This window comes from Fundulus heteroclitus, chromosome 3 (assembly GCF_011125445.2).
Source record: "Fundulus heteroclitus isolate FHET01 chromosome 3, MU-UCD_Fhet_4.1, whole genome shotgun sequence".
Classification (NCBI taxonomy): domain Eukaryota; kingdom Metazoa; phylum Chordata; class Actinopteri; order Cyprinodontiformes; family Fundulidae; genus Fundulus; species Fundulus heteroclitus.
This window is the reverse complement of record NC_046363.1, coordinates 22,501,962-22,646,140: the sequence shown is the minus strand read 5'-3', so window position 1 is coordinate 22,646,140 and position 144,179 is coordinate 22,501,962. Positions and strand designations below refer to the sequence as shown.

Sequence of the window (144,179 nt, the reverse complement as noted above, 5' to 3'; positions counted from 1 at the left end):
TGCCTTAATGGATGTCAGGAAAACGTAGCTGCCCGTTTCCCCGTCTGCCGTGTGACAAGTAAATCAGCAGCAATGATGGATGATGATGATGATGACATTTGCGTCTGTGTCTGTCAATGTGAGTGAGAAAGAAGGGAGCTCTGCAGGACACTTAAAAAAATGCAGAGAAAACAAAAAAAATGTATTCAGTTACTTCAACTCTAGATGATGGCTAATTTAGAGAAGAAGCTATTTTCTTGGTAACACATCCTGATTTATGAAGATTGTCACACATTAGCCTTATTTGAATGGTATGTACTCTTGTCTTTCCCATTTTGAAGAGTGGGCTTTAAGAAACGGGTTTCTATGTTATGTCATTTTTATACTCCAGGGAATCGCATAACAGAAATAATAAAAATGCTTCAGTTAAATTTATTCAATAGGAGTTGTTAAGAGTTAGAAATTAGTGTAGTGTTGTGCCAGTTCAGACGTGACAGAAAGCGGTAACGGACTACGTTACCCACGATGCAATGTGGTCAAAATGGCCACCAACTCATGTGGTCAAAATGGCCACCAACTCCCATCACGCAACACGGCAAAATGGCCGCCGATCAAGATAAGGTTGCTATGGTGATGGCTATAAAAGCCGATCACACACGATGAGCTTCCTTCTTCCCTGGCTTTAGCCAACCCGAGAAGACACAGCTGTTTCCGTTGGGGTGATCCCACAACACGTGCTCGAATTCCTCGCTGGACCGAGAGTTTTTTTTCGAAGCCAAACTATTCCCTGTGCAGACAGGAGGTCGACTAAAATAAGTACTTTTAAATTCCCTCTGATCAAAAGACTGAGAGACGCCATATCTCCCAGTGATCGAAGAGGACCCCGCTTTGTCTGGCCAACAAAGCGACTGTGGACCCGGAGGAAGAAACGAAGCAGCTTCTTCCCATCCCGGTCCCGCTGCAGCCTGCGGATAACTGCGCTCGTCAAGACGCATCCAGAAAGCCGCAACACTCGGGAGCGCTCCGGACCAGCCCCGAGGCATCTCAAAGTAACGGACTCTCCCCTTTTATTTCTGTCTCACCAACAGGGTGTTTAGAAGTGCCTGGGCAGGCGTAGAACTTTGTAGGTGTTGGTTAATGCTTTTATTCCACGACGAAGTTGGAATTATTTTGCTGAACATTTTCTTTGTATGTGCATGTATTTTACAATTGATTTTGCTGTGTTGATTTGTGATTCATCAATAACCCCGCCGTGGGTTACCGCCTTATTTTTTTTCATCTTTTTCCCTGCTTCCCCCCCCTCTCTCTTTTCGCTTCTCCTTATCAGTTTAATCTCTTTGTCCGAGCTCAAGTCGCGGGCTTTGCTTTAAACTCCCAGTTAGCTGCCCCCTTTCGAAGCGAGGCATTACCCCATCAGCGTAAGCGTGGTTACGTCATTAGGACCTCCCCTCATACGTCATCGTAGCAGCCATCTTGGGAGGGTCACGTGTATCTGAACTGTAGGTAGCTTAGCTGAACTAGCTTTGTGTAAGACATCAAAGCGTCCAGTGAGATTCCCGAAGCTGTTCTGTCTATCAAGGCTGATACGTGAAATGCCGATGTCTCGAGGGCGGTGTTAAACAACTTTGAGTTAAGTTAAGATCTGCTAACCGCTCATTTTAATCCATTGTTTATTTTGTTTTGTTCTTTATTTCCACATATATATTTTGCATGTTTTAGTTTAGTAATGAGTAAGAATTCCAAAGTTGTTTGAATCAGAGAATTACTGTAACAGGGAATTGCTTTTGGTTCAATAAAACCAACGACTGCGGAATAGAAATTGTTTTGTGTTCAATCCAATTCACAGTTGCATGGGTATTCAGAAATCAGAGCTAACCTCCTTTGGAGTTAACATCTGATATTAATACAGAGACAATATCATTGGATGGTGATAAGGAATAAGGATTTAAACTCTAATTGCAGTTACATTGGGGTTCTCACAGCCTGCTGGATAAACCTGGTCGGTGAACAGTCCGACCTGATCATTTATTCCAGCATAAATGAGTTCATAACAGCAAGTTAACTAATGCATTAGTGGTATAAATACTTATAAGCTTATAGCTAACATCACCACCATTTGAACTATATTTGTTATAGCGAAATTTTGAGTTGAATGATTTATTATTTAAATTATAATACCAAATTATAATTAATAATAATAATAAGCATATTCAACCAGCTTATGGCATAGCATAAATTGGCGTCCCTGGGTGGGCTAGTCTACTTATTGGCGTTCCTTTAGACTAAATCGAATAACCAGCAACTTATGAATTGAATGAACACAATCCATATTCCAGCATTTTGACTGCTCACCTTGCCAAATGACTATTCAGTCATAATTGATTAAGGAGGTATCATTACTAAATATATACGTGTTTGTGGTGGTTTGAGGTTGTTAACCCGAGGTTTGAATATTGATTTCTGGACTGGAAGTCAGCTAGATTGAAATACACAGCAGCCAGCGTCTGCTACTTGTCAATCAGAGTCTGTGTCGTGTTCTGCTTTGAAAAAAGAGACCCTGCCTCCATCTGGTGGCCAGGATAGGTAGTTGCAGTCACGGTCTTAAAGACAGCTTAGATCGCTCAGTGTCCCGGAGGGACCGTTTTGAAAGTCAGTTTCTTTAAACTTGCCTGATGGTTACGCCCTTTTTGTCTTTTTTTTAATTTTATTTTATTCATATTTTTTTTTTTTTCTTATTATCATATCTTCATTTTTTTTTTTCCTTTTTGAATTTTTATTTTATTTTACTTTTACTATTATTTTATTTTGAACATTTTTCTTTTCTTTCCTCCCTTATCCCCTTCTGCTCATCATAAGTGGTCAAAATTGAGCTGTGATTTTGAAACTAGGGTTGCAATTTAGCGGTTTTTAACTGTCATTCTTTGCCACCTCTGAAGCTCCAAAACACTTTGCTATTTTCCACACATGTGTAGAGCACCTGTTCTGAAATAACTTACATCACAAACAAAGCCACAGCTTTATCACTTAATTACTGGCCGAAAGGTTAGTGGTCCATGTCACTCAAAGTTAATATTCTCAAAGTTAAACAAGCATATTAACCGTTCCTAAACATAGGAGCTGTAAGTCGCAGGGTTGATTTTCCCTTGCGCAGCCTAATTAAACGCACGTATTTGAATCCACTTTCTGCGGTAAAGTGAGTCATAGTGCGTGTTTGCTGTTAACAGTTAAAGTGAAGCCACTTAACAGTTGTTGTTAGCAGTTGTTGTTTAGCGCTGAGCTAAATTAAAGTGTATGCGTTGTTGCTTAGTGCTAAACTAGAATACAGCGTTGTTATTTGTTGTCTGTCATTTAGCGCTCTGCTAAATTACAGTGTTGTTACTTGTTGTGTTGTTATCCATAGCTGACACAGAATGGATAGTGAAGATTCCTCAGTGTTTAGGTCTGAAGGAGCTGAAGGTCCAAACCATTCCATTGGAATGGAGGCCCAGGATGTCATTAGCTCACTGCTTAAAATGACACCGGACGAACAAACCCGTCTGAATCAGTTTAACATGGAGGACTGTGAGAGGAGAATTCAGGAATTGGTGGAGGAGGTCCAGAGCAAGCCAAAGGGTAGATTGGTAGCAGATGTTTTGGGTGAATTATCTGCGTTATACCACCGAAGGTTAACGCTAGAGACTGAGAGGCGTGTTTTAGCTGAGGAAAGAATCAGGGAGCTAGAACAGAGAGTTCAGGGCAGCTGTCATCTCACAGAGGAGCGAGAGGAGGATCACATGAGCTTGCAGACTGAAGGATCTGAGTATGAGGACTCCAAAGGAAAACATGGAGATCACACCTGGAGGACATTGGATGAACTGGGCCCTCAGACACCTTCTGAGCGAAGGGTAAGCGAAGGTCAGGACAGATATAGCAGTGTGATACGGAAAGAAATGCCTAAACAACTTAGGGTGGCAATCAGGACTGATCCACATGATGTAAATCATGGGAAAACACCTGCTTCCCACCTGACCCCTGACACGGTCCGCTGTGATCTTTTCCCCCCACCAGGGCGACGAGAGCACCGTTCCTGGGACACAGGTGAACCCCACTCCTCTGAACTGCGTCCACAGACAAGAGTTCATGACAGGGGGGGTCCCCCTGCGTCCCACGAACGGCCGCCGATGCCAGGTAGGTGGTCAGAACTGGAGCCTCCCTCCTATCGTGGTTACCGCAGGCAGGAGTCGTCAGGAGAGGACTCAGATGGACCAGCTCCGATCCCTGAACAGGGACTGCGGATGCGGCAACTTGAGTCCCTGGCCCGAGACATAGAGCGTTTTGATCCTAGCAATACAGAATCCACCATTGATGACTATCTCAGAGAGGTAGAGCGCTGTCTGCTAGACTTATATAGCCCCTCAGCTCGAGAAAAGTTGAAGCTTATCTGGAAAACCACGTCCAGAAGTGTCCATGTTTTCATAGAAAGCCTCCCTCCAGCTACACGTGACCGTTATTCAGCTCTTTGTCAGGCTTTAAGAGAAGAATATTCGGCGTTTACAGACCCAGCTTCGGCCACTCTTGGAGCTTTTGCAATTCAGCAAAAGAGAACTGAAGCACCAAAAGAGTACTACCGTCGCTTGCGGGCTGCTTACTTTCAGGGACGAAATGCTCCCGGCTTGGAGGAAGACCACACTTTCAAATCTTTGTTCCTCCATAATCTTCATGAAAGCGTGCGTTATGAGGTTACCATGCATTGTAGAACCAAGAAACTTACCATGCAGGAAATCAGGAAATACGCGCAGGTGGCATGGGAAACACGTGTCCGGCCCAACAAAGGAGCCGATAGTGATAAAAAGGTTCTGCAGATTCGAGCCAAACCAGAAAAGAGTTTAGGTCTGGAGGGACATGAGATGCCTCCCTTCAAACCTAAAACTAGATTTGGTCCTAAGAAGCAACATGGTTTTGAGCCGCAGCAGAAGAAAGCTTCTCAGGATAGGAGAGGTCAGCATGGCAGCATGGAAGGTGAGAGGTTTCAAAAATGGCACAGGCCGGATCCAGCTCGATACGGTAAGCAAGCTGACAGGCCGGAAAGGTCGAAAAGCACACATGACCACAAAGGCTGGAACCTGTGCATAGAGGAGTCAATGAGAAAGGAGATGGAGGAGACTTTTCGCAGTGTGCTAGCCGAAACAGTGCATCAGATCGCGCCGCAGCCGTCCCAGCCATCACCCAATCCTGCCGACCCTCCAGGTAAGCCAGGCCCAAAACCCCAGCCAGCATGACTAGGCGTGGAGCAGGCTTCCCCTTCTAACAGAGTTTATCTGATTAAGGGGGGGGACCAACCGAAAATTCACCAACAACCTTCTAAGATCCCATCAACAGGTGATCAGAAAGCCACTTTTCTAAGGTTTTTAGGTGAGCTAAACCATCATGAAAATGCACACCGCTTATACTGCTCGACAATTATCGGAGGATGTGTAACTGCAAATGCTCTTTTAGACACGGGTTCCGAGATCAGTCTAATGTGCTCAGATTTGTTTGATGAGGTGACCAGAGCTATGGTGTCTCTTGGGAAACCGTTCCAGGTGGAGACCTGTAACGTGGGCATCACCAGCTACACTCAGGATCAGTCATGCATCACCAAACGGGCGTGGTTAGACATCACTTTCCGTGACATGACCCTGGTGCACCCCATCTACATATGTACTTTGGACACAGAACCTTTTCTTGTGGGTCAGGACCTGTTGAACAGGTTAGCCCCACTCATTGACTGCTATCATGGTCATCTTTGGGCCCAAGTGGGGACTCCCAAGCCCCTCACTTCTGGAAGTGGACTGTCCGTCCCTATCAACCAGGTGACATGCTCCGAGGAGCCCAAAGAACTTTTAGCACCATTTCTGCCTTCCACAGAGCCGATTTCCAAATCCTCTGACACACCCCTGCTTGAGCTGAACAACCGCTCAGCTTACCTGTTAGTGGAGAATCCAACCCACATGCCGATCCAAGTAGTGGCGAAGAAACCTCTTGGGGTGCTCATCGAAAGCTCTTTCCACGACTTTGAGCTGAGCATTCCCGTCATCGGAGACCTGCCCTTATCCTTGACCGGCAGACAGGACTCTCCAGACACCATGTTTACTTTTCCTTCCAGCATGATCCAAATCAGGCGACATGAAGCTCGGCCTGCTGGATCTATTTGTGGTGCAACGCTTGAAGCTGAAGGAAATCTGTTGGTGTATGCGACAGCAACCGACCCAACAGAACCAGCACCAAATCAACCAGGAGACCGGGACTCACCCACTGAGCCCTACCCTGGTTTCGAAACAGAAATTATGCAACAGCTGGAAAAAGCTGATGCACTGACCACTGAAACAGAGGAAACAGCACTTAAGGAGCTGTTTTATGAGTTTCAGCCCATTCAGCCCAAAGATTCAAACGAACTTGGGATCACACTGACACACGTCCATGACTCACCAGTAGGAGAACACAGAAGCTGCAAAGCTAATCTGAAAACTCCCCAACAGGTGATGTCCCGGCCTTCAGCGGCCCAGGACACCCAGGAGTATGTACGAGGCTGCTTAACCTGCAGCCAGTTACAACCCACACGGCCACTAGACCGAGCCCTGCTTCAGCAAAGGGGGGTTATATTTCCGTGGTCACATTTGCAGACTGACTGGATCGGTCCAGTCCCCAAATCGTCAAGAAATAACAAATATCTTTTGACAATAACAGGCAGTTTCACAGAATGGGTCGAATGTTTGCCGGCACCGAATGACACCGCTGTCACCACAGCAGCCCTGCTGCTAAATCACGTTTTCAGCCGGTGGGGCCTTCCCCTGTCCATCGACTCGGACAGAGGAACGTCAAACATTATGACCGTGCTTTTCAACATGTTGGGCGTGGAAGTTAAATTCCACATCACCTACCGCCCACAGTCATCCGGACAGGTGGAGCGAATGAACTGCACCGTGGCCAGCATGTCAAAGGAACACGCCAGCAGCCATGACAGGGACCGGGATACAAAGCTTCCCCTGGTCCTAATGCTAGTCCGCTCTACCTCACCATGCTCCACAGGGGTGACACTTTTCCAGATGATGACAGGAAGGCAAAGGACACTTCCCCTGAATCTCATCTACCAGCCCGAAGACGTCAGTGTGACAACCGTCTACACGGCACACCAGTGCGTCACTGACTTAAAAGACCGTCTCCGAACGACTTTCGCGTGGCCTCGAAAGAACCTAGAAGCCAGCGTGCAAAGTCCAGAGTACAAATGGGTTCATGCGAACCAAATTAAATCGTCCACCAAACTCTCCTCGCAGGGAAGGGAGCCTAACTCCGCCCCCGCCGAAGAGAACAATGCATAGCATTAAATAGGACAAGTGCATGTTCAATCAGGACACTTTAAACATGCACTAATATAGCAAGTGTCCATACATAACTTCACGTCTATAATTTCACACTCAGCCATAACACCATGCATTGTTTTGGAAACGCTCACAGAAGTGGTAAAGAATGACATGATGTATACTCAGGTTGTTAGAGATTTAATGCAGGACCTCACTCGAGAGGTTAGCTCATCCATAAATAGCCTTGCTGAAGGACGGATTCCTCCGTACCTGGTACCAGTAGATTTGGTCGAAAAGGTTCTCAAATCTGCCTCTAGTGAAACACTGCAACCACCACAAATACACCTGGCGCACAGCCTAGGTAGTGCAATTCCGATATTTGTAAATCCTGACAACTTGGAGATAGGATTTATGCTAAACCTTCCCATCATTGAAAGAGCTAATGTGTATAGGCTTAAATCAGTATTGAATGTCGGTTTTTGGCAAGGTGAGACCCACGTACACCTACAAACTCCCTCAATATTAGCCTATCATGATGCTGATCCCAAGCTTTATTTAGTCCCTAATTTGGATTTGTGTACCAAAACCAAAGACATCCACTGGGTATGCCCAAGCAACCCATTTATCAGAGACGTTACCAATTACCTGTGTGGTCTAATGAATCTCCTGAACAAAACTGTCAGGCTAGAATGACCCTTAAAGATGCAGGTGTGGAAACCAAAATTGAGCGGGCAGGTAACCGCTGGCTCGTTAGCACCCCAGAGGCAGAAGCCCTGTTATCCTACGAGCAGCATGACACAGTTACTAGACTAAAACTGCCCAACCAAACCATTTTCTGTTCCCCACCTCAAGGTGCTCCAGTCCACATTGGAAACATGGTTCTGCATCACCTTGACGTTGATAAATATGACTCAGAGATTGAAATAATAGATGTCTTTAAGGGATACAATTTCAGCATTGATGTCGGCATTGAAAGACAGCTTTTACTTGCAGGCACCCAGCTGATTAAATTCAGTCTCACTCCATCAGAGTTGAGCTCGGTCCCTCTGCTTCGCTTCCCCAGAGCTACAGAGTCGACCGACACTCACATTATGACCATTATTGTGGTTCTCCTTGTATTTGGATGGGCCATCACTACCGCGATGGCGTATGCAGCATACAAGCAGATCAAACAGTTGCAAACCAGGATTGACGCCCTCACCTTTGTCGCTCCCAGGTTCGTAGCACCAGCTCCTTGAAGGCCATAAGCTGATTAGACTACGAACCGCTGTCTCTTTCCTTTCCCTCTTTCCTTCTCTCCTTTCTTTGGTTCAAAGTTCAAACCTGATGACCAATGAATGTATTGACAATGGTGATTGTGAAGTTTGCATTTCTCTTTTTTTTTTATTATTACTTTATTGTTGCCTTATTAGCCAATAGAAATGACTAGCTATAGCTTAGTCCTGCCCAGGCTAGGTCACTGACCCAGGCACAATGAATGCTTTGTTTTTCCTCCTCTTGGATGATGAACTGAACTGCATGAATCCCAATGGACTACTAGAAAGACTATTAGGTTGTTCCACTCATGCACAACGGATTTTCGTCACGCCAGAATGGACTTGGTTGTAGCTTTAAAGACTGTGACCAGCATCCCACTCTTCAAAGCTAAAGGGGGGTATGTTGTGCCAGTTCAGACGTGACAGAAAGCGGTAACGGACTACGTTACCCACGATGCAATGTGGTCAAAATGGCCACCAACTCATGTGGTCAAAATGGCCACCAACTCCCATCACGCAACACGGCAAAATGGCCGCCGATCAAGATAAGGTTGCTATGGTGATGGCTATAAAAGCCGATCACACACGATGAGCTTCCTTCTTCCCTGGCTTTAGCCAACCCGAGAAGACACAGCTGTTTCCGTTGGGGTGATCCCACAACACGTGCTCGTATTCCTCGCTGGACCGAGAGTTTTTTTTCGAAGCCAAACTATTCCCTGTGCAGACAGGAGGTCGACTAAAATAAGTACTTTTAAATTCCCTCTGATCAAAAGACTGAGAGACGCCATATCTCCCAGTGATCGAAGAGGACCCCGCTTTGTCTGGCCAACAAAGCGACTGTGGACCCGGAGGAAGAAACGAAGCAGCTTCTTCCCATCCCGGTCCCGCTGCAGCCTGCGGATAACTGCGCTCGTCAAGACGCATCCAGAAAGCCGCAACACTCGGGAGCGCTCCGGACCAGCCCCGAGGCATCTCAAAGTAACGGACTCTCCCCTTTTATTTCTGTCTCACCAACAGGGTGTTTAGAAGTGCCTGGGCAGGCGTAGAACTTTGTAGGTGTTGGTTAATGCTTTTATTCCACGACGAAGTTGGAATTATTTTGCTGAACATTTTCTTTGTATGTGCATGTATTTTACAATTGATTTTGCTGTGTTGATTTGTGATTCATCAATAACCCCGCCGTGGGTTACCGCCTTATTTTTTTTCATCTTTTTCCCTGCTTCCCCCCCCTCTCTCTTTTCGCTTCTCCTTATCAGTTTAATCTCTTTGTCCGAGCTCAAGTCGCGGGCTTTGCTTTAAACTCCCAGTTAGCTGCCCCCTTTCGAAGCGAGGCATTACCCCATCAGCGTAAGCGTGGTTACGTCATTAGGACCTCCCCTCATACGTCATCGTAGCAGCCATCTTGGGAGGGTCACGTGTATCTGAACTGTAGGTAGCTTAGCTGAACTAGCTTTGTGTAAGACATCAAAGCGTCCAGTGAGATTCCCGAAGCTGTTCTGTCTATCAAGGCTGATACGTGAAATGCCGATGTCTCGAGGGCGGTGTTAAACAACTTTGAGTTAAGTTAAGATCTGCTAACCGCTCATTTTAATCCATTGTTTATTTTGTTTTGTTCTTTATTTCCACATATATATTTTGCATGTTTTAGTTTAGTAATGAGTAAGAATTCCAAAGTTGTTTGAATCAGAGAATTACTGTAACAGGGAATTGCTTTTGGTTCAATAAAACCAACGACTGCGGAATAGAAATTGTTTTGTGTTCAATCCAATTCACAGTTGCATGGGTATTCAGAAATCAGAGCTAACCTCCTTTGGAGTTAACATCTGATATTAATACAGAGACAATATCATTGGATGGTGATAAGGAATAAGGATTTAAACTCTAATTGCAGTTACATTGGGGTTCTCACAGCCTGCTGGATAAACCTGGTCGGTGAACAGTCCGACCTGATCATTTATTCCAGCATAAATGAGTTCATAACAGCAAGTTAACTAATGCATTAGTGGTATAAATACTTATAAGCTTATAGCTAACATCACCACCATTTGAACTATATTTGTTATAGCGAAATTTTGAGTTGAATGATTTATTATTTAAATTATAATACCAAATTATAATTAATAATAATAATAAGCATATTCAACCAGCTTATGGCATAGCAGTAGCAACAGTTAAAACATCCATCCATCCATCCATTTTCCGTCATGCTTAATCCCTTATGGGGTCGAGAGGGGTTGCTGGTGCCTATCTCCAGCTGTCAATGGGCGAGAGGCGGGGTACACCCTGGACAGGTCGGCAGTCTGTCGCAGGGCAACACAGAGACAAACAGGACAAACAACCATTCACACACTCTCACACCTAAGGAGAATTTAGAGAGGCCAATTAACCTAATAGTCATGTTTTTGGACTGTGGGAGGAAGCCGGAGTACCCGGAGAGAACCCACGCATGCACAGGGAGAACATGCAGAAAGACCTAGGGTCGGACTCAAACCCAGGACCTTCTTGCTGCAAGGCAACAGCACTACCTACTGTTAAACCATGTTAAAAGGAAAAATATTACTTAATGTGTTTATTTTAATGAACAAATATGCTCGAATTCAATGTTTGATTTGTCTAAACTTATCAGCGTGAAATTACGTTACTACAATAAAATCGATCTTTTACAAGGGTGCCAATAAACGTGGACGGCGCAGTCATTATCTTTGAGCTCATTTTCCCTTAGCGCTATAAAAATTTACATTTTTGGCATTTATTCATGTTTTGTAATGAATGAAAAGGGGGAAAAGGATTTGAAGAAGTCAAAATTTTCTTTACTAAATTAAGAAAGAACGTTCCTAGAATGTGAAATCCACTTGTGGAAGCACTTCTTTGTTTGTTTTTTTTTGTTTGTTTTGCTTAGCACATGTTTGGAAGAGCTAATGTTCGGTTCCTGCTGTGATTCAAATAGCACGTTTATGAGATATTTTAGATTTTCATAGTGACATTTTAATGTCTTGCCGATGAAGTCAGTACACGCTCCGTTTTGGAAGACGTTTTAAACAACCTTCAAAATTAAAACTTAACACATTCTTATATAAAAGTAAACCTGTATCTACGACAAGAGACAAATAGGCTTTGATGAATCACACCTCTTGGGCTTCTTTTGCTTTGACTGCATTACATTTAACATTCCTTTTATTTAACAAACCAATTTTTATGTTTATGGCTGAATTAACTTTTTGTCCAGCTCTGGTATTTATGAGGATCTAGGCAGTGTGCTGCGGAGAGTCTTCAGTACATCTTAAATTTTCTTAATGGAGTTGAAGCAAGAGATCCTGGGTGGCCAATCAATGAGTGAAAATTATGTTTTATCCTCCCTAAACAACTCTATGGATCTTTGAGCTCAATTAATCTTTGTGATCAATCATGCTCCTTTGTTAAAGAAATCGGCATGGTTTATTTGTCTACTTGACAGAGGAAAACATTTTGAGCTAAACAGAGTAGGATTTGCTTCCCAGAACCAAAGGATGCATCTCGTAACACTTTGTTTTTATAATTCAGGAATATGGTACAGCTCAAATTAGTGAGGGCAGATCTTTTGATAGCTTATATGAACCTGCACCTGCATATTAAGCAGAACCTTTTTGGATTTAGTTTTGGTTTGTTGCTTTTGTTCCTTCTTGGCGAGGCGGTGTGTAACCCTAAAGGGAGCAGAGGTGTTATTTTACTGAGCCAAAGGTCCGGATGTGTTAGCTTCTTGTTTAAACTGTCACCCACTGACAAGTTTGCAGCTGATGAAGTGCTGTGTGACAACAAAAGACAGCATTGGGAGAAAAAAAAAAAATAAACACAATTTTTGGAGATTGAATTTGTCACCACAGTCCAAGACAGAAACATTTTCCTGTAGTTACAAACAGGGAAAGACAAACAGGGTTTTTTCCCCTTTGAAACAACATAAATAAGAATTTGCAAAGTAAGAATCTATGTATTAGCCATAAAAGTCTGACAGTAAAAATTGTAAAGATAAAAAAAGACACCCATAATCTTTATTACTAAGGCAAAATCCTAAGCCAACAATGTGTCATTTTCATTTAAAGAGGGGATTTATTATGCATCTTCTGAATCTGCAGACAGGGAACACGGTGAGATTTTGGTAAATGGTAAATAGCTGTATAGTGTTTTAACTAGTCTGACGGCCCCAAAGCGCTTCACACTACAATCAGTCATTCACCCATTCAAACACACACTCACACCCTGCTGACAGAAGTGGGCCAGCAGGCAATGCGGGTGAAGCGTCTTGCCCAAGGACACAATGACTGAGATGGTCCGAGTGGAGGATCGAACCGGCAACCTGCCAACTCCAGGACGAACTTTCTAACTCCTGCGCCACTGTCGCCCTTTTGGACCACAAGGACACAGTTAACACAGAAGCAAGTAAACAGAGTACCGGAACATTTTGCATGTGGCAATTTCAACCTTATGCCCAGATTTCTATAGCGCTCAATTATTTTGTTTAAAACACAAAAGTGTACTACAATGGTGCTGCTGGTATTTTATCAATTTGAGTATATAATCTGAAAAAAAAAATCCTCTACTGCAAGAGGGACAGGTGGCTGGATGAACAGATGGATGGCTGGGAAGATGGACAGCTGGATGGATGAATGGACAAACAGCTCCACCCAGGCTGATGGGAAGATGGACGGATGAATGGACACACAGACGGCATAACGGACAGAGGGACAGATAGACTGATGAATGGACGGATGCAACTGGGAATGCAAAAGTTTTTTCACGCTTAAAGCAAACTCCAGACTTTTCCGGGTCTGCATAGGAAACCCTTTAATAGAAGCATGTATTTATGTCGAAAAGCAGAACATGAACCAATGGGAAGCCAGGATGCTTCCTCCTAAATCCGTCCCAGTCAAGTCTGGGACTTGACTCCGGAGAGAACGCTAAGCTCATCTGAGATCAAAAAGGTTCAGACCGCTGGTGGCCAAAAGCTAATTCGACTGAACTGTCTACGCGGATAAACATGCCCGTGTTGGTAAATGTTGGTAAATTCTGTGACATTATAAAGCTCTGAGCGCGGCCGAGGCTCAGGCTTCAGGCTTGATGACACCAACAGGAAGATGAAGACAAATGACATGTCAGAAACTATGGACTGAAACGCTGTCATTTCACTGATGCACCTGACAGCACATGTCCCGCTCCCACTCCCACACAAAGATATAGCTGCAGCTGGGCCGTTTGGGTGGAAGAGTTAAGGGGGGGGGGGGCATAAAAAAAAGGGACACTGTGCTCATTTCCTGTCAGTAATAACCATAAACCACCCAACAAGATTGACTAGAAATTAATCATTGGATCACAACAGAAAATTGCTACACTGCCGTTGGTGTGGCAGTAATCACAGAAAATGACTTCAAGCGTTAATGATTGTTCGGAGGTTCGGCACTGAACTGAAGGCAGCGAGCCACTGAAATTGAGGCCATTTAAACTGGAAATTGATGAGTGATTTAGCAGATGAGTGTGCTGTTTCAAAGATATGGCAGCAATCCATCAAAACAGAGGTTCATTGTGATTTTTTCTTCCCTCCATTTCTTCATCTCCTTCTTCTCTCTCTCACACACACACACACACACACCTCAGTCTCTCTCTGTAAATACCACTCTTCAATTATTGACACTAAACTCTGAAGGGCATAAAGACCAGGCATGGCCTTCCCACCTCCAGTGCTATTCAGTAGAAAGAAAAGCACACATACACACACAAAGAAATGCCAGGCCGCCCTCCCGCCGCGAACCACGCACTGCCCCGGCCAAAACAGAGCATGCAAGCACAACACATTGCAAACACATTACCTCATACTCCTCAGACTCGATAAGCAGTTTGGCTGTGGTGATGCGAGACTCGTACGGAGGGATCTCATTCTGGAGGCAGGGGGGAGAGAAAAAGAAAGAGGGAAAATAATAATAAAGGACGGTGTGACCACCTTTTGGAGGAGTGTTTACACGAGCGACATCAAGCAGAGTTCCTCCTTCCTTTGTCTGATAATAACACGATCCAATTTCAGGCTGCAAAATGCTCTGCAGCTACATGGCTGTTAATCTCAGTCAAAGTGTCAGCGGGCTGAGTTCGGATCAACCTGCAGGTGAAGATAAGAGTCATAACCGTGGAGTCAGAGGGGGTTTGTTCTACCAAATCATCACAAAACCCCTTCCTGTCTCACATTTATTCTTTTTTTTTTAAATGAACCCCAGTATAATTCATTTGGCGATATTAAAAAACGGGGCACTGCAGCCATTATCCCCCCCACCCCCATTAGAACGACTCCTGGTGCTGCCTTTCATTGCTGCTTTTTTTTTCCCCCATGCACTATGACTTAACAGCACACGTTTGTGAAGGGCTTGTCTCATCTTTCTTGTGTTTTTAATATTGGCCAGTTCATTATCTCCAACTTTTTTTTTTTTTTTTTTTTTATCTCTGCTGATGTCCTTGACGTCTGCTGCAAAGTACTCTGCGACAACCTCGCCAGCTGAAAAAGGCTCTTTGAAATAAACCTGGATTTAAAAAAATATATATCTGATTTTATCAGAACACCAGCAGTTTTCAAGCTTAATCAGCTAGTTGGAAGCTCAATAAAGATTCACATCACTTCATGCAATTCACAGACATTCATTTATGACTCCAATGGTCTTCTGCATTGGGCTGAAAAATGTGGTCTCAACAGTCCAGGGTAATACAAATGCAGCACTCTTTGGTGTGGATGTTAATAAATGAAGACCCATCATTTACAGGAACATGGATGTGTGACAATTGATTTTAAAGCAAACTGTAGGTTGCCTTTTTTATTTTACATGTCTTCAGTTCCTTCAGGCGGCAAGAGAAGGAGAGGATGACTTTCAGCATTTATTAGGAGGACTAAATAGAGTATAAAAAAGTTCTGGTGGTTTATTATTTTGAGCTTTTAACTTCTGTCTGTCGTGAAACATTTTGGGTTTGAACATTCTGGCAGCTTTAGGAAACCCCAGACGTAGGTTAAGGGTCTATATGCTCCAGGGGATAAACAAGGAGAATAGTGTTTTTCAAAAAAAAGAAAAAAGGTAAAGATGCTAAAGCTACATTAAAAAGGGACGTCTGTAATCATTTTGTCTTTGTTTGCGCTCGCACACACGTGCCCTCTCTCACACTCTTTGTGACTTTTTCTCTGCCTCTAATGTAAATTTCAATGACCGCTCACAGCAGGAGGGCATGAGAATAACATTTTCTGGGTTATTTCTGATATTGTAGTTCTTGATGAGAAATCAGGATTAGCGTAAATCCATGTCGGTGAGTCAAAGATCATAACTTGGCCACAAATTATTGATTGGTGCATCACTTAACCTGAGACTTATGGGAACCTGGTACCTGGTTCCAGCGAGAGAAATGCCAACCAGAAAACAAGCTCACCCCTTCTTCTTCTTCTTCTGTGGTGGAGGAAGCTGCACCTCGTTTGTGAGCAGGTAGCCACGTTCCAACACTTTTCAACAGGTATTCCTTGCCTTCCTAAGACGAAAGTGTAAAAATAGAATCGTCCAAAATCTTTTAATCATGCCTTCTAACACAATAAACAAGTTTGCAATGTCGGGGACAAATTTCCTTGTATTATCCACTGGTTAATCCATCTTCCATAGACATTAATGACCAATCATTACAAATTAATTTAATTATTGTTCATTGTTATCAATGCAGTTCATTTAAAAAAAAAAAAAAAAGTTAGAAAAAAAATCAAAACTAATATAAAAGACTGGGACAAGCCTGACCCCTACAGCCCGTATCTAGTATTGCAGCTTCACTCCAGGTTAAAGATGTGAATGAGTGAACTCCTGACTACTTGCCAGTAAATTTAAGGTGAATCAATTCCCATTTGAGATCCTACTGAAAGGTCGCCCTAAAAGCTGTTGAATCTAAATCATATTTGAAGCTCAAGGTTACAATTGGTCGAAATAAAGCTGTGGGTTGTATGTTTTCCGGCTTGCAACAATTACAGGTGAAGAGACAACAATGTGGAATATTAAAAAAAAAAAACGTTGAGACGTTACTTTCATGCTCCGATAAAACTCCATCAACTCTTAAGAATCCACTTTGACACAGATGTAAGATATAATGTAAATGTTTCTCTTTCATCCTTGTTAATTTAAAACCCATCATAACCCAAAGTGATAATTAAACAACCTCCTTCTGCAGTCAAGAGTGTGTGATGTCATATAATTTACAAAATAGAAATGTGCCTTGCCGCCAGGTGTGACAGGACCATGTGTTGCTTTGTTTGTTTTTTTTAAGATTGTTTTCTGTTACTAATGGTACGTTTGCATTTTTTTTATCATATTCAGGAGGGAAAAAAGTTGTGTCTTTTATGGCATACTGATTTTTGGCTGTAAAAGAGTCAGGAAAGATCCCAGACAATATACCAAAAAAATAAAAATAATGTTTTAATGACTTCTAGTTTAATTTCAGAATAATACAATCAATGCAGATTAAGACATTCCAATATTAAAATGATTTCCAACTCATCTAATTTGTGGAAAATAAATAAATAAATAAATAAATAAATAAATATATATATATATATATATATATATAATTTTCAAATAATTTACAAAGCTGGGTTTTGCATATATCATGAGTACATTTAATAAGCGATGAAATAATTTGTATAATTTTTAATAACTAGCTGGGTTTTGCATATGAGTACATTTAATAAGCGATGAAATAATTTATATAATTTTTAATAACTAGCTGGGTTTTGCATATATCATGAGTACATTTAATAAGCGATGAAATAATTTGTATATTTTTTAACTGTAATTATGAGTGTTTGTTTTGTGCAACAGCCCCAATAAACTGTTTGTAAGGAGAAACCGGTCTGCGCTCTTATGGCCTAAAACCGTGCAGTTGATGTAGCAATTTTCCCCCAAACAGAGTCCAACGTGCTTCCTCGTCTCTTTCAATTTATCAGATGACTGTATGACCTCAAAGATCTGCCCAGTAATTAACATTCCTATTGGCAGTTCCCGTCTGTGTGTGCGTGTTCATCTGAGTGTTCATCTGCTGATTAATGGCATACAATTCAATCTGCTCAGAATAATTAACTCGGCAGATTCCAGCTTTAATGTGCCGATAACTCATCTGGAGTCTCTGTGTGTATGTATGTATGTATGTATGTATGTATGTGTGTGTGTGTGTGTGTGTGTGTGTGTGTGTGTGTGTGTGTGTGTGTGTGTGTGTGTGTGTGTGTGTGTGTGTGTGTGTGTGTGTCTGACCTGGTTTCTTTCCGTACTAAACAGGTAACTGGCCATAAGCTGGAGAGCCTCTGGGTTGTTATGGTGATAGTGTAAAGCTTTTTCGATGAACTGTCTGCACTTGTCTGCAGCTCCCTCCTCCATGCTATGATCACGGATGCAGGAAGAGACAAATATGGAGTCGTTAGAAATGGCTAAAAAGCGAGACGGGTTTTCTCGGTGTAAGCAGTGCAGTACGATCTGCTGCAGTACCAGAGGTCTGTTAAGTAGATCTCTGCCAGGGAACAGTAGGCCACGCTGACGTCCTTCGCTGTAGGGACCTCGTCGCTCTCATCCGTTGTTCCGACGGCCCCGGCCTGAGCCTGCAGAGGAACAGCACAGGGCAGATTTCCTCTCTTAGTTATTATATAAAAGTATCTGAATTGCGCACATGATGAACAGGCAAGTATTTTTTTTTTATAATAATTACATAACCTGAGGAAAAATGTGTCTATACTCCCAGAGGAACTTCAGTTGAAAGGGTCATTTAGACTAAAAATATAATTGTGTCAAGCTGGAAAAATCAGAGCTATAAATGAGTAATTAACACGAAAATTCCCAAAGTCCCTTTTCTACTTCCGTGCAACATGTGCAATTTCTTCAGGCTGACTTTCCGTCACACAATTATAAGGCTGGAAGAGACTTTTCCTGTCAGTTTTACTACAGAAACCTGGAATTTTTTAATTCTTTGGAGAAAAATGATAAACACCTAATAAATATTTGAGAACCGATCCACTCAACCGAATATTTTGAACAATTTAGTCGTGTTAAACAATTTACTTCAATAATTTTACGTGCTTTTGAAATTGAAAAACAAATGATGCTTTTCTGTTATTTTCAACTTTCCCTCAGTTAATTTTTCATTCAGCTGAAAGATTCCCGGTGGACCAAAGTTTAAAATGGAAGCCTTCACACATGAAGCACATCAACACACATGGTTTAGGATTTTGAAAGTAGTATCAGGAGATGAAACTAGTTTTGAATATTTTTTTTTATTTTTGGTAGTTATACCATGTTGTTTTTTGTGTCTTCGATGCAAACAAATCTAGTTCATCTTATAACAAATATAACATATTTTTTAATTTTTTTCCAGCTTTTAACATCATGTTTTCTTTGTTTCTTTCCTCTTCATAATAGCTACGTCTGGCCTAGCGTTCTGTTCAGTTGGGGGACCGTCTTAGAGGGGAGCATCGCCTGAGTTTTCCTCTCCAATGTTGCTTCATGCATGCTCCGTATGAGGGATTCTGCAAAGTCAACAACACAATGCAAGCAGATGTCCACTGTGTGCATTATTTGATATAAGTGACTTTGTAAAGTTCCTTGAGATGACATGTTGTGAATCGCCCTTATAGAAATAAACAGAATTTAATTTTAAACTAAAAAAGACAAGAATTCTGGATGAGAGTCACACAACGCTTGTGTTTCCTAAAGCTGATGACCATATGAAGGCCCTTTGTCATTTAGTAAGTTGTTTAGTTGAAGAACCGGTCCTTGACATGAGGGTACTCTGGGACACAGCACCCTCTTGTGAACAAAACATTAAGTACCTTAAATATTAATTAGAATGCCTTTTTCAGCATTATGTTAATCTTAAAAAAAAAAAAAAATATATATATATATATATATATATATATATATATATATATATATATATATATATATATATATATATATATATATATATATATATATATATATATATACACACACACACACAAAATTCATTACAGGGCCTATTTAAAATCATTGCACTTTATCAGTTTTATTATTTTAGAACCTATTTTGTTTTATAGACCAACCCAAATAATTGACAAGAAGTACGACATGGATTTGTATCCAGCCCCGTTTTACTCTGATACCCAGAATCCAGTCCAAGTGACTGACCTCAGAAATAATTAGTCAACACATAAAAGGTTTGTGGGGAAGCCTTAGTAAACGAACGCCATCATGAAGTCCGCAGCGGGTTGTCAGGGATGCAGAGGTTTAAAGCAGGGTTTGGTAATAAAACAAACGTCAGAGATCAGGAGGAACAACTTCTTATTGCAGCATCTATTAGTCATTCAAAAATGGACCGTGGCAAGGAGAAAGCCTGAATAAATGAAAGAAAAAGCTCCTAGTGGTCCTGTTTAAAGTTTCCAACAAGCCATGCAGGGCTTGAAGCACGTAAGAATGATCAACACCTAGCCATGCACTGGGACCTCCTAAGACCTCCACAAAGTGTCCGGAGAGGAGCTTCCTCCATTCTACCATAGCAATGGGGAGAACATCAGTCTCCATACAGAAAGAACCCAGGCCGGGGCTTGAAAACAGCACCTTCTTGCTAAAAGGAAACAGTGCTAACCACAGCGCTCCACCATGCAGCCCAATATTCCAAATGATCTCTTTAATAATATTTTAAGTTAGGGAACAGTGTTATTCCTTGCTTAACACAAGTCTGCACCCTAAATCTGCTAGAGCTGGAAAGAAATGTGCTCAGGACAGATGAGACGAAATATGAAAGTTTTGCCTACATGCACAACACAACGCGTGGCAAGAAACTAACACCTAATACCCTCAGCAACACAACATCCCTGTCTGGTGAAATGTGGTGGTAGGAACGTTCTGTGTAGATTCTTTAGGTCAGCGTGCAAAGATGGATGGACCTAAACGAAGACCAATCCTGCGAGAAAGCCTCTTAGGTTGCAAAAGAATTGAGAATGCAGTGCAGGTTCACTTTCCGGATAGACGTATAAACCCAGACCTAAAATGGTTTAGAATCAAAGCATATCCATTTGACACCATGGCCGAGTCGAGATTCAGACCCAACTGTAATTAAGAAACAGGCAAAACGTGAGGATGGATGTTTACAGATGCTCTTTGTGATTTTCAGCTGTTTTAATAGGATGAATTGGAAAAAAAAAAAATAAAGTCAAAACTGGAAGAGAAATCCCAAAGAGCTGCAGCTGTTAATGCAGCAAAAGATGGTTCTGTGAAGTACTCACTCAGAAAGGCTAAATTCAAATGCATGTCACTGGTTATGCTTTTTATTTGTAAAATATTTTTAAAGTCACGTACCCATCCCTATTTGTAATTATACAATATATATTAGTTTATGTCGGTCTATCATGTAAAATATCTACACTGACGTCTGTGGTTGTACTGTGAGAACACGAGGACGGGTTGAAAGGGTCCGAACACTTTGGCCAGGCGCCGTCTTCTTGCTTACCATCTTTTCTTGCTTCTCTAGCGCTGACAGAAGGACCTGTATTCCTCTCGTGTAGTAGTCCACAGCTTCCAGGCCAGTGTGAATTTGGCCCAGATACATGTATTTACTATGTCCAACGTCTGGGCTCAGCTCCATCGCACGGAGAAACGCTTAGGACTCGGTAAAGGAAGCCCAAACCATTCCCACTTTAGCACAGAATAAAAATACTACACAGTGCTTTTTTTTCCCCCTCCGATTACTTCTAGATATGCATCAAGAACACAACGTCACAAAGGATATTGATTTAGCTTTCTGCATGTCTCCCAATTCAGAGCAAATGTGTCCCAGCATGTCAAGGGCTTGAAGGTTGTCGGAGTCCACATCCAAAGCTCTCTGACAGAAGAGGCCAGCCATCGCAAAGTCAAAACTGTCCATGTATTCCTGAGTCTGAACACAGAAGAGAAATAAATGTACAAATGTAAATGTACAACTCTAGCGAGCGTCCACGGCGACGTGTCTTTACATTAATGTCACCTTTTCTAGGAGTTGCTGCACTGAGTACTTCTCAGCTGTCTTCTTCTTTGCTTTCTCGTGCATTCTTACTTTCATCCTTTCCTGAGGTGACAGGTCAACAAATCCTCCATCTGTCAGGATGAAACATAGGTGCACATGAAAGGTTGCTTGTGTCTCATTTGGTCTCAAATCACAACGAAACTTTTTAACTTGGATAAAAAAAAAACTTGCTGTTATGAATTTATGCTAAATATATTTAAAAGTCCATAAGGCAAAGACATGGCAAAAACATTGAATATCTAACCCCTGTTTTGACGGTTGTCTTTCCTCTTGGGTTTATTTTTCTTCTTGCCCTTAGACTGACCACCCATAGTGATAAATAGCCTGTCTGATTTCTTTGTACAACTAAATGTCCTCTAAAAGAAGGCTTTTCCCAAACTGATTGGGACGCGTGATGAAGAACTCCGAACTGTAGGCGGCATGCAACACGCATGCGGTAAACGATGAAGTGGGGTGCGCCCCATTTATCACGCCACGAGAAAATCGGTGCGACGGGTCCGCGTGGTTTGTACACAATTTCAAACGGTGCCTCCGGCGTGTCATGCAGGATGTCGATTTAATCTCAGTCATCATAAGTGACAAGAGACGGACGCCCCTCACCAATATCTTAGTAAATATCTAAATAACGTAAGAGAATCTGTAGAATAAGATGAGCATCTGGCTGTATATTCGCCGAGAGGTGATCACCGGTAGCTTGTATTTCACCATTGCTTGTTTGTTTTGTTAAAGGCTGTTGATATAACAACCCAGGGTGCCCTTATTGGCAGGTTGACTCTGATCTCCTTGCATTAAAAAAAAAAAGTTACCCTCTATTTAATCTTCCTACTCCTCCCCGACACTACTTTCACCCAAGTTATTCCCCGGGTGACTGTTAAGGAGTACATCCACTGTCACAGCTACGGTAGCCGATATTAAACAAAATACCTATTATACCGAATGCATTTTCAGAATCTAAACAGTAGAAATGTAATATATTTCAGCTCTAGTACTATGAGCGTAATTTTAGAAATAATACTGACGTTCCAGTGTTTAAACAGCGTGTTTTTTCCAATACAATTTACAGAATTCGTAAACTGTATTTAAAATTAATTTACCAGCATCCGCTCCATTTCCGAGGGTGCCCTCGACTCGACATGATTGGCACGTTGATGAGCCAATCAGGCAACGCATCGATGCTACGCGTTGAGACGCATCTGGAACTTTCTCGATTTCAACCAATGGCGTAATACGTCAAAGGCACGCAGTGGGGTTTTTTCTACATTTTACAATATGTTGCAAATAAACGAATGACAGAAATGCGGCTGACAGGGAAATTGTCAAAGGAAACACAACCAACACAGACCCTCAGTACTCGAGTCTATTTTGAGGTAAGAGTAGAATATTGACGTCGAAATAACGACCAACGACTGCTTCTCACGGCCGTTATATACACGCCGCCCCGGAGTGACAAGAAATTGAATGATAAAGCAATGTAGGTGTTAGCTGCAACTGTGGTGATGCTAATGCTTAATGGTGCCAAGCCAACTTAACTGTAACGTTATTGTTTCGTTTGTTTGTTTTACGTTCAATTTACGACGGCGTAACAAACAGTTAGCCGTTCGCTCAGTGGTTTTCATTTCGTTGTTTATTATCCGCTGTAGCCACCTGACGGTAACGCAGCCGTTGCTGGCCTTTTAGCTTGGTCGACTGCAGAGCGAGCAAGTGTTCAAACGACGCCGTTCGCGCCAGCTTCGGTAAATTCTCACGATATGATGCGCACGACCATTCCGTGCATATTAAGGCTTGTAATTTTCAAGTTCGAGTGATTTGTTTTTTTTTTCTTTGCATGTCTTTTTAACCATAAAATTAATCAAATCAAAAGCGCTTCTATTCTTTTTGCGATTGTCCCAGAATTATTAACTACAACGTAGGAAGCAGTAATCCAGGGATGCTGTGGTGAGCTTGTTGTCTTCATGATAGTTAGGTTAGAAAAATGTTAAAAATAAATAATTGAATCGCATAGGCCAATAAAAGCTGTTTTAAATTATTAACGATTGACAGGTTACAAAAAGGAGGCTACAGAGTTGGGAAAGCTGAAAATCACAAATTTTATTGAGTTTAAAAACAATTGTAGGCTTTCAACAAATCAGAACATTGGGATGAGGTTATAGTGGCTAATTTCCATCTCTAGTCTCACTGGCAGGTTAGTTTCAAAGACATAAAAAAACAAACAAGTAAAAGAGCAGGAAAGATCATAATGCCAATTAACTGGTATAGCAATCCTTTTATTCAGGCCATATGTTGCATTTGTTCTTGTAGGATGTAATATTTTCCCAATTCAAAACAGTGGAAAACATTGTCTTTAAAAAACTGCATTTAGTTTCTATAGCTTTTCAAAATAAAATGTTATGTTAAGGGGAATTACTTCTGTTTTTACGGAATCCGGATTTTGAGCAGAGTGAGTAAGCTCTTCTTTCATATCAAATTAGCCACATAATGCGTAAGATGTTTAAAAAAAAAAGATCTGCTGATCTTTAGGTTAATTAAATGAAAGATCCAAAAGCTGTTTTGTCTGCCTGAATTTTCAACACTTGGATTGGTCTATATGTAATTTACAACAATGGACAAAATCAGAATAATGGGGACTTTGTATGTTTACATTATCATCAGGAAGCCTTGCAGCACTGCCTGCTAGCTTTTCACAATACTGAAATTTCAAAGTCGAGACAGATACATAAAAAAATGTGTGTGTGTGTATATATATATATATATATATATATATATATATATATATATATATATATATATATATATATATATATATATATATATATATATATATATATATATATATATATATATATATATAATGTGTGTGTCATTCCTTGTTATGCAAAACAGTAGACAAGATAACAGTATATGTTTTAACATCCACTATAGAGTGATTCACTCATGCAATTATTAAATTTTATTATAATTGCTTATGTGTAATGTGCCACTGTGTGCTTCCATTTGCCTGTCAATTTGCTGTTGATGCAAAGACATTTTTACTACCGACTGAAAAACAAAATCTTCCGTAACTAAAGTAAATTGTGTTTAGATACAAACATGGATCTGGCGCATGCAAAACATATTTTGTGTAAGCAAAGATCTGGTTCAGACAAATATATTCAGCAGCAGCACTAGACAACTTCTGCCTTTCTGGTAAAATCTTTTCTTTAGTGTTCAATTACAGCAGCAGGGTAGGTTTCTATGGGTTCCTACTTATTTCTCCTCCAATTGTAAGCTTCAGTCAGGCTCCACCCTAACCTGTATGATGCTCAGGGGGGCCACTGGTTTGTTGTTTCATCACATATTTATCAGCCGACTGAGTCGTAGCTGATAAACATATTTATGCATTAATTTGTGCCGCAGCAGAGTTTCCTGGTTTCCAACAATGGTCGCACATGTGACGTCAGCGGCGCAGGACTTTTGATGTGCTGGACTCAAAAGGCCTTTTTCTCATGCACACTCGCAGCCTCATAACCCGAGTTTTTTAGAAATCTCCTCATTGGCGGAGTTTTTAGAATTAATCGTTTTTAGTGCTGTACACTGGAGTTTTTGTGTTGATGAAAGGCCAGCGTTTAAAACCGTTTTTTGTTTCCCAGATATTCGGATACATGTGGACTAGGCCTAAAAGTTGCAGGACACCGGGCCCTTGAGAACTGGAGTTTGAGAACCACTGCTTTAGGTTTCTGTCTAGCTGAGTTTGGGTAAAACGAGGGAGTAGTTGATTTAACACCCCTGTGGGAATATTAATTTGTGAATATCTAACTGCAGTGAAGCTAAGTTCTTCTGTTACAAAATAAAAACTATGGATTTGTCTTCTGTTGCTTGGTAGATTGATGTCATACCGACGCTCCACTTTGCTGCCAGTCCCTAAACTGAGACCGAGTTGGACCACAGAGGGAGCTTGTGGCCAATGCTACGGGTTCTGGCTGCCCTAAGAAGTGCACAGTTTCCATTAGGAAGAGACGGCATTAAGAACGGACAACCTCTCGTCCCTGCATGAAGGTTGGGCTGAAGAGGGCGTGACTAAGGATTTGAAACCAATCATGTCAGAGTTTAATAAGGAGGTGGTCGATTTGGTTTGGGGGAAACCATCAGGGGGAGGAGTTTCCACTTCTATCTTCCGAAGATGGTCTCAAGGTAGGACTTTTGTTCTTTTACCCACAGTGAGTTAATCTCAGTGTTTTCAAGTGTTTCCTAGTTTTTCTGGTGTGCTAGATAATCCAGGGTTTATATAACCATTGTGTTCCTCTTTAATTTGCTTTTACATATGTTCCCAGGTCTGTGCATTAATATGGGTACAGGATCAGTAATTATAGGCTTTTTTTTCCTCAGGGTTTGTTTTCAGTGAGCATGAGCAAACGGCTCTGAAGCAGTTTGAAGGAGGACCATGTGCTGTGATTGCACCTGTCCAGGTAAGGCCTAAATATTATTCAATTCAGTGTCAAAACAAAATGAAAACCTCAAATATTTGATCAGTGCCTCACATGATATTTAGCTAGCATATCAGTTGCTGCAAACTGAGTTTGTGTTTCTCTACAGGCTTTCCTCTTAAAGAACATTCTTTTTAACAGAGAAAGTTCCAACTGGAGACAAATGTCAGGTACCTTCCCTTAAAAAAAAAAAATTATAGTTGGTTTTGCTGTTATCTTTGTGTTTTTTCTGACCAAAATAATGGAGGTTTTCATGTCTGTCTTTATTAGAAGAGGAGCAGAAGACGGCCCTGTGTTCAACACTGAGTGAAATCCTTGAGTCTGCCTGTGCCAGCGCCTCCACAGGGTTCTGTCTGGTGACCTGGGCCAAGGGGCAGAGCCCGCACACCAGCACGCTATCTAAGACCCAGACCCAGCCTCAAACACAGGCCGTGCCAAAACCAGAGAGCAGCCAGACGCCACAGGATCCGCAACCAAGTTAGTCTTGTGTCTTTGCCCACTCATTCATCTCACTCATGCATCTTTGTCTGCACAACTAACTGCAGATTAATGAAGTTTAACAGACTAACTGTGACGTTTTGCTGTGATGGTTTTGTGATTGTGTGTTTTCTTGTGTCTAGCTGCTTTGGCTGCTGAGGACCTTGGCTTTGAGCAATTTCACAGTGTTCTACAGTAAGTGAAAAATATTGAATTATTTTGTCAAATAACGTCTTCAATTCAATTTTATTTATATAGTGGTAATTCACAACAAGACACTTTACAAAGTCAAATTCAATCAAAACATCCAGACAAAAAGTTTCCTATCTAAGGAAACCCAGCAGATTGCGTCAAGTCTTGACAAGCAGCATTCACTCCTCATGAAAGAGCGTAGAGCCACAGCGGACAGTCGTCTGCATTGTCGATGGCTTTCAGCAATCCCTCATAGGGAGCATGCATGAAGCGACAGTGGAGAGGAAAACCTCCAGCAGAACCAGGCTCAGTGTGAACGGTCATCTGCCTCGACCGGCTGGGGGTTTGAGAAGACAGAGACACAAAAAGCACAGAAGCACACATTGATCCAGGAATCCTTTCTATGTTACATGGTAATAGCAAATGATCTGCCTCCCCTGAATGATGTCACAGCTAACAGAACACCAGACCAGGTGTACCTACTATAAAGAAAAAAGAGAGAGAACATAAAGTTTAAATGAGTAGGGATGGGTACGTTTCACATTTGAACCGATGCAGTACTGATACCCGGTACCTGGGAATAGATACCGGTACTTAACGGTACCTATTTGTAGTACTTTTATGTGTTTTATGTGGTAATAAATGTTAGTTTATTAATAAAATCTCTAAATGTTTCAATTTAACATATTTATTTCTAAATAAATGAACTTGTTTGGATCTACAACTGAACCTTATTAAATAGTTTATGAATTTTAATACATTTCCTGAATAATGATAATAATAATAATAATTAAGGCAATGTAATAAGTTTCAGGACGAGGCAACCTTCTGTCTGGGAGACATTGTTTGGAGAAGCTTGTAGTGCTTAGAGAATAACTCCAGAACGATTACTTTCACAGGAAGGCACCAATAACAACAAAGTCGCTAGACTTTTTTTGCTGGTCGCTTTTTGAAAAAAAAGTTTTCTGGATTGGTCTGAAAAGTTGCTAAATACAGCACAACATTTGCTAAATTGGCATCAGGGACCAGGTGCTTTCTCAGATTAGAGGTATTCCCGACGCTGGCCATTTTGAAAAGCTGAGACAGCGCTTTCTATTAGCCATGCTTTGTTGACTGGACCAGCGGCTACTGACATCAGCACGCCCTTGTGCGTGCAATGCTGTGTTCGTGTTCGGTATGGAAAATCGCCCCCTGTTCTATTCCCTCACTGTCACAGTGATGCATTTAGGTATCGAAACATGGTACCGTTTGATTTTACGTGAATCATTACCTGGAAGTACCGTCGGGTTTCAGTCGGTACCTATAAAAGTATGGGATTCGGTACCCATCACTAGAAATAAGTACGAACAATGCAAATTGGAGAACAGTAGGACCATAAATAATTTTCCTTATATAATTTACTTTTGTGGTTGATATTCTGGAGGGTGGCTTAAATGCAGTGGCTTAAATGCACTATTTCTATAGCCACATTTTTTTTTTCTTTCTAAAAAGACAGCGTGAGCAGAATAAGGAGGTGTGAATTTCTCTGTCTTGCTTTTTTAGATCGATCTTGCCAATTCACTCTACATTTTGCCAACTCACCACTTGCATTGATTGCCTTGAAAACAAAATGCTTGTCTCACACACAAATTGTGTGTTAAAGATACACAAGCGTATTAAATGTATGCAGGGTTGGGTTTGCTATGAGCAATATTGAAATTTCATCACATAGAGCACTGACAGCTAAAACCACAGTCAGCAAAAAGCAAGTCTTGCTCAAAGTGCATGCTTAATAAGACGAACAGCTTCACTTTTTTTAATGAGGTAAAGGATAAGAAGGATGGTGCTCTAATCCCTTGCAATCTCATTTTCTTTGTCCTGTCTTGCATTGTATTTATTTCTTTTTTTATAAGACTGTATAGTCAAGGACTGTCAAACACAATCCATGATGGGATTTTGCTGCCTGAAACTTAATGGATTTGTCTCGTTGCTGTTTCATTTATTATTCTGTATATATCTCTTGTTTTTTTTTTTTTTTCTTTTCTGTCTTTGTCCTGCAGCAAGCGGACTGTTCTGTCAGTGTCTGATCTCAGAGAGGAGGTGCTGTCTCTCTACCAGTCCTGGAGGGGGTGCTGTGGGGTTTTGCTTTTCCTTTACTCCGTCATTCTCACTAAGGTAAAGGGGGAAAAGACACCACAGAGAGATAGATACATTGGGAGTTCAGATACTGATTTACACTGACACGTTTTCTGCTTGTGTTTTATTTTAATTATTTATAAAGAGATTTATGTGAAGTGTGCAATAGGCATAAAACAAGTTTTATATTTTGAAACTGAGTCAAAAAATATTTAATGTAAAACTTTATCTGGAGGTTGCACAGATTTCTAAATGTTCAACAAATGTTCTCTTTACAGGGCATAGAGAACATTAGAAATGAAATCCAGGACCCAACAGAGCCCCTCATAGACCCTATTCATGGTCACGGAAGGTATCCAAATCCATCTTTATGCTTTTAAAATTACTGATATAACCCGTTTAGAGGGTTGTGCAAGTTCACCCATAGGAAACTTCTAAGATTAAAAAAAGGATAGTTTACATACATATTCTGAACTAAATTGCCAATCCCAACATGAGCTAGTAGTTTTCTCTTCTTTGATGAAATTAATTCTAAAATAATATGTATCAGTCATGAAATGGCACTATAATTAGCATATTTATTATATAATCTTTTTCACAGCATTTTCAAACTGGCCTTCAACACATTGCTTTGCTCTGTAATCACACAACTACTTCATTTTGATCGAACTCTCATAAAAGCAGCTTTGTTATTCCCAGATTAGTCTGAGTTTGAATTGGATTACGTTTTTATTGCAGCCTCTTTTGAAGTCAAAGTTGAATTTTGTGTTTTATTAAAATCTTGTTGCAAATTAAAGGCATCTCTGCTGTTTTTGCAGCTATTCCTTCCTGTAAGATGTTGAGAAAGCAAAGTAAGAAGTGACAGAATGCATTTAGCAGCAGTTTTATCCTCATCCCTGTTTACCTCATTGAGCTCTTTTCCACCAAAGCTGCCTTTTTCTTTTTAAATGCCTTTAATTTCCTGTAAACCACGTTTTGGTTGTGTAAGCCTTGTGTATGAATGGTCCTATAACAATAAAAATTCCTTTTCCTGCCGTACCTCCAAACCTACTGGTCTCGCTTCCTGCATGCAGCGGGCTTCTGCACATTGGCAGCAGAACACGGTGCAGAAACAAGTGGCCATGATCCCTGTGTTAAAATGACTAAAATTGGGCTGAAACCTAACTACTGTCTCTACTGGAACTTTTGTTTCTCTCAGCTGCATAAATCAGTTTAAATAGGATCTCAAATGTTTTATGATTTGTAAAACATCCACTCCAGCACAGTTTATGGATGTCAGCCTCATCATTGACATAATCAGCAGTTAGAAGTTCAAAGTTTTCCCCCAAAAAAGTTAATGTCACTGAAGAACAGGTTTGACTCTTTCATTCACAACGTTGGACAAAGTCTACGTGTTCAAAGCAAATTTTCACTTTTGCCTTTTTTCTCTTTCAGTCAGAGCCTGGTGAACCTTCTTGTAACCGGCCATGCTGTCTCTAATGTGTGGGATGGAGATAGGGAATGCTCTGGCATGAGTAAGATTTGGCACCTAAGTGACTAAAAAACATCATTAACATTCTTAGGTCTAATAAGTAGACACACGCATATCAGAACAGCAGACTTAACCATCATTTTTTGGGGGTTAGCACTGTTTTAATCCCAGAGCTCCACACATTAACAGGAAATGTCTCAGTCTTACATCTGATTTTATCACTCTTTTTGTTTCTGTTTAATTTGTTGTAGAGCTACATGGAATTCATAAACAAGCATCTGTTGGCTTCCTTACGCTTATGGAGTCGCTGCGCTACTGCAAGGTACAAACACACGCAGCACAAGTTCGCAGAATATGAACGAGAAGTGGAACCAAACTGTCAAACCCTTGGTAGTTATGCTGAAAGCTTGTGTTTTATTTCTAAAGAAACCGTTCACTTTGATCGAGATGGACATGTTTGTATAAACTGAGCTGAATACAAAAGCTTACAAGCAAATATTCACTTGCTTCCTGTTACTTTTATCGCTGAGATTTGGACATTTCCCAGCAAGTGAAACAAACTACAGGAAAAGTCCACACTTTGAAAGATTTAGAAATGAATCAAACTGATCAAAATGACACTCCCTGCTGTCTCACTTTTATTTCTGTTTACCTGTGACAAAAATCCTTCAGTGCTTAGTGTTTCCCCTAGCAATAGGACCAAAAAAAATCTGCCGCAATCTGGGATCTACTGGCTGGAGTTTGTGTTCAGCTGGTCGCCCGCATGTGTCTCTGTCGGCGCAGAAGTTTGTTTCAAGTGATACAAAGCACAAAACTGTAAAGGCAGAATTGACAATGCAAAAGGACAATACATAGACCTGTTTTATATAGAAGAGGTAACCTCATCACTTCTGTTGAGATCTGCTATTTACAAAATAATTTTTTTTAATTGTTAACTTGGCGCTCTAGGTGGAGCAGCGGTGGTCCTTGAAGGGTGGGTTGCCCCTCGAGTTTTAACAGGGGAAACCTAGCAACATCCAAAATGCCCTTTGTGATAAAACACTAACCGCACATCATCCTGAATGCACAACCTTCTTCTGAAAACAAGGTGGCAGCATCATTGCATTACCTTTGCAAAGCCTCATGATAAGCTTATGTGTTGAGGTATATATAAATTACACACAATATAAGTAAAATATCTCAAATGATAGTGGATCTCGAGTTTGATTTATTGTTGTAACATAAGCCCTAAAGCAGTTGACGTAGGAGATATGCAACAGACAAAGCAAGCTACCTTAAAAAGTCAACATTCTGCTCAAAAAAATAAAAGCTATAGTTGGTAATCCTGATCAGAAACATTTTTTATTATACTGGACAAAATAGACCTTCCATCCTGACAGTAGTCAATACATTATGTATTCAGAAAAAGGAGGAAATTATATCTTTGTGAAAGCTGCAGGTCCATAAAAACTGACCAATCCCTGCCGTTTGGTCCGAAAGGCAGGGATTGTTCACAGTTATGGTCCTACGCTGCTCTCACCGTATACTTTGAAAATGGCTGGCAGTCGCAAGTAGTAAACCACGTACAAGAGGAAGGCCTCAGTAGAAAGAAATAAGACCAAAGTGGATTTGGGATGATTGTTTTTCATGCAATACCCCTAAAGAGCAGCAGAGTAAGGTTAGCTGGTCTGACACATGTGCAGTTATTCATAAAGGGGCTTGGGGAAACTTCTGGAGAAATCGGCGACTATGTTTTAAAGGAACACTTTAATTATTATTAAATAATTAAACTACTGATCTGGTCAGCTCAGTAGTGGAAGGGGTTGTTAATCAGTGTCGGCTGTTTTGATGTTAATGAAATTAACAACAGGGACATTAAAGGGGCAGTAATGACAACCCCAAAAACAGGTGAGATTGAGCAGGTGAAGGCCGCTTACATTTTCCCCCTCGTTTACTTTTGACTGCTTTTGCAGTTACTCTGGAGAAGCTGGACAGAAGGCCGCCAAAGGTTGTTAACCTATCGGCATAACCGGTATCTACTCCTTTGTGCGAGGAGGAACAGAATGAGTACTGCCAGAGCCCTACAAAGTGACCTCCAGCGAGTCACTGGTGTGAACATTTCTGACCCAAACCATTAGAAACAGGCTTCATGGGAGTTGCCTGAGTGCTCGATGTCCTCTAGTCGGCCCTGTGCTCACTGGCCGGCACCGTTGAGCTCTGGCATTTGCCAGAGAGCACCAGAGTTGACAGGTTTTTGCACTGGCGCCCTGTTCTTTTCACAGATGAGAACAGGTTCATGCTGAGCTCATGCGACAGGCATGAAGCTGTGGTGAACGTAATGCTGCCTGCAACATTGTTCGGCTCTATCGCTTTGTTGGTGGGTGAATGTCGGTCTGGGGGGGGGGGGGGGGCATCTCCATGCAGGGACACACAGACCTGTACAGGATAGATGACGGCACCCTCACTGCCATTAGGTTTCAGGATGAAATCCTTAGACCCTTTGTTGAATCCATAGATGCTGCAGTGGGTCCTGGCTTCCTCCTAGTGTATGATAATGCCTGGCCTCATGTGGCAAGAGTTTGCAGGCAGTCCCTGGAGGAAGAAGGAATTAATGCCATTGACTGGCCTCCACGCTCCCATCACCTAAATTCAATAGAACATCTTTGGAACATCATGTTCCAACACCACCAGAGATGCCCTGCTTTGTATCTGGGATCCATTTTTGATTTGCTCCAGTGACTCTTCAGCAAGTTGGACTAGCCCGCTGAATTAGTGTTTCTGTTTAATTTTCTCCGTGACTTCCATTTTACGTCCTCTGCGGGTTGACGGTTTTAATTTTCATCAAATGATTTGGCATCCTCTTGTTTTTTTTTAATCTTTCCATATCAGGACGGAGATCCAGCAGGGCTTTTTTCCAATGATGTTTTCAAAGTGTTCCTTTTTTCTTTTTTTCTTTTTTTAAGCAGTGTGTCTAGAGAAGTGAGACAGTTTTAAAATTGACCAAATGAACTTCTTTACAGTGTGTATGTATAAATGCTCAGTTTAAAAAAAAAAAAAGGGGAGGGGGGGGGGGGAGAGATCTGTTTGGTGAATTTGTGTTTTAATTTAATCCAGATGCCGTTCAGGGAGTTTATTTTACTGCATGTCATTTCTGTTCAGACAATTAGTTCGTTACATTAATGAAAATGACAAGTGTGATTAGAAGCCAATGCTGAATGATGGTGGTAATTACCAAAAATAGACACTCCTGTGTAATACATTCCTTTCACTCTGTTTATTTCAGGTCGGGGCATTCCTCAAATCTCCAAAGTTCCCTATTTGGATTCTTGGCAGTGAAACGCATCTCTCTGTATTTTTCACAAAGGCAAGTTTTGTACACTCGTCCAGCACACACTTCACACACCGACACACACTTTGTGCAACACAAGCAGGTCTTCTCGACAGGTTAGGAAACACTGCAATAAGGAATGTGCTCAGTAGATTTAATTTTGTACAGATCAGATATCAATGTGGTGAAAAACAGGAGATTCAGAGATGGAGGGGAACGAATATGAGCAAAGGAGATTGTCTTATATGGCAGGTGCTGTTAGTTGGATTGTCGCCATTCAAGCATCTGTCTAAGCTGAATTTAACAAACAGACATGTACACATCTTCACAGATATTATCTTTCCCATAAACTAAGTCATCTGTGTTTGGTTAAACAGTTCATTTGTCATAATGTATGGCGTAAAAGTCTGTTTGACTTCAGTAAAAAGTTTTACCTTTGCTGTCAGGGTAATTACAACAATGTAGATTTATGTTGTAGCACTTTCTTTGGAAACACTTATTCCCAAACACTCTGCGTTCATGTCTGACAAATTATATTACCAGACACAATGGTGACATAATTGGAATCAATTCTTTAAAAGAAAATGACAGGAGATGTAAACAAAAGAAGAATGTAGGTCTTTTCTTTCCTAGAATTCAACATTCATTTCACCTTAACTTGGATTTGCTCAGCTTGAGCATCATCACCCACCCCAACCTGCTAATTTACTCCTGTGTGTATTTCCATCATATGGTCCAAATCATAAACTTACTGTTAATGTAAGGTTCACATTAAAAAGGATATTTAATCAAAAAAATATATTCTGCAGTTTTCGCACCTCCTGTCACACGCAAACAGATAAACAGAAGATAAACTCGGAATTTAGTAAAACAATTTCGAAATACAGATTTCTTAAAGATGCAAAAAGAACGTGTGTGTGCGCGCAGTAGATATCTGTAAATGAATAAAAATGGCGACTTAGAGGCCGACTTTCCGCATGTTCAGTATCGCTTGTTATGCTACAAGCCACAACAAAAGTAACGCAGTTTTTGTCGTTTCTTTCTTTTCTGACGTCTGTTCTACTTTCTCTCGACAATGTTTTGATAAAAAAGAAAGTTGTGAAGCTAAACGGTGGTAAATAAAATACAAACTGTTGTAGGAGAATCTTAGGCCTTGCACAGCTTTGGTTGTGCTCAAAATCTTCTTCTTTAAAATGTTGATGTAGTTGATGTTGGTATCGCCTCCTGGTGGCATATCATTTGCATTACAGAGTTTTTGACTTTTTGACAGATTTTTTTATTTTATTTTATGCATCATCTATATCATGATCTATTTAATTTTTTCGCTTTGTAAATGTAATCAAAAAGATGAAATACAGCCACGATGGCAAGCTAATCTGTTGAATTCCAGTTTTCTAGGGGCAGTGGAGAGAAAGAGAGAGACTACTGTTGCGAAAATGCTGTGGTTTTCAGCAATGAAACTGTAACCAATGATTCTGTTGCAGTAATTGTACTGTATAACTTACGTGAAGTTATTATCGACTTACCGAGTTAAAAGTCTACAGCCTTTAACAAACTTTGCCAAGGCAGCTGAGTCGTTCTGATTTCACAGCTGTTCACCTCAGAGAGATCTATGTCCTCGTTCACAAAACTCCGGCTGAAGTAGAACCTTCTCGGTAACCTGGGTTGGACTCCACAGTGGATCGGCACCAGATGTAGACTGATTCTGGTCTTTTCTGTTCAGTGTCCCAGAAACGCTGTAACATGGCAAAAACGTTCATATGAGCACCGGTTTATGCCAAGAGTTATGGATTTCACATTACAGCTGAGGCAATGTTGCAAGCTTCGAGAGGAACTTGAGGAGTGTGCTGTCAAAGTGTGTTTGCTTATGCAGGTGTGTGCAAACTCATTCATCTTGCACTCAAGTAAGCCCGCTTATCAGTCTCATTATTGAGATTGTAACTATATACAGCTAGTGAATTAAAACGAGGGGTCTAGGAACTCATCTCTATTATTACAGCACACCCTTTAATATAAAATTGATTAAAATATCCTTTACATGAATAAAGCTCCACGCTGCAGTCTCAGTGTATCAAATGTTGGCTCTGTGATGAACCAATCATGTATGCGCTAATGAGTTACTGATTCCCACAACTCCCCGGGGCTGGTGACATGTTCGTATATATATACATCCACATCGCAGAGTAGAGGAAATTTAATCCTGATTAGCATTAGGTGTGTGTGTGTGTGTGTGTGTGTGTGTGTGTGTGTGTGTGTGTGTGTGTGTGTGTGTGGTGGTGCGCTCTGAACAATGTGATTCCAAAGTTTCACTGAGGTTCACGAACATGCACATAGAAACATAATAAAATATGTTGCTCAGGCTACTTACAAGCTAAAGATGTGTTGAAGACAAAAGTAAAGCTGTTAGAGCTACTTTATTAAAGCAGACAAGTTTGACACTTTAGAGGGAAGTTTGTTCCGAACTAATTTGAAGCTTATGTTTTTATGCTTTGTGAAACAAAACTACATAATGCCTGGTTATGATCCTTTTGGCTGTGTGACTATGACTTTTAAACCATCTGCTTAATAGCATTGTTGCTTTTATCTAATCTACTTACACAAAAGGCATTTTGCCATTTGTGTTTCTTGCCTTTAAAACTGTGTTTCCTATATTGAGGTTTGTCCCTCTACCAGAAAGAGCCACAGTCACTATAAGTTGGATAGTAATCATCTTTCTTTTTTCTTTTTTTGGACAAGTTTTCAAGATGCAGGAAGGAGACAAAGATCAAGGAAATGCAGGGAGTCATATTTAAGAGAAATGTACCACTCTACATTTTTAGTTGCTTTCCATTCCAGTTTTCAGTGAAAGGTTCTGCCGAACTGAAGGGTCCTACTGCAAATCTTAGTCTTTACCTGATCGGTCCCTCATGGGATGAAAAGAGGAGGAAAGGAAGTTAAGAGGAAGGATGCACTTAAAAAGAGCACTGCAGTGGTCACTCAGGAAAGGGGCTTTAGGTGAGGGGGGTCCTCCTGTGACATTTCTCATCACTCTTTACTCTACCCTCACTGAGTGATGAGGTTCACAGGCTGTATCTGAACTTCTCCGGGGAGTTGTGTGCGTGCCTATGTGTACAGTAGTTGTGCTCTGGGTCAATGATTTATTTGGAGGGGCAGCCGCCGCCATGGCGCTCTGTCTTCTAAGGCTTCCACCTCTGTCTGCATACACAGGATGTATTTTAAAGGCTCCTGGAAAAATGCAAAACAGTGGCCTGGAACAGTAAATGTAGGTCAGATGAATTCATTGAAACTATGTTGACATAAACACTGAAGTTTTTTTGAAATGCCAAAACTAGAAAGTGTGAAGTTATTTGGAAGTCAGATGTACTTGGCCACCCTTTAATTCAAGATGAAAAGGCATCTCGGTATCAACGCATTTTTAAAGATGACATTTTTAACATGTTACACAAGATTTATTTCTAAATATAGATTTTACTAAAAAAATACAGGAACTGGTATACTGTCGACTGCAAATAGGCTTAAATTGGAGGCAACCGGACTTTCGCTAATTTTTTCTGAAAACATTCCAGCAGTCTTTGTTATACATATAACAACTAACTTGAATCAATTTATGATTTGGAATAAAGCATTTGAAATTTGTAACTAAATGATAGCTTATTTTGCATTGCTGTGCTTTTAATAATGCATCCTTAATACACCTTTTCATGCAGTGGAGGCTTTTAATATGGTTGATATGGCTCACCGACCAGGGTGCTATTTTACCAAGGGGTGACTCCTCAAAGCATTTTAATTATGCTGTTCCATCCCTGCATTGTTGGAACAGCGACACAGAAAGAGCATGATTAACTTTTTGCGAGGTAACCATCATTTTAGATTGGGACAAACCTGGACAGAATGAATTGTTGTTTGGGACACTCAACCTGAAGCTATGTATTATATGTGAGCTCTGAGCCGGTGTCACACCAAAGATTTATTTATGGTTACATGATAACAATAGAGATTCTGATTCTTACAGATTCTTTAAAACACAGTTTTGCTTTCTGAAACTTTTGCTATTTTTAACATTAACAAAAACTGTATTGAGTGAAGGAGAGGCTTGTACAAAGTGCCATTCCCAAAAAAAATGCTGCTGACCTATAAAGTATACAAAAAATTAAAAAAGGTGAACTATTTTAAAAGCACATTTAAGGGCCTACTTTGTCTTTTAACAGGATTGCTCCCTGTGTTTCATTTGATCAGTGGGTGCGGGCCACATGTACACACAAAACAACAAAGCGGTGTACATTAACAGTCATTAATAACCTTTGACAGGTCGGACCAAAGGTCATTGTAGTGGGATAAAGGCCTGTCATCTGAAGTGTGTGTGCGCTGCATTATTCTTCGTTCCCCTTTGGGTGTTTATCGGTGTTACAGGACCCATCAGTGTGTTATACAAGTACTCTCCGGTATCTCATCTCTTTTCACGGAGACGCACTTTGGTCACCGAAGACAGCGTCATAAATCACTGCTTTGTCTTGTCTGTCACACTCGAGGCGCATGCACATACCCACAAACCTGCAGTAGAAACTACACTCTCGCTATGTGGTAGGAGAGGAGCTTTACCATGGTTTCTTGGGATTTCTTGTGATCCCTTGGGATATACGCTTGTTGAGATGAACCAAAAAAAAAAAAACTACTGTATGAAAACACACAATGATGGTAGTCACATAACAAGCTTCCGCACGTTGACCTTCTCCTCAATCTGTCATGTAGTGACACTATCTCTCCCTGCTCTGAACAAGACGGGAGACATTGTCCAAGACCTGGGCTTTGTTTTGAAACTGAGACCTTTAAACATACTCCATGTCCACTCACAGCCTCTCAGCACACACAATAGCTCTTTAGGAGAACAGGGGGGAAAGAAAGTGTAATTCTAGTAAAAGGCCATGCCTACCTGTCTTACCTGAAGTAGCTACCTTGATGTGGAGATAAAGTCTGAAAGGGCGGAAGGAAAAAGGAACAAAAAGTGTAGGGTGAGTGGGGGAGGAAATACTACAAAACTGGAGTGCCTAATTATCCCAGGAAAGGGTCGGTAACAAGGACAAGAGACAAAGTGAAAGAGGAAACTAGACTAGAGTTAGAGATCTTCTCCGCTTGAAGAACACATAAAAAATGCTGGTGACGAGACATGGAGGTTTTACCCTGTCCCAGCAGACATACCACAAAGTGACACAAGTGATGAAAGGGTCAAATGACTATCAGTCGAGTCTTTTTACTTTATCTTGGAGACCCTGATGCAGGAAACCAAACCAGATTATAGCACAGGAAGATAACTTAGAAAGTGAACAGCACTGGACATCTGTTCCACGTAAGTCTACATCTGTTTACTAATGAACAGATTCTATGTAGTCTGAAAATATGTGGTATTGTCTTCATGCTTCCAAACAATCCCATAGTCTAAAAGTTGTGTAGCCGTCCATCCAGCCTTCCTTCTATTGTTTCGTTCATCCAACCACCACCAACAACCAGAAACGGATGCAACAGTGCCATAAGCTGTCTCTCTAAAGCACAAATAACTCACCTCCAGTAAGCCGAGCTTTGAGAAAAAGGAGAGCACAGAGCAGGTGACAACAGAAGGCACGAGAAACGGCAAAAGCACACAAAATGTCAGAGTTTTGTTTTGTCTTTTTCCCTGTGGCTGAATTACTTGGTTGGACATCTGCCAGTTCTGTTCAGACAATAATATTTGCCATCTGGTGATGTACAGTTTTTCGAGTGGTGAACTGTATAATTGATATGGCTAGTAATATTAAATACATCTTGGTCATGCCATTCAACCAGGTTAAGTATCAGTTATTCAGTATACTGTTTCCAGTACTGATAAAGCTGCACTTATTACACCCAGACATTTCACTGCACCTTTTCCACACACCAGTGTTGTAGTACTCGAGTCCGAGACTCGAACTCGAGTCCGAGTCATTAGCTAAATTTAAAGACTCGTGACTTGACTTGGACTTGAGCACTGATGACTCGAACTTGGACTCGGACTCCTACATTCAGATCATTCTGACTCGGAGATTGAGAAAAAGACTCGACTTTTTTTAATATCATTAGGCTATAATTTTAATATGTCATTAGAATATTATTTGGTGTATGATTTTAATATCTAAATGTCGTACCGCGCACGTGACATCACCATCTCATGAGCAACGCCCCTTGCCGCTAAGGTTGGGCAAACAGTGTGAGAGCGCACGTTGCAACCAGCCATTACACATGCAACATATACAACGATATGACCGACTTTACAGCTGTTAAACTATCACAAAAGAATGTCCAGGCGCCCATTTTACTGGTAGAACTGTGGAACAACATACCAACGTTCAGCTCAAACGATGGATTGAGTGTCGAGGGCTTATAAAGACGGGCCGAGTTGATAGGAAGGTAAGTCGATGTTTTTCTCCTGCTCGGCGTTCTTAGCGTCAGCGGCCGTTTTTTTTTTTTTCTGTTTGTAGTCACCGTCCAGGAATCGGTATAAATTTTCCAGCCCGCCGAACAATTTAGTCCGGCCCGGTGGCCATGCATTATCATTATCCAACGGCTGTATCTCCTCGCTGCATCGACCGATCTGCTCCAGATTTGTTGTAAGTAATGGGGGAACGCTGCCGAACGCGTTTGTGGGAATCGCCCGGTGGACGGGCGAGGAAAATGCGTGACAGCATCTGCGGTGGCGGGCGGCCGGCAGTGCGCGAACCCAGCCGGCCGGCCGGCAGTGCGCGAACCCAGCCGGCCGGCCGGAGCCGCGGCGGTGCGCGAACCCCGAACGCCGGCCGGCACCGCGGAGGTGCGCGAACACCGCCCGCCGGCCGGAGCCGCGGCGGTGCGAGAACACCGCCCGCCGGCCGGCACCGCGGCGGAGTGCGCTTGGCTGCGAGGGCCGATCGACGCCGCTTGCGGCTTTAACATCCTTCATATGCGGCCTATCAGCGTACCTCGAGTCGCTGTTGCGCGTTCCATAACAACAATATTTAAAAACCATTATAGGAGACGTCTTAGACTTGGAAAAACCAGTAGTTTTATCGAGTAAAACCAAGGGTAACTACAGCGAAAGAGTTATTAGTGCAATGGGATGTTACTGCTTCATGTCATACATCACACGTCAATAGTGACTCGACTCGGACTCGACTCGGATGAGTAGTGGACTCGACTCGGACTCGACTCGGATTTTTTTTTTAATGACTTGGACTTGACTCGGACTTGAACACTGGAGACTCGAACCTGGACTCGGACTCCTACATTCAGATCATTCTGACTCGGAGATTGAGAAAAAGACTCGACTTTTTTTAATATCATTAGGCTATAATTTTAATATGTCATTAGAATATTATTTGGTGTATGATTTTAATATCTAAATGTCGTACCGCGCACGTGACATCACCATCTCATGAGCAACGCCCCTTGCCGCTAAGGTTGGGCAAACAGTGTGAGAGCGCACGTTGCAACCAGCCATTACACATGCAACATATACAACGATATGACCGACTTTACAGCTGTTAAACTATCACAAAAGAATGTCCAGGCGCCCATTTTACTGGTAGAACTGTGGAACAACATACCAACGTTCAGCTCAAACGATGGATTGAGTGTCGAGGGCTTATAAAGACGGGCCGAGTTGATAGGAAGGTAAGTCGATGTTTTTCTCCTGCTCGGCGTTCTTAGCGTCAGCGGCCGTTTTTTTTTTTTTCTGTTTGTAGTCACCGTCCAGGAATCGGTATAAATTTTCCAGCCCGCCGAACAATTTAGTCCGGCCCGGTGGCCATGCATTATCATTATCCAACGGCTGTATCTCCTCGCTGCATCGACCGATCTGCTCCAGATTTGTTGTAAGTAATGGGGGAACGCTGCCGAACGCGTTTGTGGGAATCGCCCGGTGGACGGGCGAGGAAAATGCGTGACAGCATCTGCGGTGGCGGGCGGCCGGCAGTGCGCGAACCCAGCCGGCCGGCCGGCAGTGCGCGAACCCAGCCGGCCGGCCGGAGCCGCGGCGGTGCGCGAACCCCGAACGCCGGCCGGCACCGCGGAGGTGCGCGAACACCGCCCGCCGGCCGGAGCCGCGGCGGTGCGAGAACACCGCCCGCCGGCCGGCACCGCGGCGGAGTGCGCTTGGCTGCGAGGGCCGATCGACGCCGCTTGCGGCTTTAACATCCTTCATATGCGGCCTATCAGCGTACCTCGAGTCGCTGTTGCGCGTTCCATAACAACAATATTTAAAAACCATTATAGGAGACGTCTTAGACTTGGAAAAACCAGTAGTTTTATCGAGTAAAACCAAGGGTAACTACAGCGAAAGAGTTATTAGTGCAATGGGATGTTACTGCTTCATGTCATACATCACACGTCAATAGTGACTCGACTCGGACTCGACTCGGATGAGTAGTGGACTCGACTCGGACTCGACTCGGATTTTTTTTTTAATGACTTGGACTTGACTCGGACTTGAACACTGGTGACTCGAACCTGGACTCGGACTCGAGGCATAGTGACTTGACTACAACACTGCCACACACCCCGCCCCACCCGCCTTCTCACACGCGCACACACAGAGGGCATTTTCAGTGCTTGCCTATGCCCTCCTTTCCTCCGTTCGCTGGCCCTGCTTGCACCTATTAATTCTTTCATCCGTTTGCCCATTTTGTTTCTTTCCTTTTATAATTTGGTCTTTAACTGCCTAGTTTAGTTTGGAAACTTGTAGGATTTTGACAAAAAAAATACGTTCACTTCTTCTAAAACACTGACATCAGTTTATAAATATGCTGTCTTTTTTTTTTAAATCAGGCTTACTGGTTTGATTAGAGCATTTAATCCCATGTTATAGTTTGTTTTTATTTTTTTAATCAGTCAGGAAGTGTGTATGTGTATGTGGTTCATCCTGTATTCCTTTGGGGCATATTGTTGCGTTGTCCTGCAGGTCAAGGGGTTTGTGCAAAAAAAGGTCAAACTGCAGAGTTTGGAATGTGCTCCTTGATTCTATTGGCCACACTTAGAGTGATGCATGAGCTCACAGCAGAGGAGAATCCAGTTCCCCTGTGTAAGCAAACACTTGGTATGAGGGGATGCGGTGTGTTTGTTGCTCAAATTCTGTCTCTTACAAACATGCTCATGGTGGAGAGAGAAGAAACACCGAAGCAGACAGGCCCGCACTTCCTAACCTCCCTGCAGAGAGCGTTAGCTCCGTGACTTGTTTTCCAACTCAGCAGCATCTTCCTGAGGCCTCTAATAAAACACAGATCAAAGACGAGAGAGCAGACGTGTCATCGCACACAGAGACGCACGGCCATGTAATTTCTGCTGCCGTTATTAGTGGCTGTGGTTATCTGCACATCTCCTGCAACAATGAGTCACTATTGTTACAGTTCCTTTCAACATGCTTATTTGGATGGTTGTTTTTTTTTAAAGACATCATCATAGCAGTCCCATGGTGACCCCATGGTAAAGCTTATCTTCAGATAAAGTCACTGTCATGTTGTAATTTTAAATCAACAAGACTATTTACAAAAACTTTGCCCTTCCTGACTTAGAATATGTGCTACAGTATATTTCATGAAAATCATTGGGACTTTTTTGTTAGGGCATAAAGTTATCTAAGCTCTCGTCACTTTGAGGAGTCTCTTATTTTGTTTGTTAGGATATATGCCATAGAGGCATAGCAGAGGTATTCATACCCCATACTTCTACACATTTTGTCACATACAACCACAAATTACAATGTATTCCAGTAAAGTGTAGTAAAATCAGATGTAGTTTTCTAAATTCTTTACAAATGAAAATCCTCAATTAGAGCAGCAGGGATGTTTGTCTTTCAGCTTTGCTAATCTGGTTTATCTGGCTGTTCTTCCTGATGAGGTGGCTCAAGCAGATTCAACTTGGACAGAGAACATCTGTGACCATCAAGTTTTAAGGTTTGACACAGAATCCTGTTGGATTTAGGTCTAGACTTTGAATAGACCATAACAACACACAGATCCTTCGATCTGAACCATTCCAGGGTAGCTCTGGCGTTGTTTATTTATGTCTGCTAGAAGGTGATTCTCTGTCCCTGTCTCATGTCTTGTGCAGCCTCTAACAAGCCTTCCAGGATTTCCCTGCATCTAGCTCAGGAGGACATTCAGATGTTCTCATAAAGTCTTTATGAAAATAAAACTAAGTTGTTGTTTTTTTTTTTCTCTTTGCCAAAACAACAGATACAGTCAGATGCAGCATTTTCAGTCAAATAATGTTGTTTAGATGGTCGTTATGAAATTTTTCCCATCACCATGCTTCTCTGTGGGGAAGTTTGTTGAGGCCAATGTACAATGATTTTTCTCCACACAGAACATTGAGCTTGTTTGTTCAAATGCTCAATTTCGCTCTTATCGGATCAAATCGCTTTCTTTCACATGATTGCTCTGCTCCCTATAAAACATGGCCAAAAACCTTGCCTTGAAGTGTGGCCCTCTTCCTGCTGCTCTTCTATCACGGCCATATATGTGGGGATCTGAGAATAAATTGGACTCCAATGACTAATTAGGTTAAGGGAACAGCTTGGGGTGGGTTTTCTTTAAGGACGGCAGAGTAAAAGGGTTGAAATACAAATGAAAACCCTTTAATGCATAGGTTAGGGGTTAAGAAAAGAATACTTTGTCTTGGTTTATAGCTCAATTTGCCATAATACATTTAAGTTAGTGGTTGTAAAAAAACTAAATGTTGGTTTAAAGGTATGATTACGTTTGAAGGGTCCTGTAATTAAACTTAATCCCATTAGTTTCTTTTTAGACGCTCTAGAGCTTTGTCATCACATTTGCTGCTCTTGTGAACCATTGTCCACCAACATAAGTGAAACACAGACATATTGTGCTAATGATAAATGTGCTGTCCGCTTTATGGGGCCTGTAATGCTAACATATCAAGCCCCATGTCAGGTATGTAAGCATACATTCGCTGGTGTGGGACTGTTTTTCTTTACATTTTAAGAGCCAGCAGCTGGGAGTCATCCCTTCTTGATGTGTGTCCCCCCCAACACCCCTCAGTCGCTGAGTAAGCCCCGAGTACAGTAATAAGTGGATTGTGAAATGCAAGCAGGCTGTGTGGATCTGAGGCTCAAGCTTTAATAAAGAGGGCAGCTAAAAGTAGATGAGCAGGGTTCAATTGTTCTCCCAAAACATTTTGTGTTTGTCCAGCGATTTGTTGTCATAAATACTCGCCCTCCCACACTCAGGCAGAAACAGTCAGACCCTCTCTGCTTTCATTCACCATTTTTGCACATGTTGGTGTGTGAGAGAGCTGAAGTAAATAAAAATTAAGAAATTACATCTTTATAAAATGGTAGTTTCCTTCTTTTCCCACCTTGTGTTTTTAGTTTTTTCTTCTGGAAACATGTGGACAAAGAAATACATCACTGGTTGTTCTGTTGTCAGCCTTAAAAAAAGTATTGAACAAAATCTGAGTGTGAAGTTTCAAAATAATATATATGTTTAGGTTTAGGATATAGCTTAAGAAGTTTTTCCTATCCGACAAGTTAAGCTCTAAGTTTAAAGTATAAAGTTCTCAGAAAGTGGATTATAGAATCTACAGCCAGATTGGAGGAGAAGTTGTTGAGGCACCTTTATTACTTCTGCTTAGGTATTTATTTATTTATTTATAATATGTTAAAATGTGATGGTGTGACAGGCAGTTTGGTGGAAACATATAAACAGAAGTACAATGACTTAAAATGACTTTCCCCTTTGTTTTTCTTTTTTTTTTTGGGGGGGGGTCACTGACATGTTTTGTTCTAACCACAACCTTCAATGTATTTTGCTGGGTTTTTGTGTGAAGTGGAGGAAGAGAATACATAGTTTTATATATAAATCAAAATGGCATGTATTCTGTCCACTTGTCAAAAGTCGGTACTTTGTAGAACCCTAATTACAGCTGCAAGACGTCTGGGGTATGCCTCCAGCAGCTTTGCGCATCCGGAGTCTGAAATGTTTCACTTCTTTGTAAAATAGCTCAAACTGACAGAGATGGGACAGAAAGCATCTGTGACAGATTCTGCGTTGGATTTGGGTCTAAATTGTCAATCCACCACATGAATATGCTATAATCTAAACCAGGGTGTGCGCAGAGTGCAGTCCAGGGGTCGTTTGTAGCACTTGGAATGATTTTGTGTGGCTCCTGGCTACAATTCAAGAATAGCACAGTTTGGCCCACCAGCACAAACACTTGGTTCAGAAACACAGATAGTTGATGCAGACAGTTTTTGCAGCTTTTTGGGGTGGTGTTGTGACACTAGTACCTTTTATTCATCAGTATACTGTCAGGAAGAAGGGCAGAGAGGAGAAGGGGTAGACGTACGGTCATCGGCCTGGGGTTGAGAATCGAATCCAGGGACAGGTGCATCAAGCATCAAAGCCTTCATTGATATTGTGTGCCTTCTTTCCCTTTGAGCCACGTAGCCTACCCTGGTGTGAAACTTTAACTCTTAATTGCTGTATCCAGTGAGTACTTTCCACTTGACGATTTCGGCCCAAACTTCTAGGCTAAAACTCCGAACACCATTAAGCCAGACCATTCCTGCGTAGCTCTGGCTGAATGTGTAGTTTTATCCCAAAGAAATGTGATCCCCTACTTTTGCTCTCATGTTTTTTGCAGCCGCTTATTTGCTCCAGCTGAATAACAACATTCCCACACCGTGGGGACGGATTGTTCGGTGTGAAACACGGTCAATTTTCCACGACATACAGGGTTTTGCATGTATCAAAAATGTCAATAAGGACAATTTTTAAATTAATGTATCTTTTTCCCCCACTTTGGTTGTGTACCTTTATGTGCTTTTACTATCACCATTGATTAAAATCCCGGTGTGTGTGTGTGTGTGTGTGTGTGTGTGTGTGTGTGTGTGTGTGTGTGTGTGTGTGTGTGTGTGTGTGTGTGTGTGTGTGTGTGTGTGTGTGTGTGTGTGTGTGTGTGTGTGTGTGTGTAACTTGGGGCCGGAATGCTTTCCCGAGGCATGTATGTACTTTGGATTGTAGGCAAGTCAATAAAGGCATCACCATGTGTAGATCAATAAACATGTATTTTTTTTTTTTTTTATTCTCGTCCAGCACAGCTTTCTTTAGAGCAGTTTCTTTACACCGGAGAGCTTATCACAGAACACGGTCTATATGTTGTACGGTTTGATTTCCTGATTGTGTGTTTGGACTAAAAACAAGCCGTCTACGTTTATCAGCAGATCAGTTAATAACCCGGTCGGTATTCTCTGCTGATTGCTTCAGCCTCTCTCGCTGCACAGACTTAAGCCATCACATCAAATACATGTTTAAGATGCATTATCGCTGCACCACACGGTCACTAATGACTTAAGTATGCTGACCTCATGTTATATTTATTTGTACTAAGTTTTTTTTTTTTTTTTTTTTTTTCTAGCCGTAGTATTGCCAGCCAACATCGTTGAATTTGTAATGATGTTTCCTCTCTATGTTCTACTGCTCCTACTGTTTTACTGTCGGTGAAAAACTATTTAAATAAGGCTCCATATTTTAAGTTCCTACCCTCTTTGCGTTTTTTAGTTCAACATTTTGATGTTGAACTAAACTCACATTTGGGTCGGTTTCTTCCAGTTTGTCATGCAGGTTTTTAACATTTTCCCTTTCTCCTCCCCTCTGTTTCTTCCTCTTTTTCCTTCTTTTTCTGCTTTTTGGGCTGTTTCCATATAGGAGATGTTGCTGGTAGCTCCAGAATGTCCATCAGAACAGGCAAGAAGGGTTTTCCAGTCATTTGATCCTGAAGGTAAATAAGCACCAAGTGTCTGCATCATTCTCACAGTACATGTGATCATAATTGTGCACCCTGCTCCCTGTGGGTTTTATCTGTGTATTCATTTGTATTTATTTATTTTGTTGGTAAAATGGAGCAACAAAGTAAAAGCTCTAATATGGAAATGTGTTTTTAGTCCAAACATCTCCACAACTACGCACTTGTTCATCAGTGTCCTGCTCTTTTTTACTTTCTTTTCCCATGTTACAGATTAATTGAATGCTTCCTCTGTCAGTCTCTTCTTTTTCAGTCGCTCTCTACGTTTCTCCTACATGGGGAGCAAGATTGTTCTCTGATCTCTGTGTTATTGTTGAGGTTAGTGAGATCAGCCCCTCTAACAGCTGAGTCAACCGTCCCGCGTCTTTCTTCTTCTCCTCGTTTTCTCTGCTGTCTTGCCTTTTGCAGATGACTGGGGTGAAAGGCAGTGGAAAGGATGAGACTGACTTCTTTGCATCTGTGTTTTAAAGTGGGGAGTGAGGTTTTCATTGGGTATTTTTTTTAGGGTTAATGTGCATGAGTTGTGACTGAAAAGGTTTGCTATTTAGAGGACATTTTATTTACAATCAGCTGTTTCTGCTTACAGAGAAGTGAGCATCCCTTACAAAAAAAGACATGAAAGCACAATCAGCCTTTGGTCCTTTTCTTTGTCCGTTTTTCATTTTAACACAGCACATCTTGTTTTGTTTGTATCTTCCGCCCTGAGGATTTTTTCCACAACTACTCTGTTTATTGCAGCTGTGCAGAAGGTACCACACTGATGTAGCTCACATAGTAATGAACCAAAACAGCCTGGTTTATTTTCAAAGACCGGATAATTGATTTGTGCCAAATACAGTTTCTCTTTACCTACAAACAGAATCAGATGTCATTTTGAAAGTTTTTTATTTTTGTTTTTTACTAAGGCATCAGACAGTAGAGGAAGAACGGTCAGGTGGGGTCATTCTAATGAAAGCCAGTATTTTTACAGTTGAAGCTTTATGTTCCAGCGGCGTTCAGCTGAGTAAATCCCCAGCTGTAACCAGAGGTATAACAATAATAGAAGCTCAAAATGGATCTCCTCTGGGTGAAGTCTGTCTCAGCAAGCTTCCTCCATTTACTGCATCTTTATGTCTGTCGGCTGAAATGACTGTAAGCTGTTATGTGTCCAGGGAGTGAAGGGTTTGTGACACATCACTTTTGTCAGATCATGTGGGTAACTCTTGTCATTAGACTCCGTCTCCTGACCAAAGGAAGACAATAGCCCATAAAAATGTTGTTCCAAACTATCCTTTGCTTGCTGAGGTTTCGCATTTACAATTAATTTACAATGTATTTTGCAGCCCTTGACACCCTGTATGTATGTTTAAGACCAAGAAAGCAATACTTCTGCAGTTGCCCTGTTGCGTTGACAGAGATGACTTGTAAAGACTTCTTGTTGAGCAGACAATACTTGGTTAAGTAAGCATTAAAGGAGCCCACAACACTTTTAAGTCACTTCTGTGGCAGTAAAAATAAATGCTACATACATAAATGTGACATACAAGAAACTGTAAATATTGAAAATACCGTGGTTGGCTAAAAGTGCTGAAGTCAGCATCTGCTTTGTAGCTGCCTGTCGTCCCAGAAGGGAATGACTGTTTAACATTTTTGTTAGAAATATCTATCACATCTGATTATAGTCCAGTAGTCCAGTATCTTAAAAGGTTTGAGCTGCTCAAAGCTAAACTTAATTATTGAAACATTTATTTTTAATAAACTTTAAACCACCCTTTGAAATAAAATTTAACAAATGTGGTTCATAAAAACACAAGAAGGGAGCATTTATATTCATTTATTATTATTATTGGAAAAAAGAGGACTAAGATAAATAGGTATAGCTCAGTAAAACCTGGACTGAACTATCCTAAACTGATTTATCCAATGTATTGTATTATATGTCCAGTGTCATGCATTCAGTTGGATGGACTTTAACTGCCTTTAATACCAACTCTTGATTGATAGTTTTAAGTGTATTTTTCGTGGCTAGGATGCTAAAACTCTCATATGGAAATATTGTGAAGTTGGTCAAAAAAAAGAGAGAGAAATGTAAGTTAATTATAATCTATAGTATATTTTTTTTGAAAAAGTTTTTTGTTTTGTTTCAGGGACCTAGTATCACGTAACGTCTCATTAAAAGAATTAAATATATGCCATAGTCTCCTTTTAAGTTTACATATGTTTGTTTTCCTTGTGAGATGAAGCGTGTTATTGTCAGCTGCCATAAACAACCCTATTGACTTTCTGGCCCTTAGGAGCAGGCACTGATTAGGGGACCTTATTCTGGATCTAATCCTAGGATCTGCTGAGATTAATCCTTCCAGCTAGGAGAAGTGCTGTCTGCTCTGACAAACCTCCACATTAGATCTGCAGACACGACTGTCGTTTGTTCTTCATTTGTTTCTTCCTGTTGCACAGTACACCAGCGCCGTTGTCATCTGCCAGCAAGTTCTGCATACCATATGGTCTTCTCAAACACACGTGTGTGCGCACAAGCACATGTTTTGTCTACCGTCTGCAAACCCCCACGTTTGAATGCACATGTGCACACATGAAAGAAGAGTACTGGACACAACACACATATCCATGCAACATACAGTTAAACGCTGCGGTAAAGGATGTAAAGCGTCTGTCACATGTAGAATCGTCGGCGCTCCTTTTGTTATGGGGAAAAAAACACACGCTGCCACACGCATTCGCGCACAATGCAGTGACTCATAAGCTGGCGTCAGAAACTCCCCGTCTCGCTGGTTGCTGCATATTAGTTTGTCGTGTCCCTGTTTTGTGTTTGCGCGAGCCGGCATCCTCTTACGTCTCCGTCACACTATCAGTTGTCGCTCCGAGAGCAACATCTGGTTTTGGACGGAGAAGAAACGGGCGGCTTGTGAGCAGGCAAGCTCAGCGATTGTCGGTTAATCTTCACAACACAGTTGGGGGAATATGCACGAGTCTGAACGAGATAACCCGCAGGCCCACATGCTAATTCTTCAGTGACATAGGCTTACAAGGATCCAGCCGGAGAAAATGGGCACAAACACATGTTTGCATTTAAAGTGGCTGCTTTCAGGTAACACAATCATGCAGCTCTAATCAGGGGGAGACGACCAGGAGTTTTGTGCGAGAGTTGTCAGATGACTTCACTCCACAGGATCTCTGCGACTTGACGTGCCAATGTTTGTGTGTGTTGCTAAATGGTTTGCCTGGTTTCCACTGATGTACCAGGCTCTCCATATGTCTCTTTTTGTCTGTCTCCTTCTAGATAATGGCTTCATACCAGAGTCTCTGTTGGAGGATGTAATGAAAGCCCTTGACCTTGTCTCAGAGCCTGAATAGTAAGTCCTCGCCTCCTCAAGGTTTTATAAGCTTGTGTGTGTGTGTGTGTGTGTGTGTGGGGGTGGGGGGTTAGCTTGTGTGGTTGAACGTCGCACCTGTGGAGCTTCTAAAGTTCTACCTCCCGAGTCAAGTCCAGGCCAGGTCAGTGACCCTGTGCTCATGTTTCACTACCAGGCTGCCGTAAAGTAGAGCAAGAGAGAGCGCCGCTATAAAAGCTTAGAACAAAAAGGGGAAAAGTCAGAAACTGGCTTAGAGGGAGATCATGAACAGCAGGAACAAAGACTGCGAGATGGAAGAAATGCTTGAAGGTGCCGCTTGAAACAGAAGCATGTTTTCCTCACAGTAAGCCCCAATGCTGCAGTCTGTGGCGGCTTTGCCAAGGACCACAGATCAGGTCTGCAGACCCCCAGATGGCTTATAGATCACAACGAAACGTAACGAACAGGGAGGACACTCCCAGTGCAAGACACATTCATTACCACACAAGAAGAGTTGTTGCAGGAATTCCTGCAGTAAAAAAAAAGAGGGAATGGGATTGAACAAGAAATTCTAGATTATTTTTCTTAACGAAGACAGATGGAGAGGAGTGTTTTTAGAATATTCCTGAAATGAGTTTTTCTTATGTTTCACGGCTCTTGTCAGTCTGAAAAGTATTAAACTATGTAGACAGATTTATTCACTGCATAGCCACAGAACATTGTACTTGTGTAGTATAAGGTGTTTAACAATTTTTAAAATTGAGTTCACTTGCTATTTTTATGTACAGCACCCTCGGCTTATTAACAACCCTGGAAAAGACGCTTTGAGAATGCATCTTTTTAACTTACATTGATGCATTTTTTAAAACCCAGCCTTTTTTAAATTGTGTACATTTAGTTAGTCGGGAAACATCTTAACTTCTTTTTGCAAAAATGTAATGATGATTGACATACCTGCTGTTAGTACTATTCACAGTCCCCCTTAGTTTGGATGGCACCCAAGTCTTTATTTTTTAAATCATTTCACAAGGTAATAGAATACGGAGTGAGATCTTCACCTTTTGTTCTTAGCACAATCTCTCTAGATCATAAACAGTTCTTAGTCTGTTTCTTTATGATTTAGGTGCTTCTGGAAGGAGCTTAACCAATGTCCATATGTGTTGAATGATTATCCTGATGGAAAACCTGATAGATGTCTCATCTTTACTTTTATTTTAGACAAAATAGGTGTGTCATGCACTCTAATAAAATTTTTAGGCCCTCTGAAAGAGAAACAGGCCCACAGCATAACAGATCCTCCACCGTACCTCACCAAGGGCATGAGGCGCTTTTTAAGATCTTCTTTTGTTCCACTTCAGACAAACCTAATGTGTTTACTGCAAAAAAAAAAAAAAGCTCTGTTCGTCTCATGTGACCAAAGCCAAAGGCTCCAGTTGAAAACATGGTAATGGTCCGTGTGCGGCCTAGTGGCCAATCGCTGTAAGAAATGGGACCATGTATTATGTTATGGATTTAATGACTGGAAGTTTTTTGTTACTGTGATCGACCTAAACAAAGTAGAAATGAAATGCATACTTTTGTTAAATTCATTATCTAATATTTTCTATGCTATTTTGTGCTACTACAATAAAAGCTTACGTTGTTTTAAGGCTTTTCTTTTTACATCTTTGCCAGTAGAGCCAATAAATGTGACCTGCAGTCTAATACCAACCTGAAATTGTTAGGATGTAAACAATACATTAGTCCTAAAAAAAATCAGCTGACAGCATATAAGATAAGGTCAAACCACATTGTAATTTTTTTATTCATATTACACTGTTGTTAAAGTGCTGTATGTCATTCAATTATATAACTTAGTATAACAGTTAAAGGGCCCCTGTTTTGCTCTGTAGCTGCTTCAGCAGTAGTTTGAGGAATGATCTTTCTTCCCTGTATGCCTGGGTAAAACACTCTTCCCTCGTTTCTCCCTTAAAAGGACAATCTGTTCATTTTTTTTTATCTCAGCGGAATAATAATAACACTGATCCAACACGTTGGAATGTCTGGAAAGAGGTATATTTAGTTGTACCACAGTATTTGTGAAAAACAGGCACACAGACCAAAATCATGCATCTCAAGTCCACACTGAGTGATTAGGTGATTGTAAGTTTGGCACAGTTGTCATACACACAGAGCCTGTTTTGTACTGCAATGATGCCTTCTTCCTGCCTTCTCCTCTTTTTTTTGCTATCTGCTTGTTGTTTCTGTCTCGTTTTTCTCGTTCTGTTTTGTCTGCCGACTTTTTGTCGATTTCATAACTCTTCTCTATGTCTGTGCTTTCTCAGCGTCAGCCTGGTGAAGAGTAAGCTTGATCCCGAGAGCTTGGGCATAATTCTTCTGGGCCCTTTTCTCTTGGAGTTTTTCCCAGATCAGGTATGTGTGTGAGAGCGTGTCTGGAAATCAGCTTTCACTTCAAAAGATACAGCGTCTGACGCATGCCTTCCACACATCACACCATCCATATCATGGCTAAAACATATTGAGAGAGGCCTGCGTTTACAGCACTTTGCCAAAGTACTTTCCTCCTTTAAACTGTTTGACATTTTCTAAAGTTAGAACGACGATTTCAATATGTTTTATTGGGATTTTTTATTTTTTTATTTTTTTTGATAGACCAACAAAAAATTGTTATGTAGAAGCAAAAAGGTGCATGGATAAGTTTTGTAAACTAAAATCTGGAAACTCTGACATATTCATATTAGGTAATACTTTTCAGTGTTTCCCATAAGTTGAGAATTTAGTTGTGGTGGGCAATTTGGAGTAGCATGGTGCCAGTCTAGAAATCAGACATCTGTCATACTGGAAATCTCTCATATCAGATAATACTTATTTACACTTTGTTTTTTTACCTCAGTGTCCAACTTTCTGTTATTCCTATCTTGATTTGTTAATCATACAATTCAACCAATCAAAACGGCACGAAAACCAATATGCTAGCCAACTACTTAGAGGGAACCAAAAGAGTCAGCCAAATGAAAGAAACCTGAGTTTCTTGAAGGCAGAAGGGAACACTGCTTTGTTCTGATCGTTGTGCTCCCTTGCTGCTGTTGTTACCTCTCCTGGTGTGAATGTTCACTTCAGTCAGTGTTTAACCTGACATCAGTGCTTATGTTAATCAAAGCATCTGTTTATACTTATTCTTGACTTTTGAGTTAATTGAATGGACGCAGCATTACACTGTGTTGCCAGATCTGACTGTTTCCAGTCCAAACACAATGTAAAACCTGCCCAACTAAAAAAAAAAAAAAACAGCCCAAATCTCAAAGTCTCAACACAAAGCTCCCCACGAAATGTGCATATATATATAATTTATCTTTCCATAGAGCATTATAAAGTTGATCAGCAGATCTCAGTCCATTTGAGGCATTTACAATTGACATTGACCAATTCATAGTGACATTTGATTAACCAGAGACTAGACCAGATTCCACACATTCCATAATAAATGAATTAATAAGTTAGACGTCATTCTATTAAAATTTAGAAGTTTTTACTTTTCTGCCACATAACGACAACTATTTTGATATCATTTTCCTACTAATTCATTTGAAAACAAAATCATAAAATGTTTTGAAAAGCAGCCTAAATTTTAACAACCCACCCAAAGCTTTTTTTCCAGCCCAACGTGTTTAAAAAAAGCCCAATTGGCAACACGTTTAGATGTTTGGTATTTTTAGTGAAATTTATTTTCGAACAACTATGGTCACAAACCCATTGTTCAACCTGAAGCAAATAACGTTTCATTTTTATGTTGTTGTTTTTAATCTGTTTGCAACTGTAGCACTTTGAGGTTTGATGTCAAACATAAAGTACATTACAAATAACTATTATTATTATTATTATTACTGTTTATTATTGTTGTTGTTGTAAGGATAGTTGGCACCTAGAGCCGATTTTTTTTTTTTTTTTTCCAGCAGGCATCCATCGCACCTGTCAATGCGTTGCAAAGAGGCTGCGATGCCACGTGCGTCCTCGCCTGCTTGGAGCAGTTCAGAGTATCCGCTCTGTATCACATATAAAATAGTTGGATATGGGAAGACTTCTTTCCGCCCAGCAGATTTCTGGGTGAAAAATGAGAGCTTTCCGTGCCTAGGCTCATGTGCACAAGTATGAGGGAGGGAGCTTTTAGTAAGGCGCACTTGTTTGTTTAAGAAAGTGATCAGCTCTTTGCTAGCGCTCGTATTTCCATTTGACGGCGGGTGCGCGCACTGAGCGCTCTGCTGTTCTGTTTTTTTGGTAGATTCAGGGTTTAACTGTTTACTGTAAATTATGCGATTCTGTCCGTGTTTTCCGCATCGCGGAAATTAAGGGCCCCATCAACTAGTTGCTTTATCGATACCTTATAGAATAGTGAGTCATACAATATAGGAACTTTGGCGGGCTGCTCTGGCAGAGTCTATGTATGGGAAACTCCCTTTTGTGAAAGTACACAGCTCATATTCAGTGTGTGTTTGCAACTATACATTTTTTGCAAGCTTGGTCAGATTGAATGGATCAATTTTCAAGTCATGCGACAGATTCTGCTTTGGGTTTAGGCCTGGACTGTGGGTGGTGCAGAGCTTCACCTTCCAGCAGGACAACATTAAACATACAACCAGAGCTATAATCTAATGGTTTAGATGGAAACATATCCATGCGTTAAGATGGCCAGGTCTGAACTCTTTTGCAGCCTTTTTGTTTTAAATTGAGCTTTTAACAAGTTTCATTCCTTTGACCAGCTTTCCTGTTTCTGCTGAAGGAAAGGCTCCCCTCAGCATGATGCTGCCAATAACATGTTTCCTCCTTCAGAATGGTGTATTGAGGGGAAAAAATTACTTTATTTTAAGCATGTGCATCTGGAAAATTGGGTTTATTTAATCCTACCCCATTCTACCCTAGTCATGATGAAAATGACCAGTTGTCCTATTTACGTAGCCTACTGGCACTCTGCTGTGTCATTAAGTATAGATTTAAACGTCAGCCTGCAGCTACATGTTAGTTTTCCACCACAGATGGCATTTTGCATGTTGACCAAAAAGTTACATTTTGGTAAACATTTGTTCTGAGCTTTTTATTCCTCTTATTTGCCATTTTTCCCACATGGCTCGTGTCAAATTCAGCAATATTACCAGATTTGTGGAGCGTGAGACGGACAGCTGTCCTTTCATGAAAAGTCTCCTACCAGAGCTGTGATGTGCTGTAGCTCCTGCAGAGTTTACATTGGCCGCTTTGCTGCGTCTCCGATTAATGTTCTCCTATCAGATTACACATAGGTGGACTGTAGTCACTAATTAGGTGAGTTCTGACGGGAACTGGTTGAACTGGATTTTATCATGTTAAATGGGGCTCAGTACTCGTGCAATAAAAATCTGAGAAGAAAATAAAAATCTGACCATTTAGATCCTTTTTTTTTTTTTTAACTTTGTGGGCCATATATAGTTTCCCTTCCACTAACACAATTACGCACCACTTTAATTATTCATTACTTTGTTTTGTTTGACAATTGAAATCCCAATAAAATGCATTTAAATTTGCTATCTTAATGTGAAAAAGTTCCTGGGGTTTTATTACTCTAGGAGGTTCTGTGAACAAACACGCGTGGCACAAAGGTTTTTGTTGTGAAGCAGAAGAGCAGTGCTGTTTTAACAAATCTGTCTGGGCTTAAAACATTCCTGTGGCGTCTCATATGAAACATGCGTGTGTGTGTTCACAATCATCGGAGATTACTTTTTGAGGAGCTTAGAAAGAAGCAGTAAGATGCTTTTATGAGGCAGAACTGGTAAAGAAGACGGAGAAGAAGAGATGGAGGGGAACTGTGCTAAAGTGATCAGGGCTTTAGGGGCTCACCAGAGGAATGGTCCAGAGCCGCAAAGAAATTACACCACCATTAGCCAACTGGACCCACACACACACACTCAGACACACATGGGATTGTAGCGAGGGTTAGGGTTTCATATATAGGCATACAAACAGGAGAAGCTGGACAACACGCCCTGTTAGCCCTCTCTGCACCTTCAAATCAATTTCACGGGAAGTGTCTTGGCTCGCTGTCATTTTTTTCTGAGCTCTGTTGTACTGCTGGCCTGCTTGCGGTTACCCGAGTTGAGCTTCGCAATGCGCAAGTAAACACACACATTGAGGTTTAACACATGGGATTTACTATAAAGCTTCAGTTGCAGGCGGGAGATGTGACCGTTTGACTTTTTTGGTTTGTGAATGTTGTGCCTCTGCCATGTCTGTGGGAACGATCTGCTCGAAGCCTCTTTTTTGACAATCAAGCATGTTTTTCGCTCTTTGTTTTCAGGATTCAGGAATCCCAGACTCATTTCCCGTCTACCACTACAATGGGCTTAAACAGTCCAACCACAAAGAGAGGGTAAGCCACTCTTTCATATGGGTTTTTCCATCATAAGTAATGGCGGTGGCTCCTTTTAATATTCCCAGTCTCTCTCCCAATTACCTCTCTTCTTTTCCTGTCATCATTCATACACACTTCCACTCGTGCATACACACAGCCGGAGGCGGCCAGCCACTCCAGAATAAACAGTAGCTGTTGCGAGCCTAATGGACTGTCCGTCCATTTGAGGCCCCAGCTAAAGCCTCCCGTTTCTTCAAATCGGTTCAGTAGGAAGGAAGGCTACCGTCTGCAGCCTCGCTTTGAAAAATGGTGAAACACAAACTTATTAAGCTGCCTCGGTCTGATGGATGATTGTCAGTGGATGTAGTTGGTGGCTTTGCATGAACCTGGTATTCAGGAATATCAATTTCCCCATCCATCAACTCTGCCATGTCTCTAGAAGCCCTCCTTTTCCATCCTGCTACTGGGAGAAATGGCACAGCGCGTATGCCCCCCACATAATCACACACACACACACACACACACACGTAGTAGCAAGGCGCCTATAAGCTTGAGATGTTAAATCCATTCCCATGGCTGAAGATGGAAACAGCAGACCCTCTGACAGCCGTCTCCTACATATGGATCTTTGAGAGAACCTGCTGTATACGTTTATGCATCCCTCTTGACCCCTTCAGAGGAAACGTCTGCAGAGAGATGGGTGCATAGCTTTGTTTGTGTAGTTATCTCTCTGCTGTGTGTTCAGCCTGAACAAGAATGATTCCAAACTTTAGGTTAAAACTGTCCGGTCGGGTTTATAGATCAGCATCTAAACCTTTAGATCTAAATTCACAGCTCCAACATGGATTTATTCCTGCTAATTTATCTTTTCTAGAGAAATAAAGTTGGAGAAAATCTGAGATTGTGGCTCCATGCAACAATTGGCATACCATTTGTGTCATTATTGCAGCTTTTGCCTCTACCGGCGGGTTTAAAACATCTTGTGTGGGTTGGCTAACCCTAACTCCGATTAACTCTATCCTGCTAACATAAACTCTATCTTTGGATTTTCAGAAAAGTTTTTTTTTCCTTTCCAGATTTAACTGTTTAATTTTCCTAAAGCAAAATTAGTCTGAAAGTGGCCCTTTAAGACTACATGTTTAATTCTGCCACCTAACCGCTTTAAGGGGTCGGTGCTCCTCTTTCATTAAGAAGCTGGACTGTTTAAATGCGCTTTGCCACAAAGTCAAGCTTGTTCAAATGGCATGTTGGAGTCAGCTAGGGCTGCTCCTTCTCCCCTATCATGTTTCTGGTGTTCAGCAACAGAATCCTAAGGTGATGTGTTGAGAGGAGGGTGTTTGGTTTGGAAACCTCAGGGTCTTATCTTGCTTTTTACAGATAATGTGGTTCAGTTTGCATCTTCAAGCCGTGACGCTCAGAGCAGAGTGAGAGTCCGCCTCTCCAAGTCTGAGGCCACTGGTTCTAAAGGAAAAAAGTGGACCGCTCCTTATGGCTCATCCAGAAAAGGAGTTTAAGTATCTTTGTCTTGTTCACAGTTGATAGTATGGCTGAATAGGAGACAGATTAACATTTTGGGACCTCCACTGGAGTCAGGTGGGAGCTGCTCTGATCTGTTGTAAAGGAAAACCTCAGCTCTCCATTTACGGGTCTGATCCTCACCTGTGGCCATGACACATGGACCCATGACGGGAAGAACAAGATCCTCTGCAGAGCGCTTGGACTTACACTTGGTCCACCCACCTTGGCTCAATGGGTTCTCAGAAGGTTGTGGGTTCGATTCCAACTTCCTCCTGTCACATGCCGATGTACCCTTGGGCAAGGCACTTAAGTTGCTTACGGATCTGCATATCGTTGTATGAATGTGTGTGCGTTAGTGAGTGTCATTGGGTGAATGTGGCTCTAGTGTAAAGTGCTTCGAGTGGTCAGTATGACTACAAAAGTGCTATATAAGTTCATATAAGTTCAGTCCATTTGCTGTTTACTTAGAGCCTTCAATTTATATCAAGATAGCGTGAGTGCCTTCCTTAAGTGTTGCTATACTTTCCTGTGCAGAGTAACTTAATTTTACACATTTCTTGTACATTTCTTCCAGTCCTAAATAATGCTTATGTATCATCACCAGAAAGCATTTCTTACTTATTTGTCAATTACAGTAAATTTCCATATAAAAATTAGCCTTGATAAATTCAAAGTTATCTAGCAGCCACAAAACGTTGAGACTCTCCAGGAGTACGTTTGTGCACAGCCCTGACGCCACTGTGTTTCTTCTAGGTTGAATATGTGGAGGGGACAGCTTTGGTGCTGGGCTTCGAGGACCCGATGGTCCGCACCGACGACACGCCAGTGAAACGCTGCCTGCAGACCAAGTGGCCGTACATCGAGCTGCTGTGGACCACCAACCGCTCGCCGTCACTGAACTAGCACGAAAACATTTGGTGGATCTTTGCATGTGGTCGGACCACTACAGCCTCCCCCCCCACCCCAGCCCCACCGCCACACGGCCCTCCTCAGCTTCCCCTGTGCACACTGACCACAGCGGGTCAGCAAACTGCAGGGACCGACGCACATGCAGCAGAGACTTATAACCAAGGAAACCCAGTGCACATAGGAGAGAAGCATGTTCATGGACGAAGCCGTCAAGCCTGAGATCCATTTCTTTCATCCACATTCACACAGTCCACACAAATGCAAACTCAACTGTGCGGTCGCCATCGATTGTATTTGAGACTTAGGATGTTTGCAATGCGATCATTTAAAATAAGAAAAGTGTCTTCTTTTTTTTTTTTTTTTTTTTTATACAGCCCTGTGCTGTGCTGATAGCTTCTGCTACAGTTTAGCAGCAGACATGTAAACACTGTTCAGAACGCGGAGTTTGTTTCAACCAGCGTGTTGATAAATCTCACAGCGAACCACATGTAGAGCCAGTCGACTGTGAAACCCTAAGCTTAACCCAGAGCTACAGGACTGTTCAAGGGCAAACCTACCAAAGCTTCCACTAACCAGAACACAGCGAGACTCACGCAGCCACCGACAGCCACTTCCACCGCTCAGTTTACAGCATTAAAGGGACCAACCCAGAGGGAGGCATCCTGACTGCAGGTTTTCAGCGTTTCAACCAGGTTGAAGTTGGTTTAAGTGCTCTGTGGGAGCTTTATGCATTACACTAGGATGCTGGCTAAGTGCTTGTATTTATTATCACACTCAAGGGTTCTGGAATAAACACTGATTGTTTTTTTTTTTTTGTTTTTTCTTTTGTTCAAACGGCGTGTGAATTTTTTTTTTTGTCAAAGCTTTTAAGTCGTACCTTCCTCCTACAAACAGGGTTCCCACTCGGTGTGGAAGTAGAAAAGCATCAAGCCTGGTTTTAAGTGTTGTCCAAATCTGGATAAATATGGAAAAATAAATGATAAAATATTTGTTGTATTTCTCAACTTCATCCCTATACTAATAATCTAAAAGTTTAACCCATCTGTCCTGCCATAAACCTACTTTATCTATCAGTCATTTGGTTGTCAATCCCCAATTCGCCATATTTTCCTCCATCTCTTCGGTCATCTGTCCGTCCTTCAGTATATGACCATTTCATGTGCCTCTCCTGGTTGGCTGTTCATTTGTCCATCAGTCTGCTGCACAAACAGTTTGTCCATCTGTGTTGAAGTATAATCCTTCCTTCCCTTGGTCCAACATCCATCCGTTTGTCCATCATCAGTCCATTCAAGCGTCCATGGTTTCTGCCATCCATCTGCCCTTCCACCTGTTTATACATCCTATTCTTTCTCCATTATAAGTCCATCCAACTATATCCATCTTCTGTTTTTCCACCTGTTTTCCTGTCCATCTGTTGGTCCTTCCACCTTTCTTTTGTCATTCGTCCATCTGTTCCATCTTTTTGCCCGTTTATCCACCATGTGTCCATTGGTCCATATGTGTGATCATAAATTTGTCCTTCAGTCCGTTTCTCAATCATTCTTCATTTGTTTACCCCAACAGATCTATTTGTACATCAGCCTTCTGTCTATCGTTCATCCAACCATCTTTCTATTTGTCCATATTCCATCTCGTTTTTGTCATCAGTCCATTCAATCATCCATCTATCCACCCATTTGTCCTTTTATTAATCCATATGTCCAAAGATACTCCCAGATTAGAAAACGACAACCGCCATTAACTCATGCATTTGTTACCATAAGAAGTTGCTTAAAAATGGACTGAGAGCTCTAGAGTATAACATTTGGACATGAAAAACACGTAGGAACTCTATAAATTTGTCTTGACCTAACACGAGATAACCTCTGGTTTCAAATGTCTTAAGGTCTTCTTTTTTCCCAGCTTTGACAGTAAATCACAGCACAAACCGATGATGTGTGTCCCAGAGAGAATCTAAATCAGTGTCTTAATAAATCCCCTAGACACTAATGGTGACTTAAGTGGTTCTCTGTAAACAGAAAGTAATCCCCCTCGGACGGAAGATGGTGTTTGTCCAGCGCCGAAACCTCCATAAAAAAGACAAATCAAACTCCTTCGCTATTACTTCAAACACCTCAGTGGCTGCGACATAAAACACTGGAACATTTTGCATGTCAGCAGTTCTAGGTTGCGAGTCCGAATTAGTTGTGGCTTTTTAAAAGAATAGCACTTTTATTAATTTGCAGAGAACACTTCTCCCACGCATGTGTTTCGATTCAGAGAGAACGAAGCGCTAAGGCGCATCTTTAACCGGCTCATTGTGAGTTTATAAGGGAGCGAAAGAAATAAACCACTACTGTTCATGAGCTGTAATCAGTCCAGAATGACCTGCAGTAAATCTCTGATCGGAGCTCACTGGCAGACTGACAGGATGTAACCTGAACAGCGTGCCGATGCCGTAATGCCGGACTTGAAGACAGATGTTAATGCTGCCCGTGTGCAAAATGCACCTCTGCGTTTAGACGCCTGATGAATGGTGTTGCGTCATGGCCGCCTTTAGAGAGAAAATGTTGCACTGTTTTCACATTTGATCATCCTCCTCATCTGCCTTTCCCTTCTCTAATGGGCACAGATGAAAAAAAAACACACATCTGCTGCTGATCCCGCAGCTCGTGTTCTGCGGTTCTTTTTCTCCTCTCTGTTCGTTTAGATTTGCAAAGAAACACCTGAGGAAGACCAGATCCTCTCCTGATCCTTGTTCTGTCTCTTTAGTCTCACTCGTGCTTGTCGCGCTGAGGGAGAAGCACCAGCAAGAAGTCTAAACGAGATAAACCCAGCCTATGTTTTTTTGTCTTTCTTTTTTTAAAACTGGAGGACAGGAGGAATGGATTGGTATGAAACATGTTGAGTTGTGTGAAGCTCTCCACCTGGCTGGATGAAGGTTGTGTTTCTTCTCTCCTGGCCACACTTTCCCTCCTGATTCTTATCTTCTGTCTTGACAGAAAACAGTCGTCTGTTCATTTATTACTTAGAAAAGGGCCAGCTCAAGGTATAAGACTCCGTTTAAGACTTTATACCTGCGTAAGGCGCCTGGGGGCCTAAAGAGGACTTGAATCCATGCAAACTAAAATAAACACCTTTCCTTCTTATTCCCTCTTACAGCTGGGGCACAAGGTAGCTGGTGACTTATCTTCAGTGGGCAACAGGTGGGCAGGTCCCCGCTCAGGAGTTTAAAAGTTGCGTTAAAGTCAGAATTTCTGGATAATTCACTGATTCCTATTACTTTGTCTATAAATGAATAAAATATCGCAAGACCCCCCAAAAATTTACAATTTTCTTAAAAGGAAGGAGACTATAAAGGACAATACTGTCAGATTTTTTTTCCCCCTTGTGTTACTTTCTGAGCTCTGCCTAACAAAACTTTGATAGAAAATATAAATGTTCTGGCCGTGCGACTTTGGCCAAAAATGTTTAACCTCATAATGTTGCCGAGGGAGTTTGGTTGCCTGGCCTACCGTTGTTTGTAGGATCCAGAGAAGGTTTACAATGATTTCCTTCATGAGGTTGTGTTGGCGGGTGTAAAGTAAAAACCTGGGGTTGTTTTTAAAGGGCTATCTGGACCTTTCAGGACCAACTAAAGATTCGTCTTCGTGTGCTCCGGACATGGCTGAGCTCATTCCCAGGGCTGGTTGGACTCTGCCAGGGCCGCCCCTCGTCCCCCATCCTGTTGGAGATGTTTCAGACAGGATCCCAAGGCATAGTCTCGGTTAAGGTTGGTTCTTTTACTCTATTTGATTATTGGCTCACTTAGTTAACAATTCTTCACATCAATAGGAGCCAGTGAACGGGGTCAAGATGCCCCATTGGCACCTCCCTTTTGGGGGGATTCCAGGCGCGTCCCTGTGGAAGGAGACCGGGTGAAGACCCAGGGACTATATCCCTTCTGGCCTGGGAACGCCTAAGAGATCCCCCAGAATGAGCTGGAGGATGTTGCTGGGGAAACTGATGTCTGGGTTTCTCTCCTGGAGCTGTTAGGAGAGAAACAGGAACTCTGATAAATGTAAGACGATGGATGGCTAATTATAAGAGGTTTTGTACATGTAGAGTTCAAAAATTGTCATTCAGTGGATATAAAAGGTGTTATGTGGCTTTGTAGTAGCTGGTGGGCTAAACTGGAGGCGGGGCCCCCCAAACTTAAATTCTTCTCAGGGTCTCTCACAACCTTGGGTCGACTCTAACATATCTTCTCATAAAGCTAAGTTTAATTTTAATGAATCCCTCCTGCGTTTAAAAGGAGCCAATTTGGGGGGGGGGTTGATAAATCTAGCAACACTTGCTCCTCAACAACCAAAGATTTTACAAGACAAATGCTCCTTAGAGTGCAAAGCTAAATATACAGAACCAGTCTGGTGTGGCCTGTCACCTCTCGCAGACGGCTTTTCACTGCAGGATATTATTTCCCACATCAGGAGAGTTTGTTACCTCAGTGCTCTAAAGGAGCAAGAAATCGCTTGGTGTTGAGTGAAACGGTGGGATGGGATGGGGGGAGCACCGAACTACTTTAAAACGTCCACAGCCTATAACTTGAGAGATTTCTGCTGCGAGCCGACGTAATAATTAGCGACATAATTACAAGAGATTATTCTCAACGGAAGGAAACTTGGCCCTGCTGGGCATGGATGCCTATCAAAAAAAAGCAGAGCTAAAGGTGCTCCAGTTTACTAACGACGCCTTTCCCGTCCTGTTTTGTGCGCGTAACGTGTGACCGCATGCGTTTTTACACTGATTTGTTGCATAAATGTTACTTTAATACACTGAATTACTCCGGGATGGGGGGTTTGTAAATTAGCTGCGCTGTAAAAAACGAGCGGTGACGCGCCAACCTCCCTTTGCGCGCGCTTGGATGTGGTTTGTGCCTGGTGTGTGTGTGTGTGTGTGTGTGTGTGTGTGTGTGTGTGTGTGTGTGTGTGTGTGTGTGTGTGTGTGTGTGTGTGTGTGTGTGTGTGTGTGTGTGTTGGGGGTAAAGTTTTGTGCAGAGGGCGGGGGCGCAGCGGCGCACTCTTGTATAGCGGAGGCTGGCTGTAGACCTGGTGGTTTCAGGGTGTCAGGAGGCAGATCTGAGGGAGCGCAGAGCAGAGCGAACTTCACATCCAGGACCCAGACTTCTCCCTCACCTGCCCACGGGGAGCCCTGTATATTCCCATCCTTTTTTTTTTTTTCTTCCTCCGTGGATTGCCGCGCAGCCCGCTGTCCTCCAGGATGGAGCGTGTGTGGGATTGTGCCTCCTCCGCAGGGATGTTTACGCTTGGGGTGCTCTCTGTGCTGTGGCCGGCGCCAAACCGCGTTTGGAGTTTTAACCTTCACGCAGAGCATCCCACGGTTTACAGCGGGCCCGACGGGAGTTATTTTGGATATTCCGTGGACTTCTACCAAGCAAGCGCCGAGAGGAACACGTGAGTGGCCAGAGCAGCTCTGATAATGCCCCACCTGGCTCCTGCAGAAGTTCTTAGCTGCGTTTTTTTTTTTCTTCTTCGTTATTTCATATAAAATGGTTACGTGAGAAAATGTGAGGTGGATGATGATCAATTAATTAATCAATTAACGTTAGATATAGTAACCAATTAGCTCTATTTATCTCTTGTAAATGTCTTTCCCCCTTGTGCCCACCAGGATTAGTGTGCTGGTGGGGGCTCCTAAAGCGAACACCTCTCAGCCGGGCATCGTGGAAGCTGGAGCCGTCTATTACTGCCCCTGGCCGGGGCAGCCCGATAGCTGCAAACAGATTCCCTTTGATAACTCAAGTGAGTCACCTGATGCATTTTCAGTAATTATTTCTGTCGGAGCACTATAGAAGAAAAAAAAATCTATTTCAGAGTGGCACATTTTGAACAAATCCGTTTTCTCCATGCTGTACGACTTGTCCAGTCAGTTCATACAAAAGGATTTATATTAACTAAAACCCTAACGCTCAGTTTGTCGTTAATCTATAAGCCATATTCATGAGGAATTCACCGATCAGGCAAATCCTTATATTTTATATGATGCTTATCATGCTCCAAAAAGTCCATTAAAGTGCTGTGGGGTTGATGCGTTTATTGGCTGAAAATGGTGGCAGCTCTTTGTTTTAATGCATTTCTTAAACTGGTGGGAAAATATTAACTTTTTTTTTTTTTTTTTACCCCAGCGTTTTTAGACTGTGCTATTTCGATATTCTGATTGTTTGCTGCATCTCTAATCTTCTTGAGTTGTCACACATGTTTCTGTGTGGAGGAAAAAGAAAAGACATAAAAACATGTGGCTCTCGTTAATTAAAAAGATCACCTCTCAAGTGATATGTGATGCAAAGTCTACTTCATCATGTTTATTCTGCGATCCAATGTATTATCATCAGTGTCAAATCACCGGAATTGTTCATCTTTGTCTCAGACGCACTGACTAGTAAGTGTGTGTTCATGAGGGAAAAAGAGAGAGAGAGAGAGGGGGGGGGTGAAACTGTAAGCACATGGGAATTTGGTTCCCAGTCAAAGAACGGGGCATTGGGTGAGGTCTGCTTTTTATTAGATCTTGAAAACGTATGCCTGTGTCCTTTCCCCGCCCCTTGTCCTGCTCCTCTCCATCTCCATCAAGCTGTCCCTCTCCTTCATTTTTTTTTTTTGAGGACCAAAAAAAAATGAGCTGGAGATTAGACCGAATGATAAAAGTCCTTTTTGACAGCAAACAATCGGAGGCAACCGGACTTTTGTTCAGTTCTTTCTGAAAACATTTCTACACCAGGGGACTTTGTCAGTTCTGGTGGCTCACATTCGAGCAACCTGTAGTGCGAGCACTTCAAAATTTCACCCTTTGTGGAAGATTCGCAAAGCCACAGGTTTTTATGCAATGACCCGGATAACTCAGAATTTGCACAGGCAAAAGTCCTTTTTACTTCTCTGTTTGGGAGAAATCACATGTTTTCAAGGGAAGATGCAAAAATGCCCGACACGCAGCTGAGAAGGCGGCATATATAAATATAAACCTTAAGGACAAGAGCTTCAGGAGAATGTCACGCTGTACGCATACAGTGCTTTGCAAAAGTAGCCATGCTCCTTCAATCGTTTTTGTCATTTTCACATTCCATCCACAAACTTCATTGAATTTTATTGGGAGTTTATTTAATAGATAAGCCCATTAGTTCACAATTGTAAAGAGAAATGAAAATGTTTTACCAACACAAATCTGATGAGCGAGTGTGTAACGCAAATGAATTCAGCTCCTTTTCTTCACACTCGTTTCACTCTGATAATCCCTAATAAAATTCAGTGCAACAGACTGCCTTCGGGAGTCATAAAATCAGTTGATAAATAGGGTCCACATGTGTTCAATTCAAGCTCAGTCTAGCTACAGCTGTGAAAGTCTCAGAAGTTTGTTAGAGAACAGTAGTGAACAAACATGATCATGAAGACCAAGGAACAGCTCAGACAGATCAGGGCTACAGCTATGGAGAAGTTTACAGCAGGGTTAGGTTAAAATAAAAGTCAATGTCCCAAGCCCTCTGTAACTCTGGAGGACCCGCAGAGATCCACAGCTCAGGTGGGAGAATCCATCAACAGGACAACTGTTAGTCAGGCACTTAAAAAAATGAGCCTTTGTGAAAGATTCGCAAGGAAGAAGCCATCCTTGAAAGAAAGCCATAAGAATACTACACATATAACAAGAAGATGCTTTTATCGGGTGAGAGCAAAACTGAACTTTTTTGCTAAACACGCAAAACACTATGTGTGCTGGAAAACTAACAGTTCACATCACCGTGAATGCATCAGTGGAGTTGGCAGTGCCGTCCTACGGGACTAAGTTGGTCAGAGCTGATGGGAAGATGGATGGAGCTAAATGCAAGGTGGGCCAGGAAGGAAACCTTGTGGAGGCGGTAAAAGACTTCAGACTGGGGTGGAGTTTCACCTTCTGGTACAACGCCAAACCCAAAAAATTCCATCGTGGCTACAACGGCATAGCAGAGATTAAAAGCATATAAATGTAAACTGATGGCGATGATTACGCTGCTGCCAGTCCGACTAAGCATGAGCTACTCGCATTGAGGAATGGCCAAAAATGTCACTGTATAGATCTGCAAAGCTACAACGACACAAACCCAAAGATTTCCAGCTGTTATTGAAGGGAATGTTGGTTGGATGATGAATACTAATTCAGGTGTTTAATCTTTTTTTTAGTAAAAAAATGATAAAATCAAGTCCTTTTACTTCCATATCACAGTTTTGCACCACTTTGTGTTGGTGTGTCACGTTGCATTCCAGTGAAATATATTGACATTTGTGGTTCTAAAATGTCACTAGCTCAACGGGTATGGATACTCTTGCAAGGCACAGAGAGCTGAAAGTTTAATGAATCAGCTCCCTGATAGCAGGCCTGTTTTAAAGTAGGAATCCTACTCCAGCATTGGTCCACTTTGAAGTTAACTTCAGTTATCTGCCACTGAGGACTTGACAAAAGATGTTTAGTTTGGTGTCAGGTTTTATTGATGTGTCAGGGAAACTAATGTGTGAGTGAAGTAGCTCACGTGTGGTTTTCTTCACTACAGTGGGTTTCCATCTGAAAGATGATTGATGGTGCATATTTCTAAAATTACAGCTGAGCCATTTTTTTTTCACATATAAAAATATCAGCAAGTGTAGAGAACTGAAATCGGCACTGATTAATGTCCGGCAGCTTCAGATTCAGCTGTGTGTTGTTTTATGTGTGCCTGTGTGTGTCGACACGTGAAGGTAAGGTAAAGGCAAGGCAAGTTTATTTGTCAAACACTTTTTAGTAACAAGACAATTCAAAGTGCTGTGACAACATGTAGATGCATGGACTGAAGTGGGTGAATCCAAGTAAATCACCTTTTATTTAGTACCTGAGTTGGACTTATTCTGCTAAAAGAGATAGATAGATAGATAGATAGATAGATAGATAGATAGATAGATAGATAGATAGATAGATAGATAGATAGATAGATAGATAGATAGATAGATAGATAGATAGATAGATAGATAGATAGATAGATAGATAGATAGACTGGAGGGTTTAGTTTCTTGATATTTCACATGCATGCATTTAAACCCGCTTTACAAAAATCAAAACATCAAACACTTTGACTTTTAAATGAAACATCAGAAATGGATAATGCTGAATACAAAGTTTGTAAGGGCCTCTCTGGCCCAATTCATATTGAGAAAATAATAATAATAAAACCGTTATTCACGAAACACAATGTCATGGATTTAAAAAAATTTAAAGCCTGCATCTAAAAATCAATGAGTTATTAAAACAGTTTTTTTTAACATAATCTACACTTTTTTTACTGTTTATACTGAATTTAACACAGGCCAAATTAAATTTGTATCATGTGCAAAGAGGAGAGCTTTTAAGATATCACCTGCAATCTGAATATCTTAAATAATAAATACCCTACTACTCAACCTTGTGGAACACCACTGGTTACTCTTTTCAGATTTCATTGTTTTTTTTTTTTGTTTTTTTTTTAAAGTACGCCTCTTGATCCATGGTGTTCACATTTTCGAAGATGCAGCAAATGCTCAATGGTATCCAAATCAATTCACTTCAAAATGTTCCAGAGTTCCATCACAGCTCAAGATGTTGATTAATTTTAGAATTTATTTTCCTTAAGTGTCGTTATATTTTGTAAGCATGCAGTATAATAAAAAATCTTACTATATGATATCCATACTTCATTAAAAATACACCTCAATAACTCTTAATGATGTTGGTTTTTATTCATTTCCGTTAGTTTTCACACTTTGAGGTACAAAAAATGAAAACTAATTCTTCTCAACAAGATCATAAGAACGTGTTCAGAAAGAAGTTAATGTCAATCAGCAATATTTTTGAAGTAAATAAGTGATCACTCCACACCTGCTGGTCTGAAACAACTGTATTCCTGCAATTCCCTGCGTGTGTGTCTGTGAACACATACTGTATGCTAAAACAAATGAGGAGGGGTCTAGTTTTTAAAAAGTGCTGGAAAATATCCGCACTAATTAAAGCTTTATAGTAATTTCCGTGTGGAATCTGAACAATCTTCTGTGTGATCTTGCGTCCGTGTGTCTGACTCAGTTTCTTGCGTTACTTTTTATTGGGAGAGCTTTAAGCAGATAACAAGCCACCGTATCCTGTCGAATGTTAGTCTCTGGGGGCTAAATGGTGTTTTGCTGTTTAGGACTTTGTTGTTTACTCTCGCTCACAAATGATCACAGACCACATTACCACGGTATACGTCAGCTTTTACCGCCGGCACTTTGAAATCTCTGTCCCCTTTTTTTTCTCCATTTTTTATGTCTTTTCCATTTCCTCCCCCTCATCTGTCCATCTGCCACCAGATAACAGAATGATTAAAGTAAACGGCACCAGAGAGCCTCTAGAGTTTAAGTCCCACCAATGGTTTGGTGCATCAGTCAGGACGCACAAAGGAAAAGTGGTGGTGAGTGGACCTGATGTTAAAGGAACTCTTGAAGTTTTGAGGTGTTTATGTGAGGAAAGTCAGAGATTTACCCTTTATGCAGGCCTGCGCACCTCTCTACCACTGGCGGACAGTGAAGAGAGTTGGGGAGAAGGACCCCGTGGGAACCTGCTACGTTGCCGTCCAGAACTTCAGCGCTTATGCAGAGTATTCACCCTGCAGAACCAGTGAGTAAATCTCCAGCTTCGCCTAAAAAGGTCTTCATCTACCTGTTGTGCTTTGATTTGTTTAGATTATATCCTACGTCAAAGACACATTGCAGCCATAGTTTTTACAGTCGCGAAGAATTAGACAATAATTAACTATTTTTTACAAAAAAAATGTATTGTGTGCACTTCTTTGGGTTGTTGTTGTTTTTTTAATGCTTGAAACCCTACGAATATTTGATTAAATGTCACTTAGCAGTTTGCAGAGAAATGACTCCTAGCAGAAACCTGGCTTAATAATCGATCCCCTTCTCATCAGAAATGGCTGAGCTCGTTTAAAATGGTTGGTTTTCGTGGACAGAATAATTTATTTTATTAAAAACTAAAAATAGGAGCCTCCATATTCTGCTGCAGAGATAATTTACCATATTAATAATCATATCAATGTGTTATCCCTTTTGTATTCTTCTTTCTCTTAACACAAGTATATTGAGCTGATATAAACTGGTTAAATGTGTACAGCTTGCCACTGGTTGCTGTACAGTAAGTTTAGAACAGCATAACTTTAAAAAAAAAAGATGGGCATCAAGGAAGGCTTTATAGGGATGAAGCCTTCCTTGGTAAAGCAAATATGTTTGGCGTAAGTACATCAGCCAGAGCTCCATTCTGCTTGTCACGAAGCCGAACGTGACAAAAGTGAGGGAAAAATATTCCTAAGAGTGATGGTCGGCCCTTTAGTTTTCATGTCTCAACTGTCTGCAGGGCTCGATTAAAGAGCCATTTAGCCATTTATGAAAAGCTGTGCATTCATAAATAAAGTCAAGCAAAGTAAAACCTTTTATATATGGGATTAGAACTGTTTTTGCCATGTTCACAGAACATCTATTCATTTAAAAAGAAATAAATAAGGACCCCCAAACCCTTTCCACTGGTCTAAACCCTTTCTAAAGTCTGTCCTAGACAGTCTGTGCTTTATTGCAACACAGTCTAATTTCTGTTTCTCCAAAGTGAAAAGGAAAATGCAGGAGTCTCCTTTTATCCAGCTGACAAGCAGTGCACAGCAATAGGTGGGGATGGAGAAGTGCTTTGCCTTTTTATAGTTCAAACAGCAGGCGGAAACTCAGGGCACTAAACCATTTTCTCTGGCATTTCAAGCCATAGGAACTGCAGGGCTGAACGTCTTATTGGTTTCCAGACCATGCATTTTAAAACCCCGGTATACCCTGACACCCGTGCCAGACCAGTTCTCATACCAGATCGAAAATTTCTCTAATGAGCTTGTCACTAAGGCATACTGTATTTATTCCTTTCAAGGTTTAACGAGGTACATGAGAGATATTTGAAAAAGAAACACATCTGCGCAACTGGACAGGAGACGGTGGGGGGGGGGGGGGGTCCTGTCACTGCTTCCCCCATAACAGATCACCAAACTTAATGTTTTACAAGCCACCATGGTAATCTAAAAATATTATCCCCACCAGTTAATCATCCTCTCTCTTCAGCTCTCTTCTTTCTGTCATCACTTCTGTAAATTACATTTATGCCCCCCCCCCTCCCCGCTTCCTTCAGCCCTTACCCAAAACCCCTTCTTTTTATTCGTCCAGCTCTTTTCTTTCTCTTCCACCTTCTTCTTGTGAGCTTCTAAACCCTGTAAGTAAATACGGCACATCGCCAGCCCGTCATGAGCAGCAGAGATGAAGGCCAACAGCTGGCACAGCGTAAACAGCAGATAAAATCCTGCGCTGGTTGTGCCCTCCATCATGCTCGCACTTTTAACACACATGCTCTCTTTGGCAACTGGCACGGTGTTAAAGATTTCCGTTTCAGTTATTTATGTCTGCGCCGACTAATCAAGACATGAAAAATTGCACTGTAAACTCAAGCGTTCCCAAAGGGGAAGATTTGAAAGGGGTTCTCAGGACCGGGCAAAGAGAGTCTTTATTGTGTGTTGGGAGACAAAGAGTTTTCTGCCACCAGCTGCTTTTTTGCTTCATATTAACATATTTTGGCGGCCGCTCAGACCTAACTTATTGTTTACACTGTAAATGCACTTGTATAGTCACGTATCATTAAGTTTCACCCCAGGCTGCCAGCGAAACGAAGACAAATTTCTGAAGCGCACGGTAAGCTTGCCGTGTTTATGTTCAGCTGGATTATGTCATCTACAGCAGACGGAACCTTTATTGGTTTTAGGTTTTTATTTTAGTTTTTAGTTTAGTTTTATTCCTGACTGTTGCAAATGCCCGCGTCTAGAAAAGTCCAGGAAAAGGAGCCGAGCACGTCCTGCGGAGTTCCCAATTCTGTCGATTTTATTTCACTGTGATGATTAGCTAGGGTTGAATCCAATGTTAGCCGAACACGGAGCTGATGCTAAAATAGTCTTTATTAACAGGATCCAAGGGACAAAAAGCAGTCTTCAGACAAACCAACAGAACCAGACAGAAACTAAACAAACTCAGGAAACATAAGGGCAGATAACGGCTCAGGCACAGACTGGCAGACAGACGAGATAAACAAAAAATAACTGAGGCTGCAAGGCTCTTACCGAGAGGTTGAGAAAAGGGACAAGAAGAGATATTCCGGCAACCAACAGAAAACAAAGGCGGGCTTAAATAGGCGACAGAACAGGAGAGCAGGGCGGGACTAATTAACAAAAACAGGTGGAGGTGATAGAAGAAGCATAAGACTGATAAACAACAACCCTAAGGTAGAAAACAAGACTAAACAGACACGGGCTTAAATAAAAACTAATAACCAAGGCCAGATAACTAAAACAGGTTAAGCATAAATCCAAAACAAAACAAGAAACAGAAATAAATCCTAAGACAGAAAAGAAAGCTAAACTGAAAAAAATAACCTGAACCACAACAGAACGTTACATTCACATTTTCTGACTTGTCAAAACTTGTTGCCTTGACAGAAGATTTAGCTCCAGTGGTAACGACTGTAGCAGTGGTTTTAGGGATGTTATGCTACCCATTAGACGAACAGCGCCTTGAAAAAAAAATCATATCCTTTGAGCTTTCCGTCTTTTTTTTCACCTTAAAACCACAAACATCAATCTATTTCATTGGGATGTCTCGCGATAAACCAACACAATGTAACGTAATTGTTCCAGATGTATGTTTTACAAAATTCTTTACTAATGAAGATAAAAAAAAAGGGTGACACGCCATGCATTTGGCCTCCTGAGTCGATACACTGTAGAGCCAGCTTTCAATAGCAAGAGACTGTATTCAGGAGGGTTGTCACGATACTAGAATTTTAAAGTCGATATCGATACCCAGGAAAATATTTGATACTCAATACCATTTTCAGCACCATGGAGGGGGGGGAAGACAAATAATTAAAGGCATAAAAAACATTTTATTAACATGAAAAACTCCCCATTTTCAATCTCAACATGGATCATGCTTTCTCAACAGAATCACAGATGCTTGTTAAATAAATATGTTTGGCCAAGTTTGTTGTGCAGCTTGACTTTCTTGCCACCACTTTAAAGTGCTGTTTGCACACAGGCTTGTCAAGGTTTTTGGGTTTACTGTCTTCGTTTGCCTCATATGCTAAAATATTTATTATCAATACCATGCCAGGTTAGTGTTGTATCCGGATCTGGCGTTTTAGTATCGATACTTTTCGGAGTATCGATACTTTTGACAACCATAGTATTTAGCTACATCCTTTTGCCATTATCTCTGACCATGGTCGCTGTCGCTGCTGAAGACAACCACCCACACAGCATAATGCTGCCACCACCGTGCTTCCCAGCAGGGACGTGTCTGCTGTATTCTTTGGTCTTCATGGCTGGGATTTAATTGAATCACAAGGCGCAGGTTGATTGCACTGGATTGTATTTAGAGGTATGAAAGTAAAGGGGGCAGACGTTTACAATGTCTAAATACTTTTTCAAGGTGATGTATATAAAAATGAGCTAATCATCTGAAACACAGGCAATTAGAAATGTTGCCGGTTCATGTCCAATTCCCCTTTTTTATTCTATTGCTAAACTCTTGAGTGTTCATTTTCTAAAGCATTTATATGCATGCATTAGAGTAGCTGTTCATGCAAAACCATGAAATGTCATTCAAATAGTTCTCTTTAGCCTAAAAGGGATTTTTTTTCACGACTTTGCTTGCACGTTTTGTGTTGCTTCCAGATGATCCAGACCCAGAGGGGCAGGGATTCTGCCAGGCTGGTTTCAGTGTGGACTTCACCAAGGTAAAAACTGCAGCATGCGTCGCATGTTTTCACCCGCACACTGTCCTGGAATACCAAATGCGAGGCCTTCAGAGATTTATGGACCCTGGGAAGATTAGGCAGCGCACGTCCCGGGAGAAACCCCGGCTCCCAAAGTGACCCGTCGCCTTTTAACGCAGCTGACACGCACGCATTCTTTCACTGTAAAGTCAGTCTGAACCTTGACCTTTGCCTCACGGCCCAACTCTAGCCTCCGGTACAGGAAGCTGTCATTCTCTGCAGGATGTCAACAGGCATGACCGCAGAAAACATGTGTGCACGCTCACCAGGCTATACACGCTCAACTTCACGGTGTAACTCTTCTAGTTGAACAAGCGGTGCGCAAATTACTTTGTGCATTTCCGTAAAAGGACTAACGATGACATTTCTTTTCATTGCAGGAAGGACGGCTGGTTCTGGGAGGACCTGGAAGCTTTTACTGGCAAGGTAAATAAAACAGCAGCCTTCAATAGTTAATGATGGGCATGATATCTAGCAGTGAAGCCCTGGTCTGCACACTGATGCACTTGATTACTATTTTTTTTTTAAAAGGTGGAAATTGTTTGTCCATCTTCTTCCCTTATTCCTGCTTTTTCCTCTCTTGCCGCTTTAACTAATGCCTCTTTCTGGCTGCAGCCGAACAGGAAGTGGGTGTTTAGGTGGTGTAATGAGCTGATCGGGGTTGAAATGGAGTGTGGAGGAGCTGCCCCTCTGCTAAGAGATATAACACAGGGTGGCTAAGGATGGTTTTAGGGAAACTTGGGGGGGGGTGGACTGTTGGAGAGATGACCGCCATTAGAGAAAGTTGTCAGAAGGGAGCATTGCTGTTGCAATGACAGAAACATGTTGCTTCAGGGGGAAAGATGAGAGGTTAGGGAGGGTTTAGAGAGTCAGACAAAGGAAGAAAGATGGATCTCCTGCCTGGTAAAGGCGGCGGGGCAGCAGGACATGCACGGCGGGCCGAAGCAGGGGGATTAAGTGTCTTAATTGGCGTAGCTGGAGTGTGACACAGTGAAGCTGCCGGAGTGTAGCTGTACTCCTCCAGCCCCAGGTGTTTGAAGGCGTGTGGACATGTAGAAGTTAGGCAGAAATAGAGAAGATGTGCACCTGTTTCTTAGGAACATGGAGAAAGTTATTAGTCGCTTGCACAAACTCCCTATTTTGTTCTTTAATACATTTCTGAATTTACTGCTAGTTCCTTTGAGCTAGAGATGCAGCGGTCTTAGGTTTTTGGTTTGATTTCCACAGTTATTGGCAGCTCTGACTTTCTGATACCAATGTTGTTCATATTTGTCTCTATCAGACGATAAGTTAACTGTATTCACCCCCCCCCCCCCCCCAAAAAAAAAAAGTTGTTGAATGGATTGGAAATTTACAATACAGTACATTTTTTTTTAATTATGTCACTCTTACTTCATTAAAGTTTCTGGCAACTCTACCCATCTCAAGTAACTTCACTGAATGACAAACAAACATGCAGCAGACACAGACACAGGCTGTGTCTGGTGAGACTTCTGCGTTATGATCAAGCTTCTTTATAATTTTATTTTGTATTTGCTGAGCCCGTTGTGCCATTAGGAGGTCAAGGGAATACTGTATCCTTTAAACAGTAGATAGTGTCTTGGGAAGTATTTTGTTTTAACAAATAAAAATTACTTGCTGTAAGTATTGGTTTCGAAGGTATTGTGTTTCCTCCTGAATTTGTTATTTTGTAATGATGTAATTCGTTTTTACTCAGTTTTTATTATATTATTTAACATACCACAACTTGCAAGTCATTTTGTGTGTTTGTATGCTTATATCATGTTCGTTGGTTAAATCAAATTAAACAGTATTGTTCAAATACTTAATACGTAATCTTATTGGAGTGCTATTTTGTCTGCTCTACCCACCTCCGGTTGTGCAGCCCTACATTTAATCTGTATTATTGAGACCACATGTGTACATTTCATTCTCTGCATGATTTAATTAGACAACATCCAAAATGCATTCAGATGTTTGCACTTAATTATTTTCTTCAAAAATAAGTTTGAAAAAAGTATGTACATTTTAATAGGTATAAGTATAATTCTATGCATTATCCCTGATAGAAAAACAAATACAAATGCATTATTAAAGCACATAATCAATACAGTATTCATGCAAATGTTGAGTTTATGTGAACATCTGACCTGCATTGTACTATTAATGCTGCTCCCGCCACAGGTTGTTAAATAATGAATACTTCAGCATAGAAGACCCATTTTGCACAAGCACCATGAAAAGCCTAATGGATCACTCCCTCTATCTGTCTGCAGCGTAGCGAGGCAGGCTGCCTCCAGTTAAAACGCTTCCTACAAATATTTCTAAAAGCCCTGCCGCCTGATTCCTCATAAAATAAGACTCCTACATACAGCCTTGTTACCGGCAGGTGTGACGAACACCTCAAATCAGCGGCAGTGACTCATGCATCTGTGTTAACGGTTTGCCTCATTAATCCGAGGGAGGCTTTGATATTGACAGGACGTGTTCTGAGGGATAAACCCCGAGCACGGCGGGAGAGGAGCCGCTGGGAGGGTTAAGAGGGCACGTTTTCCCTCCCGTCAGCGCGTTCACACATAAAGCACGATTTATGCGAAGGTTGAGGGCGTCCATAGATAAAATCGTTTGTTGGTTTAACCTTTTTGTTCGGCAGCAGAGGAAGGAGCGTCGTTTGAGTGCACACGCTTCTCATTTATAGTTCTCTGCAGAGAGAAGTGGAAGACGTGTTAGAGAAACACTGGGGTGTATTTTTCTGCTGTTGCTTTGGCCGTGATGTGTTTGAACTTTACTCTGGGAACTGTTCAAATGGAAGGAGGGGGGGGGGGGCAGCTGTGACAAACCCCCAGCACCGCAGTGCTGCCCTGTTCGGGTCCCGTGAAATTAAAAACCACTGTCCATGAGCAGATGGGTCCAGCGCTCTCTTCTTTGTGTTTGTTTTCTTCTCCAGCAAGTCAGCTTTGTGTGTGTGTGTGTGTGTGTGTGTGTGTGTGTGTGTGTGTGTGTGTGTGTGTGTGTGTGTGTGTGTGTGTGTGTTTGTGTGTGTGCGTGCAGGTCAGGTGATGACAGCGGGGATAGCAGAGATACTGAACGGCTACTCTTTAAAGGCGGTGCTGAGACAAGTTCCAGGGGAGAAACAAACCGGAGCTACTGAGGACAAAAATGACGACAGCTACCTCGGTAACACTCATCGCCTCAAACCCCTAAGCTTAATGAAAACCGCTCTAACTATCAGGACCTAATGACAACGCATGCCAGAACCGTTATGTCTCCTGTTCGTTATTAAATCCAACCTCGTGTTTCCCTTTAGGTTACTCTGTAGCAGTGGGGGAGTTTACAGGCGACTCGGAGCAAGGTGAGCAGACTTATTATACCCAAGCGACGAGAAAATGCAATAAAACTTTCTTTTGGCAATTTTTTTTTGTTTTGATTTAATTTTTGACATTAATCAGAGTTTTAAGTCATTTGTTATTAGTAACTCATGTCTTTTTGTTACCCTTCATAACATCACACAGTGAGCTCTTTCCCCACCCGCTAAAAATCAATCACTATCTACCTGGCAGTGAATTGTTCTGGATGCCTGGCAGGAAAAAAGCTTTTCAGTCTCACCATGAAACATAGGCAACGCGGGGCTTTGCTAAGGTCTTGTGGGACTTAAAATGTAATCCTGGGCCATATTAGACTTCACTTGTGGGTAACACTTCAGGTGAGTTTGTGGCGAAACAAAGAGGAGAAGCCTTTCATGGCCACGGTTAAGTGTGGCAGATGCTATGTGAACCAGCTTCTTTCACCCAGACCTAAATCCTGCAGGAAAACCCGAGGGATGAACCGAAGAGAAGATAGCATAAGAGAGGAGCCAGGACTATGGACGATCTAGAGACATTGTGGCTCTTTCTGTATGCGCCGATTTAGTGAAGCTGTGAAGGAGCAGACCGTTTGCAAAGGGAGGATTCACAAAGTATTGACAGCAGGGCAGCCTGTAAATGTCACGAAGATTGTTGACAATTTATGGAAGGTTTCAACCAGTAAAGCTACTAACTGTGGAACGCTCTGTAGGTTTTCAAGCCTTTACACGGCGGGATGTCTAATACAGTGACGGATAGGGAGTGGACAACGCTGTTTTGACTCAGAGGCAGTAACGAGGGCTGTCTCGAACCGTCCAGGTCATGACCTCAGAGGGACGAGACTTTAGGAACCCCTGATAAAGGGATTTCCTGTCCACTTCTCTGACTGATTAGAATGATTGGCTGCAGACCTCACAAACCTCTTCAGGTGAAGAGCTGGTCCTGGTTCTCGTCTGGAAATCTGGAAGTCTCGTGAAGAAATCTGGGAAGCAAAGAGATACAGGCAGAGACAAAAAAACAACAAAAACGAGAGGTCTCATTTCTCTGCCCAAAGGTACAACCAGACGAGTCCCCCGGTAGGAGAGAGATGGGGGATTTTCACCCTGGAAAAACTCCAGAATTACGTAAAACTTGAGACCAGAAGTCCCCTGGTCCAGATCTTATTGGGTCATTATTGCATGGAAGTAGATTGTCTGTTTGGCTTCAGCTAATGCAGAAACAAGCATTTCACAGTTGCTGTGAATATATACAGTTGTTCCCACTTAATATAATTGTACTTATAGGAGAACAAACGTTTCTTTTAAACCTAGAAAGGGTATGTCGATAAAATATTAGACAGATGTACCAACATTCAAGGTAGAGCTGTGGTATCTTACAGCTTAAACAAAAGAGAATATTTTCCTTAAATGAACCCCTTTCCTGCTTTTGAACCGTCTAGAAACTCTAGCCATAAAACGACTACACAGAGCCTTGGAAAAGTATTGATATCGCTTCAAACTTTTAAGTGTTGTCACATTGTAACCAAAAACCTGAATGTATTTTATTGAGATTATATGATAGACCAACTCAAAGTAGGAGATAACTGTGAAGTGTAAGGAAAAGGACACATGGTTTGCAAACAAAAATCAGAACAAGTGTAGTGTGAGTGTTTGCTCTGGAGTAAATCCTTTGTAGAAGCACTTTTTGCTGCATTTACAGTGGTCTTTTGAGGTATATTTCTTTCAGTATATACATCTAGAAACTAAACTTCTTGCAGCTTCTGACAAGTTTTTTGCTGAGGAAGACCTGTTAGAGGTTAGTTTTCTTTTTATGCTCCATCCATCTTCCCACCATCTCTGACCGGCTTTCCTCTTTCTGCCGAAACAAAGCATTTCCACAGCATGACGCTGCCAAGGCCATATTTTACTTTTAGGTGATGGCCAGGTAGATAACGACTTTTAAAATGTTGTGCAGCTAGCTTCTTAAACTTAAATGTGGATAAGACCAAAACAAAATAGATATCGACAGCCAAATAGTTGTGCTTGTGCCACAAAATAAATCCCTGGAACTTCTTATTGATGAAAAATGAAGCTTCGGCACCCAGATATTTGCACCAAATTTTTAAAAAAGCGCATCAGCGTACGCACATTTATTGGAAAGTTGGCACTTTTAATGGGAGTCCTGTTTTTATGAAAGTGTTTATTTGCATCCATTCTTACCTTTTCTTTTATCTGCTGGCACGGATAGCTTTCAGTCAGGAATAAAAACTGTTTGCAGTAAAATCGTTGGCATCCCTCTTGACTGTCCCAGTGATAATAGAGGAAATCTTTAACTACCGCTGCTGTCAGACTGATAAACTCCAGCATGTGAGGACTCCAGTGCCCCCCCCCCCCCTCCTCCTTTTTTTCTGTGCTGACAGGTTGTTGATGAGGTTGGTGTATGTTCTTTATGTGTGTAACTGATGAGTCTGCAGCAAATTGCCCTTTGGGTCAATAAATTTTAGCTAAACTGAAGTTTAAGTGTGACGGTAGGTTTGCAGCCGCGCTATACTCTCTCCATTTTCAGAGCGTTTCTCTGTGAGGTGTTTAAAGGTTGGGGTTTTGTTTTCTAATCTAACCCAGCATTAAGATTCACCACAACTGCATCCCTGACCTGCTGTGTTCCTTAGTCTTCAAGGTGCTGTTTGTTCACTAATGCTCTCTCTGAAAACCAATGCGTGCAACCTATTTCAAACATTCATTTGTAAAACATTTTCACAACTGTGCATATTTCTTCTGGCACTTCCCAGGTATAAGGATTATAACCTTTTTGGTCAATGCATTAAAGTCTTTGGTTGTAAAATCACAACATGGGAAAGGGTTTCTGCGACATAAACACTTTTTTCCGAGGCTGTGTACTTAATAGGAATGTGAAAACTGTTTCGCTCTGCTTCTTTCGAACCATTTTGGTTTCAGATTCCAGTTCTGAAGTTCATTTTATTGCTGTTCTTCCCCCCGAAGATCAAATAAAAAGAACAAGGAATTTCAGCGCAAAAGCAGCTCCTTTTTTATTAAAGACAAAAGAGACAGTGCACCACATTCATGATATTTTTCACACAATTTATAGCTTTCTCTTCAAAGAGCGTCACCACACAGTCCCTCACACAAGTAAGGGTGCTACTCCCCCACTTCTCGGGAAACTCTGTGGGACAATTCTGCATTTGCCTGCCCTCATACCAACCCTGCAAAGCCCCCCGAACACCCTCAGGCGCAACACATGTCACGCAGTCTTGAAGCGAGCCTAAAGAGGCAACACATGCTCGCCGATGCACTGTGTTGTGGTACAAAGCTCCTTGTGGTCGTGTTCTTTAAACCCGTGTCAGACTGGAGAACTGGTTGTAACTGTGAGTTCTGAGCAAGGATGGAGCGGAGAATTAGTCTGGCGGTCGGGTCTTAAGGGCTGAGAGCCACAAGGCAGGAAGTGGGGACTCTATCTCCTCTCACTGGGTGGGAAGCTCTGATCATCCTCATAAGTTCACAGCGCTGCACTCATCAATCACCGTCAGAGCCGAGTCTGGGTGCCCGATCAGCAGGGTTTGGCTGCAGGAAGGAGGGGGGGGGGGGGGGCTTCTCAGATAACGTTGCTGGGATGTTTCCATGTCTGTGCGTCGTTTTCACACAAATCTAAATCTTTCTTTGTTTTCCCAGAGCTGATAGCTGGAGTCCCGAGAGGAGCACAAAACTTCGGATATGTAAGTGAGGACTGCAGAATGTATTGCACAAAATGGTTGAGTTAAATATTTACGTAAGCCGGATCCTTTACGGCTGGCAAATTTCAAACTGACATTTTACACCCAGTCCCACAAAAGGCATTCATCTCGATCAGTGGCGATAATTCAGAACCCAAATAAATATTCTTTCTATTCCCAGGTACTCACTTGTACACAAATAGTTCATAGGATCTAGTTCAAAATTATTCATATACCATCAAGTCAAAAAGAAATTTCACCAAATATGTTTTAAAAATATATACATAAAGAGAGGGCAAAAGCTTTTCAGCTATTTTCAGTTTTCTCTACATGCTTTAGAAGATTTTCTATTCGTTTTAATGTATAGTTTAAAGTTTTACCATTAATTTGTTTAAACAAGTTCTCACCGTTTTTGGCCTATTGTCATACATCCTTAACCTGTTGGAACAACTGCCCTAAGTACTAGTTTTGTGCACTTTCCTTTTATGCTTTTTACTCTGACTAGTATTTGTTAAAGTCAGCATACGATGTAATGCATGTCCTTTCATTCCCCAGATGTAATATTCCTGTTTTGGAGGCACAACAAATTATATTTAAGTAATATCAATGTTTGCAAAGACAAGGGGTGGCTAATGGAGTATTTAGTCTGATATTACATTTCAAGTGTTAGGCATGCATGGTCTGCTTATCAATATTGCAGATGCATCTAGATAAAATAAAAAAGTGAATTTACATTTACTTTAAAAAAAATCAAACTTACATATTATATAGATTAATTTAACACATAGAGATTCATTTAAATTTTTCCTTTTTTATTAATTTTGATGGTTATTGCTTACAACTAATGAAAACCTGCAATCCTGCTTCTCAGAAAATTCCAGTATTACATAAAACATACTTTTTTTAATACAAAATTGTCAGCCTGTTAAAAAAAAAAAGGTCTGTCCTTGCACTCCTGGCCAAGGCTCCTTTTGCATGAATCGCTGCATCAGTGGAGGGTGGCATGAGTGAGATCAGCCTGTGTCCCTGCTCAGGTGTTATGGAAGCTAAGGTTGTTTTAATAGCAGCTTTCATTTTGTCTGTACTGCTAGCGCTGGTGTCTCTCATCTTTTTTGGGATAATACTCCATAGATTGCCTTTGAGGTTTAAGTCTGGGCCAGTTTACCAGCAAATACAGGATAGGGGTGGCTTGCCCTCTCCAGGTTGGGGGGGACGGTCCTGCCTCAAGTGGAGGACTTTAAGTATCTTGGGGTCTTGTTGGTGGGTGAGTGGAGAATGGAGGTGGAGATTGTCGGACAGATCAGAGCGGTCGCCGCAGTAATGCATACGCTGCACCTGTTGTGGTTAAGAGAGCTAAAAGGCTAAGTTCTCAATTTTACCGATCAGCCTACCTTCCTACCCTCACCTATTGTCATGAAATTTGGATCTTGACCGAATAAATGAGGAATTAGCTTTTTCCGCAAGGTGGCCGGGCTCAGCCTTAGAGATGGGGTGAGGCGACCATTCGGGGGGGGGGGGGCTCGGAGTAGAGCAGCTCCTCCTCCACATCTGGAGGAGTCAGCTGAGGTGGCTCGGGCATTTGTTCTGAATACTGCTGGACGCCTCCCCCCAGGAGGTGTTCCAGGCATGTCCCACCATGAGGAGACCCACGGTGCGACCCGGGAAACACTGCAGACTATTTCTCTCATCTGGCCTGGGAACGTCTCGGCTTCCCCCAGAGGAGCTGAAGGAGGTGTCTGGGGAGAAGGAAGTCTGGGAGTCCCTCCTGAGTCTGCGGTCCATATGAGCCGGTCCCAGATAAGTGGATGACGGCGAGTACCAAGCCATCACTGTGCTTTTGGTGCGTTTGCAGTGTGGTTCAGATGCCAAGTCCTGCTATGTTGACCTTGGACTTAAATAAACACAGTGGATCAACACCAGCAGAGGACTGTAATTTCCCTCAAGGGATTATTAAAGTATTTCTGATTCTGATTTATGGCTCCCAAATCGTCATGCTGGACCTCAAGCAGCTTGGATTCTGCACTTTTCCACCCTTCCTTCAGAATCTGGGACCTTGATATCTCAGCAAAATGCTAAATTTTACTTTTATCTAAAAAAAAAACTTTAAACCACAGAGTAACAGTCTAGTCATTTTCTCCTTTGATCAGTCAAGACGCTTCTGACCTTTCTGGTCCAGGATTGGCCTAGCAGCATTAATGAGGCATGATCTGGATCTCTGTGTGGTGGTTCTTGGAGGTCTGACACCAGCAGCGGTCCATGCTTTGGGAGTCTCCTCTGAAGTCTTATGTGGGCTTTCCTTGATAATGCTCTCAAGGCTGCAGTAAGCTTATTTTGCTTGTGCACATTTAAAAAAACAACAACAACATCTTTTCCTTCCACTCAACTTTCCTTTAAGGAGCTTAGAGACAGGATCCTGCCAAAAACTAGCTTCTTTAGCAATGACCTTTTGTGGCTTACCCTTCTTCTGGAGGGTGTTAATGACTGCTGGACAATGGTCATGCTAGCAGGCTTCACCATGGCAATAACATAACCATCACAGAACATTTTTGTCAAAGAAGCATGTTTTTATTGGTGACATTTTGATTTGACATTTATTTGGGCAAATAAAGAGATTGGCACAAATTACTGAGAGTTTGGACACGTCTTGTTAAAATCATTAAATGTCTTTAAATGGTCTCTTACTTGTGTTTAAATCAAATATAATCCTCCATAGTGATGTTAGTCCAAATAAATATAGTCCTGAGTGTTAATATGTGCATTTAGAAAGCTACCACTGCTCTGTTTGTGCATCTTCACATTATGCGGTTTCTTATGGGAACTTGTCCTCGGGGCTGACTGTGTCCGTCCTTCTTAATGACACGCAGCTTCCGCTTTATTTGGAGGGCAGTGACCCCACCTAACACTACTAACCCTTTTCTGCACACGCGCACACACACACACACACACACACACACACACGCACAACCTTTGACCTGCAGAGTAACCACAGGACTCACCATCACTCGCCACAAACAGAATGCCAGAATGATCTGTCCTGTACAGACATTTCTCTGTGAGTGTGCAGGTAAGCCATGTTAGAGGCGTGGCTTTTAAACGGCCGTCGGGCCTGATCAGGTTTTCTCTGTGACCAATCCAACAATTGAGACCAAAGGAAAGTTGATTTTCTATCCATTGATCCAGATTTGTGTTTTACACACGATCATCTGTCCATAAATTCCCGTGAGTCTACGCTTCTGTAGTTCGTCTGCGAGAGATCAGTGATTTAGTTAACATGCATCCTCCTGCGTGTGTGTTTGTGTTAGTGTGTGTGTGTGTGTGTGTGTGTGTGTGTGTGTGTGTGTGTGTGTGTGTGTGTGTGTGTGTGTGTGTGTAGCCTCTGGCTGTCTCCATGTGGTTGTTATTTTAGTTCTTATGAAGGAATTCTTAGCCTCCCCTTTCTGTCTTTCCTCTGCAACAGGGGTTAGGATGGGGGAAGGACAGAGATGGGGGGGGGGGGGGGCTGCACAAAGAGAGAGAGGGTCAGCAGGGTGATGAAAGTTTTTATTTAAAATAAGCTTTTCTATTACTTTTTTTTTTGGTTTGTGTGTTTTTATCCTGATGTGCAACAGTAGCAAAGCCTGAAGTTTTACGAGTCAATTTATTTATACCACATCGATTTATTAGAAACATCACTTCAAGGCACTTTAATCGACGAGCCGTTCCAATTCACATATAGAAATACACAACAGATCAATTAGATCCGCAAAACAGATGGAATTATAATCCTTACCAGTGTTGACAATATCACAAAATACTGCTTGGATGCTATATATCGTATGTTATTTTATCCCAATTTGCATAATATATTAGCCCAGTTGGATGGACTCGCCAGCTGCCCTTATTTCCCCCACTTAATGTATGTTTTTTAATTACTTTAATGCTAAAGCTAACAAAGGTTGGTCAAGCCATTTTGTTATGGTACAGAAAAAAAGACTCAAGAAAATCTATCTAAATGGTAAGTCTCCATATGATATAAATGTTTGTGATATCATGAGCCTCTCTTATAAACCCAAAACAATCCACTCTGCTTCAAATTCAATCATATGCACAATTTGTATGATCCTAGTTACAATACAAGGCAGTCAACTTCACATTATAATGCCAACTTGTAAAGAAATTACAATCGCTGACTCTGCAGCAATTCCTCCTCTTTCTCACAGCAGACACTTGGTAGCATCTGGCTGTTATCTTTGCAGCAATCTCTAATCCTGGTCGAGAATGATACATTCGTCTTGCATTGTGTGTTTGTTTAAGGTGGCGATGATCAACTCCTCTAATCTCACCTTCATCCAGAACTTCACAGGGGAACAGGTAGGATCATTATTGCATCGCCATAATCAAGAACCTGGTATTCTTGTTCTAAAATGGAATCAGCGTCTGCTTTCGGGTAAACACTAAACTGTTGCTGCTCTGTCTGTCCCTCAGATGGCGTCTTATTTTGGTTACTCAGTGGCTGTCACCGACTTGAACGGAGACGAGTGAGTAGAGAGCCCGTCTGAAACACAGCTAATTCCTGCACCTTTTTATGCCACTGCTCACTAAAACATGTGCTGTGAATCCACCTAGCACGGATGATATCCTGGTAGGAGCACCCCTCTACATGGAGAGGGAGGTGGAGAGCAAACCCAGAGAGGTGGGAAGGGTGTATCTGTATCTGCAGCTGGCTCCGCTCAAGTTTTCGGAACCCATCGTGCTCAGTGGTACCTACACTTTCGGACGTTTTGGGACCGCTATAGCACCGCTGGGAGACGTCAACCAGGATGGATATAATGGTATGTGAACTATTTGCTTAATGATGACGAAAGAAACAAAAGAAATAAATAAGTAATAATAATCAGAGAAATGCTTTCGTGTGCTGCTGCATGTCTCTATGTGAGGTTTACGTTTCGCGACTATGTCGGTAACGAGCACCAGGTTTTTTTTTCTGTGATCTTGTGTCTGTCGGCCTGTTAGCTCTCTGACTGAGGAAATCCTGTCAGGCTCCTTAAAGCCCTTCAGCCAATCAGGAACTGCGGCGATGAAAGGTTTTGCGTGTGTGAACCTTGGTTCATTGTGTGACGATCGCATTGAGGGCACATGTTTTGCATGTGTGTGTGTTGTGGCTATTTTTACCTCGCCAGATGTGGCTTGAGATAGACCCATCCAGGATTTTTTTTTTTTTTTTTTTTTTTTTTGTGCTGCAGCCCAGAGTTCATTCCTCCTGGATATGTTTGTTTTATTCTCACGTTAATTAGACAATGAGTGACACGCACAAAGCCTGGAGCCCAAATGCCTCACTAAGCTAAGACCCGTGGACACAGCACCATTAAAGATGAATGAAGGGACTCACATCTGGTCCTTGTATGACATCAATCCTACTGATTTATTTTTAATTTACTCATGGGCAGCATGTGTTAAAGTGCACACCGTCCCTTTGAATCCCATTAACCAGCAGATCAATAATCAAGGGATCAATACTGACATTTTTCCTGGCTATAAACATAAATCACACCTGCTGTCTGTCAGGGTGTGACACTATGAGGATTTCTGGGAAACAGTTCAGATACGTGCAGGATTTTGGTGTTCAGGATTATGGAGGCTATCCTGACAGATTAGTGATCTCACTTTTTGCCAGTGTTAGATTTCTGTCTTCCTGTACAGTGCCTTAAAAAAGTATTTATTTTCACATTTTGTAATGTTTTGACCTGGACAGGGTTTATCTGTGTTTTATGTGATAGAACAACACAGATTTCTACACATTTTTCTACAAACGTGTAGAAAAACTGCACTTATTTGATAAATACATGAAAAATGCTGCATGCGAATGTTATTAGCCCCCTTTTAATCAGATACCCCTAACTAAAATCCAGATACACCTTCAGTTGTTCCATAATTAGTAACCAGAATCCATTTGTGTGTAAACTGGCCTTAAGAGGTTTGTTAGAGAACATTAGGGAACAAACGGCATCATGAAGATCCAGGAACACATTAAACAGGTCAGGAGTAAATATGTGGAATAGTTTAAAGCAGGTTGGGGTTACAAAACAATATCCCAAGCTTTGAGATGTTCAAAGAGACTTTTCGATGAATCTTCTGAAAAGAGAAAGAGAACTGTATTGATCTGCAGCTCAGGTTGAAGAATCTAACAGCAGCTCGACTTGTTGTCATGAACAAGTCCACAAATCTGGGGTTGATGGAACTGTGGCAAGAAGATGACAGACATTGTTGAAAGAAAGTCATAATAAGTCATGTAGAAGTTAAAGCAAATGTGCAAGAATGGGCTCTGGTCAGATAATGACAAAATTTAACTTTCTAAACTGCCTGCAAAGTGCCTTGTGTGGGGGAAAAGTAATGCTTTTCATTACCCAGACAGCAGCATCCCTACTTTGAAACATGGTGGTGGCAGCATCATGTTGTGTTGATGCTTTTCTAGAGCCGGGACAGGGAAGCAGGTCACAGGTGATGGTTGGAGCTAAGTACAGGGCAATCCTGGAAGAAAAGCTGTTAGTTGTTCTAGCTTTCTTCTGTCACATTTAGATGTGCCTCTGGGCATAATCTAAGGTGCTTACTGATCTGCATATTTTCTGTATGAATGTGTGGACGTTTGTGAGGGTGATTAGGTGAATATTACTCAACAATGCATTCCCACCCCCTTATTCTCTACAGATTCCTGTAGTTCTATGATGCAGTTTTTCCATGGGAAAATAAACATGATTCACCAATGTCTCCTAATGTGTTACCTCTCCTCCCTTTTGAAATTTTGCCTTTCTCTCAGACATTTTCAAGTTTTCAATTTCCAAAAAATCCAACATTTCTTAAATCTATAATACTAAATCTTCCACCTGTATGCTTGATCCAGTCCCAACAGCCATGGTCACAAAGTATTCGGAAAACAAATTTTTCTCAACTTTCTCATTTAACTCATAATAACCTTTATGAACAACTCCAATCTGATTTCCGTTCCCACCACAGTACCAAAATCACCCTCGTAAAAATCACAAATGATCTTCTGATGGCAGCTTTCTCCATTCTACTTTCTATTATCGTTCTTCTGGATCCAAGTGCGGGCTTCAGTACTATTTCTCACTCCATCCTTCTCCACAGATTATCCTCAGTTGGCATCACTCACACCCCTTTGACTAGTTTAATTCTTACATTACTGGCTGTATTCAGCTAATTTAACTTAAGTCCTTTAGTTCCCATGTGTCCTCTATCACTTATGTTGCTTTCTGTACAGTATCATTGCGTGTTCTGAAAGGCTCTTTAAAATAAAATATATTATTATTATTATTAGTAGTAGTAGTAGTACTACGTGTTTAGCTCTTTCAGTGGTCAGTACAACTATAAATTCAATCTTGAGGCATTATTGAGGCAAAATACATGAGACTGAGGCAGACGTTCACCTTCCAGTTGGACATGTAGGAACTAAACGTGCAGCTACAGCTTCAGCGGGAAGGTTTAAATCAAAGCATATTCATATGTTAGAATGGCTTAAAGTCCAGACTTAAATCCACCAGAGCATCTGTGATAAGACTACAAGAAAACTGATGTCCACTAACGTCATCCAAGCTAACTGACCTTAAGCTGTTAGCAGAGACTGTTAGATGTGCCCTACAGACTGCCCAAGAAACTTTAATTGCTGTAAAACATGAGTTTATGAAATACTGAATTAGGGGAGGCTGGATGGAAATTCACATTACATTTACAGATTTTTATTTTGTAAAACATTTAGAAAACTGTGAATACTTTTTAACCTCACTACCAATAAAATACATTGCAGTTTATGGTCACAGTGAGATAAAATGTGAAAAATTTAAAGGGGCATGTATGCAAAAGCATACATACCTGCCCTCTGACAGGCACTTGAACATGATCACAGGCAGCCGGATTTTCTTTGGAAGATGACGTCGATCTTCTTCCTTCTCCCACAGCGACCCCAACATTCTTCCTTAAAACAGAACCATACCCGCTCTCTGTCTTATTTACGATCCGGTCCCCCAAGTGTCAGCTGGTAAACCCTTACAATTTAGCTAATTTAATCTGCCATGTGGCTTCGCTTGTTTATAATTTTCACCCAACAACAACGGTTTTTCCTGTCACCATTGGGTACAGTGTATCAGCTCGTTTCAGTCTGTGAGTAAGACTCTCCCAACGTTTCGGTTTCAGTGATCGCAGTGGGCGATCTGCTGGATGTCTGCATTGTGTGGGACGTAGTTGAGCAATACCAATGAGTGACTTTCAAATTATTTGAAGACTTTTTTTTTAAAAGGAGCTTATTATTTTTACACAGCTATTCAATTATGTACACATAGGCTCACGTAGACACACAGACTCTCAGCCACACATGGACACACATAGGTTCATTTATACACTTGCATACACACATGGTTGCATTTATCCTCTCTCTCTACCCCGCAATCTGCTTCATGTGGAACCAGTTGTTTAGGCTAGGAGTGAGGGGGTCTGGAGACAAACAGGATGTCTAGAGGAATTTCGGACAGTTACAGTACTGATGGGTATTTAAATATAGGCTGGTGCAAGGCAATGGACACTAACAGGTTAAAAGATATATACTAAAATGCATTTTTATACCTACAAAAAGCAGTTTGGACTTGAAACAGGTGCTCCTTTGTCCTATGTGTTCAGTCACCAGTTGGACAGTTTGCAGTTTTCCTTATTTAAGATGTTTCACCCAAAAAGCATTTAACGTCACCTGAATTTAGACTAACAGTTAAGAAGCAGACTCTCATCTTTATGTTGAGTTAATTTAGGTCCATGTAAGCTAAATAATTTGTTATCTTTCTTCAACATTTAGCTCTTATTGACAATGAGCTGAAACTTACATTTGAATGAAAACACGCTTTTGGGGTGACCTGTTAGATATTCTTGCATTATCTCCTCATTGTTTTGCAAAGTAAAAGGTCTGGATATGATAAAATTAGGTCTCAGTGCAAGGTAAATATACAACTTAAGCTCATTTCTCCTTTCAACTAATTCTTACACCCATTTTCTACTCACACTTGTATTTTAAACTTGTAAACTAGAAATTTTCTTACGCACTTAGCCATGGATGAGTACATGAAGTTTACCAATTTGCTTTTCCAGTTAGTTTGGTATTTTTGATCAATTGCAGAGAGAAGAGATTATAACAAATTATGAAATCTCATGTAAAAAAATTCTGAAAGCTTTTTATTACACCTTTTAAGGAATTTAGCCCAAAAGCATTGCAGTTCAGCTTTATCTAGACCACAACCGAATGATTTGAACATGAAAAGGGAAAAACCTAAATGGGTGATATGTTCCCTTAAGGTTTTGGAGTGGCCTTGTCAAAGTCTGGACTCGAATCTGACTCAGATGCTGTGATATGATCTTAAACACGTCAATTGTGCTAGAGAAACTCTCCTACCTTGGGTGAATTAAAGCAATGCTACAAAAAGGAGTGAGACAAAATGTGTCTAAAAAGATATAGAAGTCTAATATCTATTCATTTAAAAGCGTGACAGCAGTTTTCCCACTGAGAATAATGGGCAAGTACTTTTCAGCAGCACTGTAATTATGTTTCCTTACAGGAGACTATTAGTACATTATAGGAAAGCGTTTGAAAATTATCCGTGGTCAACGCGGGTACAAAACATCCACCTAGCCAGTAGAGATGGAAGCGTGTTAGGTATGAAACAACCAAAAACCCCAAACATACAAAATGGTTTGAGGCAATTTAAACCTGCTCTTGAGCTTAGAGGTTGGGAATTATCCTCTGACAAACTGCAGCCAATAAAAGGACGGTCTTCTAAAGTCTAACATATTATAAACAGAAGACTTGACCAGAGAGAAGAAAGTTTGCTTCGGAGGTGCCAACAATTTTCATGTTTCAAGAATTTAAATTCCAGCATTTGTCAGATAAAAAGCCAAACCATTTGATCAGCAGCATTCTCTGGACAGGAAAATAAGATCAGTCTGTGCCAGAGAGGCGGGAAGGCATGCAGAAGGCTTGGAATCAGAACATATACTGAAGCAACATCATCTGTAGAACATGTGTAGGCATTATGCCACATAGCATGCATGGCCTTCAGTGGCACAGGGTCACTAGTGCTTTTTAATGACTTCAGAAGAAACAGAATTAACTCAGATTACGGCAAAGACAGAACATTTAACTGGAGGCTGCTTTGAAGGTGAAGATGCATAAATAAATATATATTCTGATGAAAAAATAATAGGGATAAAAGACCCAGAAACTTGCAACAGCTGAAGACATTTGCAATTAAGGCAAATGTTACAGCTTCAGAAAAAGACAAATGGATTTTGTTAGTGACGTCTGTGGCTTCGGACTCTAATTGCTAACATAGACTCAAAACACATGAGGATTTAAGTATTGGACCTGAAAAAGATTTTTTTTCTTAACCTAAATTCATGGGAAACTTCTGAAGAACCCATTAAAATTCATTGCATTCATTTTCATGATTGCATTTAAGGTTGAGGGGCTGCGCTTTAAAGGCCATATCGATTTATAACTATTATCATTTAAATAGTTCCGATATAAAAAATGTCTCGGTGTCCGAATATCTCAGAATTACCATTGACTTAATGTTAGTACTGAAAGCAACTGTTATGGCGATGACAGAGGGTTTTCATAAACTGGCTAGTTTTTGTTAACAACAACGCCTTGAAAGGGGATTCACACCCCTAAGTTTTTCACATTTTCTTATGTTACAACAGCTTTAATACTTCTTGTCTGGATTTGGTGTGATAGTGTGTAAGTTGTTAAGGGGAAGCAACAAAACCTGAAAATTGGGACATATATTTTACATAAGTCTCAATACATAAGTCCCCCAAGTCAATTGCTGTAGTATACCGGCAAAAAGTTTACTAATGTTACACATCTAGTCTAGGTTAACATTTGTGCTCATTCTTCTTTTCAGAATGGTCCAAGCTCAGTGTGGTTGGATAGAGGGCATCTCTGGATATTAATTTTAAGTCTTGCAACAGATACTCAACTGGATTTAGGGCTCCAATGGTGAATGGCATGTACTTCTATATGGAGCGGGGCAATATATGAAGATTTATAATAAAGAGATATAAGATCCAACTATATTGTTTATAGTTGGCTTGTACTTGTATAGCTTTTTTAACTACTGTGACGACCTCCAAAGCGCTTCACACTACAGTTAGTCATTCACCCATTCACATGCTGACGAGCTATGTCAGTAGCTACTGCTGCCCTGGGGCTGCCATACAACGGCACCACCGGACCCTCTGACCACCGCCAGCAGGCAATGCAGGTGAAGTGTCTTGCCCAAGGACACAACGAAGACAGTCAGTGTGGAGGTCATACCAGCAACCCGCCAATTGCAGGACGAACTCCCTACCCAGTGAGTTATTTTTCAGCTGTTTTTCATATTTATCTACAGCTGGTTGTTAAAAGATGTGCCCATGAGACATCTGGGATAAAGCTTTGATTCAGAGATGCCTTTTTAGAATTACTTCATGAAAAGAAAAACATATAAAGATGAGAGCCAAAGTGTCTTGTGAAGTGTCTTCTTGCCCAGGGACACAACGGCTGAGACAGTCAAAGCGGCGAGTCGAATCGGCAACCCACCAGTTATAGGACGAACTCCCTAGCTCCTGTTTCAACTTTAACTGGGACTCTTAATCTTTAGTGTTGGTGTCCTGCTGGAAGGTGAAGCTCACACACAAGCCTGGAGCGGCACCTCAGCTAGGATTACCCTCTAACCTCTAACCTCATGCATGTTATACCTACACCGCCATGTTGCACTGTGCTGTTGGTATCTTTGGGCTGAATTGCAGCATTAGTTTTCTGTCATGCATAAAGGCCATAAAGTTTGTGGCAAACTGCAAACAGGACTTCTTATAGCTTTTTGTTCAAGGCTTCGTTTCTAGGCTTTTCTCTAAAGATTTGTGGATTGCCTGAATAATAGTAAAACCAACAGATTCTGCTACCTGAGCTGTGGATCTCTGCATCTTGTCTAGAGTTTAATTCAATTCAGTTTTATTTATGTAGCGCAAATTCACAACACATGTCATCTCAAGGCACTTTACAAAGTCAAATTCAATCAAATCATACAGACAGATTGGTCCAAAAGTTTCCTCTCTAAGGAAACCCAGCAGATTGTATCAAGTCTCGACAAGCAGCATTCACTCCTCCTGAAAGAGCGTAGAGCCACAGTGGACAGTCGTCTGCATTGTTGATGGCTTTGCAGCAATCCCTCACACTGAGCATGCATGAAACGACAGTGGAGAGGAAAACTCCCTTTTAACAGGGTGGAAAACTTCCAGCAGAACCAGACTCAGCGTAAAAAAATTAATAAATAAAAAATAAAAATCGATTGGTCACAGAGAGTACAAATAGTTATTGTGGCTTTGTGTTCTCTAATGTTCTCCAACAAACGTCTAAGATGTTCACAGAACAGCTGAATTGAAACAGATTGAATCGCACAGAGTTGTTGCCCTGAATTTTATCAAAGGCACCAGAACAAAGGGGGCTGAAAACATCACACATTTTCAGGGTTTTATTTGTAAGGACTTTTAAAAACCCTCTATTTCTATTTCCACCTAACAGTTACTCTCATAAAGTCAATCTGCTTCTGGTCAGATTATAAATGGTCGGAGCAACAGAAGAATTCAGAAACACGTCAAACAAATAAACATTTGGTGAAGTAACTGAGTAGCCGACCCAAAGTTTGAAAGGTCAAGCTGTTTTTCCCTTCTTTCCTCTTTCCTTTTCCTCCAACCTGAATGTTTTTTTCATGGCCGCTTGTCTCAAAGGAGCTCTTAACCTCGTTGATGTCTAAAACATACGTGTGTGTGTGTGTATGTGTCACCCCTCAGACGTGGCAGTGGGCTGTCCGTTCGGAGGCGAGGACCGCGGCGGCAGAGTATTGATCTTCAACGGTAACAGAGACGTATCCACACGAGGCCTGACACTGAGCCAGGAGCTGCGAGCGGCCAGGAGGCGCAGCGGCAGTTTGCCTGGATATGGCTTCACTCTGAGAGGAGGCCAAGACCTGGACAGCAACGAGTATCCTGGTAAACGTTCAACAATTCGGTCCCTCTTCCTTTTCTCCTAAACTCACATTCTTTCACCGTTTAATCTTCCTGACGTCCACATGTCACACACCCCTTCTCTACCGTGTCCGTGTTCTCCTGCCTTCTATCTGCTAAAGTCATCAGAAGGGGGGGTACGGGGATGTTTGCCCTGGGGAATCCATTCTCCAGGGATTAACAGTACTCAAGAAGAGGAGGAAATAAGACTTATAATAATACATCATCCGCATGTTTGCCAGACATGCCTCTGTGTATACCCCTCAAACCGTGTGCAGAAAAAGCAGCAGGCGGCAAATCCCCGCTTGATACGCCACCCACATCATCGCCTCGTCAAATATGCAAAACGATTACACTCGATTTACAAAGCAAACCGAGAAGTTGGGTATTTCTGCAGCTATTTATGTAGGCTCACAATAAAAGGTGGATTGAAACAAAGCAGGTCTGTAAAAATCTGCTTTTACTACGTTATTTTCCACCTAATTTAGAGCCATTTTTCTCTCAGCATTACTTTGGCTGTGTGCGTCCCCAATTTAGGCTGAAATGAAGAATTTGTTTAGTTTTTTGTTTTTGTTCTTTCCCCCTTTTCCTTTTCTTTGCCCCCCGCTCTTCTTCCTCTGCTTCACTCTCATTGACCTACAAAAACAGATTTCTTGACTCCGCAAACAGGATATTGGGGGAGAAAATACACACTCGCGAGCACGGACAGGCGAACACGAGCGCTGAGCATGCGCCAGGCGCCGGGTCGCGGTCAGACCCGCACGGGCGCGCTGCAAATCAGAAATAAAAACACTACATGATAAACACACACGGTATGATTACAGGTTAAGACTTACGCTGGGGGAGGCCCATCGGGAGAAGGAAGCAGGACACCAACTCGCGGGTGGTGGAGCTTTTGGGGCCAACACTGCCACACAGAGTCATGCGCTGCATGCGCCGTCTGTCATTAGAGCTGGTAAACGGAAATGCGACACATGCACTGAAGCTCGTGTCGTCTGCAGGCGAGTAAAGTCTCACGTTCAAAGGAGCTGGGGGATGTTTGATCAGCATCACAAGGGGCCAGCACAGGCGTCTGGGAGGCCTGCAGGAGCCACCATATGCTCACACCAACATTAAATGTCATTAGTTTACTGCAGAAGGAGAGGGAAGTTGATGACTAAGCTCCACGTTTAGCTTTGATGGACTCTGAATCTCCACATTACATCATTCATTCGCCTTTGAACTTGCAAAAAAAAAAAAAAAGCGATCTGGAAGAAAAGGTTGCAGAAAAAAAGTGGACTGTGTATTGAAAGGTACACTATATGGAGCATAATTATAAACAGAGATCAGCAGGTATAAAACGTTTTATGGTGCAGTGAGTCTGGTGAGCTGAGTGCTGGAGGGGGTCATGCATCCTGGGTTTTTGGGTAAAAGGTTAAAGGTCAAAAACAAGCAGTGTTTCTCTTTACAGTTTGCTGAAAGGGGAACAGGCGCTGAGCCATGCCAATCAACGGTGATTTGGATGACGATGGTGCGTGGGTGGGTTGGGTGGGGGGGATATCTAGCTTGCAGTTGAGGTAGTTGCAAAAGTATTCACACCCCATACTCTTTTTTTACGTTTTTCTTTTTCCAGGACATACTGACAAACCTCATTGTATTTCATTTTGATTTCATGTAATGGAGCAACTCAAAGTAATGCATAACTGTTAAAGTAAAGAAAAGGTGTGCGCAGTATCCCACATTCTTTAGAAACAGAAATGTGAAAAGTATGCCCTTCTGGCAACGTTCTACAAGCAGCCTTTCTCTGTTCTCTTTAGCAAAACAGCTCAAGCTCAGTCAGACTGGATGGACGGCGTCTGAACAGTTCTGTCAGTCCCAGGTTCTGAAAAACATGTCTTGTAATGGGGACAAATAGAGCTTTATGTTGGTATCCTTCAAATAATGGCTTTTTTTTCTAGTTTCTCTTCTATAAGACCAGATTTATAGATCACACGTCTATTAGTTGCCTTATCAACAGCTTCTCCCACCTGAGCGATGAATGTCTGCAGCTTCTCCAGAGCCTCTTGGTTGCTTCTTTGATTAATGCTGTAGGTTTTCAAATGTGCTTTACTTTTGTTTTCGAGGGATGGATTGAACAGTGCTCCATGATTTTGTTTGATAATCCAACACCGCTTTAAACATTTCCACTCCTGATTCACAGACCTGCGGTCTGTGTTCCTCGGTCCTCAGGATGTTGTTTGTTCACTATTGTTCTCTGACAAAAACCTCTAAAGCCTTCGCAGAACAGCGGGTTATATTGAAATACACACAGGTATTTACTAATCAGGTGTCCTCCAAAAACAATCGGTTGCATTGAAAGGTATTTAGTAAATTTAGGGGTAATTAACTTGTTTTGTTAAAAAATTGATATACAGCCCAGGGAAGACACTTTTAGCTTTTATTTTATTCATTGCAACAACACAGTATTATACCATATGGTCCTTTAATTAGTATTGATAGTGTAGTTTCCAGACAAAAAAATCCTTAAATAAACCGGCCATATAACATAATCCCCCCCTGTACGGATTGTATTCTGCTCTTGGGATTAAAATCTGTGCACAAAATATTAAAAAATTCCTAAATCCCGTACTTGCATCCAAGAATAAACGACTCATTAAGTTCTCTTCTCTAACCACTAAGTGCTACTGACCCTTGGCCTTTCCTCATGAAGGCCAGCCTCCCTGCAGCCAAACAGGCAGTTGCTGCAGACATCCAGTGACAGTTTAACAGTTTAAGTCTGTCTAAACTCTGTAGATGTGGTTTTTTTCACTCCTCCTTGTAAAGACACCAGCGGCCAAAGCAGTCTAGTTATCCAGACTCGTTCCTACACCTATCAGATCTATAGAAGTGTCTCATGTGGTTGGGTTCTGAGAAACCCTAAAAGAAAAACAAGAGTGTTTGGCAAAGTTTTCCTGTACGCAAGGAAGTGGTATTTATACTACATGCAAGCATGGGATTCAGGTTGATTTTTCTTTTCAATCATCCATGTGCTCACTTACGCTCTCTCACACACACTTAACCCCAGAATCAGTCTCCCGTCATGCGGCCGTTACACGAGCAAACGTCGGCGTTAGATTAGGCAGCAAACACATCGGTCAAGCTGACATGTTGGTGGTGGGAGTTGAGCTGCGTGGTTTCAGGAATACAGCAGTGGGATGGACTGAGGAATGTGGACTATGAGGGGGTCTTCCTCAGCCTTGCTGCTGAAAGGTTCTGCCTTACCTCTGATGACTTTCACAGATTGTGGTTTCAAGGCAGAGTTTCCCGTTTTTTTTTTTTTCTGTTGTTCCTCCCTCCTTTCTCCTCTGCTTTGTTACTCTGCCTTTTCTTAAACTGCTCCGAGAAGAGAATCTCAGACAAATCTTAAGGTCCTTAAGCTCCCACTGGGGGATGTTTAATGCTACTGTAACTAGAGATGTCCTGATCAGGATTTTCTTTGCCCTGATACTGATCTGAGTAATTTAAGATTTATTTTTGGCAACGCAGAAGTCCCAGTCTGATTCAAATCAATGCCAAGTACATGCAGTAAAATAAAATTATGGGTCATCAGGATCACTTGGTTTATATTATTTCTGTGGCTGCGTACCAAAGTTTCTGTAGATCAGGTTTGCACGGGGTTAACTAGTTTAAAAACATCGGCAGAGCTGTCCTCAAAATGTTTTCTTCATGTCTAAATAAGGATCTGATTCAACACATACAGCTACACTTCTCAGTAAACATTTGTTCTTGGAGTTTTGCGACACATGCTAAGCTAATTCTCACACGTTGACTCTCAGTTGTGATATGACTTGTTGACGACTGAGCTTTCAACATGTTTGAGTGAGATTTTAGATATTTATGTGCAGACAAAGCGTTCGTTCAATAGAAAGTGTGCTTTAAACTGTCCATTACCTTAATTAACATTTTGAATAAAATTGCTGAATAACATTTTGACGTATCTTGCTCTAACTGATGTTTTACCAGGTATTTTTTCTGGGCTTGTACCTTCTGTTCACATGCAAACTGTTTTGCTGTGTTTTTTTTTTTTGTTGTTTTTTGGTAAAGAGAAAATAAATGTTTAATGGTTTCCAGAGTTGAGAGTTTGAGAAACTCTTTTGGCAGAGAGCCACTTTGCAAATGCACATCCTGGTCTTCTGTGCAAAAGCCACATCATCAATGGAATAGTTTTGTATAGATTTCTGCACATCTGTCTGACATTGTCTGGACTCCGTTTCCATTGGACTTCAGATGTACTGCTGAGGATTTTGGTGACTGAGAGGAAAGGGTAATTAGCATTAAAACTGATCGGAGCCTAGCGCAGCTTTAGCAATGCTCTGAATGTTCTCCTCTTGATTTTTAACGTAATTAATGATGATATCATCACCACCCACTACCAGGTCAAAGGTATTAGGATGTATTTGGGTTTTAAGACGGAAATTTCTTGTTTTTGAGAGGAAAAATATCAGGAAAACTGTCTTAACTAGTTTACCCGAGGCGTTAAATTGTGAGGCAAAATCTGGATTTGTAAGATTAGTGATATAATGTGCATTACCTATAATGCAGCTTTGCAAGGGGTGCATATGTAAATATGCAAGGATTTTAAAAAACTAAAAAAACAGGGGATGTTAAACATAACTGCATGGTTCACAGGGGAAGCAGCTGACACACAATCACCAAAAATAGACCAATAAAATGTATTGGAGGTGAGCTGCTCAAGGACTTTCTGGTCATTTAAAAAAAGTCTCAAACCAAGACATTCGTAGCTCTGACACACACAGTGATCACAGAACAACAGCCTACTTACAGAGGAACACGGTGCACTCCAGGGGGAAAGGGACAGGGCCTGAATGTTCAATGTTGTGGTTTCAGGGGGACACAGTGACTGCAGCCAGAGGCAGAAACAGATGTTGTCTCTCTCTCTCAGATTCAATTAGTCTTGTTCCTCTTAAATCCACAAAGGGAAAAGTCACAGCGATTGGCAAGCCCAGGTCTGCAAGAGTACAATTTAACATTTGCTTCCGTCATAAAAGAAAGTTGGCATGGGGTTTCATGTTGGGATTGCACTGGTTTAATTAAGGAATCCCAGATATGCAGCTTGCTTTTTTTCTTTATAGCGACAGATCTATGTAAGAAATGATTAAGCGATGAAAATCACGGCAGTTCTTTCCTGTGCGGCATGAAGTCGGCGTGTCTTTCTCGGGATCACACAGCTTAACTTCCTGCTGCATCTGGCAGCGATGGCTTGCATCCATTAAGTGGCTCTTTTCTAGTTTCACATTGTTTAAATCAGCCCTTGTGTGAGCGAGCGAGCGAGTCCGTGCATGCGGGCGGTTGTGTGTGTGCGCGTGGCTCACATCGGTATGTGTCCCCTGACCACAGCCATTAAATACCGTCTCTATTTTAAACTTTGGGAGCCATTTAAAATCATGTGTTCATCACAAAGCCCATGAAAACAAATAAAAAATCACACATAGATGAGATCTGGTGCTGCTTACAATTTAGGGTCCTCGCTGCGCGGGCTGTTGGGAAATGGTGCTGTGTAGCAAACTCTGATTGGAGCGATGTGAACTCGGGGGCCCTGGAATGCAGCGTGTGGTCCCCGTCTCGCCGCGATTCGTATGCCCCATACATGCACTGTTAAAATAAAAAATAGCAAATACATGATCGTTTCTTGTTTAGTTATTGAGTGCAGGTAAAAAAAAACAAAAAAAAAACAGGCCACAAATGAAAGACGAAGCGTGTATATATCAGAGGGCCAGCTCTACATTACAGTGGAAGTGTGTGTGTGTGTGTTTAAATGTGTTTATTACATACTGTGTCTGTATTTGATGAAGATTGTTGGAGACCTTGAAATCAGTCCCATCTGTTGCATTCTTTGAAGCTTACTGTTTGCCCCCCCCCCCCCACCCCCCCCTTCTCTCCTTGCTTTCCTTGTGACTCTGTGCAGATCTGATCGTCGGGGCATTTGGCACAGGAGAAGTCTCGGTCTACAGGTACAGGATTCAAAAAAACAAATGCTTGCTTGTCACTTCCGTGCTTCTCGTTGCTTCCTGCTGAAAAGCGTTTTCTTTTTCGCGTGCGTTCAGGTCTCGAGCTGTCGTGTCCGTGGAAGCTACGATGACCCTGACGCCCAGAATCCTGAATCCGGATGACCGACAGTGTCTCCTGCCACAGACTACTAACATGGTTACCTGGTAAAAAAAAAAAAAAAAACAGCTTCTATTTTTCCCTTTTTATAATCTCACTAACAGGTTTTCTTTGGGTCACATATGTACGGAAAAGGTATTCAGATCCCTGGTGATTTTTCACGTTTTGTCGAGAAGGGTATAACTGCAGAGCGTCGGAACGCCCCCACTGTCGGAACGCCCCCACTGTCGGAACGCCCACACTGTCGGAACGCCCACACGCCAACGCAAACGCTGATTGGTTCGTTGATTTGCCCACTTCAATACATATATTTTTTCCCTCCATCTCATTCATTCAGCAGGACGGACGAAAAATGTCCGTCCCGCTGAAATAATCCGTCCCGACGAAAAAAATCCCTATCGCAGGGTATTAGTTTTACCTAGGGACCACATGTGATTTGTAATAATAACGGCGTTGTATGCAGACAGATATTAACCGGCTCGCGGTGTCAGGAGAAAGCAACAGCGCGAGGACTATTGACTATTATATGTAGTAGCCTACGATAGAATTCTGTCCTGTCAGGATAAGGGCTTCTACTGGAGAAACACCCCAAATATGCGACTGCACGTTCAAAAATAAAGCTAAAAAAAAAAAAAAAAAAAAAAAAAAAAAAAAAAAAAAAAACAACTCACGAAATTTACCAGCGACTGTAGAAAAAAAAAGAAAGCATACAGAGGCAGAGTTGACAGCGCTGCTTCTGTCACACAGCTGCAGCGCAGCGTATTGATTACATGTAATCCCAGGTAAAAAACAGATCCGTGCGAGTAGGCGATTGGACATTTTGCTGCATGGAGCCAGGCAAAGTTGGAAAAACAAAATCCGCTTCCTAGCATAAAGCCTGAAAAAGAAGGACAAATATGCGTGTGGGGCATTCAAAATCCGGACTGTCACCTGCCTTTCAACGGACGAAAGGTTCGGATGCTTTTGTGTAACTCTGCAATATTTTTCAATGTATGGTTTGTTTAATAAAAAAACAAGTGTCCTTTTATTTGCGCACCCATAAGCGGAGCAAAAATCTTACTTTCAATACAAATTCGAAATAATTTATTAAGTTAGACAATAATTGAATTCAATCAATTGGTCCTATGTAGCCCCTAAAGGGGTGACGTTTTCAGTCAGTTGATTTATCTGGAAAACGGGTGAGAATTGAACGGATTCAGTGTCTGAAAACATAAAGTACATTTTCCTGAATTGACTTGTATTGTGTCTGACTGCACCTTGGTCTGACCTAAGATGGCCGCTCTGTCGGAACGCCCCCAGTCGGAACGCCCCCAGTCGGAACGCCCCCAGTCGGAACGCCCCCACAGTCGGAACGCCCCCACAGCTCTGCAGTTACTCCTTACTGGTTTTGTCAGGTTACAACCATAAACTTCAATGTATTTTAGTAGGATCTTATCCAAAGTAGCCCGCAACTGTGAAGTGGAAGAAAAATGATTTGCGGCTTTTATGTTCTGTTGAGATCCAAAAGTTTCTGGCACACCTTCACCGACTCCCAAGGTACATGGAAAGGGACAAAGATCTGGAGCAGGGATAAATCCAGTAATACTTTTAATACAAGGAGACAGCTTTATTAGCATCATTTATGTATGAAATGATAATTTTCTGTTAGAAATAAAAGAAATCTCAAGCGTTGCGTGCAACTGCATGTGACTCAGCCTTTGTAGATTCACCACATTTTCACCAAGTCTTCATCTCTATCACCAGCTTTGTACATCTAGAGGCTAGGGTGTTTGCCCATATTTCTCTGCAAAATAGCTCTAGCTGACAAAAAAGTGCTTCCACTCTGCATGAAGCTGCATCCATGGTGTATTACGGTGGGGGTGATTTATTCAAGGTGATGTGATTACACACAGGTAGACTCTATTCACTAATTATGTGGCTTCTAAAGGCAATACTGGGTTTTATATAGGGAGTAAAAAAGGGCCGGTTACAAACCACAGTATTAGATTTTTAATTGGAAAAGATTCTTTGACACAACCTTGTCTTGGTTTATCACATAAAACCTTGATTAAAAACATTAAAGTTTGTGATTGTAACATAACAAAACATGAATTTAAAGGGGTAAGAATACCTTTGTAAGACACTGTAAGTTTAAATTCACACATATGTATTTAATCATCAATATACGACTCTGTTTGACCAAGTTTCTGAAAGGAGTACAAGTTTAGTGCAATAGCTTTCTTCCACAAGTAAAATGGAGCGATATTCTGAGCATCTATCATCCAGTCCTGAATATTTGTTTCTCAACATATACAGCAAACATGCACTACCTAAAGTGGCATAAACAAATATTTCTGATATGTGCAGCTGTCAGGGTTTTACTTGTTTCCTAATGTTCATAAAAATACAAAGTTTTAACTCAGCAATGCAAGCTATCAAACATTGGCCGTACAAGACAAAATGTTAAATCGTTCTGCACATTCCTATAAAGTTAGCAGTTTTAAGGCCAACAACAAATAAAAAAGAAGGAAGATCATTATCAACATTCATACATCAAAATATATAACCACTAGCCTTTATTTTTCATAAACGAAAATGAAAGTACACTAAAGAACATGTATTTCCAGACCAGAACATTTTTATTTTTTTTGAACATGTATTTAATGAACATGAAAAAACATTTGTCAGTATTTTTGATCGCTGACTGATTGATTGCTGTATCACTAATTTATATTTGGGGAATTGGCGTCTGCAATCAGCCAAACGTTGACTTTTTTCTCTGTTTTGTTTAGTGTGTTTTAGTTTGTTTTGGGTTTTTTTTGCCCTGGCTCTGCACACAAGGAACACTCAGTTTAATTTAGTGTAATCTGACAACAAAAAGCCAAATTCCATATGCAAATTCTCTCAGCGTGCATATTGCACGCTGAGAGAAGACTGGAGTCTCACACGAGATCAACAATACAGAAACACGTTTCTTGCCAGACGGAGTTGCAAAAATTCAGTGTTGCATAAAGATGTTTGCCGTTCCCCTTCAGCGCAGGTTGAATTTTACAAACCATTTTGATCTGAAGCATCAAACTTGCTTGTGAAAGCCAAAGGGTTTACCCAATTGCATGCCAAGTCTTTTTTTAGTGTTTTATTTATAAAGGCCTTTCCTTTCTTTAAATACTTCTCATGGAAAACTTCCTCTGATGGTTCTGAGCGCCATCCCATCCGATGTGTCAGGTTATTTTCTGGCCTGGTCTTTCTTGAAAAAAAAGGCGCTTTAATCTTATTGACTTTTTAACAATGTATAAACACAATGTACCGCTAAGAAAAGTCAGCCAGTGTCAGCACCGAGAAAATAAACAAATGTGGATCATAACTGGGTGTATTCGTCCAGGAAGAAATTGAAGCAAAACAAGTGCGCAGCGGTGCAGGCAGGAACCTCTGTTGTATTGCTTTGTAGGTTTCATTGCACACAGGTGGAGTTGTAATAAATGTACTTCTCTTTGAAACAGCAGCAGGTAAAGTGGTTGATGTGCTGCAGCATAGCAAACCTTTCCATACTGGTGAGGATGTTTAGGAAAAGGAGGTCAGTGGAAACAAAGTATTTTATTGTCGGTTTAACTGTGGGTTTGCAGAGATGAACAGAGAAACAACGTTGCAGCTTAAAGCAGCACAGTGTAAGTTTTAGACCCAAGTATTAGCTTAATTTGAAATATATAAAATGCATTTTCAGGTCAATATACAGCACTTTGCACATATCGATGCTCCGTGCCATTCTCAAAAACTCTGCTAGGTAACTTGAGAGGGTCGGATTCAATCGCTGAACGGGTCATGTGACCTTGAGCGCCTCTCTAGGTCACATGACCCATTGTAGGTTACGGCAATCTGAGCTCAGATTGCATTAACAACGAAACAAAACAGATGTGGTAAACAAATACCTGATCAGACACATTTTTGGTTCTCTAATGTAGGAGTTAACCCAAAGGGGTGAATGTGTTCTTGTCTTAACAAGTAACAACTCCATGACTTCTCAGTCTGCTGGTACAAAGGGGTCTGCTATCAGATTCCAAAACACAGAGGGAGACTATTTAATTTCACTACAGTGCAGTATTGCTAGGAGCCTTCAGGGGCGTTAAACCTGGAAGTTACAGGTCTGGCACCACGACTGGCAAAAGGTTGGACAGTGCTGCTTTAAAGCATTTAATCATTTTAAATGTTTCTGTCATACCATTGAGTATTACCAAAATAGCAGCAGATGGGTTGTGGTTATCGTTTCCGTCAGGATTTTTTTTTTTAAAAGGAACACCAACCTAGCCTTTTGTTGTCTTAATTGGCGTCTTCCAGTTTCAGGCTCCTTTTCCCTTCAGACAACAAAAGCAGAGAGCGGCTTTACTGAGAATCATCCCTTATGTTGCAGCTGACAGGAGCAAAGAGAACAAGAGTTTTTACAGATGGAAATAAAGCTGACAAAGCCCAGGTTGCATATACATGATGCCATAACGCCAACTGGGACATGACGTCATGATCTACATGAGCGTAAACTAGCTCATGGGAGTGTGAATTTGGTTCTCATTGTTTAGGTGATAAATTGTGAATTAATTCAGTTTTAACCTTTGCAAAGTGAACCTAGTCATCTACTGCTTGCTGAGGACGAATATGCACAAGTCTGGTCATGGAGAAATGTTGACCATCACTCAAATCCAAGCTGAGAGCTTAAAGGAGATAGACGGGACTATCTAAAGAGGTTACATCCCTGATGTCGATACTCTCTTAAACGGTTCTCGTGAATATGTGCAGGTAAAAGAGTTCAAAACCTTAAACAAACATGAAAGTATTGAGGCCCGCTGCTGCGCTGACTGTAACAGAAATATGTCCCCCATCCTAAAATGAAATGCTTCACGAATTATGCTCGTTCACAAATCACGCTCACACTGAAAGATGGGAAAAATATATCACCCCTGAGCTCTAGACGTCCGTCGTCAGCCAAAGACTGTTTGTCTACTTCTCCAGTGCAATAACGAGGCACCTCACCGAAAAAAAAGCCGGCTCATATGTCCTGAAAACTCAGATTTATACGACTCTGCAATTAATTTGAGACTGCATAATTCTGTTTTGATTATATCATTGTCCGCGTGGGTGGCAGACCCAACCAGTCGAAAAGCTCCCGTTGCCTGGTCACTGCCTGCTGTTGGTGTTGAAGTATTGGGGCTGGGGGAGTGTTTGGACAGGAGACCATGGGCTTGGCTGAGTTCGCTGCGCTGTGTGAGCATTGGCAGCGAACGGAAAAGGAACTGGGTTTGGGTCGGATTAACATAAAGCGCTAGACTGTGCGAATTTTGTCAGAACAAAACTCAGACCATTTATAGAAATTGCCACAGACTTTCAGGTCGGTGGTATGAGTGGGAGAAGAATCAGAGAAGATTCAGCTCATGAAGGGACGGTTCAGAGTTATCTAACTGTGGGGTATCTCTGCTGTTACCCATCAGCTGGGACTTTTGCTGCACATCAGGAAATATCTCTGTCACGTTCTTGTTTCCTGATAAATTCAGTAAACAGCTACAGTTGTGAATCCTGTAGGTCATTAAAACAAGGCTGGTTGTTGTTTTGAATGTTTGTTTTTTTTAAAGAACTTTCGTCTCTTCTCCGAGAGTCTTCAGTCTAAGAGTTGCAGATAAATCAGCCTTATAAGCAGAACCTTTACGAAGTGGATCAACAGATTTAAGTGCGACAATCGTAAGTGTTTGCTTACATGCAAAAGAGGACCATCGGGCTACGAACTGGTCCTTAGTGGTCTGATGGCCCCTTATTGTTCCCAGGGGGCTGAGTCATGCTCGCAATAACAGCATTGTAAAAGGGGGCCAACTGGACCCGGAGGCCTCCACTCCCATTTAACGACGGGTGGTTTCTCTTCACAAAAATGGCTTCCTTTACTCCCCTCTCAAACCAATGTTCATCTTCATCCCTGAAAGACTGACTGCTGGCCTGCAGATGAGTCCTAGCCTGATGATGTTGCTCCTCTGCGCTTGGCCATCCTTTTAGCCAGTGGCTGCTTTGTTTCCCCGATGTCTAACTGGTCACAGTCCTCCTAGTGGAACGTCATGTTTAGAAAATAAAAGTCTCAGTTTCTCTGAAACACCCACAAATAGTAATGAATAAATAATGGCTGCTGGTCTGGATCTGGGTTTGGTGCTTTTCACCTGATAGTTGGCTGGAGTCCTGTTTGGGTTTCTTGTCTGCTTTGAGGAAAGCCCAGTTGGGATAATCACATTGCTCTAGGGCAGGGGTGTCAAACATACGGCCCGCGGGCCGGTTCCGGCCTAAACCAAAATGAGTTTGACACCCCTGCTCTAGGGCCTGTCTTGTGTGTGATTTCTCCTGAGTTTGTGGGGACATTGTCTGCCTTATGATACAGAGTCCTTATGAGTTGTGCTCCAGTGCGTGATGGGAGTCAAACTGTTAGTGTCGCTCTGTGTCCAGAGGACCTACTCAACTTTTTTTTTTTACTTCTACGTTTCATTAACCAATTTAGCTGAAAAAATATCCCCTCTTCTCCAAAATTAAAGAACAAAATGGGGTCATCTTTCCTCAAGCGATATCTTTTTTCTTTGTTAAAACAAAGATGGTAGCAAGGAATTACACAGTAGACAACCTCTGAACAGGAAGCTGAATATCTTGAATCATCCACGTTACTTACTGCCCTGGTAAAGACGTTGGAACAACCTTAAATATTTTATTTTTAATAGCAGGAGCATAATTTCATGCAAAAACGTTTTGCTTTAGATCTCTAACAATTTTTTTTACCTCCCTTCTCACCATACATAGTGGAAAGATGAACTTGTGGCCCATCATAGCTCTAGTTGCTCTAAATTTTAAATGAAAGAATTCTGAATGTAAATTTTGGCAGTATAAATATGGAAGAAACATTGTCTCATTCGAAGCACACTTTTTGTAGACATTAAATTTATAACAATTCTATTTTATCCTGTAAAATGATGCTTTTTTTATACAAACCAAAAATGTAACTTGCAAAAAAAGTCCTTAACTTCTTTCCTTTGTGTTGTTGTTTTCTCCAACATCTGCATAAAACCCAAAGAGAAGTCATGCATTTGCAGAGCAGATGCAAATTCCACAAATAAAAGTTCCCGCCAGGATTCAGATGCATGATTTTTTTTTAAATGTATTTATTTTTCTGCTGTTAGTTAACAGTGATACCAACTGCACCACCAGAAATTCATAGAAAAGTACTTTTTGTAATACAAACCTGAGAAGGGATTTTTTTTAATCTTCTGCTATGTTTCAGCTGCAGGAAAATATGTATAATTTAAGTTTCGAATGACACTTCTAAAGACACTTTTTCCCTGAATGCTTAGCTCAGTGATTTTTATTTAATAGTTTAACATGAGACCCACACCTGGAGCTAAATGGAAAAACGAAAGTGGGCCTGAGAAATAGGGGAAATTGTTAAGTGAGTAATTACTTGAATTAGAGCCAATTAAACTGGAAAAGAAATTGTTTTGTCCAATGCATTGTCCGGCCTCCTTAAGTATGAAAAGTGCATACACCTGCCAAATAACTGCACCCAGGGCCAAAGGAAATGCTGGCCCTAATAAAGAGCGAGGGAGTCTCAAAGCAAGCAGGAGCTCTCTGGAAAAAAAAAGGACTTTAACCAAATCCATCTATATTTTTATTGACTAATGCAACAACAGTGCGCCCTTGTCTGAGGAAAAATAGGTCTGTAATCGGATTTCATAATGATATATGTGAGTAGTTGTGTGGGTTATTTGGAGCAGACTCTTGGCACTGCCGAACGGGATTTACAGTAAAGACTGCGCGCCGTCTCGCCTTGTGTAGGCTGGAGGAGCGTAGATGCATTTCAGGGAAATACGCACACAGTAATGACGAACCTGGGGGCCGTTTCTGTGCAACATACACGTAAATGCGACACGCAGCCTTTATTAGAGTCGCCCACAGCTGAAACACGTGCACGCATTTACACAACATATGTTAGACAAACACAAAACCACCTGGAAAAGGTTGCTTTTAGAACCAACCTGGCGCTCTGCCGCAGGAACGCGTTAGCCCTCGTTTACGCCAAACACGTTTTAGCACCGGATTGTCATTGCTATTGTCTCGTTCGATGGAAATCCTAATTATTAATAAAACACACACACAGCCACAACATCTGCAACCTGGTTTGTCGAAACCCTCTGAAAGCTGAAACGCACTCTTACAGGTGCCAGGTCTGAAACAAAACCTGCATGAGGTCATCTGCTTCATCGCTGCAAGTTACACCCATGAGATCCCCCAGATTACTGCGTATTAGCAGAGCGGATCTCCCCGTGTGGGAGGCACTTTCCTGTTGTTGATTAAAGAGGTGATAAGGCACTAGAAACACACTTACACATAGCTTAATAAACATTAGTAGAGGAAATGCAGAAATGTTTCCCAGTCTCCCATACCTCTGTGTCTAATAGCAGGGCCTCCCCTGTAATTCGTATTGACCCCTGGAGAAGAGGAAGGAAGACATGCCTTGTTTAGAAGCAGTTTATTTACTTAGTGGGTTGCTTTTTTTTAAATGGCCTTGTGTTAGAAACATGAGAAATAAATGAAAGCGTTCAATTTGTTGCGCTCTTAGCACTGTGCACCTGTGGCTTCAGCGTGCTGTCGTTACTTAGCGTGAGCCTTTTATGTTAATGAAAAGTCGGATTCGATTTGAACAACTTCAAAGATTTCCTACATTAATCGAGAACACTTTTGTTTTCTCTTTTTTTTTTTTTTTTTTTTTCTTCCAGCTTCAAGGTGGATGTGTGTGCAGCAGTGAGTGGTGTGGGGATTCCCAGCACTGTAGGTAAGCAACTGGGGGCCATTTTGAGGTTTTGCCAACCTGTCTGATCTATTTTACATCCCTCTGGTGTTTCCAACTGAGCCAGAGCGACTCTGCCATTCCAGCTTAAAGGAAAAAAGGCAAAGATCATGGGAATATGGTATATACTCGCCTGAAAACTATTGATCAAGGTGACTTTGTGAGAATATAATAATGCTTGACTCGTTAGAGGACAAATTGCAGTGTCAGGCAAATATATTCATCCCACTTGATCTATTTCACACTTTGTCACTTTACAACAACAAAGCTTGGAGCGTTATGATTTGGAGTTTATGTGAGGCACCAACACAAGGTACTGTCTGATTGTAATGTTGATGACTATGCTGACTTGAAATTGTTTAACAACTATTTTTTTCACAAAAAACCCGAAATATTGTGACATTTATGTGTATTCAGCCACATTTACTCAGAAACCACCAACGATTTTTCACTGCAACCAGTTGGCCTAAGAAAACACCTAATGTCATTTAATCTCCTTATAAATACAACTCTTCTGTGAGGTTCGTTGGAGATCATTACACATGCAGATCATAGGATATGGTGGTGGCAGCATCATGCTGTGGATTCCAAGCAGAATCAGGGAAGCTTGTCAGAGTCGATGGGAAGATGAATGCTGAAGATACAGAGTAATCCTAAGATAAAACCTGTTAAAGCCTGAAAAGGATGTGAAAGTGGGGTGGAGGTTCAACTTTCCAGCTGAGGAAAGACCCTAAACATACTGTACAACAGAGCCAGAGATAGTTTACATCAAATCAATGTATTAGAACGGACCCGTTAACGATCAGACCCAATCTGAGAGAGAATCCGTGGCAAGACTGGAAAATAAATGTTCACACAGATGTTCCAAAGGTAGTCTGCTTTGCACAGAAGAGCAGACAAAAATATCAGTAGATGTGCATATCTGGCAGAGATGCACCTAAAAAAAAACATGCAGCTGTGGTTGCAGCAAAAACGTAGATCTACAATGTATTGACTCAAAGAGCTGAATTAAAATGCTCACTGACTCCTTTTAAATTATATCTTTAAACATTGATGAAAACTATTATTATTAATCTTCCACCTGACAAATATGCACCACTTTGTTTTGTTCGATCAAATAAAATCAAATAAAGGTTTTTAGCTGCAACATGTCTAAATGTGAAAAAAAAAAAAAGCTAGAGGGGGAGCCTCACTTTACGGTGACAGTGAAGTGATATTGCATTTATAGTAATAAATCTCTGTAGATTTCACATCTGCACGTAAATCTTTTCTGCATTACTATCGCTATCGTTAATACCTGCCATCTGAGGTCTGAATTCATCCTTTTTGTGTTGCCGTCATCTGTCCAGGTCTAAAAGCGGAGCTGCAGCTGGATTGGCTAAAAGGCACCAGGGGTGGGGTAAAGAGAGTCCTCTTCTTGGACACCAAGCAGCCTCAGCGGTCAGGGCTCCTCAGCCTCGGTCAAAGCCGCCCACGGGCGTGTCTGAGCTACACGATTTACCTGAAGGTGAGCGAATCCCGCAGCAGCGCACGCAAACAGGCAACAATTACTGGCCTTCCTAAGGTGAAGCTGTGACTTTATGGATCAGCTACACGGCTAGTTTAACCAGCGCACATATAATTAAGATCACATTTCCCTCCCTTTCTATTGCTTCGCAGGAGGAGGACGAGTTCAGGGACAAACTGACCCCCATTGCACTGGCCCTGAACTACAGCCTCGCGCCGCCTTCTCCTGGCCAGTCTCTCCCGCCTATTCTCAACAAGTACAGCAGCACCTTCCTCCAGGAACACGTGGGTGAACAATGTGTAGAGATGTGCAACAGAAGGCTTTAGTTCAGCGTAAAAGGCGCTCCGGAAAAGGATTCCTGCTCCATTGCCCCAATTAGATTTTAGATGATGATTAGAAAACTGTTTCCAGATGAAAACCTTTTCCAAATCCTATGATCTATAGAAATAGTAGGCCGTCTAGGTAATCATCTGCTCAGTGCTGACGAGCTTTTTTTTTTTTAAGATGCACCTCATGTGAAACAATCCTTTAAGCTCATTTGGGTTGTGACAACCCTGAAATGTCTGTTTGTTCCACGTTCCAGCTAGATAAGCAAGACATAACAGAATTCACTGTCTTTTTTTTTTTTTGTTTTTTTTAACAAAGCAAACCCTGAACTCAACGCTGCCAAAATTACACATCAATCAACTTTGACTGTAATAAGAGCCCGACCCAGTTAACGCTGTGAAAACTTCTCCCCGTTCGGCCCATTTAAAGCCGTTTAATGTATGACGGTAATATAAAAGAATCAAAATGATGAAGACATGGTCTGCTGTACAACAAAGCCCAGCGAAGGAGAGATGTTAGACATGCAACCCGATGAAGTATGAGCCCTGGTTTGATTGCTCTTCAACAAATCGGATGAGTTCAAATAAACACCGAGACCTTTTAAATTTTCCAGAGCTGAGGTTTGGAGAGCAGACTTGATTCAGCCTCTAAAGAATATTCATTCACCTGTTGATTACTTAGTCTTAATTATGTTTTTTTTAGTAGATTTAACTAGATTGATCTGTTCAAACATTGACTCAAATTCGCAAAACTTCAGTATCAATTTTTTGGTGTGTTCTATCAACATTCACTGATATGAATAATGTTAAGATTTTTGTGTTTTTACAAAAAAACAAAAGAAAGTTCGGATTGTCGATGTAACTGAGCTCAATAGTAAAGCATTCAGGCACAGGTTCAGACACAGCCGCAGCTTCTTTTGATTGCCCCTAGGGGGCTTTTTTCTATTTTTTGGTTTTCATGATCAAATCTGAAGCAACAGTTCTCATGCTGTAGTACAAAGGCCGCTGGTGGGACTTGGGTCGTCTTTAGGGTATTCAGAAGGAAGTTGTGGCTATGTGTGTGTGAAAGATTTAAGATGTTACAAATCATCAAAGGTGCTGCTGATAAAGAGTTTTGACAGCACCCATTGGTAAGTTTTACACGTAAGGTCGGGGTTGTAACAAACCTCCAACTTTTCCACTATGATCCGCTATAAATTTGGGGAAAATATTTGTTCATTTTTTCATCTTAAAACTTGGAAATTTCAACTTTTGAATAAAAAATAGAAGTCATACATGCAGAAAACCCCTACCATTCCTGCTTTTCTAAGGGGTTTATTTCAGATGCAAAACAGGAGACCGACAGTAATGTTTTATCTCTATTAAGATATTATCTGAGGTGGTCGTCATTATAAAAATTTGGAAAGCCACGTTTCTTGAGTTACCTGATTTTTTTTTTTTTCTGTCCCATAACAGTTCTTCTCCTTCTCTTCTTCCCAGGCTTACATCCTCTTGGACTGCGGTGATGACAACGTATGCATCCCCGACCTGCAGCTCTCTGCCGGCATGTAAGGCTTTCACCGTCACACCCTCTGACCCTAACCTGTGAGACATCCTAAAGACAGGCACACATGAAAGCGAAGCTAGGGCTAAGACCGAATATCTGCTATTCCTCAATCGCTCAGCATAGTTTACATTGAACTTGCTCACATCGTGGTCCCTTTTTAACCTGCTAGAGATTTCGCGTGCACACGTGTATGTGAAAAAGCCTTCCTGCTATAGTGTTTCCAGCTGTACGGCATTTCTAAGACAGCCTTGTATAAATATCCTCTCACCAGCCCGGTGACTAACACATACACGCTCACGCACTGCTGGGGGGTGGGGGGGGGATGCTGCATTCCTTTGCAGCTGATTGCACCATTAAGCCCAGTCCTAAAAATGATAAATGTAGCAATTTGCCTTTTTTGTCTATTTTTCCGTCTCTGTGTGTGCCGTTGACTTCACGCACGAATCCAGGGATCGCTCTGAGTTGGTGATTGGAGACGACAATCTGGTCATGCTGACCATCACCGCAGCCAACCGGGGGGAGGGGGCCTATGAGACCGAGCTGTACACGCTGCTACCACCAGAGGCCGACTACATCGGAGTGGAGCGCAGGGTGGAGGTAAGGCCTCCCAACTCCTAAACGAGTCATTAACAAGTGGATATCAAGAACAGAAATGTACCGAACAAGGTAGAAGTTTACGAAAACACGACACATACGTTCGTCTATCATTGAGTGATATGACAGAAGAACAAACAACTTCAGTAATTTCTTTAGTAAGACTTAGGCGCACAAGTATCCAGCCACTATCACTGGGTCACATGGCACTTGGTAAGTTGGTTAACAACAAACCAGACTTAGCTGAGCTCATTTAACTTGGTTAATTTTAAGGTTGGTTTTCTTGTTGCAGATCCAGCTTTTGAAAATAGTCCACACGTTGTTGTGTGTTGTGCTCTGCTACATTTTTATCTATTCCAAAACCAGTTTTAATGTGTGTTTTGTATCATTTTGGAGCACCCAGTGGTTACTAAGTCCCATCCATATAGCTGCTGATTAGAGATAAAGATGAAGAATTGCAACGTAGCTAAAAGGACACTTAGCATGATGCTACCCACACCCCACCAGATTAACAGATGGTCTAACTTTTCTTTAGGTTTAAAAACCTCAGTTTGACTTCTCCGAACACAATGTTGGTTATTGTTCCAAATACCTCCATATCTATCTCAGCTGGCCTTAAAACCGTTGTCCAGAAGTTATTTTGCTTCTCCATGTGAGCTGCTTTTTAAATTCCAGTCATGCTTGAAGGTGCCGGGGAATGTTACTTGGTTTCCACCCTCTCAGCCCATGATGATTTTAAACCTGCTTATCTGTGAACAGTTGTGTTCCTCAACATCCATGGAAATTTCCATTCATCTGAAGTAATTTTGGCTTCACTTTTCCAACAGTACTATGATCTCAAACACACATTAAAACTGTTTTTTTTTTCAAAGGATGAACTAAGCTAACATTATGCTTTCGCTTTTGGAATGGCTCTAACGTCAGCTGAAATGAGAACTCTGCGTAAAACTGAGTCCCCGTACCAAGAAACACACAAAAAAAATGAATGAATGAACTATACTATTTCTATGTCTGTGAAGAACAACTTTATGTGACGGCTGTAAAAAGTGTGGTTTCTCTGCAACTTGCTAAGGGACGTATATACAAATATTAAAAAGGCTTTTATGAAAATATTCAAGAATATATATTTGAACCTATGAAAACAAGACACAATCTACCCTAAAATTAAACATGTGCACCCAATGTTTGTTTTTAACATTCATTGAATGTATCTATTATGTCACCATTCCACTTGGAAAAGCCAAAATTAGCATGACATTCAGGCTGATGAGGTACGTATGTAAACTTCTGACCTTCACTTTTAGACCAACACAGCCATCCTATTCTTGACTGCAGCTAAATATGAGTTAAGGAAGTGTGCTATTTGAGGCTGCAGTTGTGGTACAGCATCACTTCCTGTTGTGTCATTAAGTCATGCATTCGGCCTGATTACTCCGAGGCTATCAGCAGGATATGCTTTACTGGCATCAGCCCAGAAAGACCCCATTATGATTAACAGGCTGCATTAGCAGCCATGGTAATGGATAGGGTCAGTTTGTGCACGTGTGGATGTTTGTTTGCCCACGTGTGTGTACGTGCGCTGATGAGTGTGTAATGGAGCTATTTGACTGATTATATTGTTCGTGTCAGAGTATCCATCACTCCTCCTCGCCTATCCCCCGCCGCCTTACCCTCCTCTGGAGTCGGATGGCCTCTTACTTCCCTCTCTTTGTCCCAACATTCCCAGTCTCATCTGTTTTTCTTCCTCCAGTCTCTCTCTCAGCTAAACTGCGAGTACAAGACAATCAACGAGTCCAGAATGGTGGTTTGCGACCTCGGGAACCCGATGGTGACGGGAACGGAGGTGAGTTGTGGCCGCCTGAAAGACAAACACCGACTCACACGCTTTAATAAAACACCCGTGCTGCGAGGGCCTCGCCACCCTTCAAGCGTCATTTGAGTGATGGTTTCCAAAGTTTAGCGATCATCACCTTGACCCTCATTCCTCACCCGCTGACTCCCATGGCTGCGCTTGCGTCACGCTCAACTTTTTGCACGCCTGCCGCGGCAATGATCCATTTAGCTCGTGCACGGCCGACACATGCAGGAAGCCGAGGCGTTTGTAACGTAAAGAGCCGTACCTTCCAACGTGAAATCATAGCTCTCTGTTGCACGTGCAAAACAACAAAAAGAAGAAAAAAAACAGTCGCGTTTGTGAGCGGGAGGTTTTCTTCTAAAGATGTGGAGGCTGGCAGAAAGGTGCATCGGCTCTCGGGAGTTGACACGGGGCATTCTGATAAATCAATTATGTGGTCATGTTTCAGCGTTTGGAGGGGGGGGGGCGTGTGGGTTTGTGTGCTCGACAGCTGGCCAGATGTTTCCCATATTCAACTTTCCCCATTGCCTTGTTGGACGCTCAGGAATCCGTCAGCTCAGGCAGAACAGACCTTTACACACACAGACACACACACACACACACACACACACACACACACACACACACACACACACACACACATGCAAGCACAGGTCTGATGGCTCCAGTTCATTGTTTGTGCCACATGACACAGCTGTGGAGACTCACTGAGCAGCGTGATTGGTGTAGGGGGTCCACGCCTGACAGAATGCAGATTTTGACCCTCTGGCCTGACTCTATATCTGAGCTTTCACTCTTTCTTTACTGTAAAGTTTTAGTTTGCCTAGTTTATCCAACATCAATCACATTTCAGTCAAACCTGAGTGTTTAATTGTCTGCTATATAACGAACAATCGATAGAGGGAGAATATTCTTGGGTTTGTGCTCTTCTTAAAATGGCCCATTGTAGATCTGCAGGTAATATGGAAGTTTTTTCAAAATAGTTTTTGCACTTAATGTGTTTTATCACGCATTTCCTGTCCACTCGTTCTTAGAGTTCGCCCATTGTTGGCTTAAAGGGATGTATGATGTACTTACAGGTCTCGCTTATAAATGAGAACTGATGTCTCAATGAGCCTATCTGCACAAATAAAGGTCATAATAATAATGATAAGCTGTAGTAAAAAAAAAAGATTAAAAATGGCTGATTGCTTTTATTTAAAATAGAAATAAGACAGTCCTTAACCAGCAATGAGCACCGAGTTATTGCTAGGCTCGTATCAGCAAATAGCTTCATTGATGTTTTATTAAATCAGACAATTCAAACACTGTTGAAAGTTCATTTCTGATCTGTTGAGGAATACATATTGTATTGTGTCATAATTTAAGTTGTTAAAAGTGATGCAAAACGAATCAAAGCAATACAAAAATTGGAAAATCTTTAAATCTTATCATGAAACCTGCGATGACTTGGCGGGTTTCATGTGAATATTTTCATTGGCATCTTTGCATTTAAATAATAATGCTAAATATAAAAGTCAGTTGTTTTTATTCTGAAAATCTACACGTCTGGGTTCATTGGTTTGTGTTTAGTGTGAACGCTTTCATTTTCTATCTTCTCTGTTTCTCTGTGCGATAACCAGCCTTGATAATATTACCTGGTCACTAGCACTAGCAAGAAGAGGCACAAAAGGCCGTGTTGAGTAGAGCTACGGTTGGATGTTCCCTCTGCAGTTTGGCGGTTCCGCCGATTTACTAAGAGCATGGGAAATGTCCAAGATGGACTGAAAATGCTGTGCAGATTCAGCAGTATCATAATTTTTCCACTGAGATTTGTGTCGTGTGTTGACATAAACAGCTCAGATCAGTGAAACATGTTATTTTTCAAAACCAATCACATAAACATAGACTATCTTTGATGTTTTTTTTTTAAAAGTCCCAATTCCCACAGTTCCTGAAAGCATCAGATGGAAATGTTTAGTCCAGCCCATGTGGTGAGCTGTTAGTCATAATTCATCTGAAGCCACGCCTCCACACCAACACAGGGTCAAAAGTTTGAAACTGGAAAAAAAAGTGTAAAATACTTGAACCTGAATAATAGTTTTGAACTTTTTTTTAGTTTAATTTTTTTTCCCCTGTATCAAATCATTTCGTTTTTGAACAAACTTTATGACCCCAATTTAGCTCCATACACTTATAGCTTCAGCATCCTTGAACTTCGACTACAAAATTGCATCAAAATACATAAAAACAGGGCAGATTTGTGAAATTGGAAAGCTGGAAGTCCATGACCTTGTTTTAGCAGTTCCTCAAATAATGTGACATAGTTGTTCAAAAACGTAATAGAGAATAGAGAAAACAGAACAGCTCAAACACAATACAAAGATATCTAAACAGTACCTGGACACACTAAATTAAGATTTTAGAGACTCCAACTACTCAACAAAATATATCTAAGGACCAGTCCCAGTTAATAAGAGGTGGACTTTTTTAGTGTCCACATCATCGTTGTGCTTTTTACAATTTTGAATAATTTACAAACAAGTCTCTCCTTTTTGTAAGTAAGGAAAAAGTGTAAGAGCCTTCTTTCAGACAGCTGACCAGCAGCATGCAGAAACAGAGAGAGGAAGAGCAGCACTGTGTTACTTGTTCCTAAAACCAGACAAAACTCCAGTCCATCTGGCATTGTCTGTGGTATCTGAGTAAAGGACTAAATTGAAGGCATTACATTAAGAACAAAATCGGAAAGAAATAAGAGATGGGCCACAATATCCTCTTGGAAATTATGAGCTTTTTTTTTTTCCTTTTGTGAAGCGACAGCTGTGGTTCATTTCTCCAGTTTTACGGTCCTTTTTTATTTCTGAATGACTTTAGTTGCGTTAACCAAAAACACACATTCGTCTGATTAAACTTGCACGAAATATAAAAAAGTTTAAAAAAATATTGAAAGGCCTTAAAAAAAAAGGTTTTGGGAAAATTTTATCCAAACAACTTTTAACTCCACTTTCCCTACTTTGTACACTAAGCAGCGATAAGTTAAGGAGTTGGTTTTTTACTAAAAGATTCCTAACACAATGAGGTATGGACTCAACTAGACCTGTTGAAGGTCTTCTTTAGCAATGGCACAAATCAACATGCAAACATACCTTTGAGTTGCCAAGTGAAGCCTGCGTTAATTGGACATGTTTATTCTGCAGTCCTGTTATAAGATCAGTCAAAACGGGGTAGCCGTTGCTGGCTGTGATCCTGAAACCCTTATAGTCCAGAACACTATAGGCCAGATCCCACAGGAGCTGCGGCTGCATTCATACAACCGTCTCACTTCATTATGCTCTGATACCTTAAGGCTTTAAACACATCATTAAAGAATAGTAGATTCACAGTCAATATAACTCACCTGATTTCATGTTCTAAAATGTAAGGTGTTAATGTTGAATCTTTAAACGGTTCCTTTTGCTGCCAAAGCTATGCAATGTCTATGGTTATCTGAAGGATGGATTAGTTATTATTGCTATGTGTTAAATACGTCATGCCCGATTCTTTCGAGTAGAAAATAAACACATCTTCCAATGTGATGTTTTATAAAGAAGATGCATCAGAATGCATGTAATCCAAAAAAGATTTACAGAAAATAATCAAATTATACATACGTTTTTGCATTTCTGTTTATCCATGTCCATACGGCATCAAAATACTTAACTTCCAATAAAATTATAATGTAACTATATGGTAAAGCATATGGGTACAAAACGGTTTACTAGTAGTATGAAATAGAATTAGTTTAGGACAAACAGTGAATGCGTATTCCAAAACTGAATGTTTTTCCACTAAATCTACTTAAATCTACCTGCTTTGTCATTATGTGTAAAACATTAATGAGGACACTATACCAGAGGGTATAAAATAAAATAAATGTGGACATGGGGTTTTGAATTAGGATGAAAATCTTAACATTTTTGTCCTGCTTTTAAGTGTTACAGAGATTTAAACGGTTTCTTGATCAAAACACAGACAGATTTCGATGAATCACATCTAGGCCTTTTCAATAACTTCAGTCACATTTAATCCTTTAAATATGCAAGTTTGTGAAGAAGGTAAATTTACCCATAGCCACTCACCTAGGGTACAACGTTTTATAACAAGCTATACAAAGACCCTTTTTATTTCTTATGCTGCCAACATTGCAAGAGAGACAAAAAAAGTACCAAAATAAGCCCAAAGAAGTTCTCAAACCGCTGCCTTAAACCACTTCTCCCACAGTTGCTCTAAAGAATCATTGTGTTTTTTGCATTACATCTAAACCCACCGAGCCAAAGCTGTGTAGCCACAGGACGACTATAGCCAAACGCAGAAGCACTTTGTTTTACTACACCTAGGATATGACGGATATGACAACTGCAAGCTATTTGAGAGAGTTATAATGGGCTGTTTTGATTATTTCCTTTGTGAAGAGGCGCAGTTCGTCGAACAAACAAAACTTCTGGCCACTGACTGAACTGGTATCAGCCTTGTCTGTGTTGGCCTTGATTTTCCCCTCTCACTCATCCTCCTCAGATACGTTTAGTGCCTCCTTAGATCTTCCTCGCCAGGCTTTTCCCCTTCCGACTCTCCCCAGCATGTCCTGCGAAGCAAGCCTTACTTTGTAGCCCCTCACCCCCTGGAGACGCAGCTCTTGAAGTTCTTAATACAAGTCTGCTTGTTGTCATTTCGCCCCCCCCCCCTCCCCCCCCCCCCCTGGACCGGGGGGCTCGACCTGTTTTTCAACAGAGATCACATGCGCATGTAAATAGGCGCGCGGCGCAGCAGTGCATGGCGCGCCGAAGCCTCCACGTGTTTCGCGTTAGCCCGGAGGACAGGGGGATTTAAACAGAGGAGAGACAAGGAACTTGACTGTGGTTTTTAAGTATGTGTCTGTAGTCTGGCTTTTGTCAGATTTAGGAAACTTGCTGTTATCAACACACGCACACACAATCCAGATATTGTGACTATGAAGTAACAGGAGGGGGCTCAAGTTACGTGGACTTTAGTGTCTGTTCAGCGCTGCCTTTGAAGTACACATGCATCTAATTCCTCCCCATCTTCCCATAGGTTCCCTCCTCATTCTGTCGTCATGGGATTTTAACACGTTCTCTCTTTTTTTTTTCTCTCTCTGGGGTTCTTGATGTGCCCGAACAGCTGTCCGTTGGTTTGAGGTTCTCGGTCCAAAGGTTGGAGGACTCCGGACCGAACGTCAGCTTTGAGCTACAGATCCGCAGGTGACACAATCGCGAGCTCACGCACACGACACGTGCACAAGGATCTGTTTGTCTTCCCTGCGATCCGTGTAAATGTGTCCCCGGTCCGTGCCGACACCGTCAACGGTCTGTCTGCGGTCTCATGTGGCTGGCCACAGGAAGGGAGAGAGACAGATGGCCCGAAGGAGCTGCAGACAGACGGGGGGAACAAAATGCCAATCGTTGGCTTTGTTGCACCAGTTTGCACCATTTGTCATCAGTGCATGCAGTTATTCACAAAGGGACGTTTTCAAGGAGTTAGCTAAATATTGTTATATAATATATCGTTATAAATATATCATTTTCATCAAGTTCTTCTTGAGTTTATTGCCATTTTAAATGACAGTAAAGCAGCAGCTTGATGCATAATAAATAAGATGAAAATATAAACTGAAAGACACACAGCCCTGGTGAAAACTTTACATGCACTCATCAAAGGAATGAATGTTGCATCAATTGTGACTGTATATTTCTCTTGTCGTCGCTTTTAAACTGAATGGCTCCCTGTCACTGGCCTGGCTTTTGAGGACAGTCCAAGCATGTCCAATTGGACTGAGGTCAGGCCGTCCCAGAACCTTTTATATTAGCATTTAATTTAAAATCACTTTGAATGCGTGAGTGATATAATTTTCCTGTTGGCGCTTGTGATTTCTCTTGATTAGGAACACAGCCACAACCTCTGTTGTATTTTATCTATCTATCTATCTATCTATCTATCTATCTATCTATCTATCTATCTATCTATCTATCTATCTATCTATCTATCTATCTATCTATCTATCTATCTATCTATCTATCTATCTATCTATCTATCTAGTCAGGCCATAAAGATGATGAAGATTTGTCATTTGTGAGTTTGTTTCCACCCTCTTGTCTGGGTTGTACCTTCAAAAATTCACCTTGTTTCCATTGCATCATTTGACAAACATATGTCTTTAGGAAGGCTGTGCTGTTATTGACCGTTACAAATTGAAGTTTGTGTATTAGACGTAGTTTTAAAAGAATGTTTAGGTAGTTATAATAAAGTGTTGGTGATTCTCTCCACAGCTCCAACAAGGACAGCTCTGAAAGCAACCTGGTCAGTTTGAACCTGACCATCGCTGCCAGCGCTCAGCTGGATTTGCGCGGGTGAGTCTGCATGTCGGTCCACACTTCCCCACCGTCGCAGCTGATCTGCTTTCAGTTTTTGGTTGTTTTCGGAAAGTGCTTTCTGCTTTTAAGATGTTTGGATGTCTACACAACAGCACGTATTTATTGACATTGATTCAAACCAAGCATACACACATGGGGTTATTTGTCAGCTTCTCTCTACTGATGCTTACAAAGCCTTTTCAAAGCCTTGCGCCTGTCATGCCGTTGTTTGGGTGTGGTCAGTTGTGCACACAAACCAAGGAGCGATGCGAAGACGCGGGAGGAGGACATGACGCTCTGTTTGTCCTGTGGACTGTTGTGCTTCAACAGGGACATTTCGGTTGGTTTTAAGTTACTGTTGTTGTAAAACACGACAGTGATTTTACTTCCCATTAATATTTCCAGTTGAAAGGAGGTAATTGGCCTTGATCGTGCAGCGTGGCTTAAAAAGCTCAATTGCATGACCGTGCAACATGCAACCAACATGCTTAGCAACATGTTTTGTCCACTAAGGTCATTTCATCTTAAACTCTACAAATGTTACCATAACAAGAGTCAGAATAAGAATCAGTGTATACTATTTGAAAACTGACGTCAGATATGTTATGTCAGAAGTTGCACGTGGACATCATGCGCCTCTCTCATGTGAATTGTTCTCTGTCCTGATGGTCACAAACAGTGAAAAGCAGTCAGACTCATAATACTTCTCCAATGTCATTTAAATGTAGTTTTTAACCTGAAAAAAAAACATCATGAAATCTGTTTGCAAAATGGCAAGAGCTTAATAATTTTATATTCTGCAGATTAAAATTCACCTGTAATACAGTGGGGGCAACCCTGCACCTTTGGAATAGAAATATATACATTTTCCTTGCAGCAACTCTGCATGGAGTTTGCATGTTCTAGGTTCTCTTCAGGTACTCCAGCTTCCTCACACCCTCCAAACACATGCGTGTGTGCATGCATAGTTTTTTTTCTGGCCTGTTTGTCTCTGTATTGTCTTGTCCTATGATGGTGCTGGTGACCTGTCTGCTGGAGATAGGTCAGGCTTTGTTTATGATGGATGGATGGATGGATGGATGGATGGATGGATGGATGGATGGATGGATGGATGGATGGATGGATGGATGGATGGATGGATGGATGGATGGATGGATGGATGGATGGATGGAAGGAACAGTAAATAATAAGTAAATAACATCTGAACATCGGAGTCCATTTTTTAATAGAAAAAAAATGTGTTCTTACGTCTGATCAACCTTTCCGATCTGGTTTCTGCTCCTTGCAGAGTGTCTCATCCCTCTCAGGTGGTGCTGCCTTTCCCAAATTGGGAACCCAAAGAGAAACCTGTTAAAGAGGACGACGTTGGTCCACAAGTAACGCACATCTATGAGGTACGTTTCAGCTGAAAATACAACTGGGTCTATCAGTCAGAAAAAGCAGCTAAAAACTATCTGGCCTGTTTTTATGAAATTAAGTGGAAAGGTGTGGCGTGGGGTGAGGTGGAGCACATTAAACTCTGCTGCCCTTGTCCCTTGATTTTGGTAATGAAAAAGGAAAAGGGATGGAATAAAATAGGTGTGCAAAGTTTCGGGGTAAAAGGAGGCGAGAACTCTTCAGGGTGAAGGAAACGGCAACATTTAAACAGAGTCACAGTAAAACCAGTGGCTCTATAAAGAATTAAGATGTGGCTGATCAAAGGTCTCCAGCTCGGCAGTAATTACTGCTCTGAGGGCAGGAAGGAGTGAGAAGGAAGAGAAACAGAAGGGAATAAGGAGCGAGGTAATGAAGGAGGGAGGACAGACGCACAGAAGAGTGAGTCTCGTAAGCAAATTTAGATTCCTGAGAGAATGACCAAAAAAAAAAAGGTAGGAGGGGTGAGAAAAGCAGATGGATTGCAGCACACCATCGTCCGTCTGTGCTGATTTCTTTTTGGTTTAAATGGCGGGCAGCTTCATTGAACCCGAGTGCAGCATTGTCTGGCCTGTCCTGCAGCTAATAATGATTTTCATTTGTGGTACTTTTCCCAGTGGGCAGCTGCTTCTAGTTAGAGAGCACTGAGGGTTTTTTTTTTTTTTTCCTCTTTTAAGAATTCCTGCCCCGCAGCAACAGGATCATGTCCTGTTTGGATGACTTGCTTCAGTATATTATAGGGTAGAGGGGGGTGATGGGGGTGGGATGCGTATCGGGGAGAGATGAATACGGTAAAAAGAGGATTTATTAGATTGATGGCTGATTTTGGCTGATGATTCATTCCCTCTAGTTTCAATGATAAACCTAATGAAGGTTTTACTTGTCTTGCGTTTCAATCCCCAGAGACTCAAGGCTGCATTAGTATTATCTACATGAAAACACAGGTGGCCTGTCTCATCATACCACAGTTATGATAACCTGATTACAGCCCCGGCCACATGAGACCCGCTAATCGGGCAGAAGACGGTAAAATCCTGACAGCTCTCTGTTTTTGTTGCTCTCTCTCTCTCTCGTTCTCCCTCTCCAGCTCCATAACTCTGGTCCCAGCAGTATTGGGCGGGCTGAGCTTCAGGTCGGCTGGCCTGCCCGCTTCCGTGATGAGAACCTGCTGTACGCCATGGAGATTCAAACCGATGGTCCAATTAGCTGCCGGACAAACACCAGCCTCAACCCACATGGCCTCCAGGTATCAACGTTCCCTCGCTCGTGCATGTGGACATGTTCTCCAAAAGCAAAACTTGTGGACTTATGGTTATACCTTCTGTAACAGGAATTAATGTATATGCATAAACCTGCATTACATTAAACCCCTGGACCTTTACACATTTAAGTTGGATTTTATTTTTGGTTGCCTGCTTTCTTATTCATTCCACAGGTTCTTCATTACTAGCCAGTATTTTAGAAAGTTTTAGAAAAAAAAATGTAGTGGGACAATGTTATGAAACATGATGTTATGAAACAATAATGTTTAAATAAAATAATCTAAGGCACACTTAAACCCTCCTCCCCCATCATCATAAATCAGGAAATGACAACAAAAATTGGCTACCCGCCTTAAACGGCCTGCAACTACAAGAGTTAAAGCAATTAAAACAACTGGAACTGTTAAGAAAAACTGAGCCAAAATCCGGTTGCCTCCGATTTAAGCCTTTTAGGCAACTGGAACTGTGGCAAAACAAGGCAGAATGAGGACCACACACAGTGAGCAGGGTGGTAAGGGATTTAAAGGAAATTGTCAAAGCTTGTCCTTACAGACATGCTGCAGAGATTGGCATCTCGGGTTCACTAGGTCTCCATAACAGTCATTAGACACTACCTACAAGCCTGAAAAAGGCTTTTCTGTCCTACCCTCACAAACGTAAACATGTGGAGTTTCCTAAAACCACCCCTCTGACATCAGTAGTTGAAACCGTGTGCTTTGGTTAGATGAGGCCAACTTTGAGCTTTTTGGGAAAACCCAATGCTGTAATTTGGTTTTGTCATGAAGCAAAGGATGAATATAATATCACTCAAGCCTACTGTCAGGCAGGCGAGGGCCTTTATCGTATCGTTTTATCGTTATTGTGAAAAGTTTCTTACTATGATAAGAATCTGTGTTTATCTTGACAATGATAAATACTAATTAGTGGTGTCTGAAAACCCCAAACATGCCACCATTGTCAGGATTGTTATTTTTGCTATTTTCATATGTCAGTAGATTCAAAAATATAATTAAATGCAGTTCCTGTGTTCAGTTTGGCGATAAAGTCATACTTTTTTTATATAACAAGGGTCCTGATGAAACATATTCTTTATTGAATTTTAATATATTATATGTTACATTATTAAATATGTTGTTGTATTATACAGTTTTTGTGTGTATTAGGCTATAATTGATGTGCAGGCATAGCTGCACAGTTACTTTAAAAAGACTGCAAAAAGCTGTAAATAGTCTTTTGTCATCTCCTTAATTGCTATCATGATAGTACCACATTATATAGATATAATTTAACATTCATATCACCCACCCCTACTGTCAGGTATGGTGGAGGATCTGTGATTCATTGGGTATGTTTCTCTTCCAAAGGTCCTGGGAGTATTATTAAAGTAAATAGCATCATATGTTTAAATATGAGAAGCTTTTTAATAAAAATCTCTCCGGCTCTACCAGAAAAAGAGTTGTCATTAAAATAAAAAGAAACGGTTCAGCAGACACAAAACCAACTTTCTTCCGTCGTCTTGTTAGTCCCAGGTTCTTTGATCTAAATCATATAAAACCTGTGGGTTAAACTAAATAAAGTGATCTTTAGAAACTGTTTGTAGAAGAATGGCCAAAGTTCTGTCACCTTTCTGTACCAACAATATGAAATGTGCAAATAATTGTTGCACCGGCGATTTTGTTAAAAACTGCAATTCCAGCATGCTTTTCTTGTGAAGATATCAAAAGTTGGATTTTACTAAATTCTCCTGTGTGAAAGTTTACTGCTGCAATAACAGGTGAATTTATTTTTGGGCTGTTTACACAAACTTACTGTAAGTTGGCAATTCAATTCAATTGAATAACATTTTATTTTTATTGCGCCAATTCACAACACATGTCATCTCAAGGCACTTTACAAAGTCAAATTCAATCAAAGCAGACAGACAGATTGGTCAAAAATTTTCCTATCTAAGGAAACCCAGCAGATTGCATCGAGTCTTGACAAGCAGCATTCACTCCTCATGAAAGAGCATAGAGCCTAAGGGACGTCGTCGTCTCCATTGTCGAATGGCTTTTCAGCAATCCCTCATACTGAGCATGCATGAAGTGATAGTGGAGAGGAATACTCCCCTTTAACAGGAAAGAAAACCTCCAGCAGAATCAGGCTCAGTGTGAACGCTTATCTGCCTCGAATGACTGGGGGTTAGAGAAAACAGAGCAGGGACACAAAAAGCACAGAAGCACACATTGATCCAGGAGTCCTTTCTATGTTAGAAGGGTAATGCAGATGATCGTCACCCTGGATGGTGTCAAGGCTAACAGAGCACCAGACCAGGTGTACCTAATATGAAGAGCAAAATGACAGAGAGAATAAAAGGTTAAAAGTGGAAATAATGCAAAAATTGGAGAACAGTAGGAGAGCCACTGTATCCAGCTTTATATAAAATATTATTTTATATAAGGTGGGTATCACGTGCTTGTCAACCTGAGATGTAATGTGGGCTCATTGTTACAGTGTGATACAATGTCTTTCCCACTGTGTGTTGTTTTTCACTGAGCCCCTAAAACAAGGAAAAAGGATCAGGCTTATTTTAGAGGCTGGAACAGCTTCTATTACTAGTCATCCGATCCGTAAACTACTTTAAAAAAATAACTATTGGTTTCTTTGTGTCCACTAGTTTGATTACGGCTGAAAACTTCTTCCAACACATGTTTCTGAGATAATGTTGCAAACTCGGTCATTTTTATCAATCAGCCAACTGCTGCAAAAAATGTTCGTATTTATTAGTGGAAATGCCTGTGGTTCCGCTTCGAACCACAGGGCTGCAGGAGACGAAGAAAAGAAATGGCGTCCCGCTCCCAAAAATAGTTGGTCTGAGAGGAAAAAATAATCAATGTGTGCTCGGGGTGCTGACTTTTTCAAATATTTAAATTAAAATATTGAATCAAGCTGTTCCCGCTGGCCTGCCTCCAAAAGCTGAGCTTCCCGAGCATAAAACAATAAAATCCATCTCTGTTATCTGAAACCTGAGGACACGCAGGCTATTTTCTCCTGCCTTTCCTTCCTCGCGGTCTGTGTAACAGTGTGACCAGGGAAATTGATATCTCGTCAAATCCAACTTTATACCAAACGTCCCCTTTGATCAGATTTTGCACTTGTTTCTGCAGCTGGAAATGTTGTGGGATTTTTATTACATCATTTGAATCTTCGGGCGTTGCGTGTCCTTTTCAGCGGCTGAATGGTGTGTCGCCCAGACGGCAGTAAAATGAGGGATGTGTGATAATCACAGAGTTTTATTGGAAAACTGTCCTCAGAAAGACCAAACGCATATTAAGAGATTTGAACATTGTTTTTTATTGCTTCCTCCTCTGCGTATTTGTGACAGTTGTGTCCAACTTATAGACCCCTAAGACAAGGCACAGATCCGTCTGTGCCGTAAGAACAAAGCTCTTGTTTGACACGCTAACAAAAATAGTTATGTTTACGGTCCAGATTCAATTCAATTCAATTCAATTTTATTTATATAGCGCCAAATCATGATACATGTCATCTCAAGGCACTTTACAAAATCAAGTTCAATCATATTATACAGATTGGGTCAGATTATACAGATTGGTCAAAAATGTCCTATATAAGGGAAACCAGTTGATTGCTTCAAAGTCCCGACAAGCAGCATTCACTCCTGGGGAACCGTAGAGCCACATGGAGAGTCGTCTGCATTGTACATGGCTTTGCAGCAATTACTCATACTGAGCAAGCATGAAGCGACAGAGGGAAGAAAAACTCCCCATTAACGGGAAGGAAAAACCTCCGGCAGAACCGGGCTCAGTATGAACGGTCATCTGCCTCGACCGACTGGAGGTTAGAGAAGACAGAGCAGAGACACAACAAGAGAGACAAAAAATCACAGAAGCACACATTGATCCAGTAATCTGTTCTACATTAGATGGTAGTAGCGGGTGAGCTACTACCTAATTCTTCACTTTCAAAGCCCAAACTCTAACGTTCTGTTACCGGGCTCCTTGTTTGTTTCAGATCTCTTCCCTGCAGGACACACCAGAACTGTTGGGGTTCCTGAGGAACATCACAGATCCTCCTCGCCGCCGCAAGAGATCTGTCAGCACAGCTGACAGTTACAGCAGTAAGACCTTGGTGAGACGCCTCCCCGCACACTCCCACACACACGTGCCTCTTTTTAGGAGCACAGGCTGAAAGAGCGTTCCTCAGCGGTCCGCAGGTGCTTCATGTCTTTCTTCCCACTGTCCGCATTCAGAACTGCACCAACATCTCCTGTCTGAGGATTATGTGCGTCGTTGGTCGGTTGGATCGAGGCCAGAGCGCCGTCGTTAAGATCAGATCAAGGCTTTGGGCACATACGTTTTTACAGGTGCTAATTCTTCCTTTTGTGAAATTATTTAAATGCCGTGTTGCTTTTTTTGTTGTTGTTCTAAGCTTTAAGCATTTTAACACCCGTTAAATTGTGCATTTCGTCTCAAAGCGGCGTAACGACCCCTACATTCTCAACTCGACGGTGTCCTTCACGGTCATATCCGTGCCTTATCGTATCCAGCCCTCCACACTGCCTCAACACAGGACCTCGGTATGAAAAGAACCATAAACAATGGCTGTTAGTGTCTGTTCCCAGTGGACGGAGACATGACCGTCATTTGCATCTTTTTCTGCAGATGGGAACCCTTGTGTTATGGGAGACTCCTGACGTGTCGTTCGCTGTTCCTCTCTGGGTCATCGTCCTGGCCATATTGCTAGGCCTCTTGGTACTGGCAATGCTGACATTAGCTATGTGGAAGGTACACAAAGTTTACAATAGTTTTTACAGTAATGTGCAACTTTTTTTTATTATTCTAATGCTTATTTTTATAGCTTTTGCAACCAAAAAGCAAGAAACATTCTCATTGTCTTAGTTCAATAGCTTGAAAGGCTTCCTGAAGCTTTTAAAAGGTTTTTCATTGGACTTTGTCTGCTTTTTTAGAGATTTTCTATTCAGTCCTTCTACCTTAACCTCAACCGTTTGTATTTTTCACGGATTAAACTAAAGAAATGAGACCAAGTCAAGGGTTTTTTGTATAAAAAGCTTGTAAGGACGTGACCAAAGAGCTGTTTTTTATTACTCTTAGCCACTTAGAGTGGCTTTCGTCTGCTGCTAATCCTGTTACATTGTCTTCTTCTCGCCTCATCACCAAATACAATGCCGGCATTTCTGTTTGCCAGCTTGATCACAGCATTTTGCATTTCAACTGTGAGCTGAAGAGCACAACTTGTTTTGTTCAACCAGTCAATACCTGCAGTTTGGAGGTGTGTTCGTGTCTCCTTAGCCTCGGGACACTGGTGCAGACTAATGTTCTCATGCAAGAAGACTGATCATCGCATTGTACGTATTGGCAGGATGATCATGGATGGTTTATTTCAGCCTTTTTTGGTGAGATCCTTCTGGGCGCTGCCAGGACAGTGGTAGGACATCCTGCACACACTGGCTGCATTACAAAAAGCGGAGATGATAAATTGCATGAATCACTGCCAGCCTTGGGAGACATGAGAAATCCACACAGGCACATGTGGGCTACACCTCATCGATAAGCAGCCTTTACTGCCATCAGGTTCCTCTTTGCAGATATTTTGGAAACAACAAAGCATGACATGTCCATAAAAAGATCTCAAGATTCTGCAGAAACCGTCCGCATTGTGTCCGTTGTGACGCGGTCTTAGTTTGAAGGCTGCAGTTGTGTCTCAGCTTTGTATGCCTCAGCATTTAATTGGCTGATGTTGAAGTGGCTTTTGGTCAGATCATAGACTGAAATGGGGCTGCACAATAAATGTAATCTCTAAATCTAAGGACTGCTTGGATGCAATATTTGATGAGTTATTATATTTCCAGGGAAAGGGATTGCTCTGCATGTAATTAAGTTATTTGGTCAGGTGGATGTACTTTCACTGCCTTTGATCAAAATATGGTATAGATTTCTGTTTTAAAAAAAGATGCTTAAACTCACTGAAAGTGGTGGGGGAGATTGTGTTGAGGAAAAACAAGAAGAGTGAGGAGAAACGTGGATTAATCGCATTTGTAGAGAACGATGACTACAAACGGCTTTGGTTTCCTGGTGTCATGCAGTCTTAGACTGGAAATTTGGAGTAAAAGCTGCCAAAGTCCAAAGAGAAACTTCGAAAAACTTCAACTAAGAGCAACCATTGGTCAAAACCAATTGACTCTGACCTTTAATCCTTTGCACAGTTCTCCATTTCAATATGTTAAACATCTCAGCGACAGTATTTCTATTATCCTGCCACATATTAACTTGTGAATGCGACTCCTTCAGTGCGGCTTCTTCGACCGAGCACGGCCGCCGGTGGATGACGACGTCTCTGACCAGGAGAAGCTAACGTCTGATCAAAACGGGGATGCCTGAGGAAGATGAATGACAGCACTTGGTTGAAAGTTTGTGGTTTAGGAGGAAAGCACGCCTTCTGAATGACCTAAATCAGATCTGGGATCTGCAATAGCTGGAAGCTTCATTCCCTCGATACGGAAGTCTTCTACCTTTTTTTTGTTTTGTTTTAAAGAAACTGACTGAAAGCAAAAACTGCAGCGCCACAAACTCTGGCACCAGAACAACTGAGGTCAAAGCACACAAAATGGGACAAAACACACACGTCAGGCTAAATTACCCACACATGTCCATTGTTTATACATTGCAATGAAGCACCACAACCAAAGGCCGAGTGGATTATGTTGAGAGGACAATACTATAAGGGTTTCTTGTTTTTGTGCAGCACAAAGAGAACTGAGGTCTATGCACAAGTGCTTTTAATAAGTTTTGATGCGAGTGTGTGTGTGAATGCCTGCAAATCTGTGTGCAAGACGTGAATGAGTCTATAATCCTTCACAGGATTTCATTTCTCCCTGTTTCATTCAGTCCAGGCTAAATACCATACAGTTCACATTTACATTCACTAAACACACTACCACACGCATAAGGTAAAAAAGGGCACAGAGTCAAATTGTATATTTATAAATGTATGTGCAATATTTGGGCGTTGTGTGATGCTGAAGCTTGTTGTTACACTGGCACTACTTTTTAGAGCTTCATGTCTTCATTGTATGTGTATATACTGTAAGATTGGTTGGTTGTTGTGTTAGAAAACTATTATTTCTGAAAGCAACATGATGAAACTGTTACAAAATAAATAACTTATTGTCTTGTTGCAGCTCTGTGGGTTTATGTGCAGGAACAGGCCCCCTCTTTACAGCTGATGCTTTGCACTGCTTTGTTTGCAGTCATGAAGGGTAATTTTTTTCTTAATAAGATAAGTAATTATGAACAACTTGTAGCCATCAGACACCAGTTTACGCTTTTGATGGTTTATAGAAAGGCAGTAAGAAATAATGTGGACATCAGCAATGCTGTAATTTAAAAATAAAATTTCAAGGTTTTAACAGGTTTTCATGTCTTGCATCAAGGGTGAATAAAACCTGGATGTATATATATATATATATATATATATATATATATATATATATATATATATATATATATATATATATATATATATATATATATATATATATATATATATATATATACATACAAATCTGGTACCAGTATCAGAGTGTCTTAATACATCTCTTCAGTTTTGTTTAATTACTTACTGATCTTTTTATCTCAGTGGAAGGACTCTTGCTCCCCCAAACGGAGCTGGGGTGAATGCTATCTTTATTTCTGGCTTTGCACTAAGCAGAGGAGTAGACAAAAGCAGGAGAGCGCCACCGTGTGGCTCTGAGGTGAATAAAGTTTAGTGGTAATTTTGTCTGGCAAGAATAGATGAGCAGAGAGCTTTCTCTTCAGCTCCAAAATCAATGTATCCATTTTTCGTAGTAGTGGTGGACCTTTTCGGTTTAAAATAAGAGTCTGTGTTTGTTTAATTAGTTGAGCTGTTAATAGCTGCAGAGTTATCGTGCTAAAGGAATGTTTAATGGAAGCAAAGGTTTGTTTCTCTGAGCAGGATGAATAATTCAGTTTTCTTCCTTTGCTGTCAGAACAGATAAAAATAGATGTAACAGCTCATTTGACTTCTTTTTTTAATCTGAACATTTCCCACACATCGCCAGGTTGGAAACAGCACAAGCCTGTACCTCTTTTGCAGGAACTGCATCTATTAAAGCTGTCTTTTTTTTTAAAGAAAACTTATCTACCTATTATATCCTATGCAATCTCTCAGTGTGATAGAAATAAAAGCTCTCTGTGTGTATAAAACCCAAAGTAGCATATAAAATTGCAAATGCTGTTCATTTGCTGCATAAAGGAGATTTAATGTCATAAACTGTTTAAATAACACCATATGCTGTTATCAGATACATTTCCAAATATCATTGAAGTATGAGTTTGCTTTTGTATTTTTGTTTAGTTTTATTGTGAATTAGTATCCTTTTTTATATATATATATAAAAAAATCTTCAAATTGGAAAGCTTTTTGGAAATCCTAAATCTATATAAAGCCTTTTTCATAATGATTAAGAAACGTGTCGCTGGTTCTGGAAATGGGCCTCTGCTGTGTAACTGTTCATGCTCTGGAATATTTGTTCTTAGAAATATCAATGTAGAAGTGGAGAGAGTATCAGGTACAACTAAACTGAAACATTTGTCAAACTCATACTGGTGGCAAAATAAACACTGCATTAAAAAAAAAAAAAAGACCAAAGCAGATGCAATCTTTCTCCTGCAAATTCCCAAAACCACAACCCCTCTGAGCAAAACCTAAATATGAGCAGAAGTGTCGCTCCTTGCAAAAGTTTTCATACCCTTTGAACTTTGTGAAAAGCATTGTTTAGGACACTGCTTTTCAACTGGATTTACAGGTCTGGGTTTTTACTGGGTCGTTCTAACGCATGAAGACGCTTTGATCTGAACCCTTTCATTGCAGCTCATGCTTTATGTTTAGGTCGCCGGAAAGTGAACCTAAGATATGTTTTCAGAATTTCTTTGTATTTCTCTGCATGACTCCCCAAACACTTTGACAATGATGATGGCAGCATTATGCACCCCGCCATCATGTTTCGCTGTAGGGATGGTGTGTTCAGGGTGATGTGCTGCGTCTTTTTTCCATTAAACGTAGCATTATGCATGTGGGCAATGGCTTTCTTCTTCATATTTGGAAAGTGCACAACTAGTTATTTTACCAGAGCTGTGGATCTTTGCAGCTAAATAAAAACAAAATGTTTGCAACGCCTTTCCCATTTATATTTGTAATTTTTTTAAACATTTTTCCTTCACCTTCACAATGCTCTGTCATGGGATTTCCCATTAATGTTTGTGGCTGCATTGACACTAAAAGGCAAAAAGTTTGCAATAGTTTGCAAGACACCTTTTTAACTTCAGGGTGAATCGTCGTTGAGGAAAACTGCACGCTGCATTTTTCTTCAGACTCTTTATTTCCTTGAATATATGTGATTAAAAAGTTAAATCAAACATTTGAAGTAGGGATTTAACAGCAAATCTCAACACCATGAAAATAAAGGAACATTATTGGTTCTTACTAGATACTGATAGGACACGCTGCATCTTACACAGAGATTCATCCAAACCAAACCGGATTACAAAAATTTGTTAAAGTCTTTGACTCCCATCGTTTCCTGGGTTGTTTGAGCTGGTGCAAAAGAAAGACGTCTTAGGTGAAGCAACATCTTGTGTTTTATTCAAACGAACAATGACAATTTAAATCATTTCATAGGTCTGTACAAGGGGGGTGAGAGTTACTTTTCATCAGCGGGAATAAGGACAGATTGACATTATAATGGAAGACTTTGGCTATTTACAAATTAAGATACCAAACAGACAAACTCACGTTTCTCTAAGACAGGTTTTTTTTTTTTTTTTGTTGCTTTTATGTATTTGTTACAACCAAACCCTCACTCCAATACGCCTGATATGTCAAAGTGCAATTCCAAAGATCTCCACAATGTGGCACTTTTATACCATTCTAAACATTGTACAGAAAAACTGGGAAATTACTCATTTAGGGGAGCCATTTTTTACCTCCTCGTGAACCAAAATGGTTCCTAATTTATACTAAACATCCGGGGTAATGCTGGTGTCTATTTTAATAAAGCCTCTTCACCTTCTGAAATGATTTTGTTCAGTCTTTTTTTTTCTTTCATGCCACACCTTGTTTCTACTGCTCTCCTTAACTCTCACATGAGGTTGTTTACATCATTGAGGTTCTTTCATTTTAGCCTGGAGATAAAGTTCCCTTACTGAAGACAAATCCTCTAAGAAGACTGAAGCTAACAAGAATTTTCTTTATCTGCACAGCTTTTAACCTATTCCTCCAGCAGTTTATGTTTATTGTTGTAAAAAAAAGTAATTTTAAATTACAACCAGGTCACACGTGGACCTCGTCATGGTCTGGTTTGGACCACATTTGTAGCTTTTCACTATAGAGCACCCACAGTGTCAGTCCAAAGCTGACATAACATACCTTCCACACACATTGGCCCCACTGGTGTAAAAAGCTTGAAATAAATGTTATCTATTATTCCAGTGACATAATCTCACAGTGAAAAAGTAAAAAAAATAAAAATACAATAAAATCCAACTTTTAATTTGAGCCCATTTTATTCAGTGGGTTAAAAAAAGCACAGCCAGATTCAGATTTTTATTTAATTTTTTTTCATCAAACTCTCTGGTACCTCAGTTATTTGTACAAGTAAAAACATATGCACACTTTTCTTTCTCTGTTTTTACATATATAGGTTTATCTGTGTATCCTGAAAGTTTTTAAAACAATTAAGGTGCCATATAATGCCATGATACAAATGCCTATTTCCACTGGTCAGTCTTGAAGTCTCCATGACAACTATTTATTTTCACGCTTTTGTCACGGGAGCTAATAATTGTGGAGGATGCTGCGGGTCCCTAATGAGTAAGTACTTTTAAAATATTGTGTACAGTTAAGGCCCAAATTGATTACGCCTGTGACAGATTTAGGTTTAAGATAATCTTTTAATTTTGCCAGCATGTTCTGATCGAGAACCTGAAGAGAGAGCTAGAGATTAGGGTGATGGCAAAGAGGCCTTTCAACCTCCAACATTCAGAGATCATTACTAAGAATAAATCATCTAAATAGCAATGGAAACATTGACGATAATAAAAAGTGGTTGATTGCAGTGAGGGCTATAACGATTTTTGGATTGATTATTGAAAAGAGGGTAAAAATTTGTCAATGTGTAATTTTGTACGTAAATAAATAACAATTCCCCAAATTGGTAGGCTTTTCACTTTTATTTTATTATGTTTTGAGAGATCCCTGTCTCATTTTCTAACAGAAATACACTTCCTGCTGGAATAAAAATATTATTTAAATCTAAATCTGTCAGGGGTATAACGATACTCTAATGCCCACATTTAGAACAAAGTGTTTTGTTTACCACTTCTCTCAAACTGTTGTGATTTATTACAATGTGATTTATTTTTTATATAGATTTTTTTTATTTCCTGTCCAAATTGTATTGGCCATTCTATTGCAAACATATCACAGAAAGTCAAAGCACAACTAAAAAAAAAGGAAGGAATGTCTGAATACTGAAATATTTCAATTTTTGGGGCAACAGTGTATTAGTAAAGTCTTTTTGTACATTTTTCAATACATAAAAAACAAAAAGATCTGTGAACAGTTTATGAAGATTTGTATTACAGTTTAATTCAGCCAATAGAATAAAAAATGGATTTGCTGATGATGAGAAAATTTTCAATAACAACAGACGATGTAAAATGTGGACATAGCATCTTGAGCCAAAAACCAAGGCATGTACCTTATATTAAAATGCGGATAGGGATGACTAAACGTAGCCTCGTGAGACCATCCTGATCTCGTGAGCTTTCAAGGTTTCACTCGCAGATCAGTCTGGATACTCTCCGTTAAAGAAAATTTGGAGCCGTTCACCAAACGAACGTCCAATCAGCGTTGGCTTTGAGGCGGGTTGAGGTGTGACGCAACGGGAAGCGCGACAGTTCAGTCTAAAGAACATGGCGGCTTCAGCCGATGAAGCTAGCGTTAGCGTGGCTATCGAGCAAGTTTTATCGGAATTACAGAGTATTTCTTTGCTGAGCTAACGAGCCTTTACCTGCAGCAGCAAGAGTAGCTTGGCTTGTGGTTGTGTTTTCGTCGTAGCTCTGTTACGAGCAACAACGAATCTGATTGGTTTATTTGGCCCGTCTATCACCAACATAGGCCAATCAGCTAACCAGTATTTTCGCCCCTTCCCAAAATTACTTCAACGGAAGGTTTCCAGATGGATATGCGGAGCAAATCTATCTGGCGGAGTCAGGTAAGACTAAAAGTATATGACAACAAAAGCAGTTTGCACTAAAACTGCCATTACATAATAAAGACTGGATTTCCTATTCAAAATATAGAGAGTACTTTTTCATATTGGCCATTGTGAGTTTGTTGACTCTTTCCAACCCCTTGTTATTAGTGCAATTACTTCTATATTTAACTACAAAATTGCTTCAAAGAGAATAAAGCAGATAAAAAATGGTTTTTATCATACTTTTAAAGAAAAACAGCTGTTGTTTGCTTTCTGTGGAAAATATTTCTGTCAGGATTCACTTCCTGGTTTAATGATGCAAATTAATGCGTCTTTCAGTACAACAAGCTTTCATGGAGGGACTGAAGGTTTGTTGCATCTGTAAGTAAAAGCCTCGACTCGCCTCCATCTTTGCCCAAGATTTCCCAAACAAGCGCTTTGCTAATTGTCCTTTGACTTTAAAGGAATGAGAATAAATTAACCGGTGCAACGCTGTAGTGGCCTGTGTGATTCTGAAATGTGATTTGAATGTGACATGAAGGAAATAAAATACAAAGTCTTTCAAGTAAAATGCAGTTAGTTTTTGATCTTAGGGGGTTTCAGCTCTCTGAACAAAACCAACAATGTTTTCATTGTTGCTAAATGAATATAATATAATATTTTACAATCATATTATTATTATATAGCCATATAGCTTATGTAATAGACATAATTTACATCATTATGTATCTTCTCTTATAAATTTTGACACAATTGGTCATATAGATGGTTTCATTCACTTACATTTTATTCAACTAGCCACGTGCTTTGTGATTTCAAAGTCAATTCTTACAGTAAGTACTTTAGCAATGCCTTTGGTTTGTGCTTTATATATATGCCTCTTGCAACAGAAATTATTTAAATTTGTTTAACTGCCAGAGTTAAACACCATAAGCTTGTAAGTTGAAGCCCACTCTGGCATTCACATCCACCCAGATAATTATTTGACAATGGACCTAAACGCTGAATTCACGGGTTCGGGGGGGGAAAAAAGAACATTAATTGTTGGTGATGCTACATCCACTTCTTTTACATCAGCCCATGAACCTATCACCAGACATTTTATTCAGAAATAAACTCCACATTTCATCGGTTGGTCTGTATGGTGTCATGTGAGCTCTGTAATTGAAAACCAATTCACGTTTGAAAACTACAAACATGAGCCAGACGAGGGAAGAGAAAATGGCTATTAAGACAAACAGTAGTTCTTTTTTCGTAACAGTGAAGGATATAAGACCACATCGTTAGAGGAGAACAGTCAGAGGGCAGTGTGTATTTGTTTATATATATATATATATATATATATATATATATATATATATATATATATATATATATATATATATATATATATATAGCCTGAGCAGTCGCACACAAACAGAACAGTCTTATTTCTGGGTACAATAAAAACCTCATAGGAGTGTAATGGCTATTAGGTTAAACTGCAGTCCATTTTTCACACAAACTAAACTCCGAGGACGCCCAGCTATGCTGATGTTCCCGAAAAGAGATATAGCACATTCATGAACTTCTGATCAATACCAGAGTTGAAAACAAACAATAGCAGAGGTTGTAGGTATTGGTGAGTCAATGGAATGATTGAAGAAGGAGGCGTCGTGGCACATACAGTACATTAAAAGGTTCGATTACACTCTGTACACTTTCTAAGATACAATTTCACTGTACATGATCAGCACCAGCTGGCGTGTTAGCTCTGCATCTCTGTCTTTCTCTGAATAGTAGCTCTATAAATCCTCAGAAAAATAAAGTTTGCTTCATGTCCATATACATTCTATATAGGTTTCCCTCAGTGATAAACCTGCAAAACATCTAAAGTGATAAGAAACAGTCACTTATATCATTATATCCAAAAAACTGCAAGAGAGGGTTCACCATTGCCACCAACCTCCAACTGGATGCTCCATCAAAGTGCTGCTTTTCAACACACACACTTACACGTTACCAATGACATGGGGACACTATTTCAGGCCTACACGCACACACACACACACACACACTCGCACGCAAACTACAACAAATACCATCTGTTTACTATGCTCTCTTCCTGAGTATGAACTGTAGAAGATCTTTTTTTTTTTTCTACAACTGAAACACAAAGAAAGAGTTTGGTGTTAATCACAACACCAGTACTCTAACATAACAGGTATGGACCTGAGAGAGGCAAACCAATGTTGAGGTTTCAGTGTAAAACCCAATGTACTGCTGTAAACTTGATACATGCTAAATATCAAGGCCTCGGTGTCTGTAAAAGAAGTAAGGAAGCGACAAAGAGACCAGTCGCTCATGATCCTGAACCCTTTATTCCTTTGACAGATAGACAGCTTTTCTTGGTGTGGCCCTTTGGGTCAATTTTGGTGGGAAATCTATGAAAAAATATATATAGCAGCGGCATTTTTATGCAATTAAAATCAGTAATAGTTGTACATTTTACTTTTAGATAGCACAATGTCAATGTCCTATCCTCAATACAATAGTTATCTGGCTATTTAGTTTTAACGTGGCTTGGAAAGAGAAAGTCTTTTGCGTCTTTACCTTACTCATCTTAATTGCCATTGGGAAATTTAAACTGACTTTTAGTGGCAGTTAATTAGGCTTAGATGCTAATGGTATATACTCAAAATATGACTTTTTTAACTGAAAACTTGAGCAACTATTGAATGTTGAAGTTAATACCTGGAAACTTAGGTTTGCCACCTACCCTACTTACATAAGGCATGGTAATAGCTGTAGCAATACACTCAATTTTAGTTGCTTACAAGGTACAAAACCACATCTGCTATTAAATGGGTTGCTCCAGTGACAACATACATAAAACATTACATGATGATAAATGATGATGCTCCTTTTGTTGGTTATGCTGCTCACGAAACTGCACACGTTTTCTGACCTGCAACTAGATGTTGGGTTATTTGCAGACCCAGCTAGCAAAATACTAGCTTGTATTTAAGCATAAAATACCCTTAATTTTTTGTTCTAGGAGTCCTGACCTGCTGTTGGCCCTACTTTTAAAGAAACAATTTTTTGCATTTTCTGTAGCAGACAGCTGCGCTAGCTAGCTGCTAACATTAATGCCTTATTTCATTTTGTACGCAGAAGTCAGATTTTTCTAGCGGCATATTTTCTTGCTAAAAAGAGAGAGATTTTTTTTTATGTTGGATGCAACTTCACCGGATTCAAGTTCTGAATTTTGAGAAAAATGGGCAGCAGCACAATGCTAGCCAGGAAGTGAAGACTCTGTACTAAGTGTTGTTTTTATTTCTAGAATCAATGATGCTAGCAGCAATTGTTATCGCTGTTCCTTAAAAAAATACAGAATTTTTCAAAGCTGCTTTATTTTTAATGTGTAAAAATTTCTATTGACTTAAATTGTTAAATCCCTGAGCAGCTATTAGAAAGTTTGGGGGTCTGTGTGTGAACAAAGAAGAGCAAGATACTTTTCATAGAACAAGATTCATTTGGCTGTCCACAGCTTTAATGCTAAAGGTAAACTTATGTCATAATATTTAGAGAAGTTGTTCTAAAGGCAAAATTTTTGTATTTGTGTTGTCAGTCATTTTGTTTTAGCCAAAGGTTAAGATGGATTACTTCCCAACTGTTAAAAATGGCTTTTGTCTTTAGCAAGCTCCTATGTTTCCAAAAAACCTTTAGCCAAGTTAGTAAGCCACATCTCATCTCTAAGACGAAGGGCTAGGCTCAAGAATAGCTTTAACAGAGCTCATTTGTTGATATTTTGTGGAGATTATGACTTTTCATAATTTTTGTGTTAAAAGTCAGTAAACCGATGCCAAAAATAATGCACCCTGGTCCATGCATTACTTAAAAGAAAGTATCCGTGTGGAGCTTAAGGTGTGAAAATGAAGTAAAACCAGGGGAACATCACCAGAGGAGTTCATCTACACAAAGCTGTTGAGACCAGCCAGTTGCAACAGTATTGCATCAGACTCGGAGCCACATTCTCATTTTACACGTCAGGTTTGTAACAGTTTATGCATGACTTGGTGTGTCAGCATCAAGGGAATTACATTCAAGCCTTCCCAGTCATGAATTTCCACAACTTTGACCAAGTTCACAGCTAACAGTATAGCCTCATATCCTGTGCTCCGTTTGACAGCAACGACGAAACAAGCACACACGCCAGCAGGCAAGCACACAATCGTTATAGAGGAGTAAGGCCACCCGCCGCAGCTCAGGCAGTCATGACAGTGTGGAAATTATAGATGGTAGTACAAAACTAGATCAGACCAATGAGACATCAAATATTGTCATTCAAAACACCAAACGTCTCTTCCTCAACCTTACAGCACACCTCCTCAAACACGTCAGCAGGGTCTGTGCTTCATTTATGTTGTTAGAAAACTTTGTTTCGTCTTATAACAGACGTCTTCCATTCATGATCAACATTCCATTTGCATTCATTGTTGCTTTCAGCATTGATTGCACTGATCTTGGGTGTTGCCACTCATCAAGGTGCTCTACTTTACTTCTTCCTTGTGTGAAAGAAAACATGGAAATCCTGCGACAACTCAGTCTATATTACAGTAGTCGTGATTGAGTGAAAAGAGACAGGCGAAAACACAAATCAAACAACGGGGATTCAAAAGTTCTCTTAACAGTCGACTCTTTTCTGCAAGCATCGTTCGCCGCCAGCACTCGAGTGGCCCTCTATGCTGATTTTGACCTCCTGGGGTAGAAAGGAGGGCTTAGGCAGAGTCACGGGAGGCTCCTCTTCAGCTTTCTCAGTCTGGTCTCGCTCCGGAGCCGACCAGCGTCTCTTGCGAACAAAAGGTCTCTCTGGATCAGTACACTGTAGTTTACAGAGGGCAGATAAGTCTGTTTTCATTGATTCCTGTCTTAATTCTCCCCCTCCTGAGCCTGCCAGCATTGATCCACCTCTGAACATCCCTTCTGGCCGTTCTGTAGATGGTACGAGCCCACCAGTCTGTCCCACTCCAGGTCCAGAAACATTCAGTTTCTCCACCCTGTTGGCAGTGGAAGCCTTCATGAGGAGACCACCGTTGCTGCCCGGCGGGCTGGGATTCATACTGTTCGTCATGTTGGGGTCAACGCAGTGGGACGTGTCGGAGGGTGGACCCATCTTCAGCTTGGATCCCAAAGCCTGACTGTCTGCCAGCGAACCGTTCCTTAAACTGCGGAGGGTCAGCGACACACACACGTCACCGACGCACAGCTTGGCACATGACAGCTCAAACAGCTGTGTTGTCCGGTCGGGACAGCAAGATGACCAGCCCTGGCCGAAAACAAAGAACGGATACTCCACCAGCACCTCTACGCACACCTAGATGGGAGTATAAACACAAGAGACAAAGTTAATATTTTACTAATAGCACACTGCATCACACATTTAATGAAGATTTGCTGTTGGGTTTTTTTCTTGTCTGCACGCCTAAAATGTTGTGACATAAACAAAGACTTGACTTCTTCAAATTTCCGCAAAACGCTTTAAAAAAAAACTAAATTAAATATGCCAAAGAAAGTACCTAAGAGTATTTTACCTGGGCTTTGAGCTCCCCCACTGAAAACTGGATGAGCACTGCATTGGGACTTTGCCCACTGTCTATGCGCTCCACAGTGCTGGAGTCAATCTTAAGCTCGCTGCTGATCTCAGCGCTCTGGATGAAGTCCTCCGTCTTGAGATCCTCCACACGCTTCAGCTCCCCATCTGCCAACTGGATGATGGAGCCTCGCATGAAGAAGGGAGGGAGCGCCACAGGAGACGGTGGGGAGGAGATGGAGGGTGAAGCTTGGACGGGCGCTGGGGAAGGAGTGGGAACAGGAGTGGGAGCTTGGGATGGAGCTGTCACCACTGCAGGGACTGAGTTTGACGGCAGTGCAGGCAAGGCTGTGACCTGCGGCGGGGCAGATGGTTGATTCCCATCTGGGCCAAGAGCTTCACATTTGGACAAAGCTGTGGCCAGATAGGCATGTGGCATGGCGGTGGATATTTGAGGGGTAGTAGTGGCAGTGAGAGCACTGACAGTGCGACTGACCTCTATTTCTGTGCCATTGTTGGCACTGCTGACTGGTATGAGGAGGGACTGACCACTTGGGATGACCAGGTGCTGGGGCAGTGCTGCATGGTAGCTGACAGTGTGCTGGTTTGCACTTGTGATGTAGCCAATGATGGGAGGCTGTGTTGAAGAGTAGAGACTGGCTGGCAGTTCTTCGGGGGCCATGCTGGTCTGGATGACAGCATGAGGAGCAACAGACTTGACAACCTCTGAGGAAGAAAGCGAAGTGAAAGAAGAGGCTCTTGACACAGGCTTCCCAAAGCAGATGCTTCCTTTCTCAGTCTGGACCAGGGAAATTTTATTTGAGCCAGCTTCATGTTCCACTCCATGGTTTGGCTGGGCAACAAGCACCAAGGAGGTCTGCAGGCCTGCAGGGTTTTGGCCATAGTCAGCAGGTAGGAGGATATGCCTGGTCTCATAGCTCTGGACCGGTTGATGGTTGGCTCCAGTCACCTTGGCTTGTTTGACCACTTCCACTTCCCCATTCAGCACGCCCTTAGCATGGGCTTCTGGTTTCTTTGCAACTGAACCGTCTGCATACTGAACCAAGAGCTGTGATGAAGCAAGCGTAAGCGTTTGTGGGAGGACAGCCGCATGGGGGTGGAGCTGAAGGTGACCTGTAGGTGACGCCACAGCGTTGCCGCTGACAGTCAACGGCGTTCTGCTGTCCAGATGGATGTACTGATTGGTTACTTGGGGGGAACCTGGAAGTGTAACAGGGGTCAACTCTGTAGGTGATAGTCCAATTTGAAACTGCTGCTCCCCTTTGGTGCTGGGGGATATGAGGGTAGTGGTGTAACCATCTATCTGGGAGCGATGTCCTACTAATGTAGAACTGTTCGGTGCAGAGCTAGCATTTGCTGGAATAATATGGGAGGAGATGTACCCAGCATAGGGCCCAGAGCTGATGAATTGCACATTGGTCCCCAGCTGAGCAAACTGGATTGTTCCGGCCTGTTGGGGAAGGGCGGCTGGATAAACTGCAGGCAGAGAGGCCAAGGGCACGGCAGAAAGGGGAGTTGCTGGGGACGGGATAGATGTGGTGGGAGAAGAAGAAGTTGATATGACCGGGCATCTCGGGCTTTCCGTCTCTCTGGACTTGCAGCGTTCACTGGCCACACTTGCAAGCCATGCTAGATTTTCTGTGTGGGTACTATCAGTCGGCACCGCAACAGGAGGTGTAGCTGCTGCTACTACAACTGGCCTCTGCTCCAGTGCCAGGATCTCACGCTTCTTAGGAGGCAGGCATCCATTACTCCACTCTTGATTGGCTTTCATGTTGCCCAAGTGATATCAATGTGCCTTTGTACTACTTCTCTGTCCCTATAAGAATATTTTCTCAGGTATTGTTCAGG

The 144,179-nt window shown here is 41.4% G+C and overlaps 4 protein-coding genes across 5 annotated transcripts in view; 2 read left to right on the top strand and 2 right to left on the bottom strand.

Moving 5' to 3' along the window:
* The window catches only part of si:dkey-12j5.1 (probable assembly chaperone of rpl4), a gene marked incomplete at its 3' end in the record, with an annotated part of 34,314 nt that extends 12,255 nt beyond the window's left edge, over positions 1–22,059 (bottom strand). Inside the window, 8 exon segments of the mRNA XM_036133217.1 lie at positions 14,392–14,460; positions 15,980–16,075; positions 17,833–17,956; positions 18,064–18,173; positions 21,056–21,205; positions 21,335–21,481; positions 21,569–21,678; positions 21,852–22,059. Of these exon segments, the coding sequence (XP_035989110.1) occupies positions 14,392–14,460; positions 15,980–16,075; positions 17,833–17,956; positions 18,064–18,173; positions 21,056–21,205; positions 21,335–21,481; positions 21,569–21,678; positions 21,852–21,918 (873 nt within the window).
* A 780-nt stretch (positions 22,060–22,839) lies between these two features.
* Positions 22,840–60,553, top strand: mindy3 (MINDY lysine 48 deubiquitinase 3). The gene is made up of 16 exons (XM_012862642.3): positions 22,840–22,974; positions 25,467–25,774; positions 25,970–26,049; positions 26,177–26,237; positions 26,338–26,544; positions 26,688–26,739; positions 28,776–28,890; positions 29,130–29,203; positions 30,286–30,365; positions 30,574–30,644; positions 33,585–33,665; positions 47,336–47,408; positions 50,710–50,782; positions 53,086–53,173; positions 57,084–57,155; positions 59,409–60,553. Exons 2-16 carry the CDS (start codon positions 25,681–25,683, stop codon positions 59,556–59,558), a joined length of 1,371 nt encoding a protein of 456 aa, XP_012718096.2. The 5' UTR covers positions 22,840–22,974; positions 25,467–25,680; the 3' UTR covers positions 59,559–60,553.
* Positions 60,554–64,627: 4,074 nt separating this feature from the next.
* itga8 (integrin, alpha 8) lies at positions 64,628–131,866 on the top strand. The gene is made up of 30 exons (XM_012862692.3): positions 64,628–64,996; positions 65,214–65,344; positions 69,914–70,014; positions 70,097–70,220; positions 74,356–74,417; positions 74,837–74,882; positions 77,508–77,633; positions 77,764–77,808; positions 81,463–81,506; positions 85,797–85,853; positions 85,968–86,020; positions 86,109–86,314; positions 94,365–94,562; positions 100,522–100,567; positions 100,661–100,768; positions 109,481–109,536; positions 110,901–111,058; positions 111,211–111,342; positions 112,864–112,931; positions 113,380–113,527; positions 115,275–115,367; positions 120,534–120,613; positions 121,679–121,759; positions 123,051–123,156; positions 124,263–124,421; positions 128,452–128,568; positions 128,690–128,803; positions 128,915–129,016; positions 129,102–129,224; positions 130,749–131,866. Exons 1-30 carry the CDS (start codon positions 64,803–64,805, stop codon positions 130,836–130,838), a joined length of 3,168 nt encoding a protein of 1,055 aa, XP_012718146.2. The 5' UTR covers positions 64,628–64,802; the 3' UTR covers positions 130,839–131,866.
* Positions 131,867–138,109: 6,243 nt separating this feature from the next.
* LOC105926380 (ataxin-1) overlaps positions 138,110–144,179 on the bottom strand; it is a 10,834-nt gene continuing 4,764 nt past the window's right edge. For both annotated transcript variants that reach the window (XM_036133192.1, XM_012862683.3), the window contains 2 exons: positions 142,309–144,179; positions 138,110–142,091 (listed from right to left, as the gene is read on the bottom strand). The exon at positions 142,309–144,179 is cut by the window's right edge and continues 169 nt beyond it. In XM_036133192.1, coding sequence (XP_035989085.1) covers positions 141,402–142,091; positions 142,309–144,102 — 2,484 coding nt within the window. In that variant the 5' untranslated portion in view covers positions 144,103–144,179 and the 3' untranslated portion in view covers positions 138,110–141,401. The remainder of the gene's footprint in view (positions 142,092–142,308) is intronic.

Coding starts and splice junctions, on each gene's coding strand:
- mindy3 (XM_012862642.3), top strand. CDS start 25,681: ATGTCAGAGTTTAATAAGGAGGTGGTCGATTTGGTTTGGGGGAAACCA. Junction 25,775..25,969: donor CTTCCGAAGATGGTCTCAAG/GTAGGACTTTTG, acceptor TTTTTTCCTCAG/GGTTTGTTTTCAGTGAGCAT. Junction 47,409..50,709: donor CCAGTCATTTGATCCTGAAG/GTAAATAAGCAC, acceptor GTCTCCTTCTAG/ATAATGGCTTCATACCAGAG.
- itga8 (XM_012862692.3), top strand. CDS start 64,803: ATGGAGCGTGTGTGGGATTGTGCCTCCTCCGCAGGGATGTTTACGCTT. Junction 85,854..85,967: donor AGAACTTCACAGGGGAACAG/GTAGGATCATTA, acceptor TCTGTCCCTCAG/ATGGCGTCTTATTTTGGTTA. Junction 111,059..111,210: donor GCTACACGATTTACCTGAAG/GTGAGCGAATCC, acceptor ATTGCTTCGCAG/GAGGAGGACGAGTTCAGGGA.